This window comes from Corvus hawaiiensis, chromosome 16 (genome assembly GCF_020740725.1).
Source record: "Corvus hawaiiensis isolate bCorHaw1 chromosome 16, bCorHaw1.pri.cur, whole genome shotgun sequence".
Classification (NCBI taxonomy): Eukaryota; Metazoa; Chordata; class Aves; order Passeriformes; family Corvidae; genus Corvus; species Corvus hawaiiensis.
Window position 1 is genome coordinate 4,213,829 of NC_063228.1, and position 113,654 is coordinate 4,327,482.

Genomic DNA, 113,654 nt, shown 5'->3' on the forward strand with positions numbered 1-113,654 from the left:
GTCACACACCCCGTGTCACCCACACACAGCCCCCATCTCCCCAGTGCCAGCCCAAGTCTGCCGGCCAAGCCGCTTATCGCTCCGGGCCGTGACCGAGCCCCGGAGAGCTCTACCGAACCGTGCCATGCCGAGCCGGAACGGAGCCGAACCGGCCGTGCCGAGCCGTACCGGACCGTGCTAGGCCGTACCGAGCCGAACCGTGCCGTGCCCCATCGCACCCCTCTGCCCGGCCCGCAGCGAGCCGAGCTGCGCCGTGCCCATCCCATCCCACCCGAGCCGCGTCGAGCCGAGCCGTGTCGAGCGGTGCCGGTGGAGCCCCCCGGGCCTGGCAGCGCTGCCCGGCGCCGCCTGCACGGGCAGGGCTCTCCGCCTGACGCAGTGAGGAGCTGCAGCCCTTCTCTTCTCGGAGGCCGGGCTCCAGCGCTGGGATTTGCTCGGCTCCGGCTGCGTTTCCCTGCCCGCCTCCTGCCCCCGGCCCGCCCGCTTGGAAGGGCGCGGGGAGCCGCAGCCGCGGGTGCGTCCGCCGCCCATCACCGCGCTTCGGGGCTGGGCGCGCCGCCGAGCGCCGGGAGCCGCCTCCGGAGCAGGTAGGTGCTCCCGCAGCCCCCGCCGCAGCCCGCCCGGGCCCCCCCCGCCGCCCCCGGCCCCGAGCGGAGCCCCCCGCCCTGCTCCGCTCCGGCCCCGCTCCCGGTGTCGCCCCGCCGCGGCGCCCCGCGCTGCCCGGGAGCCCCGGGAGCCCCGCGCAGCCCCCGGTGGCCGCTCCGTGTCGCCAAACTTTTGGCGGCTGCAGCCCAGGTTGGGGCTCCGGCGGGAGGGGACCGCGGGGCCGGCGGCGGCGGGAGCGGGGCGCCCTCCCCTTCACGGGCGGGGGGTCCCCGGGCTCGGCCGGGGCTGCTCCCTCTGTCCCTCTCCCTAGGGCGAGCGGGAGATCGGGACCGGAGCAGCTCCCCACGGCCGGGCCGGGGGCGCGGAGCCGGGAACCCCTCCGGCCGCTCGGGCCGTGCTCCCTCCCCCGCCCATGGGGGATCCCCGCTTCGGGGTCTCCCTCCGCCGGCGGGTGCGCCCGAGCCGGAGCATCCCCGGGGGAGCCCCTGCAACTGTTGCCTGCAGGAAGCTCCGGTGCTCCGGGGGAAGAGCCGGTGCCGCGGGCAGTAGCGTCGCCCCGGGGGCCGGGGTCTCCCGCCCGGCTCGCCACAGCGCCGCACGGAGCGCTCGGACAGGGGAGGCTGCCGCCCTCACCCCAAATAACCCTGGAGCCTGCGAGCCTTGGGGTGGGAGCTGTGGAAGAGCCGCTCTCCGGCTCCGCTCCCCCCGCCCCCCCAATCCCTTCTGCATTCCCACGCCGGCAGTTGGGACCTGCCTCCCCCCACACGCGCTCCTTCAGCGGCTATTTCTGTCCTCGCCAAACGCGCCGCACATAGAGCTTTAATTAAAGAAAATTAGTGGAGGAGGGAGGGGGGGGTGTCCGTGCTCCGGGGAGGGGGACGGTCCCCGGGACCTCGCCGGGTGCGACTGATGATCGCTGCCGTCGCTGATGGCTCGGGGGAGGCGGGGGACAAGTGCCCGCCTGAGAGTTTGAGCCGCTTTCGCTTGGTTGTTTTTTTTTTTTTTTTAAGAAAAGGGCGGTGGTGGGGGGTGGTACGGACAGACGACGACGCGGGAAGGTGTTCCTTCCCGGAGGGTGTGTTGCAGTTTTAATTATAATGACAAATGTTGCCGTAAAGTTCCGACTCGGTTCCTGAATGCAGGCAGAGCACGGAGCACCGGGAAACTCTCCCGTCGGTTTGGGGTACTCGCCCGTCGGACCGGGCACTCGCCCGTCGGCGCAGCGGAGTTGCCAAAGAATTTTCTTGGTTGCGTTTTAAATGAGGCTCGGCCGGGTCTGCGGGTCCTCGGGGCGGCGGCGGGGCGGTGCGTGGAACCCGGGGGTGCCAAGGAGGTGGGAACAGTCCCCGCTCCCTGGGCAGGACCCCTCCAACCAGCCCAAAACCCCGCCGGTCCCCAGTCCTCGTCCCGTTCCATGTGGAGCGTGGCTACTCCTCCCATGCGCGGCGGGACCCGACGGGCAGCGGCGTCCCGGTGCTGGGGAGATGCCGGCCTGCCGGGGTGCCCCCCGCGCAGTCCTTTCCTCCTCCAGCTCTCCCTGGACAGCATCCTCCGCACCCCCGCTCATCCCTGCCCTCCGGGCCGGGCAGCCCAAGGGACCTGCGGTGCTGCCCACGTCCAGGCTGTGATTTGCAGCCTCGGGAAAGCCCCGCGGAGGGAGGGGACATGGGGGGACTGGCATCACCAGGCTCCCCCAGGGCAGAGCCGCCGCTCCCGCCTCTCCGGCCGAGGACTCGCCTCCTCCCGTCAGCTTCGCGCGTTCTGCCGCCGGTTCGCTCTGGATTAAATATTTAGAAGTTTGCAGCGGTGAATAAAGCGATCGTTAATAGAAATTGATGGCACCGATGCAAAGGGGGTGGCACCGGCGGCAGGAACGGCGCGGCTCAGCGGTAGCGGGCGGGGCTCTCCTGGGAGGGTTTTTAAGGGGTTTCACCCCAAGTTAAGGGTTTATCACTCCGAATGCTGTGGCAGCGCCAAAACCCGGGAGCTGCTCTTCACATTTCGGATGATGTCTTTAAAAAGCGTGTTTTTTCCGCCCTGCCTGCCTGGAAAGAATAACCCCGTACCTTCTCAGAGACGAGGCAGTCCGCTCGAATTTAGCACTTAAAATCCCCCGTCAGCATCTCCCGCCGTGCTGCCTGACACCATGCAGGGCTCACACTCCCCCAGACCCTCCGGGTTTGCCATGGCAGCGGGGGCCAGTGGGAAGCGGGGGCCAGTAGGGACCGGCAGCGTGGCCTCAGCTCCAAGAAGTGCAGCGCTGGGCAGTGGGGGGACCCCCGTCCTGGGGAAGGCAGGGATGAAGTTTGCCCGATGACCTGGAGGAGCGAGCGGCCCCGGAAGGGGGGCGGCCTCCCAGGGTGGGCAGTGGGGAAGGACACACACACACCGGGTGGCCGGTGAGCCCTGGCTCGCCACGCCGGGCTCCGCAGCCCCGCTCCGAGCTTGAGTCAGCGCTTCTGTCAGCGGCGGGGATGGGGCAGCGCTCGGCGGAGCGGGATGCGGTCCTGGCGCGGGTGCGGAGGCAGCGGGAGAGGGGAAAGAAAGACGAGCTGGGATAGGATGGAAGGGCGAGCAGAGAGGAAAAGAAAGGGCGAGGGTTGCCCGGGGAGCGGCGGGGGGTGCGGGCCCACCCGTGCCCTCTCCGCAGAGCCGCTGCTCGGTGGGAGCCAGCGGCGATGGGCAGCGGCTTGGCGTGGGGATGGGGAAAGCGGAGGGCAGAGCGGAAAGCCCTGGGGCCGACCCGATGCCCCTGCTACCGGTTCCAGAGACCGTCTGTACCCCCCAGGGCGGGTCGGTGCCGTGCCCACGCCCGCCCACGCCCCTCACCCCGCTCTGGGGGACGCTCCCCCGGTCCGGCTCTGCCCACGCGTGTCCCAGCCCGGCCGCCGCTCCGGGCTGGGGCAGCGCCGCTCTGTGACAACAGAAAGTGGCTGGAAAGGGGCGAGGCGTCACACGCTCTGCCTCCGGGAGGCAGGGAAAGGCTGAGGGACCGATGGGAAGGCATGAATGAATGAATCTCCATAAAGAGCCCCAAGCAGCAGGGAGAGGGAGAGAGGAGGAGGAAGGAGAGGAGGAGGAAGAGCCGGAGCAGGGCAGGCAGCAGCAGACGTGACGCCGGCAGGTAAGGGGGTGCCGGTGCCGCACGGCCCCGCGGTGCCCGGGATGGCAGGTTGGGGGACACAGCCAAAGGGGGACAGGAGCTACCGGGACCCTGCATGGGTTTGGTTTTTTTTTTTTTTCAGGGAGCATGTTTTTCCCCTGACTACTTGCAAAATGTGGAGTCCCTAAACTTCGCAGGACTCCTTTCCTCCTCCGGTACTGCTGCCCTGCGCCTGCCGGCTTTGGAGGGTTCCGGGCTGAGCCCAGCGGCAGCTCCCGGCGGGGACCGGCCCCGGCGGCTGGATCTGCCCCGCACCGGGGCAGCCCTGAGCCGGGCCAGCCTGCCCGGCAACGCAACTCGGCCGGGCGTTTAGAGTTACCCTGCCGGGGGTATCCAGCTTCTGCCGCGGCCCCTTTGCTTTGGGGGATCAGTGGGGAGCTCCTCTCCCCCCGGTCTCCATCCCCCTTCGGAGCTCCGTCCCTGCTGTGGTTACATAAGGCAGAGGAGCCCGTAGCCAGCGCTGACGCGGGCCGGATCATCGGGATCGCACCCAGGGATGCCCAGAGCTGAGCTCAGCCTTGTCCGGCTGCTCCCCATCCTCTGCCCCGCTGCCCGCGCTGAGCAACCCACTGCCTGTCCCCGACTGCTGCGGGGACTGTGCGGCACAGGTACACCCCTACACACCCCTACACACCCCTACACACCCCTACACACACCCCTACACACACACCCTGCCCTGCCGCTGCCCTTGGCTCTCCCGCAGAGCTGCCCGCACTAGCGGCGCTGGAATGCGCGGAGCCCTTGGAGCGCACAGCCGCACGCACACCTCGTCCCGTGGAGCAGCCTGGCTCCCGCAGACGGGCCCACGCCAAGGCGATGCACACTGGAAGTGTTTGCACACAAACACAGCGCTGCAGGCAGCACACGGGTCACGCTCTCGCGCACACGTGGGCTGGCGCTCGCCACGGGCTGGTGCTCGCCACGGGCTGGTGGTCGCCAGTGCCGGCACGGGGGCGGTGGGTGCTCTCCCCGTGCCGGACGGGGCCGGCTCCCAGCCCAGGCGGGCGCTGGGAGCTCTGCTGGGAACGCTGCAGGCCTGGCAGGGCAGCCCTGGCTGGCTGCGGTGGGCAGCTCTGCGGCTGCCCACAGCTTTCCCCTCCCTGACCGAGGTGCTCCGAGCAGGGATCAATAATGCTTTTCTGATTGGCTTCAATTCCCCATTCAAAGTAGTCACTGCATTAAGACTTGATTTTTCTCCCCTTTGACTCCTGGCCAGATTAGATTGTGAATTTGGCTGATTTCAAGATACTGGGGGAGGGAAGAATCATACAGCAAGCGAGAGAGAACTGAAATATCCTACAGGATCCCCTGGAGGGGAGAGAAATCAGTCTAGATAAGAGCTTGTTCTCCCCGCTTGGCTAATGCTTCCCTGTTGGATGATCAGAAAACTCAAGATCTAACCTCTCACCAGGATGCTTAACTATGAAAGGTCAGGCTTTTTGGCTTGTGCTAGGTGCAAGGTTTGTTATTGTGAGCTGTGGTTTATGTATTCCTGTTCTCCCGTCGTATGCTAAACACAGGAGTGCCCGATGCCTGCAAACAGAGGGACGTGGTCAGTGCTTCCGAGGTTTACGAGTCGAGCTCTGGGTGTAACGCTGGGGTTGGAGGAACTGCAATGGGGACGGGACACGAGGTCTGTGTCCTGGAGAGCCCAGAGCCTGTTTGTCAAGTCTCAGCCCCATCCTTGGGCAATTTTTTCCAATAGTTATTTCTCCATGTGTGTGCTGGGGATAAGTGAGTGGGTTATGTCAGTGAAGCCCTACATTCCAGACGGACCCGGAAAGCAGCACCCAGGAGCATCCCAGCCACGCTGGTTAGGGTGCTCTTCCCGTCTGGCTGCTCCAGGGCCAGGATTTCATGCCAAGAAAAGCCACAGCAGCACAGCATCGCCTGCAGCATCCCAGCTGCCAGCCTTGCTGTGAATTGGTGTTAGCTCCAGGTGAAGCAAAAACTTGGGATTATGTGGTTTCTCAGCAAAGGGCACTGGGAAGGCTGGTGGAGCAGAGGGACTTGTGGAGGAGCTGTTGCAGGATGATGAGGAGCCTCAGGAGGAGAGGATGTGGGGCTGGAGGCTTGCTGCAGGTAAGCTGTGCTGTTCTGGGCTGTGGGGAGGCAGCTGTGCAGTCACCAACAAGGCTGTGAGGTGCAGGGTTGAGGAGGTGGGAAGCTACTGTGGAGGCTGTAAAGGGGGTATGAGCAGGGAGCACAGCCTTGAGCAGTGTTTGGCATGATTTGGTGCAGCTGCTGGATTTTCTTGGTGTTGCAAACCCAGGGCTTGGGGAGGGTTTGAGTGAGCCCAATGGCAGGACAGCATTGGGGCTGAGTATCTGGGTATGGGGAGATGGAGATGTGGTGGTCAGCAGTAAACTGGGCCCAGAGGAGGCTGGTGGGGAGGAGAGGAACTGTGTGGAGCTTGATAGGACAGCTATGGAGCCAGACAGAGCCCAAACTGTGCGTGAGGAGGGAGGCAGAAGGTCTGTGAGGACCTTGGGGTGAAGGCAGACCCTGAGCCTTGGTCCCATGTGTGCTAAACCCCCAGCAGAGTGGTGCCAGGGGCTGGGTGGGGAAAAAGAGGATAAAGAGCATGAAATTATTTGTGTGGTGGTGTTTGGCTGCTGGAGTGGGGAGTGTATGTACCCTGCACAAGGGTTATCTGGGTCCCTGAGATATCCCTGTAATAGGAACAAATAATAATAAATCTGAAAGAAAGGAGCTGTGAGAGTCAGCTCCAGGTGAGGGGGCCTAGAGCCTCCATGCACCGTGAGGAGCTGGGGCAGGAGGGTCTGGGGGAGGTGGCACTGAGGGGGCAAGGGCTGTATGAGCCTGGGTAAGGGAGCTGGGAGGACCCAGCAGGAGGCTGGGGAGGCGGAGATGGGAGTTGGTGTGGCTGTGGCAGCAGCTCGTGAGAAAGCTGCGTGTGTGTAAAAAAACACCTCAACAGACCAACCCAAAACGCCTATCAATCAGGGGAGGCTTAAATCTGTTGTTTGGGCTTGGCCTCTGCACTATCTGGTCTGGTCTCCCGTGCAGTGTGAGGTTGAAGGCACAACTCAAGATGACCCACAGGCCGTAGAACCACTGCTCATGAGGAAAGCCCTCCTGCTAATGGAAGTGTGGCCAGCTCCCTGAGGGAGCAGAGCATCCCACAGCTCTGCCCTCAGAGCAGAGCTCGTTGTCCTCTCTAGGGGCTGATGAGGGAGAAGTGGGGTCCCAGAGCTGTGACTCCCTGTTCCTGCTGGGTGGGGTCCTGCCCCACTTGGGGACTGAGCCATCAGGTGTTTGTTCAAACACACAAAATTTGTGTGTTCAGGGCTCTCAGGAAAGCCAAATGACCACAACTCCACTGGCTTCCCCTACCCCTCTCTCCTTGGTGCTTAGAGGGAACCGGTGGGAAAATCTCCAAGATCTGGGTTTTTTTTCTTTCCTATTCCAGCATTTCTTTATGAGCTGGACAAGGGCAATCTCTGAAGCTCATTCGTATTTTTAAATCTGCAGGAATAAGTGTATGGAAATGTATGTGTTTTACTGTATCAGCTGCTATCAGCTTTTAACTTTATTACAGTAAGTGCGGAGTTTTTCGTGGGCCAAACTCATTCACTGGATTTAATGGAGTTAAACTGCAGGCAGATTTGGCTACTTGTTTGTGTATATCTTTGTAAAATGGACAGGCAGAGATCATAAAATTTTATACTCTCCATGGCATCTTTTAGGGAAAAGTCTTCCAATATGTTTTATAAACAGCATGCATATTTTGCTACAGTGTATGCTCATACCTAACACAAGGCACTTTAGAGCTGCTTCTTTTTTCCCCTCTCCCAGAGCTATGTGTATGTATGTGAACTCGGATTTCCCTGCATTATTTTCTCGTGCTGCTTTCCTTAAAAGTGTCTTTAGCAATTTTAAACAATTTAACTGGATTTCTTTATTTCTTTTTAGTGTATTTCTATCTCTTCCTAGAAATGGTAGTCAGAACCCTAACCTTTGCTATGAAGGGCTCAAAACGAGGGAAGAATAATGTTTATAAAGCCTCTTGCTAAATACCCAAAGCACTCCTAAACTGTCCCATCTGCAAATGCATGATCTCAGGACCTTTCACAGGTACAAACATCTGCTGTGATACCTTTGAGGGGCTGACTTTTTTCCCCCCTTCTTACTGAGATTCTGTTTTCTTTTCTTTTCACGATGTGATGATATCGGTTTCTTGACCTACTCTAGGCTGGGTTTAGATCCTGCTTGTGCAGGGCCTTTCCCAGTGTAACATGGAGCGAACTGACGCTTGAAGCTGTAGAGAAAATGTATTTCTAGGAGATGGATTTATTTTCTAATGAGGTATTTGATACTTTTCCAGGCTCTAAACAAATTAGACCCAGATCTGTGGCTGCAGGGCATTGGGAGGGGAAGTGGTTGATGAGCTGAGCTAATTAATTACACTTACTTATGACTTATCAAATGGTCATCACCACCCCATATGAAGCACTTGAGTGGGTGGAATTGAGGGGAGAGGATATTGATATGTGGGATAAATGTAAGGCAGTGGTCAATGACAAGGACATAAATAAATCTGGGGGTTCTGGTGACATTAAAGTAAAATGTGGGTAGTGAGGTATGAGAGAGACTTGATGTCAAAGGAACCCTCAGGATTTGCTGGGGTTTCTAAATAATACATTAATTCAATTACACATTCTTAATTAGTGTTTTCTCAATTTGGAGCAACATAATTAATTTACTGTGTCATATTTTTATTTTGCTGGTGTGATGAGTTTCATTTTTGAATCTTTCCCCTCCCTCTCTGCTTTGTGAGACTCGTGAGGCTCGTAACACTTAGCTGTGATGCTCGTGCCACAAGCTGCAGCTTCTTTGGGAGTACCAGTTTTCTGTATTATGATTTTTTTTTTATTATTTTTTTTTTCCGCTGACAGGCTGCACAGCACTGACCTGACCCCGTAATAGGAGGAAGAGGGAGAAAAAGAGCCCAGATCTGAAGCAGCTCCTTTTGAATGCTGAGCAGCATCTGTTCTCCGTAGAGCAGGGCGATCTGCAGCATGCTGGGGCAGGAATTGGCCCTTTGGGCTCCCCCAAATGGGGTTATTTGATTTTTTTCCTCTCTGGCAACTCATGGTACTTGCAGGGATGGGTGCTCCCTGTCCCTCTGGGGTGACTGCGACACACAGGGCTGCTCCTCCCGGCACCTGGAGCTGCACAGGGATGGGGAGGCCCAGGGTACTCTGTGTCACCCTGTGGGGCTTGTCTGCCTGCTTCTGGACGGGAAAGGTTGAGGGACAACACCTTTGCTGCTGTGCCCTTCACTGCTCTGTCCAGAGGGAAGGTGTGCTCCCGAGAGCTGCTCTCAGGCATTTGTTCTTTGGCACCTCCTGGAAAGCAGAGCCGGGTCAGTGGCCCATGTGCAGGGCGGGTGCTGGTGCCAGGGCTCTGGTCCTTGCCACAAGCCAGGCTTGGGGTTAGCACTTGCTTGCAGCAAACGTATTACCTGGTTTATTCAAGTTATAGGATGGTAGCTGATCAGGGAGATGAATGCAAGCCCACCCTGCTCCCTCCAAGCGGCGCCTTCCAGACCAACACTTGGCCCAGCTTTGCAGAGAGCTTTTCTACCCCCTGCCCCACTTCTCCCTTTTAATTTTTGTTCCTGGCTTTGCTTCTCTTCCCCACCCTCTGCCCATGCTCTGCTCTCGCTCGGAGGCGAGCAGTGCAGCCTCCCAAGCCCCATTCATCACCGCCTGCTCGCCAGGCACCGGCAGCCGCCGCTCCATTGATTGACTGCGGCGGGGAGTGAATTTAAAATCATTACGCTCCTGAGACAGCTTCTAAGTATGAGGAAAATCAAGTCTGTTAAGAAGCCTTGTGAAAAGAGTGTCTCCAGCCAGGGAATTCTGTGTGGGACCAGGTGCTGTTTGGATCCAGAGGAGACTCCACTGCTCTGGACCTGACGGGTGTCCCTGCGTGAGCCTGGGCCACTCCGTGCTGGTGTGATGGGAGTGGGCAGGCAGCTGCTGGTGGAGAATTAAGTAGAAATATTTCACTGTAGAAAACACTGTTGTGCAAAGCCATCCATCTGCTGCCTGTCTAATGCTTTGCATGAATTAATGAGCTGATTGATTAGGAGAACCTTGCAGCAGCCGGGTGAGGGGAATTATTCTTGTCCTCATGCTACAGGTGGGAGGAACTCAGAGGTGCAGAGGTTAAGATTAAGGTTTCCAAGTTGGGTTGGGTTTTTTTGCCATTAGTGAAGGCTACAGCTGAGACATTTGTCTGTGTCTTGTTTTACTGATTGATCAGTCTGATTTTTTGGATGTGTTTTGCCTTCAAGAGCAGTTGTGAGACATTGCTATGACTGCAACTCAGCCCTGGAGAGTCTCTCCCAGGATCTGATCTTCCAGCGTGTTCGTGGCAAAACAGCAAAGTCTGCTGCAACTCTTGGCTGTGGTTTGCAACCAACAGTCTCTTTTCTTTCTACTGGGAAAGACAAACTCTCACCATTTCTTACAATGCTGGCTGTTTAACACATCTTACTCTCACTCCACAGCCTTTACCAGTCAAGGCTTCCCATAAACATCCCCCAGTTCCTCACAGTATCTCTCCTGGCCACCTGCAGCTGGCGGAGGCAGGTTACTGATGGCTGATGCATGGAGCATCTGTCTCCTCCACGCTATGATGAGTGCAGCTTTTCAGGAACGGTGCATTGAGCAAATGTCACTCCACAGCCCCAAAATCTATCGAAGGAAATGACAGTGGCTGTGAGCATTAATCATCCTGTATCATCAAAATAAAGTTGTTGCAATAGAGTATTGTCAAAGGATAAATGTCTTGACTTCGGCTCGGTGCTGGTTCCTTTAATGCTGGCAGTTCACCAAGCAGGAGATGGTAGTTGTGTGGCCCAGGGGCTCAACTTGTGGCATTATTAATTAACCCTTCCCTCTCCAGGCTAAACAGTTGGTCAGTCTGGTTACCCAGAAAAAGCCTAGGCCACTTGAGAAGTTGAAGTAGTTTCTTTTCATCATTGTGCTGAGAAATTTGTGCCTGGCCTGGCTAGAGTAAAAGCAGGGCTGTATGGAGCAGCACTGGAGGGGCACTTTCCACTTACCCTTCTGATCTCTCACTGTGCCCCCCCCCAAAAGGTAGATTTGTTAAAGCAGTGCAAAAAAAGGCAATGATTAAAAAAAGGTATTGAATATCTGATTTGTGGTGTAAAAATACCTGTTTTTGCTTTACTCCTGCCAAAGGATGGGGCTGGAAAGCAAACCCTGTAACCCTCATGCTGGTCTGCACCTTCTCAGGGTGGGGCAGGTACAAAGGCTGATGGGGGCAGACATCAGGAGTGTGACAGACATGGCATCCACAGGGACCAGTGGGATGAGGGGTGGCACTGCTGGTGGCACCGAGGTGATTGTCTCCTGGGGCTGGAGAGAGGCACGGCAGTAATGTCGCTTCCAGCCGCTGTCTCCTGGGGAAGGTGGTGCTGAGCAATGAATTGCAAGGTCTGGTGTGTGCCCAAGGGGGATGGAGAGCTGCTGGAAATCTCTTTGTGCTTAAAATCTGGGAGTTCAAGGCGGTCTCTTGTGTTTTCTGGCACCATTGAATTTCTATGCTGCCTGGGTTTGAGCCTTTGTCCGTGGGGGCTGCAGGGACCTGGCCTGTGCGAGGAACAGGCTGTGCTTTGCAAGCTGTGCAGCAGAGCAGGACTCTGAGGGGGAATGGAGTGGAGCTCTGCCTCAGCCCAGCTCTGCTGAGCAGGCAGGCGGGGCTAGGAATGAGGGCTGCACACAGGGATGTGGGATGGACACCTCGCTGAGCCCCTCTGGTGTTCCTCACCTGCCCTGGCTCCTATTTTTACATTTTCCAGGGAAATGCTGAAGCCTGGGCTCAGGAATAATGCAACTGCTTCTGGAGAACATGTGCCACAGAGGAGTAAGGGGAAAACTTCAATAAATCAACACGTTTCAGCTTCTGTCCCAGTTCACAAAGGAGCAGGAATCAGGCTGTGGAGTTTGTGTAACTGCTGCATGTGTAAAGAAAAAAGGGGAAATAAATCGGTGGGATGAGATTCTTACAGCTTCGTTAGAAACCATATAATCATTAGATTGGAAAATACCCTAAAAGACAAAGTCCAGCCACAATGCTTACAAGCAAAGTGAACATCACTGCCCCATCCCAGTTCAGTCTCATTGTTTACAGTGTGGGTCAGTTTGTTAATCTTGAGCTTCACTAATGGACTTGATGATCTTGGAGGTATTTTCCAATATTAATGATTCTGTGATTCTCCAACAGTTTTGCAGAAAAGTCCTCTTCTATGTTAAAATCCTTTCCAGTTGTGAACTAGCTTGGAGGTTCTCTAATACCACATTGGCTTTAAGAAAAAGCCCCAAAATTTCTGCATGGCTTTCCTGCCTCTCTGTCAATAAAGAATGGATAATTCATGTTATGGTATATTTTTTTTTTTGTCCATTCCAGTCCCAATCTTAACAAAGCCATAAAACAGCATCAGCTTATATAGGCCTTAGGACAGCACACTCTCTTTCGCACTGGAATTCTTTATGTGTGGGAGTAAACAGAGTAACACACTTCATTTTAATGAGGCTGGCTTGGGAATTAAGTGTGTGTCACTTATTGATCTTGCTTTTTCTCCCCATTTATTTTGAAAAGCTGTTGTCTTTGTTTTCAGCAGGTAAAATCTGAAGTGTTGTTGCAATTGCTGGCTTATTTCTGTGGTTTAGATTGCAAGCAGCTCCTCAGAGCCAGGGCTTGTGGAGTCCTTGGAGGTGCTGAGTTACAGGTAACCTGTTCTGCACACAGAGTGTAAGGAGCCAGGCATGGGGACCAGATGGGAAATAACCTTCTGAGCTGGTCAGGTTTTCTGTGACCACCTGAGAGCCCCTTATCTGTCATCAGAATGATATCCAGAGAGCTGGCACCTGCATTCAGTGGGTAAACCTGGAGGTGAAGTGACACGTCCAGGGTTATCTGGGATGCCAGTACCAGAGCCTTGCTGGGACCAGGTCCTTTGACACCTGCTTCTGCACTACCCACAAGACTTACTTCCTTTCTTTGTCCTTAGTTTTGCAGCGCAAGGAAATTTTTGTTTAATTTTAAATGTTCTCCTGAATCTTGGTGACGGCAGATTGACGTAAGCCTGTGCTGGATCAGGGCCTGTTCTCTTATGCATATGGATGTGGACACAGCTGTAAGCGTTTTCCATCTCAAGGCTTTTGCAGGGAAGGGAGAGATCTTCCCTCCCTGCCCATGGATGTGTCCCCTCTCCCCTTGCACCAGGGGACCATGGGAGTGAGTTGGGGTAGAATCGCGGGTTGCTTGGCTCAATCATTGTCCATCAAGTTTCCTGGTGAAGCCAGTGCGTGTGTGCAGCCTCCTGGGACACTTGGGAGCTGGCCATAGCAGTGGAGGGAAAGCCTCTGTGTCGTGGTAACATCTTCCTTGGACCACACAAGCTGGGAAGCTCCTCCAAGCCTGATGCTCTTGGAGATTTTGGGTGGTGTGTCAGCACATCAGCAGAGAATTACATGTTGGCCATGTCTTGTCTGCCAGAGTTTGCCCAGGATCTTGCTTTTGCTGGTGTCACCAGCAGCAAAAATGTGGCTGCTGCCTTGGGGTGGGAGCAGCAGCTCCTGAAAAGGGTAGCACAAACAGGTGGGTCAGATGGCAAGGCAGGTTGTGTTCATCCCAGCTGGTCAAATGCAGACTGGAAAGCCCAGGCTCTGCATCTCTCCTCATGTGTGGTATCCCCTCAGTCACGCCATAGCCCATGTGCTTGCTCAAGAGAACAAAAACTGCTTCCTCATCCCTCTGCAATGTCTGCAACATCCAAGGGGTCTCCATCCATTTACCAGCATGGATTGTGCCCATGAAGCTCTTGAATCGTGCTGGATGCAGCCTGATGAAACTGCAGGGAGAATATTAAAGGAAAAAAAGAGTGGTGGAGAGAGCAAGTCAGCCCAAGTCTGTTTATGGCAGTTCCATTTTATTTAAAAGGGATAGCAAATTATAAACCATTTAAATATTTCATCTGCAGAAGGGCCCTGAATGAGTTTGCACTACATGTGCATGTGTGATGAATGAGTGGGGATGGCAGCAGGAGCAGCAGCGAGCACCAGCCCTGCTCAGGCCCATGTGCATGTGGGGGAAGTGGTTGTGTTGGTTAAAGTGTTTTATTTTAAAAGGGAATGTGTATTTTACCCTTTAGTTGGTGAAAGTTGTTGCTGTCTTAACAGGTTGGGTTGGATCTGGAGATAAGGGCCTCATCCTGCTCCTCGGTGCTTTCTGCCTGCTGGGTGCCTGGTGACTCTGGAGGATGCTCAAAATAGCCCCAAATCAGAGCTGTGCCTGCCCAACCTTGTGGAGAGTCACGAGGTCACTGGTGTAACTGGGAGGAGAATTTGTCCTTCTAGCTTTAAAAATAGCTGTATTTTCTTTAATGGCATTTTCCTTGGGGCAGCCAGGAGCTTGCAGGAGTGCACAGCCCATTTGAGGTGCTGCTGAGCGGGAAGGGGTGCCAGGACACCCCAGTTAATCCCATTTGTAAACCACATTTGTCTCTAAAAGGAACCAAACCAAGCAAAACTCCAGATTTTTCTTCCTTCCAAAATTTTTAATTCAACTGGCTTCCTAGAGCCAGGTTGAAGATGTTTCCTCTGTGGGAAATGCTCTCTGGTATAACTAAATAGGATTCTGTAATCTCCAGCATCTGAAGTGTTTAGTTAGGGTCCAAGGGTGGTTTTTTTTATCCCAACTCTGTCCATCCTTACCAAAGTGCGGGGTTTCTAACCATGAGTGATTTGGGGCTTATCTCTGGGAAGTGCCGTGAATGCCAGACCCGTGCTTACACAAGGAGAGAAATGCATGAATTTTTCCACATCAGTAGGAGCTGGAGATTTTGCTAAAGGTGTCTCCAGCTGCAAGGAGCAAGATACGGCTCTGCTGGAGAGCTCCAGAGAGGCAGAACTGAGTAGAAAATTTAAATGTGGATTTAATGCCTCAGAAAGCCATCTGTAAGGGAAGGTGCAGGTGCTGGCTGGCTCTTGGCCGTGCAACAGGTCACTCGGGCTGGCTGATTGTGAGGCTGCTGAGGCACAGGTCTGGTGGCTTTAATCTGACTTGGGAGATGTTCATTAGGGAGCCCTGAGCTGTCTCAGGGCTGCAGCACAGCCCAAGGCTGGTGCTGTCCCTGTGAGTGCTCTCCATGCACTGCTTGTACAGGGTCCTGCTGGATCAGCTGCTTCTGTCTCCGTTTTTACATGGAAAAGCTGCATTTGAAGGGCCTGGGATGCAGATGGACAGACTGACCACAGCCAGGGCAGGGCAGTTGGGGTGCAGTTGCCATCCTAATTCTGGCCTCTGCCTGTGCATGCTGAAGGAAAAGGAAAAGCAGTAAGTAAAATCAAGCCTCTGTTGCCTTGTTAGCTGGTGAGGCAATGGCTGAACCTCTTAGATGACACTACACAGCACTTCTGTACGGTTACAGGGTAACTTGGTTAAACCCCAGCTCTGTATGGACACAGGGCTGAGAACTGCACCTCCTCCTGCCGCTCGTTCCGTCCTGGCACTGAGGCTCTGCTGGGCATCCTGGCGTGGAGGGCAGGTCCGTGCCTCGGAGAGCTGTGCAGAGCAAACCCACGCTGGGAGGGAGCATCACCTCTGCCCTGCTCGGTCTCTCAGGGCTGAGAACCATCTGTGCTCACCCCAGCGCAGCAGTGGCCGTGGTCAAACCTCTGCTGTGCCCCCTTGGTGCCCCGTTTGTGGGGTCCCTGCAGCCCGCTGTGCCCCCAGCCTTGCTGCTGCTGGGTGCTCCCCTGAGCGTCACACCGGCCTTGCCCTCGGCCGTGCCCCCTCCTCACACCCCACCCTGGGGTTTTGTTGCCCAGCACGTAGCTAATGTCAATTTGTAAAACAATACTTCAGCATTACCCAGTGAAAACACAGACGGCATTGTACAGCTGGGAGCAACATTGATTGAAGTGATATTTAATCCAAGGAAAATACATGATACATAGTCTAGGATTCCTCGCTTATCCATCATATAATGCAGTTCACGGGGATTAAATATCCCTCCTGTAAAGTTGGTTGAGATCAGTGTTGTTATTTGTTTTGCAAATGATCCTGACAGTGATGCTGAGAGCTATTGATTACCAATGGTTCTTTAAAAATTACTATTATACTGCAAATTACAAACCTTGGGGGTATCCAGTTATATGATAATGGAAAGGCATTGGTGTGTAATGACACATGCATCATAACAAATTTGCTCTTGCTATATAATGGAGATTGAAAGGGACATGATTTATGACCAACAGGATTAGCTGCCTGACATGATATGTCTAAGGTAACACCACAACTGTCTAGTTGTTCATTGTGGCAAGAAGCACTGATGATTGGAACAATTTAGAAATAAATGAAGGAAAAAAACCAAAACAAAATCTCCTCTAACTTTTCATTTAAAATATGTAAACCACTCTTCTAATTAATAAATAGTTAAAATCCCTCCATCTCTCTCCCAGGAGCATCCACAAAGCACTGCACAGGTACAAAACAAGGCTACCAGTCCTGGTGGAACTCCTGGGTTTGCCTGGAAAGCCTTCAGAGCTTCTGGCTGTGATGGAAGTGCAAAAAAGAGCCCTGAATCTGCTGGGAATTTCAATGCATGTGTGCCCTTGAAGCCAGTGGAGGACACTCGTGTTGAGTTGTGTGCTCTCATTCCTGATGATGAATGCCTGATAACACAACTGCTTGTCTTCCAGGCTCTCCTGGTGTTTCCCAGCTCCGTAGCTGAGGACTGAATACTTGATGTGTTTGAGAGGAGCCTGAGGGCTCCTTCAGCCTCCGGTGGCTTGAGCAGTGTCACAGGAGCCTTGCCTGCTTGGGGGGCAGAGCTGGGTGCTGTGACGTTGCCCAGCCATCCTGGGATGGCACAGAGGGCTGGTAGGAGGATTTTGCATTCAGGAAGGTGTGTGGTGTGAAGGTTAACTCCCGTGGCCATCCTGTGCTCTGGGTATGCTGCAGATACCAAATGCCAGCAATGCAAACAAACTTTGTCCTCATCAGCAGCAGTGCCTGGGTCTGTGCTGCTGTGTTAACCTGCTCAGCTGGGCATGGTGAAATGCATGTCCAGGAGCCAGTGCCAGCAGAAGCACCTGTAAAACTAAAGGGAGGGAAAAAGGGTTTCCCTTCTTCACCAGCACCTTCTCAGCATCTTTTCATGAAGCTGTGTACTGTGCTGAGAGTCACCAGGCTGCCAGTGTGGAGAAACACCCATGGGCAGGAGTCCTCCTCCACAGACACAGGTTTACTTTTGCCCTCTGCTCGTTTATTCTGTGGTGCTGCAGTAGTAGGGACACTTGCCCAGTAATTTATTTAAAGAATTTTAGCACTTGGTAACATGGCACTTAAGGTGGGGGAAGAAAGAGGTGTGTACTTGTTTAGGTATTATTCTATACAACATCTAAAGATCCACCTCCAGCCTGCCCTGAATCCCACTAGCTCACTTGGAAATGGGAGGAAGTTTGAAATAATAAAAGGTAACTTGGAGCCCACACACACTAGTGGTTGGTGGGAGGTGAGTGCATCCCTGAGCACGAGCAGCACTGTGCTCTTACCCACCTTATCCAGAGGAATTATTCCCCCTGCCTGAAGTGTAAGCAGTATCCTGGGATGAGGCTGCCAGGCTCCCTCCCAGAGGGAGGAGAAGCAAGGGCTCCTTGAGACCACACCATAGAAGCAGTTTGTGATATAAAAACCAGTGCAGAGTAAAATTCTCCTCCTTGTGGAAGTGCTGGCCCTTGACTTGCAGGAAAGCATTTATTGTGCTGTTTTCTCAGCCCAAGTCCTCTGCAGGTCACCATGTGCTCTACCCCATCTCGTGGCCCATTCCTGTGTGTGCTGTGCTTCAGGGGTAATCAACAGCTGCAGAGATGCTGTTTGTCATCAGGGAAGGGGCATGTGCAGAGGGGGCTTTGTTTTCCCAGTAAAAATGAAATCCCAGCATTTTGTCCGTGCTTTAGGTATGAGAGTCTCTGCTTGTGGAGACAGAGAGCTTTTCAGAGGAACTGCAGTTTCAAGATTGTGGAGGAGGGTGGACCAGGAGGGGAGGTCCCAAGTGGGGCTCAGAAATGCTGGCACAAGGGACCTCTGGGACTCTGCAGCCCAGTTTCTCTTTTGAAGCAGGACTTTTGCCAGCGGTGACTCAGGTTGGTGTTGACTTTGTCTAGGCGAGTCTTAGAACTCCTCCCAGGGTGGATACAGGTGGTGGGTTGACTGCTCAGGTCCCTGCCTCCCTGGGGGAGCAGAGGTATTTAGGGGTACAGGTCATGGGTTCATCCTGTGACTGTGTGAGATCCTTTTGGCACTTCAAAAAGACAGGGGAGGACCTGACCTGGAGAAGTTGTAGGGGATGGAGGAAAAGGCTGGTTTTGGCTGTTTGTTCATCCTCTTCATCACTCCCAGCTGAAGGTGGGTCAGGGTACAGAACTGGACAGGAGATGCCCTCATCCAGAGCATGCCTGACCTCTGCAGAGATGTGCACAGACGTGAATGTGCTTGGGAATGATGTTTTCCCTGCCATTACCTTTGTAGATGACCTGACCTGATGTCTCTGATCCAGGCCCTCCCAGGTGAGAGAGCTCTCTTGCAGGAACTCTTTGACTAGCAAACACTTCAGTGGCTCAGGGGAGGCTGGAGTGGGAGGAAGAGAGCCCTTGTTCCTCTCAGCTGCTCGGGGTTGGGTGGACCTAAAAGTAGCAGGTATGAATGCAACTGTCATTACCTTAATGCTTTGTGTCACAGCTGGAGTGGGACATTGTCACATGTATGGATTCTGGGAGGCCTTTTGGTCCAGCATTGTATCACATTTTATGGCAAAAATCAGTGTAAAATGGTTGTGGTTGGAGCTGTGTCCTTCAGCCCAGTAACTGGCTGCACAAGTAAGTCACTGAGTCAGTGTGCACAGCAGCAGCAAAGCAATGCATAATTCAGGAGGCACCTCAGAGTGACACAGGGGACAGAGGGGCCACACAGCTGTCGCTTCGTTGTGTGAATCAAGTTGGCTGGGTGAAAGTGGGGAGTCCCCCCTGTGCCAGAACACTCTGGGCAGAACCTGCTGTCCTTAGAGAGACCAGCATCACTGGGGTTGTGTTGTGTGAGACACACATTGGGGCAGAATTTGCTTCTCCTTGGAAGAATTTATCTGCAAAATGTGGGCATTCCAGCATTTCTAGGGTACCTCCCGGAGTAGCCCACCCTGGACCGTTGCCTGTCCTTATCTGTGTGTCGAGCAGTCCCCTCCTGCTCTGATTGCACCTCCCTTGCTGGGACAGAGTGGGGCAAAGGGAGCCTCAGGGGCGATGTGGCCATGGTTTAGAGAAGTTTGTAAGGGATTTGATCACAGCTTAGAAAAACTTTCTCCCTCTCTTCTGTGCTAGTGATGACTCTCCATTTATTTCTCTGCTGTTGTAATGAAAGTCCGAGTGCTACACAACTGCAGAGATCCTGACATTGGAGCAGCCAGCATGCACCATTTCACTGGAAGAAAAGATCCATCCAAACGGTTCCTTTATGTCATGCTCTAATTTTGCCACTGTTGGTTTATTTTTGTTTTTGGCTTCTTTTATTCACGGTATTCTTAAAACTTCCCTTTCAGGGCTTAACAGCTTAACCATTTCAAAATCATGCCAAGCGGAAATGTAGCATACGATTTTCTCACTAAACATTGTGCTGATCGCTCAAATGTATTCTGGATTTGTAGAAAAGCTGCAAAAAACTGGGATGAAAGAGAGTGAGAATTAGCACTCAAATGAAGTGCCAGGTCTTTGCATGCTTGGGAAAGGTCTGTGGAAGCAAACAGAGTGCTCACCTTCTTGCTCTGCTGCATCCCACACTGGCTTGGCTGGATTGGTGGGCAGGCAGGTGGTGAAGCACAGATCTCAGTCCTGAGGCTGCTACAGTCTTTAAACATGGGTCTTAGTCCTGGTTGTTGGTCCCTGATATCTGAATTATGCCCCAGGCTCTGCTAGCAGATTCCTCTCTGGGTTTCAGCAGCTCCTTCAGTCTCTTGGGCCTCCCTCTCTTCTTCACAGGAAAGGGATTATAGCGCCAAAAATAGCCTATTTTCCAAGGTGGGCCTCTTTGTGACTCTCTTCTGTGAAATACGTCTTTCTCCCTGTTCCTCCTAGTGAAATACAAAGGAGATGTGATTCACCACCAGTGCTGATGTGCCAAGGCAGCAGGAAAGCTGCTGGTGTGCAAAGGATGCTTTGTACCTGCACATGTGCCCTTCCGACACACGGATTCCCTGCTGGGGCTGGTGGCTTCCTGCTCTGCTTGTCCTACTGAGTAGCTGGAGGATTCAGGGCAGAAATGGCCCTGCTCCTGGTGCTGATGGAGCACCTCTGATGGGAGCAAATGGTACATTTGGGAGGCGAGGTGGGTGTTATGTGATCGTGTGGACAGTCCTGTCCCATGAGAACTCATTTGGGATGGGGCCGCTGTGACTCTTGTTTGGCTCTTGCTCTTGCAGGGAGGTGCATTTTCCCAAGGAGGAGGAGGGCAAGGAACACGTTTGGAAAGGCAGACTTTTCCTTGGAACTAAAATGGGTTCTCACCATCTAATGACTGCTGCTGAGCAAACCTGGGCTCTTGGGATGATAACAGGGGTGCAGACCGGCACAAGAGAAGTCAGATCGGTGTTGCAGAGCTGGGAGGTTTGTGTGAGTCCTTACTTTCAAAGACAAGGATAACAGAGAGGGTTTTTTTTTGCCATTTCTGGCTTTTTATGGTTGCTCACATTAGAAGATCTTTGAGGGTCCTCACTTCTTGCAGAAAATGCCTGTGGGCCCTGAGCTGCGGAGCTGGGCTGTGGATCACAGCTTACAGATGCTCTGAGCTGGAATTTGCTCTTTCATTACAGCTCTCAGGCTTGTGGGGTGAAGTGAGGGAAAGCTGATGATTGTTAGTAGCTTTAAAATCAATAATGCTCTTTAGAACATTTAATCTTTCATTAATAGTGACTACAATACACACTGGGGTGCATCTAGACCAAGAAACACTCAGGTTCCCGCAGTGCTACAGCTTGGGCAGCTGAGAGCTCTGCGAGCAAGGGGTTCTCCAAATCAGCAGAGGGAAGGGCTTGTTCTGATTTTCACAAGTCTCATCTGTGTGAATTCTGGACAGGGGACAGGCAGGATCCTGTGCCCTGCCGGTGCCCTGTGTCTTTGAAGCAGTTCCACATCTCTGCTCGCATCACAGACCAAGAGCTGAACATGGCCCCTGATTTATTTATTTATAATATTCCTGGCAGAAGGGGGGGCACGGGGAGGTCTCTGGATGGCGAGCAGAGGTGAAGAGCAAGGCATAGGTAGAAACCACGGTGATGGTGCAGAGTGTGGACATGAAATGAGAATGTTGAGTGAGCAACTGCTGTTTGAAAAACCTCGGGATGCAGGAGAAGGGAGTAGAGGGATTCCTCAGTTTGTCTCCCTGCCTATCCCAAGTAAATCCTTTCTGGCTGATGTGGTTGGCATATGCAGAGCATCTTGGCGTGGTGCTTCAGTGGATGGTCTCCAGTTGGGGTGATGGCTCAGAGCTGGGAGCTGGGGAGCGTTAGGGAGCCCAGGGGGCAAAATGTCTTGTCATGATTTTCAAAGAACAGGAAGGAAGAGCATTTTTTCTGTTATTGTTCATAATACAGGAAATTTCCCCACTCCCTTTCAGTTAATAACCACTGGGACAAGAGGCTTTCGTAGCTTGTAGGGGAGCAAATCTGAATAAACCAGTAACAGTCATGTTGTTGGAGAGTGGCTCCACTTGAGTTGTTTTTCCACTGTTTGGATAAATAAGACAATAAGAAGAGCTGCTGAGATAGTTGGCAGAGAAATGAATCCCCCGGGAGATCGGGGCAATGTTGTTTATTTGTGGGAGCTGCCTGTGCATGAGGGGTCAGTCCTGCAGTTCTGTAGAGAGAAGGGAAACAAACGTTCTCTGTTCTAGCACCGGATTCATTGCAAAGAGATATGCCAGGGATCATTAGTGCCACAGCCACCACGATCTTTTGCTCAGATTAGTTTTCTCTTTTTAAGGGAAAAAAAAAAAAATGGCAGGTTCCCGTTAGATCAGATATGGACAAAGTAATAGCGGTATCGCAGAGGTTGAGGTCTGCAAGATTAAAATGTGAAAGGGAGGAGAAATGATAGCTTTGGCCCTGCTTGCTGTTACAGCAGCCGTGTGAATAAATGACTCTATGCAGATAAGCAGGGCAAAAATAAAAGGGATGCTTAGGACGAGATGGCCAAAAAAAAAAAAAAAAAAAGGAACTAATCAGCAGATTCAACCACTGTAATAAGGCAGTAAACATGGAAAATTACATTATATTAGCTCCTCTGCTTCCCGTTGTATACATTAGCCACAAAGTCATCGACAGGCAATTCCCTGGGAAGGTGCAGCGCTGCAGAATCCGGAGCTCGCTGCACCTGGGGGAAGGCGTGAGTGATGCTAAAGGGGAAAGTTGGCTTTTGAACTGCGTGAGGAAAAAGTGGCTCAAGTGGAGCTGTGGAAAAGCTCGCAGCTCACCGAGTTAAAAATCTGCTCCCAGGAAAAGGACGGCCGGTGTGTTTGTCCTCAGTGCTCGGGCAGCAGTAGGGCTCGTGCTGAGCCACAGCTTAATTGCAGTCCTGGGATGTTCCCCTGATGTGGGAGAAATTGGTCTGCTGCAGACTTTTTTTTTAATATATATATATATTTTTTTTAACTAGTGAACTGATTTCCATTTTGTTCAATTTCTCACAAAGCATGACAAGTAGCCACTGCAGCTTTTCCCTGAGTTCAAGCAAAGCCAGCATGTAACATTATTTGCAAATTAGCTTCATCCCTCTGGCTTCCAGTTAAAGCAGGAACTGCTTGGTCCAGAGTTGCTCCCAAAATATCCATTTAAACCATGTAATGATTCTGACTCTCTCATGCATAGTAGATGAAAGACGATCCGCGATTTATTTTTAAAGCTTTGAACCCCAAACATGGTCAATCATAGAAAAAAAGATTAAAAAAGGAGGAAGTCATGATAATGCAAAGCCGGGAGAAAAGCAGCCCTACACTTCACAGTAAAATCCGTTTTCTTTGCACTTTTTTATTAACAGCTTCAACTATGATCAGTGCATAAATCTACCTGCAACACAGGATGTTGGAAAATTACCGAGAGACAGCAACGTCCTCCCCGCTGCTTGGTGAGAAAAGAAGGATGCACCTTCAGGTATGGGCTGGAAAATCGTTTCATCCTCTGTTCCCTATTTGTGTTGCACTAAGCCTGCTCGCTGCATTGATTAGAAGGGGGGAAATAAAGGCGTTTGCAAGAGGCAAACTTCAGAAGGGATTCTCTAAACTTGTCTCAGCCACAGATAGGTGTCTGCCTGGGACCCGCTCTGCACCCGAGCAGTGCAAGGCTCTCCAGGCTTTTCTGGGGGTTAAGGGTGGCGTTTTGTCCTGCGTTTGCTGTTGTTCTTTTCCTGCCCCTGTGGAGGTTACTGATCCTGCTCCTCTTGGTGAGAACCAGATCAGCACGGCGCTGGGTGCTCCCGCAGCCCCCGGCAGGAGCAGCTGCGCTCTGGGTGCTCCTGCAGCACTGGGAAGCAGAGCACGGGCTCGGCCATTCCCTGCTCCCGGTTCAGGGAGGATCACTTCCCCTCTGGGTGCTCCCGCAGCGTCGGGAAGCAGAGCACATGCCCTGCCATTCCTTGCTCCCGGATCTCGAACAGCGCATACGAAATCGCCGCTTCCCCGGCGCTTCGTGGGGATCACACGAAGCGCTGAGGAGGATGAAGCTGCGCTGGCTGCTGCTGCCGAGCAGCCCTTTTAGAGCAGGAGCAGACCTAAGCACTCCTCCTGGGTTTTCTTAATCCAGCCTCAATCCGTGCACTTCAAATAGGAGCCTTGTTTTAGGACTGTGCTGAGCACTCAAGTCTCCCAGCAAGCTGCTCTCGTGCCCAGAAGGGCCAGCCAGAAGCCAAAGAGCCAGTTTTAGTCTCTTTTGAAGAGGATGGAAATTGCTCCCCCTGAGCAGGGGAGTACGGAGGGGAGTTGTGGTTCCCAGGACAAGAAAAAGGAGGGTTGGTGACTTTCTGAACGTGGGTTTTTCTGGCAGTTGTCTGATGCTTTGAGCTCAACATGGATGAGCCACTGTCCCTGAAATCCAGCATAGCAACTGGATTATAGCTGTCACATCCATCTCCCTAGGGAGACAAAAGGGGTTTCCAGCCACAGAGGCCAGTTTAAAACATGCCAGCCTTCTCCAGTGTGCTTCCCCAAATATATGTTCTGCAGCAAACAAGGACCTAAGAGCTACTTAATTCTTGGCAACTGGTCAGCACTGTCACGTTGCAGGTTGGAGCTTCTCCTTTTTCTGGGTGGGCTGGTTGCTTGTTTTGCCACCTGTGCAAGTGGTTTGAGGAAATAATGGGAATTAGCTCATCTCAGTGTTTATAGATGCTTGTCCAGTGGGACTCGTTGCTTCCAGTAAAGTTCTTTCTCTTCATCGTGTCCATCACTCCTGTTTGCATTTCCCTATAGCCACGTTTGCTCCCTGCAGTGACCACTGGGGACTTGCAGTGGACAAATTGCCATCACTGGGGCTGGCTTTCGACTGGGGCCTCTTAGGAGGTGGCAGTATGTGAGCATTGGGGTCCCCAGCACGTGATGTGGGCTCCAGAGGAAGCCTGTGGTGGGACCTGATGTCCTGACATTTCTGTTGGAGTGTGTCTATGCCAGTGGGTAAATGGGGTGGAGTGAGATGTGCTGGGGTCAGAAAGGAGCTGCAGATTTCGGGACTTGAGTAGGTCTTCGTTTCACTGATGTGTTTCATGGATGTCTTGGCCAGCACCAAGGCTTCCTCATCTGTGGGAAATACTGGCAATCTTAGAGAGGCAGCTTGGACTGAGTTGTAACTGTGGAGGGCTCCTGGAATGGTGCTGGGTCCTGTCTGCATCTGGATTAGTTAAACAGGTAGTTCCATATGGACTTTGCAAAGGTGAGGAGACAAAATGGGGGATAGGTGTTAGAAGGGGGGTGGGTGAGAGCTGCCCTCCCAGCACAGGGTGACCATTGTGCTGAGCTTCCAGCTGGTTTTCCAGCTTCTGCCTTGGCTGTGGTGCTCCAGCAGTACTTTGCACCACACTGATCTCTCCTCAGTTTTTGCTTTAGCCTCCTCTGCATGACATGCCATGCACAGGGGCCTGACATCACGTGCCAAGAGACACCATGAAGGTGGGGTTTGCTCCCTGCAAGCTGTTCCCACCCTGCATTCCTTGGCAGAACTCTGGCGTCCTGTCAGGCCACGGGGGAGATGTTTTTCACCCCTTCCCACATCCATGCACGCCTTCCACCCTGCAGGGAAACCCGCGTTGGCACAGGACAACGTCGGATGACGCTGCACATTCAATATGAGGATGCTCCTCTAAAGCAGGATGAAGGCTAGGAGTAATGCCTTTTAATGTTCCTTCTCATAATTATCCTCTTAATTACTCAATGAAATGCCCAATAAAACAAATCACTATAATTTCTATTTTATTCCCTGCCTTTTGCGGGTTATTTAAGAGCGCAGGGTACATTAAGGAGGCGCTTTCTCACGAGGGAATGCTTTCCAATAGATCATACTTGCAAAATGGTTTTATGTCCCTATCCTGTGTGTTTCATCCTCATTTTCCGTGCCAGTTTGCTAATTACCAGAGGCACTGGTGGCTGAGAAGCACTGCCTCCCTTGCTGCCCATCTCTGCCGTGGTGAAGTCACAGCTCTGAGTTTGTGACATCCCCATGGCAACGGCCCGTGATGTCACTAGCGGGGATTACAACTTTGCAAAGCATCCAGGCACAGGCAGCCGGGCTGGAACTCTTGGGCTTTCACATGTCTTTAAATAGCAAGGAACTAAAACGCAGGGAAGTCTTTTAAGAAGGCTTTAGATTTCCCTTTTTTTACCCTGAAGGAGGGGAGGCTGTTGGCTGCAGGGCTGCCACCAGCAGTCCCGTCCCCTGTCCTGGAGCAAGCCCAGCTCCCTTGTGCAAGCTTGGAGTTTGCTTGGGGGAGCTCAGCTGTGCAGTGACGCTGGTGCAGGATTCTGTGGCCAAGGGCTGGTGTGTTGGGCATCTCCCCGATGTCCCTGGGGGCTGCAGCTGTCCCCAGCCCCATGCAACTCCCTCTTGCTCGGTACTTCTTGCTGATAAAGTGAACCTAAAGCAAACCTGGGGACCATCAATCCCCACAGCCCCTGCTGCCTATGCTTCACTCCATCTAGACTGCTGGCTCCACTGGCTTTCTTCAGTGCTTTTTGTCTAATACTCATAGTATTTGCATAATAAGACAGTGTTCTTGCACAGGCAGCGAGGGAGGAAGATTCATGTGTGTGCCTCTCTAGCAACAGGAAAATCATGTAATAGCAGCACTTTATTTTGCACCTGGGGAGGAAATTCAGCTCCCACAGCCGGTAGCACAAACAGTGCAGGGCGTTTAAACACACAGCCCCAAAACTTACACAGGGCAGCCACCTGACTGATATTTATGTACCTTATTTAAACAGCAGAAGCAAATCAAGCAGGTGGAAGAGTCAATCTCTTTATTTTAGTTCTTCTAAGATAGGAATAAAGATGATATTTCAAAGGCCAGCATGTCTCAGCTGAGCGCTGGTGGGGAAGAGCCGGTGCCACGGAACATACTGTCCTGTCTCCTGCTTTCTCAGATCATAACTTCTAAGCTGGATTCAATAGAAATAAATGTTCAGTAGTTCCGGTGGTGGCCTTTGGAAATGGAGCTAATGGAACAAGACAAAAAACCAGTTACAACATTTTGACAAGTGCTTAAATGTTTAATGCTATGCACGGCGCAGCCCAGTTGTGGGGAGGTGGTGAGTGCACCTGCAGGGAGCTGTGCCCCTCGTCAGCGCGACAGCGAGTCCTCCCACGGACACAGGAAATGAAGCAAATGCTGCTTGAGCTGTGTGGCAGCAAACAGGCCAAGGGCAGCTGTGGCTTTGGCAGCCCCGCACCGTGCAGCAGGTGAAGGGCTCGGTGGCCCCGTGCTGGGGATCCCCAGAGGGAGAGGAGGGTGGCCAGTTCTTGGAGGAAACTGGTGGAGGAGAATGCATAACATTACCCTGAGCTGAGAACAGGGGAGATGAAGAGGCTGCAGTGATTAAATAGGATCTACTGAAATCCTTCCAAAGCAGGCTTAGGAATTAAGAGCCATCAATGTCACATTGAGGGTCACTCGCTGCAGGACACCTCCAGCCGGTGCCCAGCCTCCCCCAGTGCCTCTGTTTAGCCCCATCCGAGCCTGAGGAAACTCATCCTTTGTTTCAGAGCCCACTTAGACATTCCCCTCTGCCACAGAACAGTGAATCTCAGTGAGGAGGGCCTCTAAGAAGCCAATTTGTCTGGAGAGGAAGGATTACACTGCGTATGGCCAGATTTGCTTTGAATTCAGGTGTCATTAGGGATTTAATAACGGGGGAAGGTGGTGGGGACAGAAGGCATTGAACGGGCTGGGCTGACATTGCCTTGGTGCAGAGATCTGCTGGCTGGTCCCCTGGCAGCAGCAGTGCTGGAGACCAACCCCAGGAGGTGTCAGCTGGTGTCCCCTGTGCGTCAGGGGCAGCGGGGTTTGCTCGCTGAGACGATTCTTACCATGCTCGTGGGACTCAACTGAAGCCACCGTGCTGTGCTACAGGCTGGGCCATGCCTGCCTGCCCCTGGGGCTGGAGCCAGCTCGCCACAGTCTCATCCAGAGGAGTCACAGCCCAGAGCAATGCTCCAGCAGCACGGCTGTGCTGTGGCAGCCTGCACACACCAGCAGCACCTCAGTCTCGGATAATACCCCCCAGCGCCATCATAGGAATATTGGGGGACCAGCCAGAGCCAGGATGGAGCCCACCCATGAAACTGGCAGGCATTCCTTGCCTGAGAGTGAGTTTCCGATGTGGCTCAGATGCTTTGGTGATGCTGGCCTGCACCAGAGCAGGTCCCCAGTTTGTCTGCTGCCACTGGTGCCACATATACACACATCCCCACAGTTCTGTGAAGCAGGGCCACCTCTCCCAGCCACATACAGGCATTGAGCAGAGCCCCAGAGGGACTGTCCTGAGTGACAAACCTCTGTCTGATCTTGAACTCCCACTGAAGGGGTTTTTTAATGCCCCTCCTCCGCCTTTCTCCTTATTTTCCACAGCTGGAACGACAGGTCACAGCAGGGAGATTTTCACACATCATTAGAGCCAAGTGTCCAATTCCATACAGCCGTCAACCCCAATCAGAGCGATTTAAAAGGCAGCGCTTCCTTTAATCATCCGGAGATGCTCAGATCTGTTAGTGTGAGCTGAGTGCTCCCGTAAGCCCGGGAGAAGCAGGGGGACGGAGCAACGGGAAATGATGCTGAGATGAGACCTATGGTATTCAAAAGCAGCGACTCCTCTCACACGTGCATCAGCCCCAGGGCAGACCTGGAGGGTGAGGTCCTTCCTCCCCATCTGTCTCTTCAGGTTTTCCTCCGTGGATGATGGAGGTGGCCCTGGGTCCGTGTGTGCATGAGCAGGGCCCGCGGAAGGGCTGCTGTCTGCAGCTGAGACCTGAGCCAGGGGTGATGTATCAAAATGTTCATACACAGGAGAGAGCCTCAGCACCCGCATTTCTGACTCACGAGGTGGAAGCATCCTGCTGTGTGAGGCCCTGAGCACTGGAGGTGTCCTGGAGACCTGTGGGCGCTGCATCAACCTGCGGCTCCACAAATTCCCATGGAACAAACCAGCAACCCGAAATCTTGGAGCTGTGCTTCACCCCTCGCTGTCCCAGCCAGCATCCCTGACCCTGGGCCACTGCAAACATGTGTGCTGGGCTCTGTGAAGTGATGCAGCTCCGTGTCTGTGCCAGCAGCAGGAGACACACGGGCACAAAGTCCCTCCTTTCCGAACAGCACCCGGAGCCTGCAGAGCCGTGCGTGCGCAGCCCTGCCCGGGGTGCGCTGCATTTTCCCTGTGTGCAACCACACGACCTTCTCTTGGCCTTCTCATGGTGCTGCCACAGCCCCCATGCAATGCAGATTGCACGTGGATACGGGAAGGACAAACACATGAGGAACATCACGGAATTACCAGCACACCTGACTGCAGGAAGATGAATGTCCTTCCCAAAACGCTCTGGCATGCGCAGAGTCACTTCCCACAGTGTCCCTGTCTCAGAGCTTTCAGTGCTCATGATTTGTCCAAGGGCAACTTTGCAAAATGTCAACGTTTTTATCGAAATTCCCTGTGACAGGCTTCAAGTTTTAATTAAAGGAACTTGGGGGTGTATGTTTGTTTGTTTGTTTGTTTCCATGAAATTAGTGTGTTTTTTTTCTAAGAAAGCTAATGTTTTTCCAAGGAAAAAATGACAGCCCCTGTTTTTTTGCTAATCTGCCATGTCTTTCTGGCTAACCTGCTTTCTAAACCAGCCTCTCCAGCAGGAAGCTCAGCAGCCTGGCAGTCCTGTCTCAGAGGTTCCTCTTAGAGAGTAGCACTGCCATGATTGCCCGAGGCAGCGTGCACACACCACTGGCCAGATCCACACGTGTCAAGACATCTACAGCCCTGAAAACACAACCAGCTGAAGCTGTAGATAAAATCAGTGACTTGCAGACATGGTTCTGCCTTAAAATCCCCAAGACCAGCAGCAACACAGGCAAAGGCTAGGGGAAATTTTGCCATTAGGCTCTGAAAATCTGAAAATTTTTGCTGGAGAAGCAATCAGGTGGGTGTTTGTTCTGCCCTTGCTGCTGCGAATTGATTGGATTGATAGGACTGAAGGCAGAGATATAAGAGAGAGTCACAGCAGCCTTCTGGACTTTGATTTGATCTCTGCCTTTCATGGTCTTCCCTTTTGTACTTGCTCATCACTTTTAAAAGCAACTCTGATGAGAGGTGGCAAAATCTCACTTAAGCAGAGCTTTTTCGGCAACATTTGACTTTTGGAGCTGCCCTCATCTGTTGGGTAAACATGAAATGATCATCTTTGACTGGAACTGATCCTCTAGAGCCATGTTATTCCACCAGGGAGAGGTATTTTCACTGATTTTCAATGTGGCTTATTTCTGTAACTGACTGTAATAGTTTCTTTGGCAGCATTAGGGCTTATTATGTCAGGATTTATTTTGGCGTGAGGTGATTCGACATGCTGCAGTCCTGTAACTTCCCTTTGCATGCTGAAATTCAGGGGGCCATCTCCTGCTCCCACCACAGACACAATGGGGGCAACCTCTTTGCAGCTGGACCTGTCTCCCAAGGTCAGCTTTCCCCCAGTTGCTTTGTAAATGCTGAAGGAGCAAGTTTAAGAGAACAAATTTCCTGCAAAAGACAGGTGAAAACTCACCTAGGTGAAAAATCTAGATAGAAAATCCTCCTAGAAAGAGGAGAAGAGGGCAACAGGGAAGGGATTGCAGCTTCAGAGGAGCAGTGCAGGCACCGGGAGCTCCCCGGCATTAGCAGAAGGGTTAGCAGCAGAAAACACAGCTGAGGATTAAATGTGGATTATGCTGCAGCGATCCTGAAACATTGTCAGTGCTGAGGCAACCAACGAAGGACTTGATTTCCCTAGGAGAAGAACTGCTGGGCCCAAAGCAGTCGTAGATAAAACTCTTCAGGTGTTACTCGGGGTGAAGTGGTGAGCCAAGGCAGCGAGTTTTGGTGTCTGGTACCTCTGGGATACTTTGGCAATGCAGACTGGTGGATCTGCTCCTCAAAGCGCCATGTAATATCGGATTTTGGAAATCACTTTGCTATCAAACACTGCCCAGGCTCCACCAAGTATCAGAAGAAAAGGTTCACGTAAATCCCTGCAGTTGCTGTTCAGTAGAAGTGAATGGGTAACACTGCCTGCTGTTCTCTCTCCATCAGCATCACTAAAATCATTCAGGACCTTGGGTTTATGGTGCGCCTGTCTCGCTGGGATTGGGAAGGGACTGGGCTCATGATTTTTGGTCTGTTCTGGGCCAAAACAAAGGCTTATGTGTAGGAGCTCCTCTGGGCTGTGCAGTCAGCCAGGCTTGAGGCTTCCTTGGTTTGGTGAACCCAGCTGAACACCTCCACAGGGCAAACATCAGCTGAGTGGAACTCTGAGGTGTAGAGATGGATGATGGGGATGGATTGACGAGGTCATGTTGAGGTGGCAGAGGCCGGGAAATTGGGACTTTACTTGCCTGCAAACCCTGCCATGCTCTACAAATGACATTGGGCAACACTGACCTCCTCAAGCTGGAGTCTGGATCATGCTCTGTTTAGGCAAAAGGAGGCATTTTGAGCCTGCTGAGCAGACCCCTTTAGTTCCCTTCACAGGCTGAGGCCCAGCAGGGGTGTGTGCAGGAAGGGGGTAGACCCTCTGCTCCATAACATGACAAGCAAAGCAGCCCTTGCACCTTGTCTGCAGCAACAGGGCACTTGTAGGTCCCCTGGCACAGCCTCAGGGCTGGGAGGAGCAGGGGGCTGTCTGTCTGTCCATCCTCCCCCACCACATGAGCCTGAGTTAGCCACAGCTCCGTTTGGCAGCCCGATTCCCTGCTCCAGCAAGTGCTGGGCTGATGGGGAGGCGGCCGTGAGAGGAACACTCTGTTCAGCAGCTGCACATTCCATTAATTTAATGAGGAATTTTTTTTTTTTTTTTTTTACGAGGCAGATGGTAAAATAGCTATTTTCTGTTGTCTAATAAATACCATCAGCAAGGCAGAAAATGTGCAATCTCGCCAAGTCCTTTCTGATTCCTCGCCCTCCTGTACCGATGCGTTTCCCCGTTCTCTGCTGGCAGCTGGTGGGGCTGGGAGGTGGGGTGGGAGGGAGAGGTGGGACACCAAAGGCAAGTCCAAAATTGCTGGTGGGACCTGCACATTGAGACAGCAGCTTCCCCTGATTGGGCAGAGCCTCGGTGTCCTGCTGGGAGAGCTGTGCTCTGGCAGCCTCCGCCGATCCAATTCTCACTTCATCTGATTGCAGTAATAACAACTCGCACAAATTTCCTGCCTCAACCTGAAATCTTCCAGCTCTGCAATGCAAATAATATAATGTGTGATGAGGAGCCCAATGACGGGGATAATAATAATAATAGTGATGAAGCCTTTATTCAATGAATGAGTGAATCAAGCAAGCAAAAATAAATGGTATTCAGGGCTTGGAAATCAATAGGAAGAGAAATCAGGAGGAAGTGCAGGGGGACTTGCATCTCTGGGGGAGCGCTGTCCTTAGGAATGGCATGAAGGAGAGATGAGCAAAGCCCTCTGAGCTGGGCACTCCTTGTCTGCCCCTGTTGCTCCTGGGTTTGCTCCTCTCCTGTGGCTGTATTGAGCTCACTGCTGTGCCTGGTCCCAGCTTCCCTGTGATCTCTTTGGCACCCTTGATTTACAGCTCTCCTGGGCTCTCTGAATGTGTCAGGCAGCTGGCAGGCTACAGACCTGACCTGGGGCTGGGTAATAACTTGTCTTTTGTCCCATGCCCAGGAGGTTGGCCATAAAAAAGCTCCAGACATCAATTTTCCTCTCCACTGGGGTGGAATTGCAAAATGATGAGTTGGTCTTTGCCCTCATTTATCTCTTTTTTCCTTTCTCCTCCTCTTTTTATCTTGCTCTATTCTTCCACCACTACTGCTCATTGCTGTCTTCTTCACCCCCTTTCCACTATCTCCTCCATCATTTACCAGCCTTCCTCCTCTCTGCAGGTCACTGCTTCTCCTCTCTCCCCCTCTTGCCCTCTTCTGCCTCATTTTTTCCGTGTGTTTCCTTCCCATCTCAAAACTTACATGATTTTTCTTGCTGTGCATAGCAGTTTGGTATCTATACCTGTAATAGCCTCCTAATACAGTAATTCCACAAGAGACCCTTTAGAAACCTAAAGCCTTGGCAGCTAGTAAAACTCACCTTTTAGCTTGGCTTCCTCTTTATCAGGGATTCACTTCAGATGGGATTTCTGTGTGCACAGCTCTGCCACTCTCTGTTATTAAAAAAAAAAAAAAAAAGGATTAATTCCTGCAACAGGTGAGTATGTTTCACAGCTCTGGTGAGCAGGATCTATTCTCCACTTCCTGCGGGTACATGGGGGATTTAATCATCCAACGTGGTGCTTCTCTTTGTCCAGAGTGTGTTTAAACTGTGCCTTACCTGTATCTGTGCAGAGACCTCCTGGGGAATGCCCTCTTTCACCAGTGGGGCATTCCCATGAAACCTTTGCATTTTCCAAGGGATTTCTCCACTTTGTGGAGAGATGCCAGGTAGCAAGTTTGGAGCTGACATCCTGCTCTCTCAGGTGCTGCTGGCATGGGTTGAGGTCACTGAATGCTCTGTCCCAGCATCACCAGTGCCAATCCCTGCCCTGAACCCACCTGTGGAAGTCTCCCATGGCTCCTGCCTTTCCCTCCAGGCTGTGCTTGCTCAAGTGAAGGACTGGCACAGCTCCAGCCTGGCAGTGCCCCTTCTCCAACCTCTCAGAACAGAATCTTTCATAAGCCTAAAGGAAAAGGACAAGCTTCTCCTACCCTTTCCTCTCTAGCCTCTTTTGATGGTGCCTGCAGCTTTGTATTGTATTTAAATCGATGCAAATATGTTAGTGGATAAAATATGCAGAAGGCAAACCTGGGAAATTTAATCTGACTCACAAATGTGCTGGGAAGAGGCACTTGGTAAATTGAAATCAGACTTTCACTGCTTTTGTCCCTACACCTCCAGCAGGACCTGCCCTAGAGCAGTAGGGAAATAGCTGTGTCCTAACATCCTCTGCACTGTTATATGGGCTTGGGGGTAATGAAGAAACCAGGATATTCTCCTGTATTGTAAATATTGCAGCAGGACTGACCTCTCTTGGGCTCCCAGTTTCCCTGCTGGTCCCTAAGTGTGGGTGGAATGGGCAGCATTTGGTTTCTCTTCAGTAGTGGCTGAGGTCTTGATGGGAACATTGAGGGTGATGGGAACAGGCAGTGAGCAGCCCTTGGAGCTGGCAGCAGGCAGTGAGAACTGCCTGCCAGTTCCTGGTTTGGGATTGCCAACCCTCTGCCAGGGTGGAGAGCCCAAATTTCATCATCCCTAGTGGGTTCCCGAGCAGTGGGGCAGGAGATGGCACTGAGCAGGGAGATGTGACTTGCAAATCTTCCTGTCAGGCTGTTTTCTGGACAGCACAAACCTGGAACAATTCCCCTGACCAGGCTGCCAGCTTTGTACACAGGAGATGAGGTAGGAGATAATACAGCGTGTCTTGTGCCAGATATTCAAGAATTTCTAAGTACGTTGCAAACAGGGAGCTACAGGGCAGCACTGCTCTTTCCATTTCACATGCAGGAAGGCCCTCGAAAATGATGAAGTTTCCTGCCAAGTCACCCCAGGGGCCACAATCTTTGTTTTATATTTACAAAACATTGGGACAATGGCTCTCTGTGCTTCCCTGACAAGACAGGAGAAAGTATTCATCTTTTCTAAGAGAAAAGAGCCTGATCTAACAGAGGTCCCACTCTGGACTAGGCAAACATGGTATTTTTCAACAGCAAAAGCTGGCTAGCTCCAACCAGAATGGGATTTTCAGCAAGAAAGGTGACCAGAGTTTGGGGAGAGGGCCTGCAGGTAGAAGGACAGATACAAAAAAAATTGTGACGAGTTTTCCTTGAAAACAGAGTTGTGAGGTGCCCTTCGTGCATTGCTGAGCAGAGCAGTGGCTGCCATCTGGTCCTCCTTCATCATCTTACTGACCCTGACCAAAACAGTTGTGAGGGGCCCAGGAGCCCTGTTTGGAGGCACAAGTGCTGGTGGAGCTGACCCAAGGAAGTCTGTGGTTTACTTGATATGGTTTGGTGTGAACTGCTGGCTCCCTTCACCAGCACTGTCAGACCAGCATTTCAGGGCATCCAAAGACTCCTCACCCTGCCAGACCTCACGATCCAGGTTGGAAAGGCAGCATCAAACAACTACAGCTGCTTGGGCAGAGCTTGCAAAGGTGATAGAGCCAAACTCTTCCCAAGAGCAGCAGGCAGCCTCACAGGAGGGCAGAGGGCATACAGGCAGCTTGGGAGGCTCAGGCTGGGCACTTGGAAGGAGATGTGCGCTAAGAATGTGGCACAGCTCCACAACAGATGGCTAGAGAGGCCATGAGCTCTCCATCCTTGAAGGTCTCAGCCACACCAAGCGGTGGCTGGTCCAGCATTGAAGATAATCTTGGAGATAACTCAGAAGGGAGCTCACTTCTGCATCCAAAGGACAGCAGAATGTCACCTGCCCTTCTCCTCAGTGACATGCCTGGAAGAGACTTGGCACCCCAAACTGTTGTGTACTTGTGTGCTGAGAGAAGAGCCAGGCTTGAAATGTCACCTCATTAGAGCTGATAGGTGAGATTTGTTACAGAAAAGGAGGGCTATCCATCTCCTGGCTCCTGAGGGGATGAGTCCTTCAGCCAGAATGGCTGGGGGGTTGTAATGGAGTTAACTGAGACTGCCACCAGGGAGCTAAGATGTTGGCATTTAGGTGAAGAGGAGAAAACATCTAGTTTTCGTTGCGGAGAAAATCCCTCAAACCCCAGGAAAATAGCATTTTCTCAAAGCAGAAGGAAGGAGCTCCTGCCACATCGGATTCCTTCCTGGAGGCTGCAGGTCTGGGGTGATGAGTGTGGTCAGTCAAGATGACAGTAGGTGGATCAGCCCTTTCGTTTTTTGGAGGGTGGTCCAGTTGTCCAGGGTTACTCTGGGTCTGCCCAGGAGATCTGATGGACTTCCATGGAGCCAGGACTGGCATGCAGCCATCAGTCTTCCCCTTCTCTCACCCAGTTGTGAAACCCTTTCCAAATCAGCCTCTATCATCTTGTTTGCAGTGGGAAACTGATGGAGAGAAATCCTTTACTGGGGGCAGATTCAGGTGCAGGTGAGATTTCAGCAAATAGCTCTGAACCTCTGTGTTAAACAGCACCATTTTTTGCTGCAGATGCTCCCTCCCCGCTGCAGAGGTGCCCACCTGAGCCCAGACCCAGCCCTGGCCTGGCAGCTGCTCTGCCCTGAGGGTCCCCTCTCCAGGGGCTTTGCTTCATTAACTTCCTGTTAAGTTGAGAGTGCTGAGTCTTAAGAAGTTGGCAATAATGCCAAGCCTTCATACAAGGGTAAAAATAGCCCTAATAATTTAGGCAATTAGTTAATTAGCCTCATTTACTTGAAAGCACAGAGTGGCGTGGGAAGACTTTTCTGCTGGGTTTGTTATGCTTTTCTCATTCACTTTGTTTGCTTTTCCCTTGCCATTTTCTCTGCTCCCTGACACAGACACAGGGACCCACAGCATTCCAAAGTGGTGGAATGCCAGCAGGAAAGTGAATGCCAGCCAGGACAGGATGCAGGGCAGCGCTGCAGGGAAGCAGGCTTACTGTGTCATATGGGGAAGTGGGTAGCTTCTTTGGGATATTGCTTAGTGGGCCTGGTGGTCTTTTCCAGCCTTAATAATCCTGTGATTCTTTCCATGCTGTACCTTCCTCATCCCACTTCTGACCCTTCATTGTAGGTGGAGGCTGTGGCACATTCAGGATGTCTCACAGCTCTTTGTCAAATCCCTCAGGGGCAATACCCTGCTGTTCATAGCATTGCTCATTTGTTCCCAGTTAGAGAATTCCCATCTAGTCCTTAGACTGGAACTGACTGACAGGTGAAAGGAGGCAAGATAAAACCAGGCATTTACTGGGAGGAACTGGGGTGCTGGAGCAGCACAAGGCTCAAGACTGTGTTGGTCCTTAATGTGCTGGCAGAGCAGCATGGCACTGTTGGCCTGTACCTGCCAGCCCCAGGGCTACTGCATCCCTTGGAACTCACTGCTCCCACCCAGCCCCTCTGGAGCACGTGTGGCCTCCAGTCCCAGCTGCTCAAAGCCTTTGTCTCTGCACAAGCTCACCTGGTTTTGGAGAGCTGCTGGTCAGGTCCCCTCTGTCCTCGTCTGACTCACACGAGTCCCATTCATTACTGACCCGGGGACCTGAATGAATTCTGTCTCCTTGAATTATTTCTGAAGACATTAGATCTTCTCAAATTGTTCATCTTCCCCAGGAATGATAGCTTGCAGGCACCTGGGAATAAATGGTGCCTTGGAACAATTTCATTGTTTCTATTCCAGGCAACAGGAATTCCTCAGATCTCAACATCAGTCCCCAGACCCTGGTGTGTTAGCATAACCTCCAGACAGCTACGAGTTTCTTGACCCAGAAAAAGGATAGGATTTGTTATGAACCCTGGGAGACCAGTGTCCTTGCAGCTTGTGTACCCTAATGGTGTGCAGCATATTGTGTGCTCCTCTGGCTGGAATTTTCTTGTCGAAACAGCTCTCTATCAGCAAATGCCACTTCCACGAAACAGGCTTATGTGTGTGAAATCAAATCAATGTTGATTAATTTTCAGTTTGGAAAAGAGGGGGGAAAAAACCCGTTAAAAATGTCACGATGCCTTCTCCTTTCATTCTTGCAAGAAGAGCTTCAGTTCTTTATCTCTTAATGACCTTTTGTTTAAAGCCTTTGTGTTTTGTAAGAAGTATTCAAAAAAGGACAAAGCAAAATGAAGTGTTAAATATCTTTTGAGGGAAAATGTGTCCGTTTCCATGAGCTCTTTTTTGTAATCATTATTTAAAAGGAGACAGGAATCGCGCTTCTTTTCTCTCTGATTTTTTGCCATTTTGTCCTAAATCAAGCATACTTCCCCAAGCTCCCTGCTCTGCCCTGGCTGACACATGCCCCTTATGCTGTGCACTGTGGGAATGGTTCTTACTCTTGCCTTGACCCAGCTCACCTTGCCAAATCTCCCTCGAGGCGATGGTGTTGGGGCCAAGCATCAGGATCAACACTTCTAGCCCTGCTTGAGGCCCGCCCTGCTCTCTGCAGCATCAGTGACCTGCAGCCGCGTCCCCACTCAGCTCCCAACGCTGCTCCTTGTGTTTTTGTCAGCTTGGGCTCCCTTGCTTCCCCCAGCTGTGGTGGTGGCATCCCAGAGCAGCAGGCACACACAGGGTCCTGCCGTCAAACCATGGCTGCAGCCGGCTGCCTTCGGTCAGCACCGCGCTCAGCCGCCCGAGCAGCTCTGAGCTCTGCCTCGCTGTCCCTGGCAGCCCAAATCCTCTCCACCTGCTGCTGCCTTCACGGGGACCTTGTCTCATGCTGAGGGCAGCGTTGCCCAGCAAGTCCATCGAGGCAAAAAGATTAAAAAAAAAAAAAAAATTACCTTAGTGGCTCATTGGTATTTTTTATGGGAAAAATGGGGACAAATGTTTTAGCAGGATCTGTTGAGATAGGGCAAGGGGTGATGGTTTTAAACTAAAAGAGGGTCAATTTGGATTAGATAAAAGGAAGTTTTTTAGAATGAGGGTGGTGAGGCCCTGGCACAGGTTGCCCAGAGCAGCTGTGGCTGCCCCATTGTTGGAAGTGTCCAAGGCCAGGCTGGAGGGGCTTTGAGCAACCTGGGACAGTGGAAGGTGTCCCTGCCTGTGACAGGGGGTTTGGATGAGGTGACCTTTAAAGGTCCCTTGCAACCCAAAGTCTTCTATGATTTTATAATTCTATGGGCTTTTTGCACAGGCAGTTGGGGCAAAGGTTTTATATAGAGCTGGTCCACAGTGTTTCACCCACATTAAGGGTTTTTGTTTAGGCTTTTTTTTTTAATCCTGGGAAAAAGTTCTTTTGACCTACATAAAAAAGTTTGCTTAAAGCTCTTGCATCCTTCAAATTCACTCATAAAACTTAAAAAAAAAAGTAATTTTTTTCAAGTTATTTGAAACTCATGTAAAAAATTTCACTCTGGTTTTATTAGTTTTCCTTTCCTCATCTCCTTTTTTTTTAAACTCGAAGTAAAAAGCAGAATAGTGGGGGAGAAAGGAGTCATTAAAGAAAACTGAACATTTCTACTTGAAAGAACAAGAGTTGAACTGGAAAACGTTCTTTCAACTTAAAGAAAAAAATCAGGAAAAAGTTTTTTTCTGAAGGGTAAATATAAACGTTTCCAGTGAAAATGTTCTGAGGGGAGAATGGTTATTTTGGAGCATTTCTCTTCCCCAGCCCCATGGGATGCCCTTAGTTTTACACTTAAAAATCTGAGCTGCACACATCAGAGCCAGCGAATGCCTGGGTTCCTCCTTGGGACTGTGACTTTCCTGCTGTTGCTTGGGGGGATAAGCTGGGTGGGGGGCTCAGAGTGAGCACGGGTTTGCTCCCAGACTAGGGGACCTGCATGGATGGTTTTAACCTCTGGAGCTGGGATTTCACCCATGAACAGGGCATGAGCACTCGCTCTTATGGTTAATGAACCCTCCACTCTTAACTGGTGCTGTGAGGGGCAGTCTCAAAGTCATGGAGCCTTTTATTCAACCTGCATCTCTTTCTGTTGCACAGAGCCGAGCTCTGTGGATGCATCGCTTTTCTCTTTCCCAGCACCACATCCCTCTCAGCCTTCCGACACGTATGTCTCTTGCTGGAATTTTTTCTCCCAGCCTCCAGCACTCAAGCAGCCGAGCAGCATTTGTGTGTCTCCAACAAGTAGCCACTGAGCCTGAGAAATGCATTAGCTGCCTGACCTGGTTCCAGCCAGGTGTGAAAAGATGCAGTGGCTCTGGCTCGGCTCCACCTTTTCTGACCATGTGAGGAGAGGCAGAAGGCTTCTCCTCTCTCCACCAGTTTGCATCATTCAAGTCTATTTAAAAAAAACAAAACAACAAAACAGGATAGGGATGGTGAGCAGATAGACAGAGCCAATCATGGGGAAAGCTGGGTAGATTAAAAGGCATTTACTGGGTTTTCTGTACTAGAAATGAAAGAAAAACCCTTCAATTAGCTGTCTGCCCGAGGAGCTGAGCAGAAAAGGATGAAAGCTGAGATGCTTTTGCAGGAGCAATGGGAAATCGCCAGCCAGGAGATGATTTGTGGGCTCTGAGTCAGGCATCATCGTCAGAGGGGTGTTCAGCATGTGGTGCTGCAAACTGGGGAGCCTCTGTCTGTCCAGCTTTTGTGCCTTCCCCTGGTTTCTTCCACAGCTCTCCTTCTTGGCAGTGTTTCTGCAATCCTAGATTTGTGCTCAGAGCAGGGGAGCTTCACCTCGTCAAGTGCTGGTGCTCATGTCCAGGACACTCATGTCTGTGTGCCCAGGAGGGTGATGTGGGTGCTGAGCAGCAGGATTACAGCTCATGGTCCTCATCCTCTTCAGCCAAGCCTCTGCTGCCCCATGCCTCCTTGCCCCATATATCAGCACATCCAACCCCCCCAGCCAGAGCTTTGGGTCACTTGTCACCGTTTTGTAAAGCAAACAGGTCACCTGGGAAGGGAAGCAGCAGCTGTTCTGCTTCCCGGGGTTTCAGGCATCTGCTCCTTGCACACACACACACACACCGCACACGCTGCCTTTACCTAACAAACAATTATTTAACAAAGTATGCAAATAGTATAATTACTGTTATTTGTTTAGCTGTTATAAGTGTTTGAAATGTAAATGTCAACTTTGGGATTTTTTTGCAGGGTATGTGTGTGTTGTTGGCTTTCTCTCTCTCCTGTGTGTGCTCTTCCCGGATTGCAATTTGATGAATTTCTCCTTGTCCTAGAAAAAAAAGCTAATGTGATTTCTCTGCGATTACAGCCGAAGATGCCGAAGTGGGGATTACTCACAGTAACTCCTCTTACTTAGCAGATCTGAGTGGGAGGCAGGATTCATTACACCGAGCAGAGGAACAAAGAGGAAATGTCTTTCAGCCGACTGCTTGTGTCTGCCGAGGCAGCATCCTCACCAGTGCCAGGGCTTCCCTCCCTGGAAGGCGGAGGGTCAGGCAGGGCAGTGACAGTGATGCCAGGATCTTGGCAGCAGGCTCTGGGAACCTGTTCCTGGCCTGCCACAGCTCCTCCATGCACAGGAGGAGCAGCAAGTCTGAACTCTGGTTTTCTAAGGGATGTTTTTCCTTCTGAAGGAGACTGGAGAAATAGAAATAACATTACAGCCACCAGCATGCTTAAAGTAGAGCCCTGGTACTCAGTACAGTGACATTTTCTGAGGGTGTGTCCCACTGTCACCCATCGCAGCTGGCATTCGGTATAAATGGAGCTCTGAGGAGGTGGTCATCAGTTGGTCACAGCCTGTAGTTCAGGCAGTCAATCCAAGGCTTGTTACCATCACCTCAGAGTCAGTCTGTACTCTTGGTACTGACTGGCTTTGCTGTCCAGTCTCGGCAGCTGGTCCATGCTGGGAAGGCTGTCACGGATGGAGCAGCCCCTCTGGAGCTGCAGCACCTCTCTGATATTTCACAGCATCCCATACCTGCTGGGCAGAACCCAGCCATGCTTTGGCTTTAGAGTTTTCTCAGATGCACAGCTCCAAGATGAATCCAGTTGGATTCATCAGCTGGCAGCAAGCCTGGCACCAGCTTTTCCTTCAGTTGGCTCAAAAGCTGGCCCAGGAGATGGAATGAGAGTGGAAAGGCTGCATTGCTGCTGTATCCCATCCTCCATCCTCTCTGTGATGCCTGTTCATGCAGAGTGCTGGGATGAGGAGCTCATGGTTTTTATGGGAATCCCAGGGCCGTGAGAGGGTGAAGAGGTTTTCATCTCCAGTGTGAACCAGAGGGACTGGAAAGAATGAGGCAGTAAACACAACTAACAGCTTGGCTCCTGGAGGAGCAGGGGGAGCTTTGTGCCCAGCTCAGCACCAGGGGATGAGCCCAGAGCATGGTGCACAGCCAGGGCACTCTCTGCTTGTGGCAGAAGATCAGGATTTCTCCATGTGTAGATGCTGCCACTGAACCAGTTGTGTCTGTGCCCAGCAGGGATCCAAGCCTACTGGGGTCAGTGGCTGTGGTTGAGGGGGTCTTGGGGCATAAGCCTGCACAAGGTGGTGGTGGAGCACAAACTGGGCTCTGTGGCGTGGCAAGAAGATGCTGAACCAGGCTTTGCTGCTGCTTGAGGTTTCCCCTTGCTCTCTGGCAGGGCTTGAGTTGCTGGCACAGGAGCACTTTGGCGTGCTGGCAAAGTGCTGGGACTCGGTGCATGGCTCTGACACGTTAATCTCCTAACTGGGGCTGTCTGTGCCCTCTGGACCAGCTTGTTAGTGCCCTGCAGGCTGTGCAGGTATTTTCAGCCATCAGCAAGGCTGCTGGTCCCTGGGCACTCCCACCAGACAGTCGGGCCGTGGGGTGGAACCAGCGAAGCCACTTGGTTTTTAGTTGCAAAGACAGGAACCCAGTGACCTTCGGCAGATTTCATAGCCCAGCAGGCTCGTGTAATTGAAGCTGGTGATGATTTGTCATGGCTCTAAGCTTTCCCTATCTATTTCATTCCTCGCTCCCTCCGTCTCTCTTGTTCCCTCTTTCTCTTTCCTTCTTTGTGATCTCATTATCTCCATGCCTTTCTCTTTTACTCTCTTCAACCGTAGCATATCCCAGCATGGAGAGGTACCTCAGGATCTATTCGTCTTTGAGGGATTTAGCTTTTGCCTGTCACAGTATTTTCTCCACTTCACATCCATTATCCAAGAAAACCTCTTTCTTCCCATGACCAGGACACCTGCACCTGCCAGAAAAATCCAGCCCATTCCATCATAAATAATGCATTGCTGTGGTCAGTACCCCCAAGCAGCCATGAGCTCCAAATCCCAAATTTCCACCCCCCATCAGGTGAAGGTTGAAGTGACATTACCACTTTTATTGAAATTCCCTGGTAGAAGGCAGGTTCAACGCTATTACCATATTTCAATTCAAGTCATTCTTATTTTAATTAGCCTTAAGTAATTAGTTCTAATTCATTGCCATTTTTTGCTCTGCATATTTTGGGTTATTTACTTCCCTTGCTAAGTAACAATTTGATGTAATTATGTGCTACTCATTCTTTCTATTTACATATGCTCACTCACTCAGATTTCCTCGTTGGAATTTCAACAGATCCTTTGAATTCCCTTTTGAATTGTTTTCTGAGTTGTCAGCGGTGTGGAAATTGTGGGGTGGAGAGAGAATTGATCCTCTTCTTTGGACATCCCTGGTGCCAAAGGCAATGACAGTGCATGTGAGCACCTGGGCTGGCAACGGGCTGCTCTTGGCAGGGAAGGTCCATTGCCAGGCTTTGTTCCTGGGAGTCTGGATTCCCATATGAAAGGAGTTTGGGGACTGTATCCAACTCTCCCTGTCTTCCTCTTGGGTTGTTTTAGCCCAGATGCCAAAGGGACCAGTCAGTGTTGCCGCTTCCTTTCATCTTCTTTGTGCAGTCAGAGCTGCTTTGGCTTTCCAGAATGGAAACGCCCTGGCATTCCAGAAGTGCAGTGCCTCCATTGCTCAAAAACTCGACACCCTTTCAAGTTCTGTATTTTTTGAGACGTTTTGAGTACTTTGAGCAAATTGGTCACATTTATATATGTCAGTTTCTTATCTGGAAGGTATTTTTATCTCAGCAACCATTTTTCTAATTCCTCTGAAGGACCATATTGTTCTCTCCTTTTCTCAAGGATTGCCCTTCTCTTAGCACCTTCTCCATAGCTGAGATTCTCAGAGGGTTGTGGTTCATCCATCTGAGGCTGTTTGCTGACCAGCTGCTCTGAACCCATCTTTTCATTCCCTCAAAACTTGATTCTGAGCAGTCTTAACATGCCTTCCTGCAGATCCTGCAAAAGCGTGGATTTCATGCTCACATGGAGTGTATTTATACCTGTGTGTATATGCCTCACAACTTTTAAGTGCATTATCCAACTCCAGCTGAATTTGATAGAGGGTAGCAGTCTCAAAAATAGCAAGTTCCCTCAAGGTTTGAGCAGGCAGGCAGAGGTAGAAGAGAGATGCCCTACTTCTACTGAGGAAAAAGCTGCCATGTTGTGCTGAGACTTTATTTGGTGCCGGTGAATCCATCTGGGAGAGAGCACAAATCTCAGCACCCCACCCACAGGAAGGACTTCAATCAGCACATGCCCCTTCTCGGTGCCCAAGTCAATCAAACTCAAGGAAAGCAGGATTTCATAGTTCTGGTGCTCATGGAACTACTTGTTTTCTTTTTCAAGTAGCTTTTTCACTAAAATCTTATCAGCCCTTTGAATCCATGTCCCATTAGCAAATCCTACTTGCTTCATGAATATGCACGTTCACAATGTGTAGCATTGGCTTAACTGCTCCCACTGAAGTTGGTAATAAAACTCCTGCTGACTTCAAAGAGAATAGAGTCAGGCCGATGCGGAGTGCTTTGGAAAATCCCACCCCTTGTTGTTATTTTATTCTTAACACATCCACTCAGGAGTTGTGGGATGAGACTAAATACTCCAGAATGAGTAAAGAGGGGGAAAAAAAAAAAGAACTAAAAGATCAAAGAGCCAAAAATGAAAATCCAGATTCTGAGGTAAATATTTAAGGACCTGTCTTTAAAGACTCGCAGTGAGAGCAGTTCTACTTCTGTTTGAGGAAGGGTCACAAACTGCTGCCTTGAGGCAGGAGAGTCACTCACACTGAGGCCACTGGTGGAAGTTCAGACCTGAATGACACAAAGTGTATGGGACCTCCAAACTGCGTCAAGGCTACACAAGATCATGAGTTGGAGTAGAATTGATTCCTTTAATTCTGCCCCTACACTTCAGTTTTCCGTGTCTAGGAGGGTCCAAAGAGGTTCTGGTCCCCCCTGCTGGCTCCAGGACAAGGAAAAACCCAAAACATCCCTTTGGGTTATCAACATATGCAAGAGAGCAGATCCATCTTAAATGATCCATTCCTCTGCTCCTCTCTTGCTGTGAATTATGCAGGGAAAAGGTGTTGCAGAGCTTTACAGCTCTTCAGTTTGGGTTTTTTTGCAGATGAACTACGTTTTCAGGTCTTTGTTTTCCCAATACTTGGTGCCATAGCTTCCAAACTGCCATGGGAAGGGGAAGGTTCCCTGCTACAACCCAATTTAGTGGAGCATTTTGCATTGAGCTGACTTCAAGGGGACATAAACATACTTAAAATTGTAACAGATGAGTGATTTCAAGGCAGAACTCCCTTGACGTGAACACATTCTTACCTGTTTTGCTGAATCAGGCCACGTTCTTCTTACAGGGACTTTGTGCTTTAGTGTGGGCTATTTTGGTATTTTCTTCTCCTAAGATTATTTCCACTGGAAAAAACACAGTCTTTTTCATTCCAGCAGTATTTTTGGTAACAGTTACTATTTCCTGACAATATGTCTGTATTTTAGGACAAAACCAAATTACATGTTGGGAGCTCCTTTCCCCACTGCAGTTTCTCCAGCACTACTGACAAGCCAGTTACATCAAGACCACAATCTGGAGGAGGCACAATAGAGGCTATATTAAGTTTTATACAGACTTGCCATCAAATTACATGCAATAGCTACTTGATCACGTTGTATCAATCCATTTTTGCCTGGCCATTTGGAAAGCAATTGCTTTTATCTTGATGGCTTATTTTTAAGTTCAGATCTTGCAAGGATTTTACCAGGAGTTTTTATCTAGTGACTGCAGAATTCTCCTGGTCACATGGTTTAGTACAGTATGACTGTTAGTGCACAGTTGCATGGTAAGGGGTATTGGCAAAAAGGACACTCTCACTGTAGTTAATTTTCATTGTTTTTCTGATTTTTTTTTTTTTTGTCTTTTACGTCTATTCCTTGATGTCTATAAAAATCTTGACAGCAGTTAGAACTTGATGCTATAAAACAGGCTAGAAACAACGACAAATATTTTTTTTTTGCTCTCCTGCCTGCCACTATGCTCCAGAAGACTGTGAATTTACCATCAAACATCTGCAGAGCTAGAACCTCTCTTTTAAGCTCGGTAATAATAGGTAAAATCCTACTCCCTGGCTGCACCATATAATCATTATTATCTTACAAATCCGAAGTACTTTGTGTAATCTTCAAGACTGTGTTCCTAGTACTGTGCTTTAGGAGAAAATAGACGGATCATAATTGTGGAAAATTGCATTTTGTTGCATCTTTTGCCAGTTCCCTGAGATCAAAAGGGTTAATTTCCCTTGCTTTGTACAAACTTTGAATCTGTACAATTAAGTCTGATGAACCAGAACAGGGCTTGTACTGCAGATTTTCCTTGTGGGTTTATTCCTTTAGCTTGGTCGTGGAAAGACCTAAAGAAGTTGAAAGAATCTCCAGTTTGCATTAGATACAAATTATTCCTAATTTACCTCCCAGATATCTGTTGTTCTTCTGGTCCATGCTTTCACATGAATCTTAATATTGGTTTTCTCTAAAAATAGAGTTGAGAGGTTGATTTTTAACTCATTAAGTTTTATTATTAAAAAAGGCCTGTATAGCTATGGTTGCACTATTTTTTTAAAGTGCCAAAATAATGTTGGATAGCTGCAGAAGTAACCCAGAAGATGAGTGGAAATGATGAAGAAAGAAGTTCATACAAATGCTGCCTGGCTGGAACCTGTGTACTTTGTTCTACATTACAGTTTCATTCTGAAACTTATGTAAAAGCGCCGTATGGGATGAAACTTTTAGGTGTATTAAACCCATCCCATAATGTTTATTTTTGTATATGGACAAGAGATTACAGCTTTTCCATTGAACTTCCAAAGTCATCATCAAAAGCGATCGTTACTCCATGAACACTTTGTAGTCTGCTATCTGTCCTACGCTGGTTAATTCATGTAAATCTAAGGAAGTGGTTGCAGGCAGGAGGGCATCAGAAATATGGAAATAGAGCATCTGGGTAGAAAGGGTAGGTTTTTGCAATGTTTCCATTGAAATTGTTTTCTCCTGCCAAGTGAACAGATGCAGTGAAAACAGAGAGTCTTATCGGCAGCCTTTCTTTTGGGGAGAATAAATGAGTGAATGATCTATCAAAACATTTTTTTCATTTGATTAAACAGATGATATTTATAGCATTTCTAAATATAAACCAAACTGAGGTGAAAAGGAGGAAGGTTCACAAAGAATGGCTGCTCTACAAAGTCAGGTGCTGTCCCTGTACCCAAAAGTATTTTTAAATTCCTGTTTCTTCACCTAAGCTGAGTGAATGCAGTTCACTGCCCTCGGAGGGTGTTTAGCAGACTTACAGTCCTGATGCTCATATTTTGGTCTGATGCTGTGGGCTGCAGATATGTTTGCTTACAGATTTCCTTTTGTTTCACATTAGAATAACAACAGCTTTCCTAAGGGTTTCAAGAGTCTGCCTTTTTGGTATGTTACAGTACAAGTTCTGGAATAAATAGCTGGAAAGGCTGAAAATTTAGCAATGAGGTAATAGAAAAATTTGTACCTTGCAGGAAAATACAAGATTTTGACATTTGGTTGCATTTGAGATAGAATATTAAGTTATTATTAAAATATAATTCAGGTTAATATAAATGTCATTTAGATATGAATGTTTAAAGATTTTGTTATATGACAAAAATAGAAATGAAAAATTCTCCTGAAGTCTTGCAAATGAAATGTTTGATTCATCAAAACATTTCCTAATTCTTTTAAAATGTGATTTTCCCAGAACTAATTCATGTAATGAGAAATTTCAGCTTTGTTGAAATTTAATTTTCTGCTGGGAAAGTGAACCAACACCTGACCAGGGCTGCCTGACTATAGAGCCTGCTGTCAGATTTAATTCCTTTGTCAGAAATTACATGGGTTTTAACCCACTGACCATTGGTATGATACTGTAATGCTGGGCTTTTTGTTTTTGTCTTTTTCCAAACTGAGCTACATCTTCTTATTAAAATAATTTTGCATTTGTTCTGAAAAATTTCCATATTTTTGTACTTTGTATAAACTCCCTTGTAATAAGGCAAGACAAACCCTTTTATGTTGCTGTCCCTTTCATGGAAGTCTCCTTTGGCCACTTTTATTTGTGATTTTGCCTTTTCCCTTGATTATGTATTGAGATTTCTGTTAGACTCTTTAGCATTCTGTCCTGCTTTTGGGTTACAGTGTTCATCTTTGGAGCCTGTTGTCTCTGTGTTTCTTTATCAAGGGAGGCAGGTTTTTTATAACTGCATTTTCTTTGCATTGTTAGCAATCCCAAACATTCTCCTGAAATAAGAGTTTTCACTGCTTAATGTAAGATTTCATCATGAGTAATCCTGAGTCATTTAATTTCATATCTTTTAAAATGTCTTATCTAAGATGGTCAAACTGACATTTGTGTTCTCTGTCAACATAATATTGAGTCTAATATTTTGTGTTCCCTTCTTTCCAGTGAACAATCTGAACCCAAAAGATGCCATTATTTGAGTGTTTTTGCTCAGATATTTAAATGCTAGTATGGAAAATGATTATTGATTTTTCACTTAAATGATGTAGTCTTCTGCAAAAATCAATTTTCCTTATATATTCACCAGCTGTATTTAAGAACCAGCATTTGGCTAGCACTTTTCACAATTTAAAATAGAAAAATCTCTCATGCAGTGGCTTTCCTTAAGAGATCTCCAACACTTTGCTGTCACATTAATCTGTTCTTAAGTAGAGGAAAATTGAGGCAGAGATGTAGAGATTTGCCCCAGGAAACTCAGTGGTTGAAGCAGGCAGGAAAAGAGAAAACAAGTCAAAAAGGAGAAACCAAGCATTGGTATCTGTCCTGCTGGACTGATATTGTTAAGTGAATCTGTTCAATTGACAGGAGGCTAATTTATATCTCTTAGGCTCTAAGAATCCTGTGTGTTCCATGTTTCTGGATAGACAGATGGATGCTCCCTTCACATGTCTGCGTTACTTTTGGTATCACACTGTGAACTGAAGGTCCTGCTCTACCTTGCCTTGAACACGTTCCCATGAGCACAGTGAATAGCCTGCTAAATATGGATGATCCATCTTGATTTTCCAGATGAGTCAGGAAAAAATACTGGGAATTTTTTTTTGACAGGTGTAAGCCAATTGGTGCAGGGAACTGAAGTCTCCAAGGCATTTCCCTGGCCCCCAAGGAACCCTTTGGCTTCTGGCCATTGGCTTTTTGCCATCAGCTGCATCCTATTCCTGCAGTAGCACGCCCCAGGAAAGAGCACAAATCTCTTTCTCCTGGTGAATTAACACTCCCAACTCTTCCCCCACACTGGATGGCTTTGGAGTAGGGTTCTGATATGCTTTTTGCAATTTGTGTGCCCCGCTCAGAACCAGTTGCAAACATTTCCTTTGGAAAGCTGTTTACGGATGGCAGCCTGGCCTTCCTCTGGTGACTTCTCCTGACATTTAGTTCCCTATTTGGTTTTCTCATGTTGATCTTTGAAATGGCAGTGTCTGGTTTTTCTGTAGAGTTGCTGGATCCCGAGTCCTGGGTTTTGCACAGATAACCTGCCCCATGTTATATAGCAGAGGTGGAATCTGGAGAGGTTTTGGCAGGATGGCTCGAAGAGGTGGCTTAGATGGCTCTAAAATCTAAAAGCTTAGATGGCACTAAGAACTTGGTCTTCTGAGAGGACCAAAACTGGCTCCCAGTGAAGTCATGGAAGGTAATAATCTCATTTATTTATGGAAGACATATGGCAAGAAGCCTCCTAGAACACAGTAGGATTATTTTTGCAGTGCAGGTTATTAGCGTTGACCCTGGACTACAGCAAAACAGAGACATGAAACCTTCTGTCTGCAAAATAGCTCTCAAGGTTGTAACCAAACACTTAAAATTGCAAGACATGGCTGTTCAAAACTGGGAAGGTGGGTACAAGGATACAGCTGATGTCTCAGAAACAAATTGTTGGTTTGTAGAAGTTTGGAATTGCTAATCTCAGGAAAACCCAAGATCACTAAAAGGCTTGGTCTTTTAGAAAGGCTGCTCTCAGTTGAGACACCAGTCCCTGCTTTCCTCCCAGGGCTGCAAAATTACAACTTTCAGGTCACACTTAGAAAGCAATTGGATGTAATCTGTACCTTTTGCATGACATAAAAGAACTAGATGAGATAATCAGGCACCCTCATGTCCTCAGGTCTTTTTCAAATACTGAGATCACTACCATAACTGTGCTTATGATGATTTCCCCTCCTTCATATCCCGTCTGCTGAGGGAACTGCTTCTCTTGTGTCTGTTCACAAGGTGTTGGCCAACTGCTCCCAACCTACCACCACTACTGGCACAACTTGAGTTGTCTTCTCTGGTGGAGCACTCCCTGTTCTAGCACTAGAAAGGTGAAGTGTCCTGGCCAAGTTCATCATCTGGACTCCACAGTCAGTGGAGAAAGTTGAACACCTCCAGAGTGTAATTCATCCCATCCAAAAATAGATGTTTAAGACAGGAAGAATGAATCACTCTCTGGGGGTTGGTGCACGTCTCTCTGCTCACTGATGATAAAAGAAGTCTAGACAATTACCTTAACCTAGACATCCAGCTGTAAGACACCTTCAGCTGCGTGAGATCGAGCCGTGCTTTCAGGTCCCTAAGGACCGATTTCCACCCCCCTGTTCAAATGGGAAGTAGTTTTCTGATTTCACAGCAGCTTTCAAGCTGAAGTCACTGACAATCAGAATCTCAGTGAGCCACATATGGCAGTTTTACCATAACTGAATAGCTTTTTAATGAAAGGGTTTTTACCCTCAGTCCCATCTGGGAGTTATCCATGAGAAGTTGATGGTATTTTGAGGAATATTTCTTTCTATTACTTGCTGAATCATTGCCACCATTAAATATTGCTGCATAATTTCCTCCCAAGGAGTCTGTTGCATGTAGATAATATTCAAAATGTGGTCCCCATTGATTACTTTGATTGAACATATGCCACACATGATATTCTCCACGAGCAGGAGCACAGCTCTTCAGATGGTGGTTGCAAACACTCCCATTTGTGAGTTCATTTGTCATGGTCTGAAATTCATCTCTCATCTCCCTTGCCTTCCTGTGAGCTCATTTGTTAAAGCATTTGGGGAAAGGCAGACATGGAAAGGCAATGGATGACTGCAGAAGGCAACAGAGCACCAAGACCATAAGGAGCATCCACAGAGCCTTGGAGAAGGAAACCACAGTGGAGGCAGCTGAGAGGAGGGAAAGCTTCCAGCATTGGACAACCAAAGAGCTGGAGTTGCCAGTTCCCACATCCACTGCTGCAGTTCCTCACTGCCCACCTTGCCCCATGGAGGTGACCAATGCAGGAGCAAAGCTGGCAGAACAATCCAGAGTACTTGGATGTTGGCTGCTCCACTTCCCAGCCCGGAACTTAGGGCAAAGCCACTTTCAGCTGGTGTTCCCATGAAGAGACCAGACAGTGAGCAGTGGCCAGCACAGCCCAGCTCCAGCCCCAAGTGGTTGTCCTTGCTCCAGGGACAGTGATTCCTGTTCCTATTTGATTGCAGAGCAGATATGTGGGGATGATGATGTCTCCAAGGGGACAAATGGTTCCCTGGCAGAGGTGGGCAGATGTGTTACTCCACGGACAGGGTGAGCTGGTGGAGAGGAGACTTCAGGGTGCCAATGTGTGTGCCTAAAGCTTCCATCCCAAGCAGGTTAAAAAGTTTGGAAATGACACACCTTTGGCATCTCTGCAGAGAAGAACATCTCTGCTTGCCTTGAAATAGATAAAGATTCAATTCCTTTGACTTTTTTTAGATTATTTTTGACCTTGCTGCTTTAAAAATTCAATTCAACATGGAAGCACAGTCTTCAAGGAAAGTTCTTGAAAAACATAGTGACCAATATTGCTAATAGAAAACATTCCCTTTTTCAAGATGTCTTTTGGAAGACGGCAGTAAGTTTGGATGAATCCTGAAATGTTTGGGTTTTAGGTTTTTTTTTTCATTTGTATGTGGATTTTCCAGTTGCCAGAAAAAATAATTTGGCCAGTGATGTTACAGGTGCCTCTTTGCCTCCCCTGCCAAGACATCTGCCCACTGCTGCCTGCAGGAGCCCTTGGTGGAGTCCGAGCCAAAGCAATGGATGTGTTTCTCTCGGGGAGTTCCCTGCTTCATCCCTCGCTGTGTCAGAGCTGAACACATCCTGCCAAGATTCAAGCAAATATTCCAGAAAAGGTTGAGATATTCACCGAGCTCAAACCATTGTACGAGAAGTACCCTGAAGCAAAAACAGAGCTGCGAGACACCATCACACCGAGTCGCTTCCCCCACCCCGGCAGGCACCATGCCGTACCAGACAAACTCCTCCAGATAGAATCCAGGCAGAGATGTTTGCTTAACACAGCAGCTCTTTGAAAAGGCAAATAAATGGACAGTGAAGCTACACAGACGTGTCACTGTGCTGCGATTTCCGTTTAGCATTTACGTTTAGTGCCAGGAAACCCTGACTCATGAATATGAAATCAGAAGGAAAGGAAGAAAGCAGTTGTTCATTATTAGAGCTTCGAATTGGGCATGTGGTGGAAATTAGCATTAAAAAACACAGTTTAAAAGAGAGGGGCTGGTTCTGATGGTCCAGGAGGCTTGAAGAGCCCGGCTCTTCAGCCAGGGGATGTGCTTTTGTGGGGCCCTCTCTGCTCTCAGGCTTTGCCCATGGGGAGTTCCTGCTAGAGAAGAGTCCTGGAGCTCAGGGTTACCCATGATGAGGCTCTTGCTCACCTTGAGGTGGGGGAAAGCAGGTCCTGAATATTCCTGGAAATCCTCCAAATTTGCCTTGAGGTAATGGTGAGCAAAGGCAGGGAAGAAAAGCCTCTTAATTACCAGAAATAAGAGAAATAACTGAGAGGAACATCCAAGAAAACAGATCAACTTCAGATAGAAATCCTGAGGTCCCTAAAGGAAGCTCACATTTAATTGAGACTCAGTGGGGTAGAAATGAAGGAACCCACAGCCCTGATGCTTCTGCACGTGGGATGCCTGTTTCTGCCCCTCACCTGCACTCTAGAGCTGAGAAAAGCCTCTGTGAGCCTGGGGTGAACCTGGCTTCCTTCAACACAAGTTATCTTCCTTCCAGCTGTGAGGGTGGGACACCATCCTTCTTTCTGCACCTATTTACCTCGAAAAAGCTGAGCTTGTTCTGCCAAGGAGGGAGGTGGGTCAGAATCACAGAATCATAGAATATCCTGAGTTGGCAGGGGTCCAAAAGGGTCATTGAGTCCAGCTCCTGGCCCTGCTAAAGACAACCAACCCCAAGAATCACACTAGGCACCTGAGTGCATCGTCCAAACTTTTCTTGAACTCTGGTAGGCTTGGAGCTGCAATCACTTCCCTGGGGGAGCCTGTTCCAGTGCCCAAACACCCTCCAGGCAAAGAACCTTTTCCTAATGTCTCTAAGAATTAGAGTGATGCTATTGCAGCAAATAGTTTTGGTGGTACTGGGAAGGAAGAAGCAAATAAAGACATTGCTGCAGGGTGGCAAGGGCTTGATTTCCAAAGCAGCTCCTTGCATCAAACCCTGGGAGCAGCTCAAGGCAACAAGGAAGTGTGTCATCCCCTCCAGTGTCTTCATCTGAAGCCTCCCAGCTGTGCTGTACAAGTACCCCTCAGTTTCCTTGCATTTTGGTAATTCCAGTGCCCTTAAAATATGACAAGAGCTAATCTATCAGTGTGGGGCACAGCAGCTCACAGTAATAGCAAAGCATTTGGCTGATACCCCTGGTCTGGAGGATGCAAGGTGCCAGGCAGGAGGTTGGACAATGGCCTGAGTGGGCAAGTGCCCATGGGACCGGACAGGTCTGCCAGCGTGCTCCTCACCCAAGTGTCCCCGTGCCACCTCTGCCCTCAGTGACAGCACTGGATCCTGGTTGTTTTGCAGACCCAGGCTTTGCCCCAAGGCCAGGCCATGGGAAGCTGGTGGCAGGGCTCTGCTCCAGCCCGTGCAGCTATGACAGCTTCAGAGAGTCGTTAGCAAGCAAGGCACGCTTGACGTGAATAATTAAAATACCTGCTGTGCTTTTAAATAGTGCAGAGCCAGCCTTGGAGCTGCATGTGTGAGCGATGGCTGCTGTCTTTGGAGGAGGCCAGAGGAAAGAGGAGGGCTGATATCCAGTGGAAAATTAAGGGCTTGGTGCTGCTTCTGGCAGGAGGAGGCATGATGCTGGCAGCTTCCACAGGGATGCAGGCAGTCCCTACTCCCCAGTGAGACTGGAGGCTGACACAGCTCTCCTTGCTGATGAACAGATATCACGGCACAGAACTCTCCAAAGTCTCCTCTCTGCCAAAAATTTGAGCAGCAGTGGAGCTCAGCACCCACCCTTCCAGCTGCCCCAGGGCTCCCATGCTGGTTCAGCTCTCCAAACCTGTGGGACGAGGATGTGGAGCATGGGAACAGGGACAGCCCCACAGCCTTGGGGCTCCATCAGCACTGGCAGCGCGGGGCCCCTCAACTGAGCACACACAGGTGGGGTCTGGGCAGGCTGCACTGTCTTTTGCTAAGATTTCCCCAAGATATCAATTAGACACTGAAATCAAAACAGTTTCTGCATGAACAACTAACAAAGAGATCCCTGCAGTCTCTCAGCAGCCAGACTCCCTCTGTTCCTACCCCCAGCTGCCTCGGAGTTTGTATCAGAATAGCACTGAAGGGCCCCGTGCCCCAGCACGGAGGAGCTTCATGGAACAGGGGAGGATATCAAACACTGTGGCTGTGTCAGTGCTGCGGGAGCATGGAGCTGGGAAGCTGTAAACCATCTCTTCTTGTGAAAAAACGGGTTTCTGGGCAGGGGATGGAGGGAAAACTGACAATCCCTATGACTTAGTTTCAGATTGAATTAAACTATTGTTTGACCATAGATATTTATCTTTTTATATATAGATTTTTTTTTTTTTCTCCTGTGGAAAGCCTGGACAATTCCAATTTGGGGTCACTGTGGAGTGATTTTTTTCCTTTTTTTTTTTTAGTTCATCCAGTGAACAAAAAACTGGTTTCTTTCACAGCTTTGCCATGATTACCCCCCAGGGCAGGTGAAAGCAAAGTTTTTAGTAGAGACAAGGAAAAAGAGGGTGTTTGGGGACTGGCACGGTAAGGAGAGAGGTAGAGCTGTGTGCTGACAGCTTTGCAACAGTGTATGAAGATCATCCTGATGTTTGGACCATTCCCTGGTCCCACGTGGGGAGTGGGAGCTGCCACCTGCACCCCTTTCCCGTGGCCCTTTGCCCATGAAAGGCCAGGGCTCCTGAGCTGAGGATCAACAAATTAGTCTTCTTCTCCCCCACTGCAGAACGTTATCCATCTAAAGATTTACTTTAATTTCGAGCCGTGTAGAGTTTGAAAAGCCCTTCAAGTTCACTTGGGCTGATGAATTGGTAATTGAGTGTACCTGGATGTCGGTGCCGGCTCTGCCTCTCTCTGCATTTGTATCAGTCCGTGTTTGTTTTCTCCAGCTGTAAATCACTCAGAACTTGGAGAGGCTTTTATCAAATCCTGCTAGGAGCCAGTCATTTTTCTTTTCACAAACACATTGCTAATGCCATGTGGAACCCACCGTCTTTGCTGTTCATTTAAAAACAATGAGAATGGTATTAAATGGGGAAAAAAAGTCCTTAGCGATGGAGGAGAAGCAGGAGGAAAAGAATTGCTCCTGTCTCTCTGGAGTTTGCTCCTTTGGTCTAATGTCTGTCCCATTGATCTCTTAATATGCTCTGCTTTGAGAGCCTGATTTATTGCCCCACATTCTCTTATGCCCCTGCATGTTACAGCACACATTGTTCTCAGCTTCTCCAGCCCACCAGCAGCTCAGCTGGCCAGCCTTGGTCCAGCCTCACCAGTGCTTCCACTTCCTGGGCTGCTCACCTGTGCCCTGGCCAGCACTGGGCGCAGAGAGTAAAGCAGGTGGTTTTAAGGGTTTAAGGGAGTTGGGGTCATCATCTTAACGTCTCCAGGTTCTCCAGTGTGTCCTTGGTGTCTACCTCTCCAGTGGCTTTGATGATACCTGGCCCTCACCATCAGTTGTAGAGGAACCGCAGCTGGCTCCCTTCCCACACTGCCCATATCCATGGCTCAGTCCAGTCAATGTGCTCCAGCACTGACAGATTTGACAAAAGGGAATTTCAAACACGAGAGGGAACAGTCCTGATTTGCATTTTTTGGAGCTGCTCCAATCCCTCACCCATTGGAAGAACTGGAGGAACGGCACCACGCGTCTGGCATAACCCATCCACCCAGCCTGTGCTTGAATGTTGATTTTTCAATGAACTGTTACATTGCTATTTGCTCAGTGGAAAAAACCAGCAAGTTATATCCATTGACAAAGAAATGTGAGGACTTTGCAATCTGTGTGTGAATGTTTTGTGAGCATAAAATGAGGTGAAGTTTGTCAAACGATTATTCATTAGAAATTGTTCATTTAGCTCTAATTGCTTGGGTCTAACTGTTCTTAGAAGGACTTCGTGACATCTTTGTAATGTCAGAAAAGTGTTGGTAGAAATTACTTCATGTTTGGGTGTAATGCTGCTGTTCCTGCTTTGCTTAGAAAGAGCAGTAAATGATGCTGTCTGGTTTCCTGTCGGGCCTGTGCAGCCCAGGTAGCTAATGGAGCGTGAGTGGTGCCTTATTGACTCCCACTTTCTCTGTGGAAGGAGTAATTAAATTCACCTGCAGAATCCCTGTCTTCTCATGCGTGGCAGTGTGCAACTTCCCTGCATCTCTGCTAACTAGATTAGAGATTACTCATGCTGATGAGAAAGCACCAACTAGAAAGGATCTGGCCTGGCTTTCAGATCCCAGCTGTTATTTGCAGGACTTAGGTTTAGGAAAAGCATTACTTTTTTTTTTTTTTTTGCTTCTAACCTAACAAACTTTGTCTGGAAACCCAGAGAAACAAGCACCAGGGAGCCCCACCGTCTGTCTTCCAGCAGCATTTTCTGAAATTGAACAACACTTTAAAGTCTCGCCAGCTCAGCCTTTCACTTCACAGAATATGTGCCTGTCTCTAAAATACCAGGTTATTTTTCCTTACTCCCATAATATTCCCATCCAACATTCACTCTCCTTGAAATCACCAATCCAACGTTCACCTACCTGCATTCAAACACCTGTCACTGTTCTTGTGCTGCTGCCCTTCTCCTTCCAATTTAGAGATTATATTTCATAACTGACCTCCAACTACCTATTGCCTCCCTGTGACACTTCACCCTTGTCTGCCTGATTGATTAGTCTGTTATGCTCTCCACTCTTCCTGATGGCTTACAGATTGCCCGGTATCTGTCACAGGCTTCCTTTTTTTCTCTAATATTCTTGGAGTTTTGGAACACCCTCCGGCTGCCATTCTCTCTCCATATTCCCTGGCCACCACCTGCCTCTCTTATGAATGTCTAGTTTGGAAAAAGGAGAAGAAATCTTTTGCAAAATAAACCCCTACGTGCTGTGAGTTCACACATATGCTGGTAAAACACACTTCTAAGACACTGTCGTTTTCAATGGGGCTCTTTATTCCCTTTGCACCATTTGGAGGTATTAAAATGTCACTAGATCAGGCTGTGATCAGTGATGGCTTGGAAGGCAGCTTTCCCCAGCAAATTTCCTCACCTGCATAAGTCAATGAAGCAGTGACAGAGAGGGAACAATGTTGTGTTTAAAGATGTGTGTGGGTAGGAGGGTTCTGCCTCTGCTGAGGGAGAGGTCTGGGACATGTCCCAGATCCATCCATCTCCCTGTGCTTGTCAGAGGTTGTCCAGCTCTCTGATATTGTTCCAGGCTTGTCCCAGCTCTGCCCATCACTCTGACATTTAATTAACTGCCCCATTCTCCTGGATCTTGCACTGGATTTGTGCTGTCTTTCTGAAATACCTCTTAGGTCATGTCTGAATATTACTAACAGGAGGAGTAACAAAATGGTTGTCACTAATATTGCTATTATTGTTACTGTGTAGATGATAATAAAATAAGACATTGAATATCACAAAGATGAGCACTGTTACACTCAGTGTCACTTCTTCTTGCTGTACTGGTTGTTTGGCAGCACAGGTGAGCAGGAACTGACAGCAGTGGGAAGCAGAGAGAGCCTTGGCCAGCCAGGCATCCAAAAGTAATAGAAAAACAACAAGGGTGTGGGAACTGACCACTGAGAGCAATAAAATCGCACCTAAGATTTAAAAAGACGTTTATGAGACCAATCTTCAGGTGTAAAAAGGATTATTAAGCTTGTTAAAACCTGCACGTGCTGGGTGGCTGGTGCTGCTGGTGGCAGTGGCTCCTCACTCCTCCAGGAGCTCTGCATTGATGTTTTGTACCATCTGCCCTGGGCATGCCCAGAGCTGTCCATCTTCCTTGCATCTTTTTCCATCCCTGTCTGGCATTTGTCCCATTCTTTCTACTTCAGTCCCAGGTCCCCTTCCAGCATTTCTCACAGTCCCTCTTCCACTGGCAAGTGGATTTCTTTTCCCTTTTAGTTACTCTGTTGAGCAGCTGCTGTCATTTGGACCTCCCTGTGGTCTTCTTCCCCTTCCCCTTTGGTCCCTGTGTCTCTGTGTTTGATCCATGGCTTAAGCAGCTGTTCTGTCCCTGGGATGGCTTGGTGTTAATCAAGCCATCAGTCAGGCTTTTATCCCCTCTGATGAAACTCCCTCTTATGCTTTCTCTTTTATCCTTGCAGTTCAAATACTGGGCTTGGTGACCTCCTCGTGGGATCCCGAATGCCGTGTCCAGTGTGCCTCCCAGCCCCTGAGGACAACAACTAGGAGACATTCAGGACTGTGGCTGGAACCAGCAGTGACACTCAGGCTCAGAGGTGAGGGGTGGCCTTGTCCATGGCATCTCTGGAGTGAGAGGAGCAGCTGGTGTGAAACAGCTGCCCATGGGAGAGAGCTGGCAGGGACAGGGCAAGTTTTTCTGGAGGGGGCTCCTGTGCTGGGAATCCTCCCCAGGAGTGGATGGTGAAGGGGAGCCTCATGGCATTCATTGCCAGTAGGAAAGAGTCTGGTGCAGACATGGAGAGCGAGCCAGGGTTGTGTTTCTCCCGCTGCTGTTCTTAGGGTGGCTCCTGGTGGCACTCATCTCAGAGTGCTGACCTTCCTGGGGAATCCCTGAGTGGCTGAGCTGCGGCTGCTGCACTCCTGAAAGTGTGGTAGCAATGAAAGTTATCATGGTTGCGTCTTTAATTTTTATTTTTTTAAAGATTGAATTCACATTCTTCTATTGAGATTTAAGGAGTGTGGAAAGAGGACATTATTTCTTCCCCGCAGATGAGAAGTGCAGTGTGCCTCCACCCCAACTTCTACAAAATTCTGTTTTACAAAGCAGAAAAAGAACATCGAGTTCATGTTGGAGCTGTAGCTCAGTTTTCTAAGACCAGATTTTGCCTCGTGTTCCCTGTTCAAATGACTAGCTGTGCTGGGCACTTAGAAATTTTCTCCCTCTTCCTCATCTCCACCTTGACATTATGAAAAGGGTTTTCATCAATCCATTGAAAGAAGGAGATAACTTTTGTATAAAAGTGCACGGTTGACAGGGTTGAGTTTTTTGGGTAGTATGTAATTTTTTTTTTTACACTGTTATTATTTAAAATATGCTTTCTAAGAGGACAAAAGGGAAAAGCTTAATGGAAACAAATTTCTGTAGCAAAATGTGCAGCTGGATAAAAAAAGATTATTTCTGTTATTGCTTGGTTAGACAGGTGAATTTCGAATTTGAGTACAAAAGGTGCTAAAAAGTGTGCTTAAACTTCTCTTCAGTGTGCTGTTGAGATTGAAAAGAATAATTTTTGGAGAAAAACTTTTCTCTGAGCCTCTATTTCCAGCATTGTCAAATCTTTAGTGGCGGCCTTTTCCCACAGCCATTATCATGTTTTCACCTTTTCTTCTTCCATCTCATTTGTCCTTTTTTGAAGAAAATGTAGTGCTGGTGAAAGGCGGGCAGGTCCGTGGGCTGGCACTGATCTGGAATGGAGGGATAGCAGAGCTGGAGGTGCACGGGCATCTCTGGAAGCCAGACCAGACCAGACTAGGGTTGCAGTCCCAGGGAAAGATGGACAGCCTGGCCTGGGGGTAGTCATTTTGAAAGCATCTTCAAGCCTACAGCCCTTAAGACCACCTTTCCAAAATGACTTTTAACCAATTAGGAAACCTAAACATCAATGAAAATAAGCAGAGCTTAGGTGCTCAGGTCCCTCGGGGCAGACACAAATAACTCAGCAATGCAGACAGATAGACAGTTTGCCTGTCCAGATGAATCCAGACCCAGAGCCAGGCAATGAATTACAAATATAAGTGCCAAAACAGCAGGCTTGGGACACAAAGGATAAAAGACAGTTCTGTTATTTGAGCTGATAAGCTCTGCGTCTCGTCTGGAAGATGCCGGCATCAAAGGCTCCTGCAGGGATTTCACAATGGAGCGTTACACCATCCAGCACTGAGTTACCTAAGATGTAAAATGGGCCTTTGCAGAGAAAGCTTCATGCCTGCCACAAAGGAGCAGAATAAGAGTTTGTTTTGAGAACTATTAGGCTGAATAATTTGCAATTGATCTCCATGGACACTGTGAGATATTGCTCCCAACAGAGCAATGATTGCCATTAGTGTCTCAGCTCCCTGCCTTCTTCCTCCTTTTTCTCTCCAGCCTTTGCAAGGGCTGGGTCAAATGCTGCCCGGGCAGCATGAACAATATTTCCTCCTTTTTTGGTAATCATTGTCCCTTCTATTCATTCTTCAGGAGCCTTTTCACAAGCAAGAGGTATTTTCAAGGGTTGTAAGCATTCATCTCAATGTACGTTTTTATGCCTATTCTCCTTGGAAGAGCTCAAGAACTAATTTACTTTATTAGACCAAATGAAAGGAGCTTATGGAGGTAACCTGGTGTAGGAGGTCAGGGAGCTGGAGAGGAGAGACCTCTGAGACTGCTATGGAATTTCTTGCAGGAGCTGAAAAGTAGCTTTTGCTGTTTAGATTGGTGCTGTTCCTCCTTACATTGTGCTGGCTCTGTTTCCAGCACCGAGTGCTGAGATCTGAGTGGTCCCAGCACTGGTCCAGCCACGAAGGCTTAGGAGCAGTAGCATCTGTAAGCACCTTGGATTGGCAAGCCTGGAGGTAGCCAGGCTCGCAGCACTGGGCTGCTCAGCCAGGGAGGAGGCGCCCAGGGGGCTCTGGTGAAGGTTCCCACCACGGGGAGCCCCAGCCAGCCCATCCCAGGCGACACTCGACTGTGCAAACCCTTCTCCAAGCAGCTTCATGTGGTGAGCAGATGACTAAAACCCGTCTCCTGGGCAATTCACTTCATTCATCAATTAAATTGTTTGCTGTGAACGGTTTGGCCCCATCCAGCTCCAGGATTTCAGCCTTGTAATTTTGCTGGCAGAGGACAGCGGTGCCATGTCCGTGAAATCTGCCTGCCAACTGCTTCCCCTGCTAAGCATTTTCTAGGCTAACGATCCCGAAAACCTTGCCAGCAGCCCCAGCTCTGTCCCTTTCAGGGCAAGCCACTCATTTAAACGTGAGCACATCTAAATGACTCCATCTGCTAAGTGATGTTGGTAAAGAAAAGATTATAGCAGGAGTTAGTGCTGTGTCCTCGGGTTGTACCCCTGTTATAAAATGGGCTGGGAGAACAAGGGGACTGTGAGGAGCTGAGGCTCAAAACCACCTGGGTGACTGTCAGCTTGATTTATTTTCTTGCTCATTAGATAAATTAGAAAACTGGCAAAAGAAATCATCTCTCAGCTGCTTGGTAACCTGCCATGTGGCATGGGATGCCGGCTGCAGGGAGGTGCAGCTCCTTCCCACCTCCCTGGCCCCTCTCCCCAGGGACACGGGATGGGACTTGGGTCTGCTAGTGCCACACATCTCCTCGATGGTCCTGCCACCCTAAACCACCTCATTGACCCATCTGGCCGATTGCTGGCAACCACTAGAGTTTCACTTTTCTCTAATACCGTTGATTTCTGAATAGCAGCTATTTTCTAGGTGAAAACAGCAGCACCAAATACTGCTTTTGAACCCTGGCTTTGACCCCAGAACTGTTCGTTACCCTCATTTCACACATCAGACAAGCTAAAGCAAAATAACCTGGATTGTGGCCATATCATCAGGCAGGACCTGCTGACCTTCAGAGATGTTGTTCGACTCTTTGATCTTGTGGCTTGTGACCAGTCTGCCTCCAGCAGCTGCCCCCCTTGCTTATGAACCTAATGATGCTTATGAACCAGACTAATTTTTGTTTGTCAGAAGGATGAAGCTTAATGGTCAGACTTGATTTAAATCCCTGGGTAAAATTCACTGTCTAGGAGGTCAGGCTCCATTTACAGCACCTTCTACCCTAAAAACTCACTGAAATATTCAGCCTACATAACCAAATGTTAAATTTGGATCATTTAAGGCATCTTCAGTACCTTTATCTGCATCTGATGCACTCCTATAGTGTGAAATGAGGCCACTGTTCTACACTTTGTATTTACATACGAGGAAAAGCCAGGATGAGCTATTAAAGAGACTGCAATGCATTTCTCAGCCAACGTGGAGGAATCCCCGCTGCAAACAGATGCTGAAACTGGGGGAGAACCAGGGCAGGACCTCTTGGGAAGGAGACCTGGGGGTTCCCAGCACTGCTGTGCCAGTGCGAGGAGGTGGGGCAATACCTGGCCTGTGAACGATGCTTGGAGCAGATTTCCTCTGCTGTCCATGCCCCTTCTTCTGCCCATGGGACTTCTGCACTGGATCCTTGTCACCCTGTCCCTGGCAAGCATCGGGACACACGTGTCCCCGTGGCTCAGATCCCACCAGGTGTGTGCCCATGTGTACAAATGCTGCCAGGTGGAGACACAGGGCTAATTCCTTCCTGTCATATGCAAGGAATCAGCTTATGGCCTGGAGCTCCGATTACTCTTATCTTAGCCTGCATGATGCTAGCCACATCCTGAAATTACCCTGATTTTTTCAAAACCCAGGGGATGGTTTGGACTCACCCGAGCGACGTGAGCAAACTCCAGCCCTGCTTTCAGCCCTGGCAGGTTTGAGGGGCTGTGGGTCAGTGCAGAAGTTGGGTCATGTGGTTTCAACCTCCAAATGCACCAGATGGGAAGTGCCTGGGTGTGATGCCCAGTCCTGAAATACCTGATGGAGCCCCGTGTGGAGCAGCACCAACAGCCCCTTCCCAGCCTCTGTGCAGAGCTGATTGCTCAGGCAGACTCACCTGCTGGGATCCTGGCAGATAACATGCCTCTGAAATGGCCAGTCAGGGAGAGATGCTGTCAAGCAAAACATGGAGTGAAATGTTTGGCTGCTGGGATTAAACTGCGAGTCCCACCTGTCTGCTGTGTGACATGCGGCACCGCATGCTCCCACCCGCCACCGTCCCCGTTCCCCGTCACTGCCTGCCAAGCCCACCCCGCTTGGAAATTAGAGTGGGGAAATCAAAGTCCTTCTCCACCCACTCCTGCTGTGCCTCTCAGCCACTGACATTAACACTGAACTGGCTGACATTAGCTTTGAATGGATTTTAATAACCCCCTTGCAAGCCTGAATTACCCACACAGCGTGAGGGCCACTGTGAATTTGGAGACCTGGCGAGGTCTGGGGCCAGACCAGCTCCCCAGGCTGTGGACACAAGGCCAGACCAGCTCCACAGGCTGTGGACACAGGGCCAGACCCACTCGAGGAGCTGCAGTGGCTTCTGCCAGTGGCAGCTGCTGGCATGGCACCCTGGCAGTTGTCTGGCCCCTGGAGAACTGCTGCTCTGGCACCTGCTACCCACAAGTGTCCTGCCACCAGCAGGTCTGCAAGGGGCTGATGAGCTTCTCAGCACTGGGGATGCTGGCCCAGTTGCCTACCTCCATGGGATGTTCTCCCTTCTGGGGCAAGGTATGGCTGCTGCAGGGTGGTGAAAACCCCCAGTGCCATCAGTGAGAGCATCCCCATCCCCTACCAGTGCATGGGATAAAACAGCAGCTTTGGTTTAGCTGCCTCTGTGCATGGAATGCTAAATGAGATCACGCCTGGCCCAGCTGGGAGTCCGGACTAGGGTATGAAAATCTAGCAAGAAGATTAAAAGGTGTCCCCAGGCAGAAGAGGGTATTTATTCCTTTCTTTGTGGCTGAGATGTGCATGGCGTGGGAGTCATGGGGACAGTGACCTCCCCGGAGCAGCTGCACGTGGGCAGCGCCGTGTCCCCACGGGGACTGATCTTGGGGACAAGGCCCTGACTGGAAAAGCTCCTTCTGAGATATGGGTGGACACATCCAATCTCCCCTCCTGCACCAGGAAAGGGCTCCCTGCCCTGAATCTTCACTGCCAGCCCTGCAGCTCCTCCACAAAGGGAAAATCCCTAATTTTCCTCTTCTTTTACAAGAGAGAAAGCTAAAAGAGATGGTCAGGTGGTTCTCGCTTCTTCTGGAATATGCAGGGCCTGGAGACATGCTCTGAAGTTACTGTTCCTCAGTTACAGCTCAAAAGATCTGAGCAAGTGATGCAGCCTCCTTGGCCATTCACAAAGTCTCATCATCGTGTGGGTGGAGAGTGATGATTCTAGCTGCCATTGAAATCCACAGGTATTTCCAGTATGGAAACAGGAACATCCACAGGGATATGGACAGGAGATCCCAACTGGGGTGGGCCAGCAGCTTCTCCAAGTCAGGCTCTGCCAGGGCTGTGAAATCATCAAGCACTTGCAAGAACTGAGTACTGAAAACAACCCCTGAAAAAAAGCCCATGATAATGATTGAGTTATATTTAAGAGTCTCCTTCATACTAAGTAAATGCAAGTAGTTTACTCAGAAAATATTTCCCACTAAGATCATTTCTACATAAAATGCTAACAGATTGAGATTATGACTCTAATGATTATTTTTATTACTGGTTTACATTTAAATGGCATATATTTCCCCCTACTGTTCTCTCTTTGGGTTAAATCAATAAAACCTATTAAGAAGATTCTTCTTCCTCTAAGATTCCTCCCTCTCTTCTTTCTTTCTCATCTCCACTGGTGCCCTTTTTATCCACCCACCACCAGAGATTTTTCAGAGCTGCCTCCACGATGTTGGTGCCAAGGATTTGAACATCCCCTTTGACAGAGTGGAGTGAATCCGATCTTTGCTTAGATGAGGGACTACAGAGGAACTCCAGCGCTGTTCCCTTTCCTCATCTTGGGCTGTATTGCAAGGAGATGAAGTTGGAGCCTCTTCCCTCCTGTTTTAACATAGAAGATGTAGCTGTCTGTACTCCTGTACCTTCTCAGCTATGGATGCTCTTGTGCTCCTTCAAACAGAGGCTGTGGCTCACCAAGGAGGTGCTGGATTTCTGTTTGGAGAGGAATTATCCTGGTATATACACAGCGAAAACCATTAAGATGCTGACCTTTAAATTGGGCTTCTTCCTGCTCGTGTAGGGAGGAGGTGGGTTGAGTGCCCAAATCTTATTCCTTTTAATGGCAAATCCCTCACAGAGAGGCTTTGAAATGCTCGGCATTAATGCAATTTGCCTCCCTCTGCTGCAGCTTGGCTTTGCTGTGCAGAGGATGTCTCTGCTTCCCTCTCACAGTGACAGGCCCTATAGATTTGCTCCATAACTGCTGTGCCCAGGTACCACTGTGTATGGATCTGTGAGTTGAGGGCAGTGCTAACGCAGGGATCTCCATGCTCCTTAATCAGTATCACTGACCTTTCTTTCCTGCATTACTCTCAGCATCACTTTTTTTCCCCCACCAGCTTAATTTGCATCGGTCTCATGTTATCTATGTTTTTGCTTTGTCCCTGTTATCCCATTACCCTGGATAATCAAAGTTGGCTGTAATGGAAACAGCAGAAACAATTTGCTTACCCTTCTATTACAATATATTCCCTCTACTAAGTCTGAGAATACCTGCAGTTCTGTGGTAATGCTAATTAACTGTGCATACATATAGAAAGTAAAGCAAACGGCACCAGGATCCTTTGGGATGGTAGGGATTAAAGAAAGATGAGTTATTATTCTCCTCTTTCTCTGTGCTTCACTGTCCCTACCCTCAATGGAAATTGCTTTGCACTTATAGAATAAAATGTAATACATGGTGGGGGAGTCACTGACTCTGCAGAGAGATGGAGGTGGAAGGAGCAGAGTTCTCTGCTAATAAACCCACTACAGAAGTAGTGATCCTCCCTGATGTCTCACTTCTTGTCTGTTCCCAGAGTGGGACGGGGTCTTTTCCCCATGCAGGTCCCCCTGCCTTGGAGCTCAGTGCTGATTCCTCAGTGCCACAGCTATCCCCCAGAGCAGAGCTTCAGCAAGATATGTGTGGAAAACCTCCTGCCCAGCCTCAAGGATTGGTTGGAATAATGTCTGTAAATGAATGCCCGTGGCAGTGCAGGGTACCTGGAAGTGGCTGTTGTGTCCATCAGGATGCTCACGTGTCCTTCACTCATCTTGAGTAGCTGAGGCAGCAGCAGCTTCAGAGCAGGTGAAAGGCCTGGGGAGAATAAGAAAGATGGTAATGAGAAAAGAAAGATCTTTGGGAGAGGGGAGACTGTCCCAGCCATCCCTCTTCATTTTGCACTACATAGTGCCTCGGGTTCTGCCCACCCCTGAAGGTACGTGGGGCAATCTCCCACCATTAGTGTGCAGCATCCTCTGAAAGTCTCACATGAGGCTCTCTCCTGTGTGTCAGCTAAACCAAGAGTGACTGACACAGCCAGGCATGCGTGGAGGACTGCCGAGCTCTCCATGCAGGAGAAATCCCACTCAAGTCCACCCACCAGATGCTCACTGAGTTCCCCAGCTCCTCTGCCAGCAGCATGGACAGACCACCGCACTGCACCCCCGTGGAGCATCTCGGACTGGCCCTGACTCACTGTGCCCCTGAGTATGGACTCTGTGCTCTGGGAGGATGGTTAGACAGCCCTAGCACTACCCTGCCCCTGAAATTGTGAGGGAGATGTTGTTTGTGCTCTGATAACCACAGAACCTTTGATGCAATACTCATGTTTGGGATTTTACCACATCTCTCATCCTCCAGGTCTGTCAAGGAGCTTTACGCAGCCATGACTCAGAGAGAGGCATCAGTGGAGAGAGTCTGTAGATGCAGCCAGCAGCTGTCATGTGGAGGGCATTAATAATGTATATGCAGGTATATACGCATGACCCACGAGCTCAGGACCTTCCCTCCCTGAATGGTACCAACTCCTTTAAAAGATCTCTGCGCCATGCCCTGGCCATGCCAGAGGGCTGGGATCTGTCCGAGTTAAATGGGCAATAAAAGGGCTCATAGGGGTGAGGGTTTGGTGCTGCATGTCTCTTCTTTTCCACTTGGAGCAATGAAATAACTCCTTCCTTGTCATTGAAACCTTCAGTGCTTGCTGCTCACCATCACCCTGTGTGGGGTTTTAGGACTGTGGGTACCACAGTGCCTTGCTCTGCTCACAAACCTGATGCTAATTAAGATGCTTTGAAACTGCCCCTATGGAATTCATCATTTAAAGCAACCCAGGTGCAGGTTGTTGGTACTAAGGGCTTTTAAAGTGCCTGGGTGAGGCCAAAGGGGTTTTCAGGAGCAGCCAGGGCCCAACCAACTGCATACCAAGGGCCTGAACAGAGCTGTGCTGTGCCTTGCAGATGCATTATCCCAGCTGAGAGCTCAGTCCTGAAACACTTGGACCTCAGCAGAAGTGAGGAGACTCAGATTAGAGTGCTGGCTGAAGTCAGTCCCAAAATCCAGCCCAGCCATCTGAGACATTTTGGTTCTGATCAGGCAGCACAAGCTCTAATTGTAAGGATGAGTTTAAAAATGAAAATACGAGTTTGACTTGTAGGAAGGGATGCTTGGGATTGGAGATGGAACCATGTGTCACTATGATCAGCTGGGAATTTCTTGTTGATTTTACATAGCTGAGTCAAAGGTAAACTTCCTATTAACTTCCCTGAGAGAGTCTATAATGATTTGACCCTTAAAATTAAATATTTGCAGTTACCAACTCCAGCACAGCTGCACTGGTGGAGTTCAAGAACCACACTGAAACAGCCAGCAGCTTTCAACAGCAACTGCACTCAGCACTGTCCTGTCTCCTCGACTCCTGACATCATTTGGGAAAAAAAAAGGCAAAGGTTGAATTCACGCATTTTGTTTCTCTGCAGTTCAAAGGATAGAAGAGCTTGGTTTTTAATTGGCAGCGAGTTCCCCCAGCTGGTACACAGGGCAGTCCTGAGACTGACACCCAGCCAGGCAGGAGGAGCAGCAGCCGAGGGGGGGAGGCTGTTTGAAGTCCTGGGTGCCTGCCACCCATCTGCAGGGACTCAGAAGTCTCCTTGCTAGATCTGGGGGAAGAGGAGCGCTGCTTCATTTCTGATCATTAATGCATTGGTCTCTTTTCTGTGTTCTTCCCACTGATCTTCTCTGTGCACAGTTCCAGGGAGAGCCACATGTTGAGTGGTTTGTGCTGGAGATCACAGCGTGGAGATAACGAAGCTGTTTTCTTACCCTTCGTGTTTCCTCACAGCGCGGCTCAACCCGGTCCCATCTCTGTGCCCAGCCCCAGGGCTGCAGGAGGCAGATGCCCTGCAAGAGTGGGCTGCATGTCCCTACAGAGAGAAGCAGGAGCATCTCAGGCTGTGCACACCCTCACCTTAACCCCAGCACCTTGGCCAAGTGGAATTCAGCAGCGCTGACATGCAGAGTCTGTGGAGTGCAGGAGCTGCTGGGATGGAGGGGGTGTCAGCCAGGAATGGAGAGGTTGGCTTTGTTAGGGAAGCCCTGGGGTGTCAGTGAGAGTCACAGCCCCTCTGACAAAGGTCACAGGGTGTCTGTGGCACCGTGCAGTGATACGGGGAGCGCTGCTGGGGTGGGGAGCAGAGTGACCTGCTTCAATAGGCACTGTCATCTTCCAGCCCAGTGGGACTTGAGAATCCCTTCTTGACTGAGATCTAACCAGAGCATCTCTGCAGGCTTCTTTCTCCTCTGCCCAGGAGCAGGAAGGCTCTGTGGCTCCTACAGGCTCTCTGAGCAGTGCAGCTCCCATTGATGATATCCTTAATGCTTAGAATCGGTCCCACCTGCTTCTCTCTGCAGGTTCAGCATCACTCCCAGCTTTCTGGCTGCCTGCTTTTCTTGACCTCACCTCTCCTTGCTGATCTGGCTCATGGCTTTGCATCCTGCAGACTTCCTCACCCCTCTGTCTTTTCTGCTCATTTGTGATTTGACCTCAGGAAAGCACCGTTACAGGTGCCCTCTGCTCTGTGCTCATTGTGCTCCATGCCCATACCTGCTTTGCCCCAGGTGCCTTTATCATTTCCACCAGCACGGTCTCAGTAAATCATGTGCAAGACAAAAACCTCAGCAAAGCATTGTCACTCCAGCTGGCCCATGCCAAGTTGGAGCTGTCAGTCCCAAAAGCTCAGTGGGGTGGATATACTTATTGCTAGAAAGCTTTATATTTACTATGGCCTTTCTGACATTACAGTAAATGCATTTCAGAGCCCAAGAAGTATAAAAATAAACTGCAAGAAAATCAAGACAGCTAATTAGCCAAAGGTTACTGCTGGGCTCTCTGACTCTCAGCCCTTTTGAAGTTCTCCTTTACACAGGCAGATGTGTGTGCAGTGCTGCTGCTCCTTTGAATAAATGTCTTGGTTTCCAGAGTGGCTTCATATCTGGATGTGACTGAACACATGTGAGGCCTGTCACAGCGAGCCTGGGCAGGATAATCAACATCCTTTAACCCTGCACTTCTCCAGTTCTGAAGAGCACCTCATCTTATGGAGTGGCTGATCAGTGCTGTGCTGCCTCCCAGCCCCTCATGAGCAGGGGTGAGCTGGGAGGTGAGGAGGGGCCAGAGTGCTGCCTGACTGCACAGACACCCCTCTGTCTGGGAGATGTTCCTTCCCCTCTGTGTCCCTGCCCTCTGCACTGTGGTCACAGACTGCTGAGGGTTGCACTGCTCATCCAGGGTTTGGATGGTGCCATTGGGGTGCAGCTCTGTGGGGATGAGGAGCCTGGGGAGTGCTGTAGCAGATGCCCCAGCATATGATGGTCTCACCCCATGTGTCCATCATTCCTCAGAATCCAGTATTTTCCTGAGGATGTGCATCTTGTGTGGAGCTGCAGGTACACCAGATGGTACAAGAGGAAGGGGAGTGGGGGTCCTGGCTGAGCTCAGAGCTGAGGGAGGGGTGTGATTGCCGGGCCAGAGGAGAGAGGCTGAGATGGTCGTGACAGTGGCCCTGGTGGACTTGGATACTGGGTCCAGAGGAGCGTTTTGTTCATATTTGGGCAGGAGAGCCCTGGAGCAGTGAAGGACCCCTTGGACTTTGAACCATGTCCCTTCAGCCCAGACATCCCCTGGCCACAAGCTGTGTGAGCTTTCTCTCCCTGTGCTCTGAACTGCTCCACACAGGGATCACTGACAGTTTGGGCACAGTGACCTTATAGGAACCATCTTACAAGCATCATCCACGCTGTCCTTTCCCTCTTCCTCCCAGGTTTTCCTCCTTCCTTTGTTCTGCTTTCTTTGGGCCCCATTTCCCCTTGGAAAACCCTTTTTGCAGCTCCCTCTTCCCTCTCTGCCAGTTTGTGTTGTCTCCTCCTGCTGCCTCGCTCCTGCTCGCAGCTCGTGCTGGGTGTCATGTGTTTGCTCAGCATCGCTCCTCCTGGAACGTTAATTTGCTGCTCATTTCCTTACAGACTTTACACCACGAGTTGGGGCTTTGTGTGCATGTGTGTGTGTGATTCAATTAAGGAAAACACAATAAAATCAGGGAAAACAGAGGGAGACACAGACAGATAGCAATTCCCTGCTCTCTGAGGGCTAAGCTTGTCTGCCTGTGAGCTCGGCCCCAGCATGGCTTTCTGATGTTGCCACATGGATTTGCTTGTAGCAGCTCTCTGGATCTCATGCTCGGGGTTTCCATCCCTCTGCCGGGACCCTGGGACAGCAGCTGCTTCTGCTGTGCTGTCAGGAGCTAGGGCTGCTCCATCACATGAGGTGAACCTTGAAGGAGCCGACTGTTCATGTTAAATAAGCCCTGAAATGCTGAGGCATCTCCAAATACTCAGCCTCCTCCATCCCTCCTTTCTCTCTCTACAGCTCAGTCCTGGCAGCCCTCAAGATCCACCAAGCCAGCAAATTCCCTACCCGCCATCCTGCCCTACCCCTCTGGGGCGGCAGATTCCCCCTGTGCTAGGACCAGGCTTTCTCCCACATCACACCTTTCCTTTGCAGTGCAACCTGGAAAGTAGCAGCTGTGCTGTGCAGGGCTTTGCCCCTGGTGAGCTTCCCTTCCACTGCTCCGTGCCCCTCTCTGTCCTGCCTTCCCCTCACTCACCTCCTTCCTGCCTTTTCTTCCCCCTTTTCCCCTCTAATCCGTTCATACTGTGAACTTATGCTTTCTTAGCATCCTTTGCTCCCAGCCTTCTCCCTGGCAGGTTTCTCGCCTCTCCACGTGTGTGTGGCTGTGGGTGTCTCTCTCTCTCCGGGAGAGCCTGTTCCTGCTCACCTGGCCCTGGCTGGCTCCCTGGCTCTGCAAATTTATTCTGTGAATTCAGCCTCTTCCCCTCCCCCCCGGGTGAGCTGCTGGGCTGCAAATCTGACGCCTAAAGTGGGTCAGTGCAAGTGGAAGGAGGTGGTCCCGGGAAGGGCAGAGGGAGAGCAGACATGAGAGGCAGCCCCTGACAGATTAGAGGGCGGGTGGGAGAGGAGCAGATGCTCTTAAAAAGTGAAGATTTCAAGGGTTTTTAAAATGCACATAAAATGTGATTAACTAAATCCTGGCACTCAATACCCTCTCCTTAGGAAAAAGTGGTGACAGCAGAAGTGACCCCCCCCTTTCCCAATAGCAGCCCCCAGCACACAGAACCCTCCTGGGGATGTGAAAGGTCTCACTGTGCCATTTCCCCTGGGTTTAACACCCCTCTGAAGTCCTGGGAGGGGCCTTGTGCTGCTGAAAGGGAAACATCCCAAGGAGGTCATCCCTGATCAATGCATTAGGGCTTGTGCCTCCTGCCCAGACACCCAGCAGCCACCTCAGGGTGGGCTCGGGAAACACTGCAGAGAGATGCTCCATGCTTTGAGCCTCTGCCCTCTGTCCTTTCCATGTAACCTCAGAGCTCCTTCTTTCACAATGGAGGGCTCCTTCTAGCCCCAAAGGGCAATCTTTATTTCTACTTGATCCAATGCTTCACGGAACAGCAGGAAGAGGTGCTATCTGTGTCATGGCAGTGGTGGTGGCTGTGAGGTGACACTGTCCCTGACTCCTGTCTCTGGTGACAGCATGCCCAGCAGAGGCAGGATGGATGTAATGGCACGTCCCACCGCAGTTTTGGCTCCTGGCTTCCACAGACCAAGACTGTCCCATCCCTTAGACTGTGTGGAGCTGCTGAGCAATCAAAGGATGGGGCCAACTGTCCTGGGGTGCAAGAGAAGGGAAGGAGCTGCCTTGTGGAGCAGAGAACCAAGGGATCATCCACCTTCCTCCTAAGGTTGGCTGATGCCTCCACATGGGGACCCATGGTTCCCAAGCTTTTGTCCTCATGGACCACATGTGTCCACAACACAGGAATAATATTTAGCTCACAGCAGTACTGCAGCATTTCCTGTGCATGCAGCCAATGCACCTGGAGCCTTTCCCAGATATCTCTCCTCATTAATGCCCCCTTAGCAATTTTCTGAGGACCAGCATCCATCTCCAGCATTAAAAGCAGTTCCTTCCTCTTTGCTTTATGGATATTAAGCCATGCCAGCAGGCAAGAGGCATGACATGTCTACATAATATATTCATTATTAAAGTGGTTTTGTTCCTTTCCTTTCTCCTCCACCTCCAAGGCTACACCTTTCTTATTTCTCTGTAACATTTGAACCTGCATTCTGCACTCAGAAAGACAACTTGGAGCAGTTGGCATCACTTGGTAGATCAGCCTTACAAGTCTGTGCTTCCTCACCAGTGGCCACAGTCAGGCTCCAGCAGAGAGCCCCACTTAGCCCCATCTCCCAGGGAATGGCTGCTCCAGAGCTCTGCTCAGGGTAGCTGCTGCTGTGGCCAGGGCTGTGGAACGCTGTCAGTCCCACATCACTTGTGCTGATCAGTACACAGGACAGGCCAACTGCCTGAGCCCGCTGGCAGCTGTGCCTGAAACAGTGCCCAGGCAGGGCTCCAGCAAGGGTCAGTTTCTTCTGCAGTCATTCAGACGCTGGCTCCAGATCAGTGATGGCTAATGCTGTCCAGCCCTCTGATTCAGGGACCAGAACCCAGATGGAAGAGCGTTGCCTCCACCAGTTCCAGTCCTCCACTTGCTCGAGCCATGCTCCTGGCTCTGGGTTGGCAGCCACCTTTGCAGCTCATTGATGATTTCTGTGGTACCATGCTGTTCCCAACGTACAGCACAGGTCAGATTTAGCAGCCAGCTTCTAGTGATCTCACTGTACTATGGCCTGGGAAGAGAGGAAGGGAAGATCTCAGGACCTTGGCATGGGGCTGCTTTAGTTTTCCTTTCCTGTGTCTGTGCTGTATGAGAACTCAGCCTGCTCTGCACCCTCAGGACATCCCATCAGGGATGCCTGGCAGCAGTGCCCTTCATCCCACTGAGATGCACCCTGTTCCCGATGGCACAGTTTCTGCAGACCCACCTCCCTGCCCCGGTCACTAGTTCTGGTCAAGGAGTGGAGGACAGGAAGTTTTGGGGATCCCATCCCGTCACTTCCCTCAGTGCATTCATTGCCCTCCTCCTGACCTTGCTATCAGCAGTGTAACAGCTGTGATGGAAAAGTGAGGTAGTTATCTCTGTTATCGCCCTTGCTAATCCAAATCCAAGGAGTCCCTGCAGCTCATACACCTGCCCACCCAGCTGCCCTGGACCATTCCTTCACCTTTCAGCAGTGCCTTCACAGGGACAGCTGCCCACTGTGTGCTGGTAGGCTCTGTGCACACCATGTCCTCTGAAAGTTGTGCTTTCCTCTGTTCCTTAAAGGAACAGAAAGACAGGCTTGCCTGAATGGCTGTGCCCCTTGAAACACAGCCTGTCCCATGCCTGCGCCTCATCTCCACCCAGGCGTAACCAGGTTTCTCCGCCCACGTTTCTCCAGACCTCCCGTCTCCCTGCCATAAAACAGCAGTTAAAGAGTGCAGCTAAAAAACCTGATGGCATCTCTCTTTGTAGCCTGGCATAGCTGAGACTGCCTCAAATCACCTTCCTCTCTCTTGCCCACAGCTGAAAGGATTGTCCCCACTTTGCACTGCCCACGGGTCCCTGCTGTGGCTCTCTGTTACCACTCCCAGGGAGCTCAGCGAGGGGAAGCAGCAGGACATTAGCAACATAAGGAGCTCAAGAGTAGCTTAAAAAATACTTGTGTTCTTTTAGTAAATATGAATTTGTCCCAGTGGTAATAAGGCTGGTTTTGTTCAGCAGGCTCTTAGCAGTGATTATTGTTGTTTTTCAATTTAGAAACCAGACGGTCTATTTATAATGCATAGTATGTGGACTGAGATTTTTTTCTTCTCTTTAACCCAGCCTTTAAAACGTGCTGTCATTTCCACTGCTACAATCCAAGGAAGCAGAGGGGTATCTGTCACCTGCAGACCCCATGAGTGGAATGAGAAGTAAAACATAGCTAACAGAGCAAGGCTGTGGCAATGCTTTGGGGAACCGGTGACAGGTGCCAGGAGGGAAAGGTCTGGGGATGTAGCTGGGATGTGCTTTTGGTGGGGTTGGAAGAGCTCTGGACACAGGTGCTGAGTATTTGGACTATCTTACGGCCACATTGCTGTCCATCTTTATCTCTCTTGCCCAGAGCAGGAGTGATCAAAGCTGACATCAGCACCATCCCCAGCGCTCGCAGCACAGAGACCGGGGGAAAAGCCAAGCTCCAGCCTTGGCCTGGCACTGGCTCCAAGTTGGCAGAGACCCCTGAAAAGTAGCCAATGCCTGTGGGTGCTGGGGTGATACTGAGAAGGATGGTGGTCCCAGGGGTGCATTAAGGGATCCAGCAGAGCACTGCCATGAGCTCTGGCCTGGGCTGACAAGCTCCTGCAGACCTTATATGAGCACCTCTACGTGCTTTGGGCATTGGCCCAGCATTGGGCTGGCATGGCCCCTTCCAGGCTAACAGCTCGCCAGCCCTGCGTGCTACTCAGCTGCAGGGCTTGCTTGGGTTTGCCAGTGCCAGACATTAGGGGACATTGGACACTGTTGTAAGACAGTTTGTTGTGGCAGTGTTGAAGGTGTCTGTTGAATGCTCCCGTACAGGACGTGAGGGCTGCTTTGGTGCCCTGCTCTCTGTGCACAATCCAGCATCACTGAACAGCAGGAAATTTCACCCCTGCATGTGAATGACTGAGTCCCTCGTGGCCAACTGCAGCTCACCTGTTGAGCCAAGAAGCCTCTTGAGGCAGACTTTGCTGAAGACAGGTGTTCTGAAGGCCAGGTTACCTTGGGTTTGCAGCCAAGCTGGAGGCCACGGCTCTGCTGCCTCCACCATGCTGAGGCCGCTGTTTGTTCCCTTTCATACTGCAGCTTATCTGACAGTGTTCCTCTCTCCATTTCCCCACACTGCCCCTCTTACTGCCACCATTTAGTTATTTTCTTAATTAAATATAGATTATGGCTCTGGAAATGAGGGATAATTACTTATTCATAAGCTACTTAGATTTTAACGTGTGTGCAGAGTAGGGCTTATCACACGTCTGTGTCTGCATCATTACCATGGCAAGAGCCAAGGTGAGCTCCTGTGGCTGCCAGGGCTTCACCCAAACCTTGCTCCTCTTCTGTCCTCATGACCTCTGCACTCAGAGGAGCTCTCCTATCTCTTCCTTGCTATCCTTTTTCCAGTTGAGGCTTGCCAGCCTTTTCCCAAGGAAACCATTTCCACTGCCCTCTCCCAAGCTGTTCCAGTCCCTCCATTACGCCTCTGCTTTGCCTCCTCCCCAGGGTTGTTGGCAGCTCTCTCCCGATGCTTTCCCAGCCTTCCCACTGTGCCAGCAGCTGTTTCACCTGCCCTCCACAGGAGAATGGGGACTTATCAGGAAGCAGCTCTGCAGGAGGTACTTTTTTGCAGAGTTTTCTAGGAAATTCCTGCCAGCATGTGGGTAATTGTTGACCGAACTTCAGCCCTCCTAAGGGGCAGGAAGAGGAGGCAGAGGAAGGGGCTGTTGGCAAGCTGGTGGGAGAAGCAGAGGGAGGACAGTGTGGTGGGAAGGTGGATGCTGTTGTAGTTCCATAATGTTTGTCCAAAGCCTCGTGCTCCTGCAGTGTGCCCAAGCAGAAGGGTTGGGAGCTGCTCCTTCCACCCCAGGACAAGCAGCAGCTTCCCAAGACTGTTTCTCTACCTTAAAGAATGGAGAACTCAACCTCTGGGTAATAATAGTAACAATAATAATAATAGTAATAATAATAATAATAGCAATAATAGGAATAACAATAAAAGCATCTGACCTGGTTTGTGCGCACCAGGGTGGGTTTCTTTCTCCATCTTACTCCAGTTTTGCTGTCCCCAAATAATGCCATTAATGCCTGGTGCTGCAGGGCTTCTCCTGGTCTGCTGGCGAGCCCTCAGGTGGGAACAGGGCAGCTCTTCACACGCTGACCTGAAAGAGGGACCATTAAATCCCAGTGCTCATCTCCCCTCCATCCTCCTGCTCCAGGGCTGTCCCCAGGGCTGCAGCAGGGTCCCAGCATCTCTCAGCAGGTATCCCTGCTCTCACCCATGGGGACCCATTAGCATTTCTGTCTCGCTCCTTCTGTCTCCTCCTCTTGCTTCTGCTCCTTGCCTGGCTGAGATGGCAGCGTGGGGGTGTTTCTGGGTGAGGCAGGCTGTCACCTCCACCTGCCACTGTCCCCATGCCTCCCATGTGGTTCTTTCTGACTGTTTTCAGGACTAATGCAAAGCTCTGGCTTGATAGCCCTGAGGTCTAAAGACCGTTTGTCGACAGAGCAGATATAAGACAAGCTGCTGCCAGATTCCTCAGAGCAAAATGATCTTGATAAATTGGAGAAATGGCCTGAAATCAATACACTGAAATTCAATAAAGTCAAGTGCAAAGTGTTGCACTTAGGAAAGTGATACCAAAATCGCAGATACAAGATGAGGAAGGACTGGTAAGCCAGCAGGAGAGTGGCTCAAGCAGTGGAGTAGCCCTCAAACTGAGCATCAGACAATAACCTGGTGCTTGAGAAAAGGAGAGCAAAGGCTCATGTTGCCCACAGATGTATTAATAGCTTCAGATAGAAGGCAGAGAGGTAATTTATTTGGCTCTATTTAGTGCTAGTGATGCATCAGCTGGAGACACATATCTCCAGGCTTTGGCATCATAACTCTAAGAAAGATTCAGACAAATTGAGTGAGTTCACATAGTTTTGAAAACATGCCCCAGGGAAGATGGACTGAGAGAGCTGGCTTGTGCTCCGGGACTGAGACAACTGGAGGTAGGATGTGTAACATTCATCAGTGCAGAAAAAAAGCAGTTATAAAAATGATGCTGATCAATTGGTCAAGGGTTGGACAAGCTGTAATAGGCTTAAACTGCAGCCAAGAGGTCTTGGGTTAGATGCTCAGGAAAAACTTCCTAAGGACAAGGTTGGCTGAGAGCCTGTACAGGCTGTAAATGGGGTGTTGTAGGAGCCCTGTACCCAGGAGAGCTTCAACAACCAACTGAGGAAGCATCTGCGTGGAGGTCACCTCCACAGCAGGGATGAAGTTTCACCCCAAGCAGGATCAGCCATGTCCTTGGGATTACCAGGTTGAGACAATTTGCTTTCTCTTGTCTCATATCCTTTTAGCAGCCATACCAGGGGCACCTAGATATATATACATATATATATGTATAATATATATATATACATTTATTCACTTCTCTGGTTGCCTTACACCACAAACTGGAAGAGCCAATAAAAGAAACCAGAGACTGAGATGGTCAAGCCACATGCCACTAAGGATGCTTCACTGTCCGGACCAGCCTCACTGATTTGGTGTTTGGTAATTTGGTGGCTTGCTGCCACCCTCCTCCAGATCAATCCCTCTCAGTTGCATTTTCTGAACATAGCTAATGTTTCCTGTGTGATTACATTGATTTTTTTAATGTGCTCTGAGAGACGAGGGGAATTCTTAGCCCGAACATGTGAGGGAGGAGGGGGCGTGACGCTGACGCTGTGCTGAAGGGGAGAGCAGCGGGGGCTGCTCCGAGGATGTGCAAGGGGGAATCTGCTCAAAAAGCCCATATTACACGGGGGTGTTGCCAAGCTGCAGTGACAAGGGGCAAGGGCACGGAAATGTTTGCACTGCTGCTCCTTTATTCCCTGCCCAAACCGCTCAGCCAGCCCCTGCTTTCTACCTGCCGGCCCTGGTTGTCTGCAGCCCTGGCAGCCTTGTTGCCATTACCGAGCTCAGCACGGAACAGGGTTTTATTTATTTACCAAGTCACAGTGGGAAGAGGGATTTCAGGGCAGCCTGAGCTTCCCAGAGCTGTGAGTAGTGGATAAAACCTCCTCCAGCTTTGTACAGGAAGGCTCCTGCAAGGAAGAAACCTCAGCCTGTGCACAGCCGGAGCTGTGTCCCTGCTGCTCCTTGCTCACTTGTGCTACCAAGCAGCTCTGTCATGAGCATGTAGAAATGTGAGAGGCACCTGTAAGCTTCCCAGGCTGCTCTGTGCTTCCTGAACAGCCTGACTGTTACAGCCAGCACCTGCACAGCAAGCCCTGGGAGATGCTGCAAGCAGGCAGCTTTCGGTAGGGAGCACTCAAGGCTGTCAAAACCATGAGGATTTGGGTGGCAACACCAGCAGTGAGCTTCAGGATCCTTTTACTCCTGATAAAAACTACCTGGGTGGTGCTGGGCCTCCAGACCTAATGATGAAGGAGAAGGATTCTGGGCTTTCAGCCATCTGGGGGTGTTTGTTGCCTTCTGGGTTCACTGTCCACAGCTGGCAAGGCCAGGGCTGCAGCAGCTCCTCGTGCCTCGTGCCACAGCACAGGTGGTGGCATTTCCCAGCCACATCTGGGATGCTGCAAATGTGCACATGTTTGTCAGAGCAGCGATGAGCAGGGCAGGTCCCACGGTGGCTGTGTAAGTGGCAGAAGAGCAGTTTGTATTCCCGCTGCCAGCAGCCCCCTCGGGCTCAGCAAATCCCGCAGCAGTAAGTCCCTGCTGTGGCACACGCTGCTGTAAAGTGCTGCTGTAAGAGGAGGACAAGCCTTGCCCGTGCCCCCCTCAGGGAGCAGGCAGCTCCTGGGCTAGAGCTGGGGGCAGCCACAAGGTGGATGCTCAGCAAGAACTGGGGTGCAAACGCTGCCCAAAATGCTGATGGAAAGGCCAAATCCCCTCTGCCACCTCCTCTTACCCAACACCAGAGCTGGGTTGGCAGCCCAGGTCTCCATCTGAGTGTCAGCAGCATTTGTTCAGGTGAACCATTGCAAACTCATCACCTGCTCATCCCAAGCTTTCCCCTTTTAAAAGGGATGTCTTTCACCTTTTTTCCTCGGAATCTTGTTTTCCATCACATGTTAATTACGTGCTCTCCAAGGATCGTTCTTGCCTGAGCAGTTCAGAGGAGGCCACACAGCACTGACTCAGCATTGCCCAGATGAGAACGCTGTGACAATCGCTGCTGGAAATCAGCCTTGTCGCGCACAGGTGTTATGAAGCAGCCACAGATGTTATACAATTTTTTCAATTAAAACCCCATAAATTAAAAAAAAATAATGAGGCAGGCTCTGTGCTCAGCACAGACAAAGGAACAAGCTGTCAGTGGCATTGTGCTGGGCACACTTGCCACTCTGGGCAAAGAATGCTCAGCTGGTCACACAGTGCAGTGGCCAAACACCTGTGGGGACTTCGTGTTACACAAGTGGTGCGAGGAACATTTGATTTCTCCACTGGCAAAGGCTGCCCGGCCCCGCTGCTCTCCCCTCTCCCTGGCTGGAGTTGTGGAGAGGTAGGACCAGTCCTGGAGCTGCAGCCTTTGGTGACCACTCCTAGCATTGAGGGGATATTGCAGGAATTGGGAATTAGCCCTTTAAGTAGGCTGAGAGCCCATTGGTACAACAAAAGTTTTGTCTTCAGGGTTTGAGAGCCGTGGTGAATGGAGGTGGCTCTCCCTTTTGTGTTGTGTGTGTGCCCTAAATGCAATTATTTGGCTCCTACCATGTCTGATATTATTATTGTTCTTGCTATCTTTGGTACTTTTATGGCCCCATCACCATAGTAACTGAGCATCTCAAAACCCTGTGAGGAGGGAATAATATTATTCCCCTTGTAGAGTTGAGGGAAGAGAACAGCAAGGCTCAGAGCTGCAGACACAGGAGGACTTGAGTCCATCCATGGCCAGGGACTGGGGTGTCATACTCCTGCTACTTCCAGTTTTAAGCAGTCACACTAACTTTCCCATGTCAGCCACGGGCCACATTTCCATCCCTCTTCTCTTCCTCCTTCCTTGAGTTAGTCCAATACCAGCCTCCCACCTGGAGCTGCTCCCTCCTGCTGCCCCTTTGCCCTGTGCACCAGCAGCTGATGGGCACTGCCCAAGGCAAGGGAAGTGTTGGTTTGCTCTGCTGAAGACTTTTCCTTTGCACAGACTATTTGAATGCGTCTCAGGCCAACCCCCTGTTCAAATGCATCTTTAAATATTGAATGAAAAACAGAGTAACGTCAGAGCCAGGCATGTCAGATTTTCTTCATCCCTGACCTATTCCAGACTAATTTCCACCCTGGGGGTTTAGCTGTTTTTCTTGAGAGACAGCGGATAGAGAGTCAGAAAGAGGGATTTGAAACCAAGTCCTCAGCAGCACAAACTGAAGATTCCACGGGTAAGGGTAGGCCAATGTGATGGCCAAAAGATTGACCTGGATTTCCACCTAGCTGCCTCTGGCTGTTCTCCCCTTCCCTGGGCATCTTCTCTGAGTGTGATGACACTGCTCCCTCCCTGGCTTCCTCCGCCAGTGTGATGGCTTGTGGTGCTGCCATCACACTCCTCAACACGTTTTCTCTTTACTGCCTTCCCTGCCTCAGGTTGTTCTGGAATAAAACAATCTTCAATTATTTCTCTCCTTTTTTTTCGCCCCCTTTTGTGCAATATATCATTTTTTAATTAAAAAAATGCCTTGTGGAAGTGAAACGGGCTATTAAATGTTTTGGTCCATAATTAACATCAAACCCTTGACTTAAAATCTTTATGGGTTGAGTGATCTTCATTAGCTGTCACATGGATAACACCACACAACTCTTGGTGGCCCAGGGGCTTTAAATCACCCGTATTCCCTGCAAAGGGGAAGAAACTCCAGAAAATCCTCACCAGGGACTCTGCTCCTCTCCCAGCATTGTGAGCCACCCTGGAGCAAGCGACTGCACCCTGCAGTTCCCCCTGGCCAAGGATATCAAAGCAGAGTCCCACCGCTTTGCCCAGGGGAAGGCAGGATGCGATCCTGGAGGGAAGTTACCTCCCTGCACCAGTCGCTGCCTGGCAAACACAGCAGCAGCGGTGCAGATAACAGCGCGCTCGCTCCCCCGGGATGGCCGCGGTGGTGGCGATCCCCATCGCGGTGACAGGCGGCCCAGGGGGGGCATGAGTTACTGGGGACTTGCAGCACGTTTCTCACTCTCCTTCCCAGCTCCCAGGGGAAGGGTGTCAGCTGGCAGGCTGCCTTGCAGCTTCATGCTCGTGTTGCGGGTTGGAGACCAACGCTGTCACCGAGGAGGGGACAGTGGGGTCCTGTGTGTTGTCCCTGCAGCACAAGCTCAGCAGGCACCACATTTCAGCGTGTGCTGGAGGTGTCTCCAAATCACTGCCCAGGGCAGGCTGCTTCCCAGCTCCAGCCCAGGTGTGGGGCACACAGCTTCACCAGGCCATCGGTCATCGTTACTGATACACGTGCCGGGCACACGCTCGCTGCCTTCTCCAGAGGACTTGGGGTTGAGGAGTTATGAATGCCCTGATGATTCTCAGCATTTGCTGTAATAAATTAATAGCATTTTATAGCCTGGATCACCATCCAGCATTGGCTCTCAGCAGAAGTGACACATCTGTTGGGGCTGCTGGCAAATAGCAGGCATGTTTCTGTCCACACTCTAAAGGTGGAAATACCATTGGAGTTGAAGAAATGGTCTTTGATCCTGCTGGATTTTATGGATGACCAGCTCTTGTTTGAGATGATGAATGCAGCTGCCACCTTGCCAATTTATGGTATTATTCTTTCTGGGCATCTCCACTGGCACATTCGTTATGGCTATTGGACACCAAGTGACAGCTTCCATATTCTTGGCTTTCTGAATGAAGCTGGAGTTAGGAGATACTGGTGTTCTCATTAGGTCTCTGCTGTGTGCTGAGCTATTAGCCTGCTCTTGCTAAGCAGCTCTGGACTGTCTTTCAGGCTTTGCTTGTACATGGAATGAGCTGTCAGCTCAAAAACTCTTGGCCATATTTCATAGCCTGGCTGTCACTCAGGCACCTCATCACAGTGACGACATCAGAAGCAGGCACTCTCCAAGGTATGAGAAGATGGTCAACTCAACTTTCAGCACTTTTATGTTTTTCTTGAGCCTAAAATGAATTTTTCCTTGAAGGACCTGTGACAAGATCCAAATGCGGTCCCTGGTGCTACATTGGCATGGCAGCTTGGCCGTCCTCCATAATCCATCTTCTTCCAGCTCCAGCTCTTGAGTGAGGAGGAGAACCTGAGAAAAAGGCCAGGCTGTGGAGGCGACACTCATCTCCCAAAAAAGACCTGCTTGGGACAGCACTGCCCCATGAACATGAACAAGCAAGGGGTGCTGCCATCGTGTCCAGAAGTCAGACTGTGCCACAGGCACAACCAAGGATTCACAACGTGGGAAAAGGAAGGCAGAAGCAGGCTTGGCTCCATGGGCTGTGTTAAAATGATTCCAAGTGCCAGCCTGCTCCCGTTATAGTGTGGAAAAGAACTGGCACCATGTTCCCCATGGCAGGGCTTGCCTGTACCAGAGCATCCTGGGGGAAACTGGAGAGATATTTTAATAATCTAAGTATTAGTTGCATCCCCAGTCCCCTCCTTGAGACTGATGCTGGGCAGTGAGGCTGAAAATTAATTGCTTACAGGGTTGTAATTTTTTTCATTATTTCTTCCTTTTTCTTCTTTTCATTTGATTCTCATCTCAACTGTATTAAACTTTAAATCAACAGAATATGGGATATACAGCAGGGATTCTTCCAGCTCTCTTCTGTTCTCCTCCACTTCAGTCCCAGCCCTGTGGGTCAGCAACAACATTTGCTGCACACAGCCAAGAGCCTGTGGAGAAAACAAAGCTGGGAAGAGTCCATTTTCTGCTGCTTTGTTTCCAATCCTGCCCAGGAATGGAAAAAACTCAAATAGGCACTGTTTCAATCAAGTTAGCTTCTGCTGAGTCAGCTCCATTTAAAACTTGGCCTTTCCAAAAACCCGCAACTCTCAGAAACCCCGGCCAAGATTCTATGGGTAAATATAAAATGAATTAGAAGGCAGGTTTTTAAAAGAAAGGATTGCTCTTGGAACCCAGGGATAATAATAATTCCTCAGGAGGGCACAGAATCTCTTAATCTGAAGCCCAAAGTACACGCTCAGCAGCACAGTGGAGGTGCTACTGAGTGGACATGGATGGAGCTGCTCTTGCACACTTTGGTGGATCCCCCATCCTGGCCACGGGCACAGCAGCTGCTGCCTGGTGTGGGCACAGCTGGGTTGGAAGGGGCCCTGTTTTTGTTTTCTTTTTGCCTCTCTTGTAGCAACAATCCTCTGAGCTGGCTGAAAAACATCTCCAGGCAAGTCTGCACTCAGAACTGGTGATTCAGCCCCACCCGATTGCCTGGAGGGGAGAGATTGGTTTCATTGTTGTTTTCAGCAAGGACAGTATCAAACAGGTTTCATTTGGATGGTGTCATTTCATCTTGACTGTGTGGTGTGGCTGGGATGCTCCGTTTCGTTTGTGTTACAATCGAGTGACTGAAAGAGATGAGAGGAAAAGGAAAATCAATTTTGAAGCATTTATTTACTGCAAGAAAAATAACCCAAAACGTTGACTTGTGCCCCCAAGATCAAGTTCTGCTATCTTGAATCTTCTCACAAGCCAAAATGTCTGGGATTTGTCCAGCCAGCTGAAGCGACTGCTGCAGGATGATCTCACTTTGGACAATCCAGGAGCTCCAGACACCGTGTTGAAGGCACCACAGAGGCATGGAGAGGGTGCAGCCCTGCCCCAGGATGTTTGCTAATGTGTCCCCAAGCAGCATTTGTGTTCGTAGTGACAGAGCCCCTCCACCTCCCAGGTAACCACTGCCTTGCTCCATGAGCCTTTTTTTGTCCCTAAGTCTAACCTGATTTCTCTTGCTGTAATTTAAGCTGATTATTTCTTGTCCTGTCCACCATGGACATAAAGAACAGATTATTCTCTTCCCCTTAGCAGCAGCCTTTTAAGCACTTGAAAACTGTTATCACAATTCTTCTTCCATCATCTCTTTTAGGCTAAATAACCCAGTTCTTTCAATCTTTCTTTGTAGGTCATGTCTCATAGACCTCTGATCATCCTGTTTTCTCTGTGCTGCCTACAGCAGCGCCACCTCCTTTCTGATATGAGCTGCCAATACCAGAATCTACTCCAGTGTAGACCTCACCAGCCCTGAACAGATAAGAAAGATGATTTTATGAGACTCCTAGGCCACGCTGCAGCTCATATATCCCAGGGCTCTGTCTCCCTCTTGATGCGACACGGATACTTCATGTTCAGCTTCTGACCCGCTATAATTCGTAGACCTTTTTCTGGGGAGCTATTGCTTGTGGGCTTGGTGTTTCCCATGAGGTTTTGAGGTGAATAGCAAAAGGCAGGAATGAAGCATCTTAAACTGAACATTGTGTTCTCTTGTGTTTGTCAGTCTCTTCCAGGTCCTGGTGTGTTCATGCATTCAAAGCACACTTTTGGTCACACTTTTGACTAGGCTGTGTGATACCTGGGTTAGATGTTATTCTGTCCGTGCTGAAGGAACTTTATGGATGATCCTTTCAGTTGCTGACTCCCATTGCTTCATAGTTTCTAGTGTTTTATCTCTTTTGTACACGTCCTTTTACTGCCTAAGACATGCTTGTGTTTAGCACTGGTTAATCAGCATTTTATGCAAAAAATATGAGATTTTCAATTTTCTGCAGCCAACAGAGCATTGAAAAGCCTATCTCCATCCCTCAGGAGCTGTTTTTAGAGGGAGCTGAGCCTTTTTCCATGATTTGACTTTTTCCCTTAGAAACTGGAGGTTTCTGTTCAGGATTCCGTAGTGGAAAGCTGAGGGCTGGTCCCTGGGGCTCAAACCTAAAGGGACTCAATGCAAGGACTCCAGACGATCCCAGGGGAAGCACTTGCACCACCCAGCCATGGAGTCAGTCTCCAATGAATATTTAAATCATTTATGCAATGTGGAAAAGCCCGTGCCCCAGAGATGGGGCAGCACTGATGTCGCTGCTCAGTGAGGCAAGGAGTGAAGGAGAGGAAGAAACCCCCCGTGCTGCAGGTGAGCCTCTGAGCCTGGGCCAGAGCCAGCCTGTCAGCAGACCTGCCTGATGGCCTGTCCTCCTCCCCGGGGGCTGTCCCAGCACCAGCTTTGTGCTCCTGCAGGCAGCAGCGCTGGAAATCCCAGTCATGCGCAAGGTCTCGAGGGGCGGGAGATGCAGGTCACTGCTGGGACAGGCAGGCGCTCCAGGCAGGGGAGCGCGTGCCAAGGTACTTGGGTTGTGATAGTAATTAATGTGGACATTGCTGGTAATGGCAGAGCTGGTGCCTCAAGTAAGTGCACAGAGGCAGGAAATGAACCCCATCCATTTTTAAGGTGTCAGTTGTTTCACGGGGCAGCTGCAGAGACAGGAGAAGACCGGACCCTGTTTGTTAGGCAGGTCCTGCCCACAGCTGGCAGCTGGATGCAAACACACTCCTCCCGTGCCGTGGGGTGGATCTGCCTCGCTGCCTGCAGGGAGAGGGCCCTGGGAAGCTGGAAATGGTCCTAGTTCAGTGAGTGTGTTGGCAAGACTGTGGGTGACAGTGGCATATTCAAGCATTCAACCAAAGGGTGTGATTGCAGGGTGATGGTTTAGATGAGGGTCTCTGTGTTGCTGTCTGCAGCCATTCAGTCCGTGCTTCCAATGGGTCCCAATTCAGCAAAGCACATTTCACTGCAGGTGAGGGCATTTCCACACCAAACCCTTCTCTTGCAGTGGAAGAATCCCTTTTTGTCTAGGACCTGAGTGGTATTTCTAACATTTGGGAAACCACCCTGTTCCCACTGAAAACCAGGTGTCTCTTGTCCCCAGTTCCGCAGAATCAGGACAGAGATTGTCGCAGAGTGGGTGTTTTTATGGACTGGCTTGTCTCTCCCTTCTCAGTTCTAATTAAGTTGTATATTTTGGAAGTAAAAATGTCCTTTTTGATTATATCGGTCAGGAAAGCTCTCCAGCATCTCCATGTAAAGAGCAGGGAAGAGGCAAGTGATCAAAGGCAAGCTGTAATGAGCTATCAGAGGCAAGCCCAAGGTCAGTGGGGGCAAAAGGGCCATTGCCACGCTGGCTTGTGATGCTCAGCTGGTTCCCGGCTCCTGCACACTCCTGTCTCCATCATTGTAGCTGAGGATTTGGGTCTGCACTCCCTAAACACACTCTGGGGGGGAGAGATAATCCCTGCCACGTGGGCAGCATGCTTTAAATACACACCGTGGAGAGGAGGGATGCTCACCTCACTTCAGGGAGGGGACGGACACATGCCCAGACCAACGCCCTCCTCCCCACAGGGGTAAGAGCATTGGGTTGCTCTGGAAGAGCTGGAAGTGCTGCAGGAGTCGTCTGTTTGGAGAGGCACTGTCTTGGCAGCAGGCAGAGATCTGGGGCACTGATGAGAGGAAATGTAGGGCATCAAAGAGCAGAGATCGGGATAATCAAGGAGCAGAGATCTAGGGCATCAAAGAACAGAGATGTGGATAATCAAGGAGCAGCGATCTAGGGCATAGAGGAGAAGAGGCCTAGGTAACCAAGGAGTAATGATCTAAGGCTTCAAGTGGGGTTGCTGTAGGACATCAAGGAGATGGGATCTGAGGCACTGAGGAGGATTGTGCAGGAAGGTGGAGACAGGAGTAATGTCCAGCCCTGACCAGCATTTCATAGTCCAGGGTGGAGGGGAACTAACTTCTACAAGAAACACTGTGCAGCACAGCAAGCTCCCACGGTTGTTCAGGACAGCTGAGCCTCGACTGGCAGCCCCAGGCTCCTCCAGGGAGGAACCATGGAGTTGCTTCAGCCAGCAGGAGGGAACCTGCCTCCCCATCAGCAGGCTGCAGCAAACACCATCTGTCTGAAAAATAGAGCCACGTTAACAGTTATTGATCTATAACTTTTAACCAATTTCTTTTTTACAATATTGGATTGCGTGCTAATATTAGCTTTTTATGGTTGACACTAGGCAAACTCCACTCCATCAGCGAAAAACAGCTCCTGTGGGCCAATCTGCACCTCCCATTGAGCTGAATGATAGAGGACTGGAACAATATTTTTTGACAGATCAGTTCCTGTTCAGGGTAGCAGTGGCCATTATGCAAATCGAGCTATAAGAAGTTTAAAAGTCTGGAACCATTATATTTCTTTATTTCATTAACATCAATGCAAGCAGGCAAGTTAATACAACAGAGTGATCCCATTCTGGGGTTTGCACAAAATGGTCCCCCTGTCGTTTAACAGGACTGGTGATTTCCCCTACAGGTGCTCCCAGCAGCTGTACTGGGGCACTGAGGCATTTTTTGCATCATGCCGCTGGGAGAAGGGTGGGTGACAAATGTCTTTGAGCAGATTAGTGCACAGGAATCCTCTGCCTGAGCTGGCAGATGGCTGGGAGGGCCCTGCTCCTGGCAGCAGGCAGACATCCAGGAGGATGGGGGACAAGTAGGGGGTCCATTACAAGGGCCTGATTTCCCACTGGTCCTTGGGGATCTGCTCCCCCACCTCAGAGGACCTGCACAAAATCTCTTACGTGGTTCCCCCACCCCTAATTCTCTGCACGGGCCAGGAGAAGCTGCTTGGGCAGAACTGCCCTGGAGTCACAAAGTGCACAGAGGCATAAGCATGTAGGATTCAGGTTTGCAGGGCAAGGCAGCACAAGAGCACGGTGTCAAGCCCATTTCCTCCAGCTCTGGTGCTGGACACATTTTCCCAGCACAACAGCAATATGAGGAGCTAAGCACTGATATAATGCACGCATGATGCTGTAAAGAGCAGAGATTTGTGCTCCAGCACATGCCCTGACACCCAGGTGGTGGCCACCCTCCTCCTCCTCCATCACATCAGCATCATATCAGCAACACCACAAACACAGGCCTTCACAGCCACCTCTGTCCTCCCATGTACCCCTCACCCACCAAGGCCCAGGGCATTCACTAAAACAGCTTTGCAGAAGGACACACATCCCACTCTGTGGCTCCCTTCAGCTGAGGGTATCGGCGCCTCTTTACAAATAGAAAATTAATACACAGTGCTATCACACCAGCAAGGAAATAATTGGGTCCTGGGGCTCAGCCTTTGCATCAGTGTCTTAAGGAAGGGAGTGAATCATAGCTGGTCACCCAAAAAAGCCAGCAACCCTGTGAGAAGCTGATTCTTTCCCACACCCTCTTCCCATCCGCTCCACCACAAGAGACACAGCCATGTGCACACTCACACTCACCTATTTGCATCAATCTGGAAAATAAAGATCACGGCGTGCCACACTAATGGATCCCAGCACTACAATAGCTCCATTATAACTGGCAATGTCTTGGAGAATTACTGCTAAAGACTCTACCTTTTAGTGTTGAAACTTTTAATTGATTTTAAAATACACAATCAATCACAGTTAATCAAGGAATCATGAAGAAGCTATAGTACACAAATACACAAAGACAGCATATAAACTACAATTAATGACCACTTAAACAATGGTGGGAATGAAAATAGGATTATTTATTACTGTTTATGGACAGTAATGGATAAAGTAATGGAACAGTAGCACAGTGGTGTGTTAGAAGCCAAAGGTGGTGATATTTAACATCAAGTGGCCATAAGTGACTTTTCAGTGAATGGGTCAATGGCACAATTTAGAGCAATTTTTTCCAAGGAAGGAGATGCTTTGCCCCCTCCTCTAAACACTACCACGGCCCTGCAGCTGCTGGTGGAGGTGATCCATCCTGAAGGAAGGATGTAGAAAGTAATTCCTGGATTCTCACCACCAACCCTGCCTCTGTCCTAGGGCCAGTCAAACCTGTCAGGTACAGCTTTGCTCCATGGCAGGGGGACCTGTAGCCCCCCAACAAAACCACCTCTGGCCTGCCTTTAGCCAAATGCCCATCTGTAACCTGCCATGGAGCTGTCCAGTGCAGCTCTGGCCTCAGCACTAGGGGGAGTAGTTAAAAACCCAGCCGGGTGCCCTGTTCCATCCTTGGAGAGCCAGTTCTTTGTGTCTCAGGGTGACAAGCAGCCTGATGGGCCAGGGAAGGGCAAGCAAAGCAAGGGCTGGAGTTATTTAAGCCTGAGCCAAGGACAGTGAGCTTGGGCAGGGCAAAGGAGGTAAATTCCATGGAGGCATCTTGAGCCCCCTGAGGTCTGTCCTTGTCCACAGCTCAAGGTGGTCTGTCCAGGATTTAGTACAAAAGACTATTTTGTCTAAGCTGGCTTTATTCACACCCACGTAGCAAGAGCCTTGCTAGCCCAGAGCCAGGCACTGCCGAGGCACACACTGACACAATCCCACCTGGGCTGCCTGCAGACCCAGTCTGCGTTTTGCTGTGCTGGATCAAGACCTTCCTGTGCCTCCAAGCAGTGCCTGCTGTCCCCAGGGGCAGTCAGAGGCACAGGGCAGTGGCATGCAGACAGGGAGCAGTGGCAGAGCCCCATAATACAACCCTCACCTTCCCGCTGTGCAGTTTGCAGCTTTGCAGCCAGAGCTGTTTAGTTCTCTAAATTAATAAGCAGCACCCAGATCCCCATTCCTCCCTGCCACGTGGTGCAAGGGATAGACAGTGATGAAACAACTGCTGGTAAGGAGAAGGGGAGAGTCCAGAGTAAAGTTTGTCCTGTTGCACCATTCCCTTGAAGGCCAGTGCCACCTAACTCCAAAGACACCACCAGCACAATCCACGTGCTGGTATCCCTGTAGAAAGGTGGGGACTGTGTGAGTCCTTCTTTCCATCCTGGGGAAGGAGCACGTTTGAGGGATATGCTTGTGGGGATATGCTTGTGCTCAGACCTTTCTGTAGTGAGGTGGAGGCCTCATGCTTGACTGAGGGCTGCTTTTAGCACTGGACTTAAACTGCTATTAGTCACCTCAAATCTCTGAAAAGGAGCTGACACCAGGTCAGCCCCCATAACTGCATCTTCCCTGGGGCTGTGGTGGGGGCTGAGGATGCTGCAGTCCCTCTCTTCCAGCCCTGCTTGCCAGCAGCCTCCCTTCCCACAGTGCTTGTGCTCACTCACATGGATCAATGTCTTCCTCTCCTCCACCGTCTCTTTTATTGCCTTGCAAGTTGGCCCCAGGATGTTTTATCACACCACAGTACATAATACAAATGAAAAACAAAGGGGAAAAGTTTGAATCATTTTTTTAATATATTCATCCCTGTGCTGGGGAACAATGATCCATCTGATTAAATCCGCATGCTAGAGTTTATTAAACCAGGTTGGCCTCTCGCCTTCTCTCTCCTTTAGGCAGGGACAGGCTCATTAAAATGAACATGCTCTGCTCTCTCCTCAGTGCAATCCTGCTTCACACGGTCCCTGTGCTGCTGCTATCTCAGAGACATCGCCAGGAGCTGATGAATAGGGCTCTGCAGCTCAGTTTTCCCTGGCAGCAGCACAGCAGCCAAGCCATGGCGTGGCTTTTTGGCAAAGGGCAGGGGATGCCTTCAGCCTCAGGCTGCTGGGAACACACACCCAAGAAAAGGCCCTTGAAAATTGGAGGGAGGTGTGAGGCCAGGGACTGACCACCTCACTCTAGCCCTGCTCCAGCACCTGATAGGTCATTTAGCTCCTCCTGGGCTCTGTTTCCCATCTCTGAAATGGGTTTCATGGGCACTGCTTCCCCTTTAGGATAATTAATGGCTATAAAGCACTTTGGATCCTGCACTAAGAATAAATCCATCAATAATGACAAGATGACAAGTGGGCATCTAAGACAGTCTCTCCCTGGGACCGTGTCCCTGTGTAGGCTCCTAAGTCTGGCAGCAGCTGCTGTCCCTGCAGCTCCAGCTCTCCTTGGGCTCCCTCAGGAGGGTCCCCAGCCCACCCAGTCACCCTCACCAGGAGGCATTTCCAGCAGGCTGGTATTTGCTGCAGCTCCTCTTCTTCCTCGGGAGCCCTTCTGAGGCGACCTGAGTCTGTTCCACCCTGGCAATAACAGTGGCTTAGGCCCTGTAATCCCTCCTTTACTTGACTTTGGGTTATTTTGAGCAGGAGATTAAAGGAGATTATCTGCATCACCTGAGATGCTGCACTTTCCATCTCTATCCCCTTTCCTCCATCCCCAGGGGCTCACCCAGGCCCAGGCAAATAAACCCCTCCCTCCTTCCCATATCCTCTGCCACATTCTTGTCTCAGGACAGCTCAGGACAGTCCACAGGGTGCTGCCATGTGGTGGTCCATTATCAGCCTTGCTTCCTAGATCCAGCTTCTCACCTGGCTAGCCATGTGTCCTGCCTCCTGAGCCAAGTCCGGAGATGGTCCACAGGAGGGGAAGATAAAGGAGGGCACCCCAGCACACTGTAGCACTAATTGGGATTAGTTCTGTAGGCTTCTCGGGGAGGAGGTGGTAGCAGGGAGGATAAAGAAAGCTCTCCTTTGGGCACTAGGAGCTTGGCAGAGTGTGCTGGGTTCAACGGCAGGCACTTGTGGCCACAGCCAGAGGATGGTGGATTGTCTGTTTGGGACATCCCACGCTATATTTAAAAAAAAAAAAAATCCAAATAACAGGAAAAGCACTGAATAATGTCTGTTTCTTGTCCAAAGAGGAATCTCCATCACCTGGCAGCATCCAGCCATGGGCAGGGAGCTCCTTTCCATGTTCTGGAGACCATGTGCTGCTCTCCAGCTCACTTCAGCCTGGATTTAGCAAAGCACTTGGTGCTGGTTTGGATCCCTCCCGAACCCTTGCTGAAATCAGCAGCTTTATTAAATGAAGGTCTAAAGAGGCAGAGCTACAAGCAGTGACCAGAAATGTTAATTTACCTTCCTTTATGACTGAGAGATGCTCAAACATCCCCGTGGTAGGGGGAGCAGGTACTAAGACACAATTGTTCCCTTGGGAAGCAAACTCCCACACGTGATGTCTCACCAGCATGTGTGACCTGTGCACACATTCACGGCAAGCTCACACCTTCACGGGCTGTTTTTCCTCATTTCAGACTCCACCAGCCTAGAATCCATCTGCCACCCTGGAAATTAATAGCAATCATTAAACAAAAAGAGCTGGCAAAAAGAAGCCTGAGGTGAAAAGCAGCTATTTCTGCCAGAAAAAAAATTAAAACTATTTAGACATACAGAAAGTCATTTATTACTGTGAAGTCCTCCCTCCACCTGGGGTTTAAATCTCATTACAGTTTGTCCAAAACAGATGTTACCCTTTTAGCAGTAGATTATTAACAATAAACTCCAATCCTCCAAAGAGGGTAGGTGTTTTGGGTTCACTTGCTTTTTCGGCTTGGGTAACCTCCGCAGGAAACGCTTATGAAAAGGACGGGCAATCCAAACACTGGCACAGCTCCCTGCTTCAGTTGTCTTGGGCTCCAAAGTTTCTTTCCACTTTCCAAATATTCTGGACGAGCAGGGAAACACAGAGACTCAGAGATGGACCACAGACCTTGCTGAGGAGCAGACAGGATGCTGAGGAAGGGCTTTGTGTGCTGCAAGCCCACGCTAACCTTCCAGCAGCTCCTACCGCGGCTTTTCCACCATCGGTTTGGCACTGACCATGCACCCAGACAAAAACAGGTTCTCTTGGAGTCCAGCATGTGCACAACCCATTTTTTTTCCAAGTTTCTCTGCATCTGGCCACACACTTTTGGGTAGAAGGCTGTTTGGTTGAGCTTTAGGCTTGCTGGCACCATAAAGGAGACCCAGTGGTCCCTCATACCTGTAGCTGAGTATCCTCTGTGGGCAAAGATGGGCTTTGCTTGTTCCTACCAGTGCATGGGCATACTCCAGTGGGAAATCAGCTAGCCTTGAGAGAAACACTCTCTGGCACCATATTTAACCAGCCAAGCCCACAGTGGAGTATCTTTGTTCTGTTTAGATTTAGCATAATAAAAGATACCTGCTCAGGAATCTAGGAGCCTTTTAATCATGCTGTAAACATAATCAAATGAGACATTAATATCAGCTCCAAACACATATGGCCATCTGGCTGCCCAGCCATCTCCCTGACCACCTCAGGTAGCAGGAAGCACATTCCCAGTGTTCTCCAGAGACGCTGCTAAATAGATGTTCTCACAATGCCTCTCAGCATGCCTGGAAAGGCAGTGAGAACCAGCTATTTTGGGACTGTTGATGGTGAAGCCAGTACCAGCATCTCAGGGCTGCCTCAGAATACATTTTTTGCTATCAGTACAATTTTTCCTGCACCCCAAGGGAAGCATCAGGAGCTCTCCTGGGCCACGTATGTCTGTGAGTACTTACTGTTGGAAGAGAATCTCCCTCAGCACAGCACAGCACATCTCAGGCCTTCAGGCTTTACAGCTTATACCCAATCCCTCCATGGAGCCCTGAGGGGCCCAAGGGGAGCCCCAAGAACGCAGTGTACTCACTTCTCTGCAGGTGCAGGGTATTCTTGGGATGAATCTGTTGCACATCCATTCATGTTGTGTCAAGGGTATGATGGAATAACTGCAGGGGCTGCACTGGTGGGAAGAAAAAACTGTAATTCATGGCTGAAATTAAGCCATTAAAGAGCAGCTGAAGTGAATAAACACACACAACGATCTTGTGGACTCTAGAAGGTACAGTCACTGCTGTCTCACATCCCTGTGCCTCCTCATGTGCTAATCTGCACCAACCCTTTATCCTCTCCCCTCCATCCCAGACCCAGCTGGAGCACAGACCTGCAACATCCAGGCCACCACCACCAGGCTGAGACCAGTGACCCAACCCCCAAATATCCAAATAAATGGGTATTTGTTTGTAGCCCGGGTATCTGACCCACGAGGAGTGTCCTACTAAAAAGAAATTGTGGGTGCGAATTTCCACTGCTGAAACAACAGACCCACAGCCTGGGAAAGTGTTTTTTCTTTAGAAACACAGCATCTGTTTGGGTTAAGAGGGTTGGAAATGTTGATGAGGACCTGAGCTGACTTAGGGAAGGGTCTCCTCCAAGAGTGGGCAAACCTGAGCTGCTCCAGCAGAGCCACCTGCAGGAGCAGGGCCAGGATGGGTGAGCTGTACATGGAAGGTGGTCATGCTTGGTTTCCTCTGCAATGCTGTTATCCTGAATAAACATTAGATTGGTTTTGGAGGGCTGCCCAGATGATCATTAACCTTCTCCTGGCCCATGACAAGAAGCCAGCCTGCAGCACTGAGCTAAAATTAGGCTTGTAGGGCACTGGGGCTTGCCAGATATAGCAATATCTGGGCAGAAACCCCCTTCAGAAAGTGGACAGCCAGAGGGTCCAGCCTTAAGCTGGGCTCCTCAGCTCCAGAGGACAAGAGCTACATCATTAAAATCACAAGGTAACTTTGATTGGAAGAGACACCTGAAAGTCTCCAACCAGAAAAGCAGGACCAGCTTCCAAGGTGAGCAAGTCAGTGAGAGGTTAGCAGAGGTATTTGCTTACAGCACAGACATAAGAATTCCTGTGTGCAGGACACATGCTGATGGAAAGGTGAATTCTGTTCTGCCTACCCAGAGATCACAGATCATTGCCTTGAAGTCCTTCACGAGCTGTGTATTTTCTTGTCCATCTCTCAACACTCAGCATTACAGCCCACCTAGAAACTGTGATGTTGCAGTGGCCATAGACCCCTTCACAGGGGAAGGGTAGGGCAGAGGGGCAAGTGTTCTTCTGCAAATACAACCATTAAAAAGTCAGAGCAAACAAGACACTTGCACCTCCAAAAATAACTTCTAGCAAACTCACCATTTCACAGATCCATCGCCAGAATTTCCCCTGTGTAAAAGTGGGTTTTCCCATATGGGAGGCAGAGGGTTATGCAGGCCTCCTGCAAAAATAAATTAATGAATGAAAGCAGCAAAACCCTTTCCCAAACAGCAGCAAAGATCTGAGTGAGGATGACAGTGCAGCAGAGACAAGGCTCAGCTCAGATTGTCAGTGCTGAGGAACACCAGCAGCTCCACTTCCCAGCATGGGGCTGGCTCCCTCCATTGCATGGGTGCTGGAAAAACATCCTTTGAACTTCAGCACTATTTGCAGGGGAAAACGGGAAGCTTGCTTCCACACCAGACCTCTGCTCTTCCCCAGCCTACCATCAGCTTAACCATCCCATAATGAAGCTGTGATTCAGACTGATTATTTCTAAGGAAAAATCCCATCAAGCAAGTATTAGAGAGGCTTTCTCCCATGGAAACACACCTTTCTTGTTGCTAGGGTCGTACCTGATCAGAGCTCTTACTTCTCTACATCCCCTAAAACCTTTTTCCTCTTCACCTTCCTCTAACTCTGCCCCTCTCATCACATTCCTCAGCTCCTTGAGGGCTCAACTGCACTGTTAGGGGCTGGAGCTGATGTTCCATTGCCACTTGTGCCGATGTTTTGGAAGGCTGGTTTCATGCACAGGTACCCCAGCTGGGCTTAAGAGGCTGCTCACCAAGAAGATCATTTATGCATTTACTTAAACTCAGCAGAGGCTTCTGCTCAGCGGGCCACAGCAGCATGAGATGGGGTTGTCATCTCAACAGACCCTGGAAACTAAGCAGCATGAGATGGATGTAAATGACTTCAGACTGCAGCTGAGTAACAGCAGAATAGTCTTATTTTCTGAAATCCCAAGAGTTTGTCTTGAAAATGCTGTCATTTTAAACCGGAATTTATCCTGCCATAGAAAAAAGGGTTCTTAAAAGTGTTTATGCAAACAGGTCTGTTCTTGCTATTCCCAGGTTGCAGCTCTGGCCTCATCCTGGCTCTTGGAGGCACGGTGGCTTTGAACTAGGGCTCTCCTCAGACACTGCAACACCCAAGTTTACTGATAAATTAAATGGGATTGACTACCAACTTCCAGTAAAGATCACAACTTTTTCAATCAAGGTTAAAATAGGAATAAGCCAAGGAGAGATTGGCCCCAGCACCATACAGAGCCCATGAGTGTTGACACACTGGTAATATTACTGTCCTGTGTAGAGACCAAGCGTGTCATTTCTCTTTGTTTCTCCCATTGTCTCCCAGAAAAGTTCTCTCTTCGCCATCCCTCCCACCTGGATACTTGTCATACAGTCTGTGACCTCCCAGAGTCTCAGTAAAAGCTATCCTGGATGCAATGCTGGGCACTTCTCTCTCAGCCTCCCCTTCACCTCTCTGATTCATTCCTTCTTAATCTCTCCTCAAACCTCAGTGGAAAATATATCTCTTCTCCCTTGCCTGTTTTTCTTAAATAATAAATAATAGCAGGAGAGAGAGTAGAATTGGCTGGAGAACTCTGTCATCTAACGCTGTGAGGCATTTGGGAATAAGGTTGGGATGCACAAAATGCTGCCTAAGCCCTGTCAGTGAAGGATATTAGGACCAGGATGTCTGGATATAAAATGAACTTGAATTTTACAGGCCTGAGCATCTTTATTATTCAGGGAGGTTGCGATTCTGACCAACATCACCCAGCAGGAGTCATGGAGCAAAGACCAGGAATATGAACGAAGAGAAAACCTGCCTGGAAGCCTCCTTTCCCTGCCTGACATGTACAGGATGGACATTAGCTATTTAGGGGTGATTTCATCATTCTTAAAGGTTTTATCTGCCATGTTGGAGCTGCCTCCCCAGATTATTTTACACATAATGAAAAACCAAGGTTCACTTTAAAATCTGGTTCCTGTTAGCCAAATTTTCCCTCCCTACCTGTTTGCGTGGCCAAATACTCATGTTTGTAGTGTACCACTCCCATTTTCCTCTGGCTCTCTTTGTAGTGGGGATCATTTTTTGATAAAACAGCCCAAGTGGCTGTGAAAGGGGATCTAGGAGAAGCTGGAGATGGAGGAGCTAGGCAGAAGCAAGTTATGGAGATGCAGAAATGCCAAGGAGAGGAGCACTGCTGTGTGTATACACATGCACACACACGGTAATCTTGCGTTCCCTCAGTAAATGTAATCCACAGTTTGAAATAACTCATTCAGTAGAATAACAAAATTAGGAACTGAGTGCCAGCTCCCTTCCCAGCCCCCATGGCTGCTTTGTTTGCTTCCTTGCAGCTGCTGCTCTGCTTTAATTTTCCAAGATGCCATTAGCTGGGAAATGGAAGCAAAAACTTCCCAGCCAGCTTGCACTGGTTTTTGAAGCTCCAGCTTTGCCTTTTCCTTTCCATCTCCCTTGCTATGGGTTTTCAGCCAGGATGAGGATGCTGCTGATCATCCAGTGCAGGCTGCAGCCTCGTGGGCGTCCCAGCCATTACTCTTTGCTGCTGGGCTGTTGACAGGGACTAGGGCTGGAGAAGCAGAGATGGGTAGGAGGGGAGCATATCACAGTCAGGGCTGAGGATTAGCAGGGAGAAGCATGGATCTGGGCTCCAGCAGAGATACTGGATATCAGAGGCAATGTGCAGGGGGAGCAAGGAGTGAGGGAGCTGTCATTGCCCCTTTGCTGGCCTCTGTTAGCCACAAAAACCCAGCATCCTCTCAGCTGGTCAAACCATTCTGCCTCCTGAGAGCAGAAGGAAAGGGAATTACAGCAGTGTCTGCAGGGCCCAGGTAACTGTGCAGGAATGGTATTTCCTGGGTGGCTGCCATGGCCTTGTCACGGATGTGGCCTGTTGTCACTGTCACCGTGGTGCCACACTTCAAGATATCTCTGACTGAGATTAAATCCATCATTCCAAAGCATTGCTGTTGTTATTCCACACTGTCTTCATTCCTACCTTTTGCTTCTTTCTCCAACAGCAAAAGAGACCCCCAAATAGCCACTTTGCTGGTTGTTTTTCACGTGAGAGTTTTGGTGGTTTCTTCCTGGGTTTTCTCAGCTCTATGGGGGTTCAGAGGACTGGGAAAAGCAATGTGCAGTTGTGTTACCAGGAGAATAAACTCAGAGCAACTGGGCAGAGATAAAGCAGGCAGGCAGGAGAGTTAAACCACTAGGTCCTTGTGGGATGCTCGGCACTGGTGTTGCTCAGGCACACACCCACACCCAGCACGGGCTGGGATGGGGATCTCAGAAGCCAACAGGATGAACAACTGTGCCTTTTGTGCAAAGCAACAAGACCCACTTCTCCACTCACCAGTCATGTCCCGGAAATCTAATAAAAAGGGAGATTAGCCCCTCTTTCCTCTCTCACATCTCCTTAATGCTGTCATTTTATTCACACTTTGTAAAGCAAATAAACCAGCAAATTGCTTGCTTTAATGAGCTGAAATTAAACTCGGGCTGCTGATAAAATGCCATTTCTCCTTTCTGTTGTTGGGAAGGACTTGGCTGATAGGCAATGTATGGGAAAGAAGAGAAAACATACAGTGGGAGCCTTACTGAACATGTTTGAGTCACTTGCTGCTGCTCTTCTTCATCCCCAACTCCTCTGATTAGATGGTGGAGGCACGTGGGTGCTATAGGGGAAGGCTGTAGGGGATCAGCTTGGCAAGATCTGTGGGGAGTCTGTCTCTGCTCTTTGCTCACAGATGGTCCTACTCCACTAATGCCCTGTGACACAGGCTGCTGCCCACAGCCTCCCCAGGGAGGAGTGACAAGAACCTTCCTCTGCGAGGAAAAGGCTGGTTTTGCTCTGCAGAGCCTTCCCAAACACAGATTTGCCCAGAGATGGTGGTTGGGTCACAATGGGAGATAGAGGAGACAGAATAAGCACTTGCTGAAGAGAATGTGCCAAGGTGCATCCCTCCCTGCTGCCTGTCCTCAGTTTGGCAGGGCTTCCCTTGCCTGCGAGACATCCCTGGAATCCACAAGTCCATGGAGGAGGACAGGGAAGTGCTGGAGCCAAGTGCCACCCCGAAGGGACAACTGAGGCAAGCATCTGCTTATGGCTCTGCAGGCCAGGAATACCCTCGTGCCCACCCTTATGGGCAATATTCATCCCCACAGGATGCAGGAAGAGCTGGACACCAGGCTGCTCCCTGCAGCAGAGGAGAGTGGGCACACCTAGAGAGAAAGCGTCCACCTGCAAAACAATGTATGTGCTGGGATTTTCACCCCAACAAGAGGAGCTCAGGGCACTTTGCTTCAGTCTCCCACCACGCCACGAAGTGCTATCGTTATCTCAGTACCAGAGAGGAGTCTGGAGTGCAGAGAGGTTAATTGAGTGTCTAACACCAGAGGGAAGCAGCAGCAGACGTGTTTCAGTCTGGCACTGCAGCCCGTGTCTTGCTGTGGGGGTGGCAAGGGGGGGCACTCGGCTGCAATCTCCCAGGGAGCACAGTCCCTCTTCCCTTCCTCGCTGGCTCCTCAGCTGTGTTAAAATGGGTGACCTGAGCATCCCAGGGCAGTGACAGCACTTGGAGGACAAGGTGGCCAGAAAGTCTCATGTGCAGAGAGCTGATGTGAGAGAAAGTCTTGTTATTCATGTAATGGGAGCCCAGCTGTCATCAGGGAACAGACTCATTGTTCACAATCCAACCAAATAAACTGTTTCACTGCTTATTATTACTGGCCTGTTTACCAAGGTATACACTGAATGGTGAACAGGGATCTCTGTGGTCAGGTACGGTCTCCTTCCCTGCCTGGTATTGTGGCTGGAAAAGGGCCTGGTTTCTTTGGGACAAGGGTCAGAGTATGGCATCTGCCTCTAAACAATCAGCCCCACACAATTTTCAGGTACATAGCACCAAGAACAGTCCAGCCTGGGCACTGCAAAATGGTTTGGAAAACTGTTTCTGGGTTTATACTATTTCCCAGATTTAATGAAAGACAATTTAGATGTAAGATGTGGCCCTGTCTCCTTCACAACTTCCCAAGAGACCTCCAGTTCTTACCAGCTTTGTTTTCAAGGAGTATTGGTGGTGTCTTTCCCTGCCCTTGGACAAGGGAGATGACCAAAGCTCCTGTTCCCAACAAAAGTTCCAAGAAGGACTTTTCTACTCTTTGATGATTTCTCCCATTTGTGGGCAACTCCATCTCTGCCACAACATCACACTGCAACCATCTTACCAGCCCAGAGTTCTGTTTGGCAGTAGAGATACCCACAGATGATATTTTCAATATCTTTTGGAAAAGCGTAACCCAGGAGATGCTGGTGCTAATGCAGTTCCCACCTCTCCACTTTTCTCTTCCTGTTTCCCTAAGAAATTAGAAAAGGAAGTAAGAGCTGTCCATTCATATTTATGCTTAGTCAAAAATTTAGGGGAGAAAAAAATGGAAAATGTGATCCAGGAATGAGTTTTTCTGTGGGAAGTGAGGCTGCTGGCAGCCCCACAGGTTTGTGCCTAGTGAAGACTTTTCCTAGTCTTCAAACAGCTGTTTCTGGCTGGGGAGGGAAGGTTTTGTCCCATCCTCTGCAAATGTTCTTGTTATGCCACTGAATGTTGGCTGGTCTTCCACAGCTCTGCATCATTTCACCTGGGAGGGAGAGGCCTTGGAGAAAGGCAACAAGCCCGAACCAGGGACAAGGACACTGGGTGGTTCACAATCACACTGGTGGGTTTGCAAAAGAGTGCCCTGAAACTACTGCTCAGGTTCCCAGAAACAGGACAAGCGTTTGATGCTGGGCTGTATCCCAGATGCCACATGGCAGTGCAGGCAGAGATACGGTGTCCTCGACCAGCACCCCTTCTGTGGGCACTGCTGCTGCGCACACCAGCACACGAGACAGTCAGGATTCCCCTCAGCAAAACGCTGCAGCATCAAATCTACATCAGAGCGAGTTGTCTAGACTTCATCTGCTCTCAGCGGAGAGGAACAGACACTTCTGGGGCATCACTCCTCTCCTCCTAAGGTAGACAGCTAAATAGGTCAGACAGACGGTGCACTGGATGTGTGTCGGTCTCTCAACTGCCAAAAAAGTGATGCTGGACAAGGGCTCAGAGGGTGACCTCAATGGTCAGTGACCACCTCCCCTTGTGCTGCCAAATAGTGCTGGTGGCAGCCAAATAAACCAAAGGCTCCTTGAAAGGTGGTTGCCACAGCAAGAAGGCAAGTGCCTGACTAAGAGGGGAGTTGGATGGATGTCCAACACCTCTGACTGCTGACTGTCTTTCCTTTGTGCTTAGTTTGTGCTTGTGTTTTGTTTTGAGCAGGTGAGCCGAGGGACTGAGCAGGGACAGGCAAACGCACGGAGGCACAGGGAGATGGGGACCAGCGCCACGATGGGCAGCAAAAAGAAAACGAGGAGAAGTACTATAAAAAATGAGAGGAAGGCTTGTCTCTAAGCCTGAGCAACTCCTCTGCACAGGCGCTTAGCTTCATGACTCCCTCCTCAAGATGCCAGAGACCTGGTGATGTGGGACCAGCCTCAGCCACCAAGGCCTTGGTAGCAGCCCCTGGCTGCTGGCTGCTGAGTACCGTGGGCACCGAGGTCCGCTTTCTCCACAGACGCTTCCCTCCCGTCTCCGAGCCATGAGGAGAAGGGAGAGGCAAGCAAAGCTGCCGAAGGAGCACTAGCCTACACCTTCCCAGCCCCTGTCCTGTTCCCCGCTTCCAGCAGACCAGGAACCCCTTCTCCGTGCTGCCCTTCCAGATGGCAGGTCGCCGGTGGGCCGCGACGTCAGCCCTCTGCATCTGCGTGGCGGCCATGTCTCTCCTGCACGGGGTGCGAGCAGACTGCTGGCTCATCGAGGGGGACAAGGGCTTCGTCTGGTTGGCCATCTGCAGCCAAAACCAGCCCCCCTACGAGTCCATCCCCCAGCAGATCAACAGCACCATCGTGGACTTGCGGCTGAACGACAACAAGATCAAGAGCGTGCAGTACGCCTCGCTCAGCCGCTTCGGCAACCTGACATACCTCAACCTGACGAAGAACGAGATCTCCTACATCGAGGACGGTGCCTTTTCAGGACAGTTCAACCTCCAGGTGCTGCAGCTGGGTTACAACCGACTGAGGAACCTCACCGAGGGCATCCTCCGGGGCCTGGGGAAGCTGGAGTACCTCTATCTCCAGGCCAACCTCATTGAGACCGTCACCCCCAATGCCTTCTGGGAGTGCCCCAACATAGTGAACATTGACCTGTCCATGAACAGGATCCAGAGACTGGACAGCAACACTTTCCGGGGCCTAAGCAAGCTCTCTGTCTGTGAACTCTACAGTAACCCCTTCTACTGCTCCTGCGAGCTCCTCGGCTTCCTGCAGTGGCTGGAGGCTTTCACCAACATGACACGCACCTATGACCGGATGCAGTGCGACTCCCCACCCGATTACGTGGGCTACTACTTGTTAGGCCAAGGCCGGACTGGCTACCGCAATGCTCTGAGCATGCTCTCTTCCCTTTGCACTGGTGGCTCCTACACTGTGATCCCTCGTTTTATCCCTCCCAGGTACCAGGTGACCACGGTGCCCTCCGAAAGCCCCTGCTCCGAGGAGGAGTGCTCCTCTGGTGACGGCACGACGCCGCAGTTCTCCCTGTTCACGCCCATCGGTGAGACAGAGGTGCGCCCCAACATCCAGGTGAAGCACCTCAACCACAACTCGGCTGTCCTCACCGTGCAGATCCCCTACCCCTTCAGCAAGATGTACATCCTCTCCCAGTTCGAAAACGGCTTCTCCTCCATGATCACCAAGCTCAGGAAGAAGGAGGAGAACATCACCGTGAGCAACCTAGTAGCACAAAGAGATTACACCTACTGTGTAGTCTCTGTTCACCAGTACTCCAAGTACAACCACACCTGCGTCACCATTACCCCCACCAGACCCAACCGCAAGGAGCCGGTGCCCACCCCTTCCACTGCCACCCATTATATCATGACAATCCTGGGCTGTCTCTTCGGCATGGTGATTGTCCTGGGCGTGGTGTATTACTGCCTCCGGAAGAGGCGCCAGCAGGAGGAGAAGCACAAAAAGGCTGCCGGCAGCATGAAGAAGACCATCATCGAGCTGAAGTATGGGCCAGAAATGGAGACCACCAGCATCACTCAGCTGTCCCAGGGACAGATACTGGGTGGGGAGACAGTGACCCGCATCCCCTACCTACCCTCTGCTGGGGAGGTCGAGCAGTACAAGCTGATTGACAGCAGCGAGACCCCCAAGGCCACCAAGGGCAACTACATGGAGGTGAGGACGGGTGAGCAGCCTGAGAGGCGAGACTGTGAGCTGTCCCTGCCGCCAGACACCCAGGGCTCTGTGGCTGAGATCTCCACCATTGCTAAGGAGGTGGACAAGGTGAACCAGATCATCAACAACTGCATCGATGCCTTGAAATCCGAGTCCACCTCCTTCCAAGGGGTGAAATCGGGGGCAGTCTCCACAGTGGAACCTCAGCTGGTGCTCTTATCAGAGCAGATCCCCAGCAAGCATGGATTCCTTTCCCCCATCTACAAGGAAAGCTACAACCACCCTCTCCAGCGACACCACAGCATGGAGGCGGCCCCCAAACGCTCCAGCACCTCTTCCAGTGGCTCGATACGAAGCCCCAGGTCCTACCGCTCCGAGGGATCGGGCCACAAATCCGAAGCCAAATACATTGAGAAGACATCCCCCACCACTGACACCATCCTCACTGTGACACCGGCCGCGGCCATCCTGCGGGCAGAGGCGGAGAAGATCCGCCAGTACAGCGAACACCGGCACTCGTACCCCAGCTCGCACCCAGGGGAGCAGCACGACAGCATGGGTGGGCGGAAGCCCTCCATCCTGGAGCCTCTGACCCGTCCTCGCCCCAGAGACCTGGCCTACTCTCAGCTCTCGCCTCAGTATCACAACCTGAGCTACACCTCCAGCCCAGAGTACACCTGCAAACCATCGCACAGCATCTGGGAGCGCTTCAAACTCAACCGCAAGCGGCACAAAGACGAGGAGGAGTACATGGCAGCCGGCCATGCCCTACGCAAAAAGGTCCAGTTTGCCAAAGACGAGGATCTTCACGACATCTTAGACTACTGGAAGGGCGTCTCTGCCCAGCAAAAGTCCTGAGTCCTCACACAACTTGTGACTTAACACACTAACTGGACCAAAAGAAATCCGCAGCAGCTATTTTTATTCAGACTGTCTTTGAAACAAAATAAAGTTAAAAAAAAAAAAAAAAAGAGAATCAATAAAAAAAAAAATAAAACAGAGAACAAATAATGAAAAATCTATAAATATTCTATATAATATATAAAGTGAGATATTAAAATGTCCTCACGCTGGTGAGACATGCACCAAATTTGAACACAAACTTTGCAAAACAAACAAACTGTGGAGTGGAAAAAAAAGTTTTGTTTCATTTTGATTTTTTAAAAAAATAAGAAAAAAGAAAAAATTGAATATAAAATGAAAATTAAAGAGCGGGCAGAGAGCTGAGGTCTGGCGTTTCCCAATATTGCATTGCATGAGTCCCTATTCCGTGATTTTGTGGATTCTTTGTGAACAGTTTGTGTTCTTCCTTCCTTCCTTCCCTTCCAAAATCAACAGCGACAAAAACAGCAACAAAAACCAAAAAGAGACCAGAAGGAGCTCCATCTTTTGGGCTGTTTTTGCAAACGGAGTCTTCCAGTTTAGACTTTTACCCAGTTGAAGGCCCGTTCACATTTTCACTCACTAAAAGGTTTTACCACACATTGCATTGTAAACCGAAGTCGTTAATTGTACAGAGAAAATTTCTATATTTGCAATGTTTGCTGTATAATGAGAAAGAGAGAGGAGAAAAAAAAAATACTACATCTACTAAAAAAAAAAAAATATATATATATATCTATATTCACCTGTTTGTACCAGGTTTTAATCATGGATTTTAGAGAAAGAGATGGAGTTTTGTTTGAAGGACTTTTTTGTTGGTTGGTTGGCTGATGGGGTATCTTTTGGAGGGGGGAGTGTTTGGATTTCTAAGTACTTGGTTTTGATTTCTTCCACCAATTGTCTGTGTCCAAGTTCTCATCACTTCCAAGTGCATTGAAGAAAAAAGGCACGTACCCAGGAAAATAGAATCCCTCACCTTATTCCAGGTGGGAGACCATCACCACCAGGAACTGGGAAGGGGATGAGAAGTGAAGGGCTCTGGGTTCTGCAGGTGCCACCACGCAATGGGATTTCTCCTGCAAATTAAAAGGTATTGGTCTCTGCCCCTAAACAGATGTGTCTGGGCAGTGGTGGCCCTTGGGAGCAGCCACTAAAGGGTGGATTATCCCCCCCACTCTCAAGCTGGGGAGCCAGTGATGAGTTAGAGCACGAAGCCTCTTGCTGCTCTGTGGAGGAGAGAATGGAGTGGTGATTTTTTGAGGTGAAAGACACGCAGCATTTACAGCTTACCCATACTGAGACATCCTGGGGATCCCTGACCAGCCCTTGGCACTCTGAGACTGGGAGGGAAGGGGATGGCTCTGTGTCCATGGGTCCACCCAAGCAGCCACATGCCCTTCAACCATTGCTGTCCAACACTGGTCCAAGACTCCACAGCTCTTTCCCCCATCCCTAAAGCACTCACAGGTGATGCCTTACTCATGAGGTGAGAGGGGAGATGTTGAGGCCTGGCACTTCCAGGCCACACTGGTGGCCAAAGGACACAATTTTGTCCTGATCAGCTCCAGCTGAGTCACAAGCCCCTACGTTTCACCCATCCCATGACTAACAAAAAGCGAGGGCTTCAGGGGGGTCTGAGAGCTGCCCTGCTCCCAGGTGAGTGTGTGGGAGGCCAGGGAGCCAGCACAGTCAGGTGCTAAGCTCTCCAAATGCAGCTCTGTGAGGCCCTGCTGCTTGCCAGAACTTTTTCCCTTGCATCCTGCTCACAAGTCACTTTGGATGGACATCCTGAGTCCTGACGGATGAGCACTAGGGCCCAGGAGCAAACCATATCCCATCCTGTTATTTCAATATTTCAAAGCGATTTTGACAGGTATTCTTGCAAAAGGTTATGTTTGTTCAGAAAGGAGCCGAGCTAGGAAGACACAGAGCAGGCTGGGAAGTGCACGAGTTCATTCCCCGTGGTTATTTGTGTAGACAACAAACCATTATCAGGATTTCATAAAAAAAGGCAGGTAATTTCTCCAGGAATACGTTCACTCTGCCAGAGCAAAGGCACATTCCTCTACCTCCTCCAGGTGGACCCTGCCCATAGCTCGCAGCTTCCTGGGGCTGTGTCTTGCTCACCAGGTGGTGAAGAGGACCTGGAGGGGGGAGTTGAGGGTCACTCCTCTCTTGTTTAGTGCCATCATGGCAGGTCCCTCCCCAGATCTCAGCTGTAGCACCTGGTACCAAAGCAAACCCTTCAGCTGAAACAGCCTTTCCCTGAGTGCCTCCTCAAAGAACCATAGAATGGTTTGGGTTGGAAGGGACCTTAAAAATCATCTAGGACTGTAAAATAAAAAGTCATCATCATTTAGTTCCTACTCCCTGGCCATGGGCAGGGATGCCACCCATGAAATCAGGTTGCTCAAGGCTCCATCCAGGAGAAATAAGAGTTGGTCAGCAAGGATGTATGATGGAAACAGTAACAGGGCCTCCTGGCACTGTTTCATGATCTCACAGGATTCCTCATCAAGAGGCTGGGGTAGCCCAAAGTGGTGGCAGCTCATGAGTTAATTTGGGCGCAGATGCTCCAGTGTTGACACTGATAGATACCCAAAGAACCGATAGATACCCAAAGAACTTCCTCAGTTGCTCCCTGCATTGAGACCATTCCCATACCAGTTTGGAAATGGCATCGTGACCATCTCCATGGAACTGGGAGCAGTGGCCAGCCAGTGGAGTGTGAGGCCTTGCTGTGGAGGCAGCAACCAGCTCAGCTCTTTAGCTGGGGCCACTCATTTTGCTCCTCTGCCTCTGTTTCCTCATCTGGAAATGCTTCCTTGTGGCACTGAGGGCACAGGCTGGCTGGGGAGCCTCAATTAATTAATTGCCTGTCTGTGAAGCCCATTTAGCTCCTAGAATAAAAGCTGCTATCGAAACGCAAAGCTGTTAGTGGTGTAAAACAGCATGGGCAGATGAAATCAAAGCCTGATTCTGTTTTAACACCAGGATTTCACCGGTCATAAACCAACAGAGACAGACACAGGAATGTGATACAGCAGCACTGGTCTTTCTAAATTAAACACCTCCCGCATGCAAACTGTCTGCAACTGGAAAAAAGGAGGATTAGAAAAAGTCTAGGCCCCTCTATCTCTGAGGTATCTCTAAGGCATCACTCAGTACCCCATTGTTGGTGGGGCCTCACCACAGGTCTCCAGATGGCTCCTGGGCTGCTGAGCACCTTCCAGCCCCTTGCCCTCCCTCCAAAACAAGGTGCAGTCCTAGCAGCTGTGGTCCACATCCCTCGGCAGGAGATACCATAAAATGAGCTGTGAAAAAAGCCAGACAAGAAAAGGGAAGAGGTCCCACTGTCCCCAGGGCCACCACCCCATGGATGAGCTCCAGGGGTGCCACTGCACAGGGCCTGGAGAACTCTGTCCGCAGCATCTTCCATCCCTCCAAGGCAGCTGCTTTACAGACCCTTCTGAGGACAGAGAGGGGATTTCATCACCTGTGACCTGCTGAGTGTTCTTGTTCTTTGTTTTGTCTCCTGTTCAACCAGGACAGCTGGTTCTGCAAAGAGAAGTGACACCTTGTCCAGCCAGGCTGCTCCTGCTGCCCTAAACTCATCCAAAAGAAGAGGATTCCCCACCAAGCAGAAAGGAGAGGGCACAGGAAAGGCATGTTGGAGTGAAGAGGAGGGGAAGCTAGGGGAAAAAAATCACAGTTCCCTGCAGTGCAGTCACAGTCCTGGGGCCATGGGGAAATGCATTCTGCTGATGCCCTTTCTGTATCCACAAAGCTGCTGTTGTCTCAACCACCTGTCTTCAAGGGCAAAACCAAGGCAGCATGAAAAATCCCTCCCCCAGCAAGGACAGCTTCTAGCTGGAGAGTAAATCCAAGCCCACATTTACCCATGGCTCAATCCTCACTCTGGCCCAGAGTCAGCAAAGGACCCTGCCACATGTTACAAAGTCTGTGTGGCACCTAGAGCCTGGATATTATTAAAAAACCTGTAAATTAGGACAGAAACATCCCTTCATATAGACATGCACCATTTAAGCCCAGGATTCCTGAGGGCACCTGCCAGCCCTGGTGTGCACACCAGGCGTGCCCATCTGTTCCCAAGCATGGCCTGTGGGAAGGGCTGTGTTCACAGACAGAAACGTGGAGTAGCACAGGGTGGCAGGGGTGGCAGGCACTGCGTGCCCAGCTACCTCCCCGATGCAGCAAGGCACTTGAGAGGGGAGGTAGCTGGGGGCTGCCTTCTTCTTCAGAGCTCATGGGTGTTGGATGTGCGAACTGTCCTCCTCCCCGCCCACCATTTGAGCCTCCTGATGGCTTCAGCTGAGTTTGCCATGAAACCAGGTGCAGATCCCATGGGAGGGGTCAGTGAGGATGCACGGGGGCCCTAAGAAGAGGTGTTCCCAGGCAGCGCCCTGACACAGACAACAGACAGACTGCGTTGGCTCTGCTCAGATCAAGCCAGTGACCTGCAGTGCTTCCTGGGTGCTGGCACCTTTCCTAGGGCTGCCGGGGAGCCTTCTCTCTTCCAGCCGCATTGATCCTTATGGATCAGGCCATGCATCAACACCTTGGTGATGGCAGAGCCAGAGCAGAGCCCTGGGCTCCAGCAGCCCAGCCAGCTCCTCCTCCTGCGTGTTCCCCCACTCCCAACCACGGCAGCCACCTCCCCTCCAAATGCTGCCCTCTGCCCATTTGTGAGGTCAGTCCTTCCCTGAATCAGGCCAGAGATCCCCATACTCATCTCGGCGGTGGATGTGGCTCTGCAGAAATCGGGAGCAGCGGCACACCCCCCTGGCCGGGCGCCGGCGGCAGCCGGGCTGCCCGTCGGGCTGTGGAGCAATAAATCACCTCGTCTGCAGGAGAAGGGGTCAGCAGGGGTGGAGGACAGTGCGGTGGAGGTGGCCTCACCACACAAATCCTTTGGGCGAGGAGGGGTCCGGGCAGGCAGGGGAGGGATGCGCTGCGGCGCGGCTGGCCCAGACCCAGGAGCGCGGATCGATGAGGGTGATTGAAGCCAGCACGCACTGCGTTGGGCTATTTTTAGCGCAGCCAGCGGAGCAGGAATTTGGGAGCCCAAGTCAGAATTTATTTGCATCTGTGAATGCTCGTCGGGGGGAGGACCAACAACAACACCCCACCCGGGTGCAGCAGCGCCCTGCAGCGCGTTTTGGGACCTGCTCACCTTGGCTTCAGCTCTTCTTCAGTGCACATCGTGTCCCTCTTCTCTGCAGTGCCCTTTGGGGACAGTGTCAACCCCCCAAAGCTTGGAGCTGTGAGCACGTGGATGCACATGGACACGGGATGGGGACAGAGCAGAGGAGAGGGCAGGGGATGGACTTCAGGGGGTGAAGGGTTTATTTGGGAAAAGCACTGATCCTACCTTGAATGCGTGGGGTGTGTCAACAGGTCTTGTAGCATGGCTGCAACACTGCCGTGGCCAGGCAGGTGTGGACTTCAGAGGTGCCCCAGCCTCTCCTCCAGCTCCTCTCTCCCCATTTCCTCACCACAGGCTTTCCGCCATGGGCCCAGGGTCAGTTTTTCTGGGTAAGGGTTCTGAGATGAAATTGTTCTCCAGAGAGAGGTGTACAGCACCTTTCCTTTCCTTCACCTCCAACCCCCTGGTGCCAGCAGTACCCAAGGCACTGAAGGTGGTGAAGGTGCTGGTGGGCACGGCCAGCGCTGCTGGAGAAACCAACCCAACTCCTTGGCTTGGAGCAGTGACTTCGGCTTCACCTGAATTTACTTAGGCTCCAATTTTTCATGTCTCCTCTGTGTCACAGCCTCTGTTTCACCCCTCTCAACCAGCTCACCAGCACCACCAGAAGGGTGGTAGAGATTATACAAATGCGGCCTTGAGACTTCTGCTCATTTCCACCTTCCCCCTCCCCGGCCCAGAACTTAATGGAGGAAAACCACCTGATCGAGAGTGAAGCCAGTTTTCTGGACCCAGTTTCCTCTGTACAAGGGATGAGAAGACACAGAAGTACCAGGGATGTGGATTTTCAACACGTGGGGAGTAGCCAAACAGGATGTCAGTTTTTACTTCAGTTTTGCTGCCCTTTCTTTTGGTTCAAATCCAATGTGAACATGCCTATTTCCATCCCTCTGCAACCTCCCTGTCCCTGCAGAGTAACCAGAGGAGCCTGCCAAGTCTCCAAGTTTGTGTGTGTGCCTTTTCAATAATTCAGTGGGAACGCTAATCACACGGTTGTGCTGTTGTTCCTCTACGAGCCGATCGCTTCTCACATCCCACCAACATCTGTTTTTTCACACCCAGCTCAGCTGTCTGGCAATAGCCATTTGCTGCTCACCTTTACTTGCCTTGCCATTAAAGAGCTCATTAATGTACTCCATCCTTGCTTTCTTTGGGACAAAAAGATTTCCATTTCTGTCTTTTATCAGCTTTCACATGGCTGATAGCCTGTCCTCCCTTCACCATGCAATGCCCTTTTCTAATGAGCTCTTCTCTGCTGGTCTGTCTCATCCATTAAGATCTGTGAGTGCTATCCCCTGCATTGTCTTGCTCATCTCCTGGGCTCTCCTCTGGGTCTACCATATCCCTCCGTTTTCAGGTGTGAAAGGAAGCAAACATCCCCACACACAACATCCACATTTCCTCCCACCTCACTCGCTTTCCTAGCAGCCCTCCAGCCTGGCTCATCCCATCCAGCCTTGACAGACTCCTTCGTCCTTGCAGAAGCCCCTGGCCGGCTTTACCTGATCTGCAGAAAAGTGATGGAATGCCTCACTTTGTGTGTGGTGCCTGCAGCTTGCCTCTGCTGGGGGCCTCTTAAATCTGTGCCTCTCTCTCAGCATTGCTTTTATGCAGCAGAGCTCTCCTTGGGCATCTCCTGCCTTGCAATCAAGAGCTCCCAGCCCATCCAGATGCGGGAGGCCTCTCTGGGTACTGCGAAAGCTCCTCTGTGGTCTCACAAGTAAACACTGGCACTCTTCACGCGATGCAGCTAAATTAATTAATCTTGTTCCACCACATTTGGAGCCAAGACACAAAGGTTCCCATTCCCTGAAGCTGGAGCTTGAAGTCTGCTTCTCCCAAAAGTGCCCTGCTGCCCCAGGATTTGTGTTGCAGTGAGATTGGAGGAGTGGCAGCAGAGCAGCTCTTGGGAGTAGCTCCAAGGGGCTGGCAGAGCCAACAACCCCCTGGAAAAGTAGCCATGGGCACAAACCATCTGCCACCATCCAGCTGGAATATTCTTGATGTGTCCAGCTCAGCTTAGGCTGACAAAGAGCTTGTGTGCACAAAAACTGTTGTGCTTTGGGTTTCTTCCCCAGCCATCTCAGATGCTGCAATTTATTACTTCTCCATACAAACCTTATCTCAATTATATCCTCAGATCATTCTCTCTGTAACAACACTCCCACCCACCACAGAGGTTGCACACACACACATCTGTGCCTGGGAAATCCCAGGCAGAAGCATGGCAGCCCCAAGCACGACAAACCCTTCACGCACTGACAGCTGACAAGCCATGAGCTGCTCCACAGCTGCCTCCAGCCTTGCAGGGTGATCACAGCTCCTAAAAGACAGATGCAGACACTGGGGCTCTGGGTATGATGTGCCAGGAGGCTGGCAGCAGAGACTGGGGAGGGCAGGTGCCTGGCACAGCCACTCCAAATGTATTTCCCTGGCAGAGCTCACAGCCAGGAAGGACAGTGAGCTGAGGGGTGGGCTGGCTTCTGATCTCCCACCATCTCACACTTGGGTCCTGAAGACCAGACATGTCCCAGCACAGCTGTCAGGAGTGGAGAAGCAGAGATGGAGGTGCTGGAGCAGAGCTGGGAGCTCCAGAAACCACCTGAGATGGTGAAACCCTTTTGGATACAGTTGTGATGCTCCTCTGGCTGAGGTGACTGGGAAGTCCCTGCCCCAGGGTGGCTTTGGAGAACAGCACACCCAGAAGAGCCCACCTGTGGCTGTGAAGGACTGGGTCCATCCATCGCTGCTCTGAAGCTGTCAGGAGATGGATTCACTGGTGTGAAGTCTGAGCCAGTCCCACTCTTCTGCAAAGCCACAGACGTACACAGATGGAGATCCCCAGATCTGATGGGAGAGATTGGTTGGCAGCACAGCACAAAGCCCTCACAAAGAAGAAGAATAAACCAAAACACCACAAGATGCCAGCAAGTAGGAGGAGACAGCTTATCCAGGGAGCTAATTTAGCTGGAAGGAAAGGAAAGGATGCAAGATGTTCCCCTATTAAGAAAGAAAAATAGCACGCAAGAGCAAGGAGCTGGAGGTTGAAGTGCCTGATGGAAGGAGATGTGGATGCATTTGAGTTTAAAAAGCCAAAGCAGAGCTGGGGCAGATGCTGGACCCAGAACAAAGGCTGTGTCAGCCGAAGCTTGAGAGGCAAAGGTTAGGATGAAACTTGCAGAGACCTGGAAGCCACTGAGGTGGGTGAATTGTAAGTGGCACCTCATTTAATCTGAGCAGAATGCATGAAACCAGATAATGTAATTGAAAGGGTTATTTAAACTGAGTATTCAGAGGGAAAAATAAAGCATTGCAGGGAAAATAATAATACTTAGCGCTTGTAATGTGCTTAGCATCTTCAAAAGCTGGTCAGCCATTAACTGATTGCTCCTCTGCTCAGTCCAAAGGCTAATAAAAAGGGACGGTTCATTTAGTTATTTCACAGCTGAGCTTCTCAATAGGGCATGAGGAAGTGATCACTGCTCTCCAGCATGTTGATAAATAAACAGCTGGAAGTAGGAAAATACAAAATCCTCTCAGCACTTGGTCACAGCTTCGTGCTTGGCTCCTTCCTTCCTCACCTTAAGTTTGTCCAGACCAGACCTGTGACAGGGAGTTTGCCTGGAGGACTGGCTAGGGGCCACATGAGCAGGGATGTGCAATCTGCAGGGCACTTGTCCATGGGTGGATGGGGTGGGTGATGTGGGCTTGGAGAGACCCCACCTGTGCAGCCTGGTGGCCTTGGCAAGCACAGAGGCTGAGGGAACCAGGCAGCCTCTTGGACAGCAATAAAGAGGAAAGCATTTTATATTTGTTTTACTTAAAAAGCAAACAGTTCCTTCTGTCTTTGATGAGCAAGCGATTTCATAAACTCTGCAGAGAAAACATGACACACTTGCACCTCAGTGATTTCCAGCCTCTTCTCCTGGCAGCAGCACTGGAGGAGCACGGAAGTGCCTGAGCAGCTGCCCCACACACACTCCCACAGCTGTCTGGGGGTGGCCAAGGGTCTGGGGGCTGCTCCTGGTCAGGCCTGAAGGGAAACAGCCAAGAACAGGAAGCTCTTGTCAGGATGGAGCCATTCAACCTGAAACATGTTCAGTCCCAGCTTGGGTAAACAACAAACTCATTGCATGTTGGGTGCTGCCACAGGCTTCACATTGTGCCCCAGGTGCACTCACTCACTCAAAACAAGCAGCCACTGGTTTTGCCACCCACTTTGTGATGGTTTCTGGCCTTATGAATTTAGACACCCACTAAAACCCTGGCCTCATCACTCCAGAGAAAGGGAGCTGGGCAGATGCTCAGCTGCACCCATGCAAGTGCCCTGTTTTTGGTGCAGTGATGCTCCAAACCCTGCATTGCTGGAGCACAGGTCTCCCAGAGACCCTGCTCCAGGTGTCCCAGACCCATCCCAGGGGGATGTCTCCATGGGGTCCTACTGGACTGTGCAAGGTCTCCAGCTCAGTCTGAGCTGCTGGGACAGCAACCAGGAGAAGGCAATAGTTCACCCATGAGCTGCCCAATCCCAATCCCAGCAGCAGAGACAAACTCCTAGAAGATGTTAGGGAGATATTTTTCCACCTCAGTGTTGGGTGATCCAAGAGGGGTCCTGCTGCTTTATAGAAGAGATACAAAAGAATTCATCTCTGAAAGCATTTCTTGGGATAAAGTACAGGGCATGAGGCTGAACCTGGCTTTTCTGGGGCATGTCCAGCAGCAGAAGGGCCATCATCAAAAGCCTTTGGTTGAGAAAGGGGTTGAGGGATCTTACTTTTTGCCCCAGGCACTGCCTCCCACTCCCT

The 113,654-nt window shown here is 50.2% G+C and overlaps 1 protein-coding gene and 1 long non-coding RNA gene across 5 annotated transcripts; both read left to right on the plus strand.

Moving 5' to 3' along the window:
- Window positions 1-480: 480 nt before the first annotated feature.
- Window positions 481-103,711, plus strand: ELFN1 (extracellular leucine rich repeat and fibronectin type III domain containing 1). 4 transcript variants are annotated; one of them, XM_048320879.1, is made up of 4 exons: window positions 481-587; window positions 22,915-23,027; window positions 58,129-58,263; window positions 100,774-103,711. In XM_048320879.1, exon 4 carries the CDS (start codon window positions 101,214-101,216, stop codon window positions 103,596-103,598), a length of 2,385 nt encoding a protein of 794 aa, XP_048176836.1. In that variant the 5' UTR covers window positions 481-587; window positions 22,915-23,027; window positions 58,129-58,263; window positions 100,774-101,213; the 3' UTR covers window positions 103,599-103,711. The 4 variants fall into 4 exon arrangements, 2 of the variants coding, with proteins under 2 accessions (XP_048176836.1, XP_048176835.1); XR_007207103.1 differs by lacking the exons at window positions 481-587; window positions 100,774-103,711 and adding exons at window positions 3,474-3,730; window positions 66,447-66,552; XR_007207104.1 differs by lacking the exons at window positions 481-587; window positions 100,774-103,711 and adding exons at window positions 3,474-3,730; window positions 64,470-66,428.
- A 12-nt stretch (window positions 103,712-103,723) lies between these two features.
- On the plus strand, window positions 103,724-109,982 carry LOC125334231. Its single transcript, XR_007207105.1, has 2 exons — window positions 103,724-104,712; window positions 107,170-109,982. It is a non-coding gene; the product is annotated as an uncharacterized LOC125334231 (long non-coding RNA).
- The last annotated feature ends 3,672 nt before the right edge of the window (window positions 109,983-113,654 follow it).

Bases quoted from the DNA above. Each gene is read 5' to 3' on its own strand.
- ELFN1 (XM_048320879.1), top strand. From the start codon at position 101,214: ATGGCAGGTCGCCGGTGGGCCGCGACGTCAGCCCTCTGCATCTGCGTG.